At 37.4% G+C, this 144,179-nt stretch overlaps 7 protein-coding genes and 4 long non-coding RNA genes across 12 annotated transcripts in view; 6 read left to right on the plus strand and 5 right to left on the minus strand.

Annotated features, from left to right (window-relative positions):
* The first annotated feature begins 10,028 nt into the window (after positions 1-10,028).
* On the plus strand, positions 10,029-11,282 carry LOC139963667 (uncharacterized). Its single transcript, XR_011791717.1, has 2 exons — positions 10,029-10,187; positions 11,155-11,282. It is a non-coding gene; the product is annotated as an uncharacterized lncRNA (long non-coding RNA).
* Positions 11,283-17,989: 6,707 nt separating this feature from the next.
* LOC139964171 (uncharacterized) lies at positions 17,990-23,201 on the plus strand. Its single transcript, XM_071965561.1, has 2 exons — positions 17,990-18,795; positions 19,945-23,201. The coding sequence occupies exons 1-2, from the start codon at positions 18,471-18,473 to the stop codon at positions 21,009-21,011; spliced, it is 1,392 nt and encodes a 463-aa protein (XP_071821662.1). The 5' UTR covers positions 17,990-18,470; the 3' UTR covers positions 21,012-23,201.
* Positions 23,202-25,545: 2,344 nt separating this feature from the next.
* On the plus strand, positions 25,546-26,622 carry LOC139964098 (serum paraoxonase/arylesterase 2-like). Its single transcript, XM_071965448.1, has one exon. The coding sequence runs from the start codon at positions 25,546-25,548 to the stop codon at positions 26,620-26,622; it is 1,077 nt and encodes a 358-aa protein (XP_071821549.1).
* Positions 26,623-26,864: 242 nt separating this feature from the next.
* On the plus strand, positions 26,865-29,578 carry LOC139963864 (uncharacterized). Its single transcript, XR_011791777.1, has 2 exons — positions 26,865-28,415; positions 28,994-29,578. It is a non-coding gene; the product is annotated as an uncharacterized lncRNA (long non-coding RNA).
* Positions 29,579-31,766: 2,188 nt separating this feature from the next.
* On the minus strand, positions 31,767-62,977 carry LOC139963862 (sushi, von Willebrand factor type A, EGF and pentraxin domain-containing protein 1-like). The gene is made up of 25 exons (XM_071965072.1): positions 62,965-62,977; positions 62,141-62,425; positions 59,540-59,671; positions 58,256-58,444; positions 56,457-56,621; positions 55,475-55,648; positions 54,447-54,638; positions 53,902-54,093; positions 53,488-53,670; positions 52,998-53,180; positions 52,571-52,687; positions 50,319-50,498; positions 44,839-45,042; positions 44,068-44,198; positions 42,844-42,961; positions 41,913-42,104; positions 41,487-41,661; positions 40,743-40,873; positions 40,036-40,209; positions 38,595-38,768; positions 37,858-38,097; positions 37,237-37,416; positions 36,466-36,630; positions 35,191-35,253; positions 31,767-34,897 (listed from the first exon to the last, which is right to left on the minus strand). The coding sequence occupies exons 2-25, from the start codon at positions 62,223-62,225 to the stop codon at positions 34,542-34,544; spliced, it is 4,095 nt and encodes a 1,364-aa protein (XP_071821173.1). The 5' UTR covers positions 62,226-62,425; positions 62,965-62,977; the 3' UTR covers positions 31,767-34,541.
* Positions 45,078-50,258, minus strand: LOC139963865 (uncharacterized). The gene is made up of 3 exons (XR_011791778.1): positions 49,117-50,258; positions 48,099-48,313; positions 45,078-46,224 (listed from the first exon to the last, which is right to left on the minus strand). It is a non-coding gene; the product is annotated as an uncharacterized lncRNA (long non-coding RNA).
* Positions 62,418-68,623, minus strand: LOC139963863 (uncharacterized). The gene is made up of 6 exons (XM_071965073.1): positions 68,478-68,623; positions 67,229-67,353; positions 66,688-66,714; positions 65,984-66,076; positions 64,595-64,750; positions 62,418-64,133 (listed from the first exon to the last, which is right to left on the minus strand). Exons 1-6 carry the CDS (start codon positions 68,512-68,514, stop codon positions 64,053-64,055), a joined length of 519 nt encoding a protein of 172 aa, XP_071821174.1. The 5' UTR covers positions 68,515-68,623; the 3' UTR covers positions 62,418-64,052.
* Positions 68,624-68,979: 356 nt separating this feature from the next.
* LOC139964051 (uncharacterized) lies at positions 68,980-76,752 on the plus strand. The gene is made up of 3 exons (XM_071965373.1): positions 68,980-69,570; positions 72,931-73,031; positions 73,907-76,752. The coding sequence occupies exons 1-3, from the start codon at positions 69,293-69,295 to the stop codon at positions 74,107-74,109; spliced, it is 582 nt and encodes a 193-aa protein (XP_071821474.1). The 5' UTR covers positions 68,980-69,292; the 3' UTR covers positions 74,110-76,752.
* Positions 76,753-87,144: 10,392 nt separating this feature from the next.
* Positions 87,145-112,331, minus strand: LOC139964215 (uncharacterized). 2 transcript variants are annotated; one of them, XM_071965642.1, is made up of 5 exons: positions 111,991-112,331; positions 100,767-100,885; positions 92,903-92,995; positions 89,137-89,292; positions 87,145-88,574 (listed from the first exon to the last, which is right to left on the minus strand). In XM_071965642.1, exons 1-5 carry the CDS (start codon positions 112,067-112,069, stop codon positions 88,494-88,496), a joined length of 528 nt encoding a protein of 175 aa, XP_071821743.1. In that variant the 5' UTR covers positions 112,070-112,331; the 3' UTR covers positions 87,145-88,493. The 2 variants fall into 2 exon arrangements, 1 of the variants encoding a protein (XP_071821743.1); XR_011791912.1 differs by lacking the exons at positions 100,767-100,885; positions 111,991-112,331 and adding an exon at positions 98,533-98,763 and having other exon boundaries at positions 87,146-88,574.
* Positions 112,332-132,512: 20,181 nt separating this feature from the next.
* LOC139964018 (uncharacterized) lies at positions 132,513-136,736 on the plus strand. The gene is made up of 2 exons (XR_011791818.1): positions 132,513-133,039; positions 134,554-136,736. It is a non-coding gene; the product is annotated as an uncharacterized lncRNA (long non-coding RNA).
* Positions 136,737-141,305: 4,569 nt separating this feature from the next.
* Positions 141,306-144,179, minus strand: part of LOC139964099 (uncharacterized) — a 6,296-nt gene continuing 3,422 nt past the window's right edge. Inside the window, exons 4-5 of the mRNA XM_071965449.1 lie at positions 143,329-143,484; positions 141,306-141,416 (exon numbers count right to left, since the gene is read on the minus strand). Coding sequence (XP_071821550.1) covers positions 141,306-141,416; positions 143,329-143,484 — 267 coding nt within the window. The remainder of the gene's footprint in view (positions 141,417-143,328; positions 143,485-144,179) is intronic.

Here is a 144,179-nt window from a genome sequence, read left to right on the forward strand (position 1 = left end):
GTGTTGAAGAATTGTGTGGATCTTCCAGGCAGGTTGGTCTAGGCTATGTAATGTTTCTTCTCCAGTCTTATGTTTGTTCAAACAAGAGGATATTAATTATTCCTATTTCCCCATGATATTTTAATAATTCAGAAATATGGTAGATTTAAAGACAAACAATGGTCTGTTTGAGATGTTGAAATGCAATGGTCTCCAACTGTGTAAACTCATTGAACTTCAATAGGTCTGTACATGTTATAATAATCGTTGCAAATTTGTGATTGGCCATGAATAACATTGTCTGCAAAAAAACATTACAGGTTGCACAAGATTATTCTTCCCCCGATGAAGTCTTCTCAAAATCTGTGGGCTGTGTGGGATGCAATGTATATTCCAAATAGTTGAGATTTACTCCACATCCATGACTGATTCATCATATTCAAACATTCATCCCCTTGCTGATGGTTCTCCAAAGTTCCATTCCCTATGTGGGGCAATTGCATTGAGGGACAATTTGGTTTTGACATTCAACTCCAAAATTGGACTTCAGTTTTAAAATTCCAGGTACTAGAAACATAGACCAACTTGATTTCTTTCTTTTTGGAACTTGTTAGGCCATTATATAATCTGTTCTGGTGATGCAGAATTCATTCAGCAGGTGGTTCAATTCCATCAACAGACACCATACAGCCAAACAGTTTCGAAAAGAAGGTCAAGTATTCGGCACCATAATGAGACTTGTAACAAAAAGGAATTACAGGAGTTTTCAGTGGCAAAGCTCTTGTTGAATTTCCTCGCATTGTCTTCATAGGACTTTTCTCAGTGATAGTCTCGCTTTGTAGTGTCCATCACTCTACACAGCACATGTGAATGGTAGGGGTAATCTTAAAGTAATCATGACTTCCTTATAGACCATCCACTGGTGTTCCAATGAAAGACTCAAAATGAGTTGTTAGCTCGGCAGCTAACTTCAGATTAAACCAAAAATGTTTGGATGGTACCATCTCATACTTTGGGACTACTGGAACAGATAACTAATATATATAAAGAGAAGAACAGCTTTCAGCAAACTGGTTATCCACCATAAGCCATGTGTATGGACATGTCTGTAGTATTAGTGGACCTGAAGTTTCCCACCGGGATGCTCTGTAGGCCCATAAGTTTAAACAAAAGAAATTTTTATTACACATATAGGCATACGTTTCTCATCAGAAACTACAAAGTTGTGCATATTGGTGAACTATGCAAATATTACAGCATGTAGGCATGGCTGAGCTCACAATGGATGATTTTGAGCACCTCTTGTAAAGCCAATGTGTACCATTGGAGGACGGGAAATAAACCGATATTTTCACTTGTGATCCATTTGTGCTTAACTTTGCAACTCACCACCCCAGATAAAGTTTTCATGAACAATGTTCATCTTGTATAATGTTCTTCATTATTTCTCCCACTTATTATTTGCTATTCTTTGTTCCCCAGTTTTCCATTAAGGACATGCATTAGTCACTGAATCACGTATATTATCTGTCTAATTTTTGTCCATTTTAGGGCACTGTACCACCCCAGAAGTGTTTAATGCTGAAACTGATAAATGGAACAATGGTGGACACAGCATACATAAGCCTGTGGAGGAACATTACCTCAAAATGTGCAGGTACTTTATGGATAATTGGATTCATATCCACGTACTGTATAGTTTATATGTGTTACTTGAAATGCCTCGACGATGGAAACAGCTGCCGACAACATCTGAAGTACAGTGGTTTGGAGCATTCAGTGTTTATGTGGTCGAAGCATGTTACAGCATTTGTTGATTGAAATAGTGAACCATGATAACTTGCACGCATCCATTAAGAAAAGCAGAGGGGTGAGGTGGGGGAGGGTGGGTGGGTGGGTCGAGAGTTTCAGGTACACCAATCCATGGGCAACTTAATGTATAAATGCCTTTTATTATTATTATTATTCATCGTCATTCTTATTGTTATTATTATTATTATTGTTGTTGTTTTTACTATTATTATTATTATGATTATCGTCATTGTCATTGTCATCCTCATCATTGTTATGGTTATTATTATTATTATTGTTGTTGTTGTTACTATGATTACTATTATTATTATTATTGTCATCATCATCATTCTTCTTATTATTATTGTTGTTGTTACTATTATTATCGTCATCATCATCGTTATCATGATGATTATTATTATTAGAAAGATCATCGCCGTCTTTGTCATCATTATTATTATTATTATTATTAAGTCTTCGGATGGGGTGGAGTGGTATAGGCAGCTGGGATTGTAATGACTTTTACAGTACATTTCAATCAAGTTTATTTCAAGCTCCTTATCACATCTTTTCTCTTACCCTATATATTCATACAGTATTTGTGTACCTCGTGTATTTTTAAATTTATACTATATTTTTGGTTTGAAATAAAAAGAATAAAACAGAAAAGTCTGAGTCATTGTATTTCATTTGTTTAGTTCTCTGGGGCATTATATCCAGAAACAGGCCTCTTTTTGATTCCTTGCCAAAGGCTGAAGAAATCAATGCGATGGTGATTGTGTGGGTGTGTGTATGTGTGTGTGTATGTGACACTTTCTTGTAAACAAGATATCTCAATATTGGAGCTTGTATTTAACTCATACTTTACATGTGGGTAACACTAACCCATATTAGGAAAAAGACTCCTATTGTATTTGGTGGAGGTCAAAGGTCACCAGAGGTCAAACTCAAAACCTTTTAAACTGCTTGTTAACACTTATAGGAAGGGATAACTTGGAGGGATTTCATACTTATTATGTAGATGGCCCATATTGTGTAGAAGATCCCTATTATATTGGACGCGGGTCAACGGTCATTTGAGGTCAGCAGAGATGAAAGTCTGAAAATCTTGTAAAAAAAATTACTCTAAAAGTGAAATTTCGTTAATGTACAAACAAAGCACGTAGATTGCCTTTGGTGAGAACAAAATCGCTGTGGAATTCCATGTGTGTCAAATTCCCTTTGAGGTCAAGAGAAGTAGTTTTCAGAAAACCCATTCTACGGTACCCAACACCGACCATACTGTCATCACATACATGTTTCTGCCCTACGATCATGATGCACAAGTCTATATCATTTCATCGTCCGGATCAGGCATCCGTACAAACTGTCGCAACGAAACCGGTGTACGCGCTGCATTTCGCGTAAGTTGTTGAGTTCCTGTAGTTCTCTCTGTCCAGTATCTTTGTAGTAAGCAATAAGATTTTGATATGCCAGTACGGTCCTACCAAAACCCGCCTGAACACGTCAGCCAGATTTTAGCGTTACGACGACTAAAATTGATAAATTCATGCAAGCCACTGCAAGCACAGTTGGCAGATCTGTTAAGGTAAGATCGTAGCTTTAACAGAAATAAGCGATACCCAAAGGAACTGATCAAGCAAGTCCAAAGGTTAAATGCGTCTGCACTACGTGCAAAATGTTTACTCAGTTCTACTAGATATTGACTGGCGTAGATAATTGTCAGTTAACTTAAAGAGTCAGAATCAGCCGCAACCCCCCCCCCCCACTCCCTTGGTGAAGGTCAAAACTCATTTGAGGTCAATACAGTCCAAACTGTGAATAACCTACAAACATGATATATCCAAATCTCTCAAGTTGAAATCAAAGCCCTAACAAAATATCTCCTATATGGGCAAGGAATCACTCAATCTTTGACTTTCTGGTTTCTTATTTGCTCATTACTAGGCTGCTCATTGCCCTATTGTAAATGATGATGTACTCATCCTTTAAGAAAAGTGAATAAAAAAGAAAACTACCCCCCCCCCTGGTTGAAATTCCAGTAGAACCCAGTTAAAAAATCAACGAGGTTCTACTAGGGCCTACTATGTTTAACTGATTTTTAACTGTGTTTAACTAGGTCTTACTGGGTTCCAACTGGGCTATGCTGTACATGAGCTAGGTTCAACTGGGTTTACATAATGTTCAACTGGGTTTGTTCAGGCCCAACTGAGTTTGAACTATGTTTGAACTGATCCAGTTGGGCTTCAACTAGGTTTCACTGATTTTTGCACTAGCCCAACTGGGTTTGAACTATGTTGACTGGTGAACTTGCCCTGTTGGGGTTGAACTAGGTTTCAACTGGTTTTGCACTGGCCCAACTGGGTTTGGACTATTGGCTGGTGAACTGACCCAGCTGGGGTTTAACTAGGTTTCACTGGTTTGCACAAGCCCAACTGGGTTTGAACTATGTTTACTGTTGAACTTGCCCTGTTGGGGTTGAACTAGGTTTCACACTGGCCCAACTGGGTTTGGATTGCTTTTATTTTAGGCGTAATTATCAAGAATATTATAATGTAAGTTCGTAAGCAGTAACCGTATAGTAATATATTGAAAATGCTAAATTAGCCAACTTATGAGGGGTGTAAAATAAATCTTTGTCATATTTATCACAGTTATGATTAAACGATTACATTTTTGTACCGCAATGATTAAAAATATAAAATATTTCCTATATAATAAATTTGAAAGAAATTATGTTATAATTTGTTCGTCGATTTGAACAATTGGTAGACAAAATGCCTTCCTAGTGCAAAATAGTATGATCCGACTTAATTTGAACTTTGACATTTGTACCTTGTGTTAGCCCAAAATTTATAAATTCAGAAGCTTCGCAGAATAATCGCATTTGTAACCGATTTTGCCAACAATTTTAAATTATTACCGCGGCTAAGATCCCTCCTTTGTGATCTTGCAGTATCTTTATATTATTGACACATACTTGTAACATTATAATTGATTGTAAACGTGCTCTTTATCATAAATATTTGAATTGAACAGAAACTTTATAGGCCTATATAGGCTAGTGACTTAGGACTATAGTATAGGCTAGGCCTAACAAACCGGTTCTCTACTAGGTATACCACATGGTACAATTACTAACGTTAGGCATAACCTAACGTTATAGTTGCACAGCTTATAGGTGCCTAACCTAGTTATACTCAAGTTAACACCTATATTTAACCGCATGATTTAAGGAAAGTTATTGTCAACTAGCAAACATATAATAGCAATTTTCAAAATTTACGCAATTTCCTTGATTGTTGTTTCAAACATGAAGTGTCCTATTGGCATAATAACATTCTTTGCAAAAGTCATTAGCCTAGTGAAGTGTACAGCATACACTAATATGCTACAAATATGAGGATGCCCTACACTGAACATTATGAACATATGATTAAACTATCAATCTAATTTCAAGTGAGGCTTCATTTTTACAGTGTAAGATGGTCAGCTCTTACATAAAGTTTTGTTTTGTACCTTAGTTTTACTTGTTTATTAGTGCACTGTTAAATGCTCACTGTACAGAGGGCTATACATTTGTACAGTACATTTGTATGTTGTCTTATGGTAGCAAAAAGGTTGATTATCAACTTTCTCTCTTCTGGGTTGCTATGCAAGTATCTTGTTCTTCCTGGAAATTAGCCCTCACAGGAAATGGGGTCTGTGTGTATATATTTTAGGAACAAAGGAGTTTTGTGAGGGTACAGTATAGGGAGTTGGCAATTGGCTATGAGTATTTGAGCAAGGCAGTTTTAAAAGAAGAGAAAGATAGTTTAATGGCTGGATAGTTTGTTTTAAACCTTAATTTACATAGTTCAAGTTACTGTACATGTACCTTATTATTTTATGGAAATTGTGATATTCAACTGCCAGTCTGGGACACTATTTATTATAAAGGATACTATTTACTATAAAGGATATTGTTTTACAATAAAGGATATATTCCAGGACACCATCACTTATAAAGGACACTATTTTACTACAAAGGATATTGACATTATTTTACTGAAAGGATACCCTGGAACACTATTTCATAAAAAAAAATTAAAGGATACTTTTTGCTGGGATCGGACATTCATAATACCTTTTATTGGGTTCAACTATACTGATGTCATAGAATATCTGATGTCGTGGAAGGTCTGAGGTTGTAGAATACTTGATGTCACCAGCAGGCCAACTCACCAGAACAGACTTTTAAATTAAGTGTATTTCTTTATATTTTGGGTGCGCACCTCACGACTGTAAGTTGTTTCATTTAATTCTTTGACTGGGCCCAGATCAGCTGTACATTGTTTGTTATTCATAATTATAATCTCTTTTGATCCAATCCAGTTGACTTCTTCATTTTTATATGTGTCTTGCTCTGTGTTAGGTCATCACACCAAACCCAGAGTTCTCTGATCAAGAACAAACATTTATTTTCAGTGGCTAACACCCTTAATACTTACAGTATATATCTACTGTTAAAAAATGAAAACTTCTTATAGTGTGGTGTTATATAAGTGTAGATAACACCAGTTGAGAATCCCAGTTCAAACTATTTAAAAATATAAGAAGTAAAAAAATAGTTCACCCAGTTTAACCCAGCAAAACATAGTTGACCCAGTAAAACATAGTTGAACCAGTAAAACATAGTTGAACCAGTTGGACCTAGTAAAACATAGTTGAACCAGTTGGACCGAGTAAAACATAGTTGAACCAGTTGGACCCAGTAAAACATAGTTGAACCAGTTGGACCCAGTAAACATAGTTGAACCAGTTGGACCCAGTAAAACATAGTTGAACTTGGACCAGTTGAACCCAGTTAAACATAGTTGAACCAGTTGGACCCAATAAAACATAGTTGAACCAGTTGGGAACCCCAGTTCACCCAGTTCAACCTAGTTCAAATTTTGGCCAATTTCCGTATAGAAAATTCCAGTTGAACCCAGTTCAAAAATTCAACTGGAATTTCCACCAGGGCCAGCAGCACGGCTAATAAATGAGCAGTGATGTAAGATGTTTGAATAGCTAACTACCGGACCAAAGTTCAGCAGGCTGATTCGAAATATAGCAATAACAGCTGAGAATAATTCGCGGAAGGAAGGAGTGCTCCCGCATCCAACTCTCAACCCATATGAACCAGAAGTGTTGCATTTCTTTACGTGCGATTATGAAGTACTTATTTAACCCGGGTTTGCTCTAAAAATCAATAAAGTTGAAAAACCTAGTGCATTGACATAATACCGAATACCAAATTATACCACAAAACAAACACACAAAAGCTGAAAAGTAAACTTTTTCTGCTAAATTTCCAGTATACAGTAAGGCAAAGTTGAGACCCTGTAACAAATTAGCGCCATTTTATGATACACGTACCTTCTATATAATTCACCTGATCAGCTATACACAATAGTGCACATGTTTTGTAGCCTGTATAGTCCAATACACCTGTTTTCTCAAATGTAGGCTATTCGGTAAGAGTGGGGGGGGGAGTCTTTGAAGGGGTGGGGGCCGATCTTCAAATTTCATGGCTTAGTGGGTCACTATAGTTCCCAAACATATTCGAGACGGAAGATCACACCACTTCCCGTTTAGAAGTTAAAAAGGGTTAAAGTGCTAAACTGACCATATTTTCAAACTGAGGCTAAAAATCGAAGAAACTTGCAGAACTTATAGTTTCTATGGAAAACTTCCCCACCTTCCAAACGACTGTGATCACAGGAGAATGGCATGTTCATAATATTAAAGTCTTAAAAAAGTCAAAAACTTGGTTGCAACTATAATTGTTATGTGCGGCAATAGGCTATGCGGAAAAGTTTTCGACTTCGATAAGAATTTTCCAAACAATTATGGCGGCCGCTAGAAGTTAACCCTAACCCAATAGGTTTACAATTAGGGTTAGCCTGATTAATTATGGTTTCTAAATGAAAAGGGCTAGTAAGCTGAACCTCCAAATGCATGCAGACCGATGCTTTCACGTGATACCCATGTATTAGCTCAATATAATTTGCTCTCCGTGTGAGGGCGCTTCATAAGAATACTTTCTAAGGCAATTTCCGCACAGCACAGGCTGGAAAGATCTGTGAACTTGAAACTTATAATTAACTTGAGAGCTAATTGCAAAGGTACGTTTGTAAATTAAATTCCGATTTTCCCGTCTTTTAACTCCAAGCGGATGTGACGTAGTCAAAAGCGTGTACGTTAATAAGTCGGAAATGCAACATGCAATGGCATAACAATTTGTAGCGTATATACAGCATGACACTTTCTCTTACTTCTTAAGTTTCATTTCTTTCCTACTTGAATAAAAGGCGGCATCTTAAAAAAGACATAAAAATGTAAACAAAAGAATAAGAAAGTTACCAGAGGTCGGAGGCAATCGAACTGACACTGAAAAAAATGAGCTTTGTCTGTACTATTTAAATATAGAATTTCAAGCCAGTCGGGCAAAGTTTAAATTGGCGCCAAATACCACAAAATACCACAATATAACGTCATAAACAATATAAAAGATACTGTTTGTGATAGAATTGGACTCGCTGAGTCCATTGATGCAATTATCAGGACGATCAAATGTATTATTGTAGAGAGTGAGAAGGAGAATGAAAAGGTGGATAATATATGATATCATACCGAGTCTATACAGCTATGGGAGGCTAGTGGCGTAGCCAGAGGGGGCCGGGGGGATGCCCCCAAATTTGCTTTGTGCTACAGTCTTGCCCCCCCCCCCAAATGAAATCCAGTGTATTCAAAATTCTTCTTTTTACATGTTTTCGAGCTCTAATCACAAGTATTCATACCTCAGGGCTCATGTTCATACTTCATTTAAGGTCAGAACTTGGAAATCAGACCGAGATATTATACATTTTGGGCCTTCATCATACCCACATACGGAGACCGTTGATCAATATCGTCCTACAGAATAAGCGCCAAAAATTGTAATATAGGCCTAGTGAAACTTTTTTGTGTGGAAATCTGGGCATGTAGTGAATTAAAGTAGCTAATTTATTCATTGTATCCTTTTCATAATGTGCGGAATTATGCAGAAACCACGACGACTGTCTCTGCAATAGAGGTAAATTAAGTGAAAGTGTGTCATGTTCCACTGAACCATTGGATGTGTATTTGTGCAGACGAGGTGCCCATTAATACATATATTTCTTGGTAATTCCTACCATCAACCATCACGGGGTTGCCCCCCCCCCCCCCCCTTAAGAAAATCTTGCTCCCTCATAACAATAGGATGTTGGCTACTCCACTGGGGGAGGCCACGTTGACTTGGAACTTCTGTTGCTGGTACCAGACCACAGATAGGACTTACTATTGTTTATAGTCTTTGCCCGATTTGAAATGTCTCAAGTGGTTAAAATGGCATGCAAATGTGGCCAAGGAACAAATAAATATTAGTAGAGGGCGCTCTTGTTAGCTTACATTTAGAGTTTCTTTATGTTCTACTTACATTCAGAACCATGTATACCTCTTTGTTTGCATAAATGTAAGATACATAACCTGGCATTTTTCAGAACTCGAAGCCTTAACGCGTTGAGATGTTTCATCCTATCAGACCAACCAATGAGAGGTTATTGAGCCCCCCCCCCCCCCTTTTGGCAGTAGTATACTGCATGATGTTGGTGCGAAGAAGAGTTTTGCCTGACCATTGCCTTTTTCCAAACATAAATGATCGGGCTATTGTTGAGCATTAGGAGGGCTGTTGTAGGTGCAACTTTCTGAGATTTCACTACGAAAACACTTGGGTATGGGGGAGGGGGAAAAGTGGAAATGTTATACATAAATCAGCCTCCATGGAGAGATAGTCATGTTTTTTCGTGGTAACATTAAACATGGACCCTCACACTTGCAAAGTCATTCACATGCAGTGTGAGGGTATGACAGAGAGGTGGGAGGGGAGGGGGGAGACACATGCCAAAAATTTTCTGCTCAGTATGTGCGGTAGACATGCTGACGGAGTTACAGTATGAAGGCTGGTTGCAATGGACCCCCCCCCCCTCCCAGTGGTAACACTTCAAAGATCAATAGGTAAGTTTTCTTTTCCTTAACAAAAATAGTAAAGTAAAACTTTTTCTTCATAACACCTAGTCTTCGACTTTCCTTGTTTCATGCCGTGGCATCTATCCCTTTAATCCAATTTAGCACTCCAAACAAATCAATCGGAACTTTAGATTGAAGCAGACTGAATTGTTTGTCACATTATGTGAATACTCAATGTAGTGCATCCCACAGGGAGCCATGTGTTGGTTGCACATCTGTCCCTTTCGGCGTTCGTTGCTGTAGCCTTTGACACATTATCATTACAACGAACACCAAACAAATATTACGCTCTTTAGAAATGTAGAGTTCATTGCTGAAGATGTCGCTTTTAAGAAGTAATTGAGGTAATTATATGTATATTATATTTAAGCTTTGGCTCATGTTAGGATAGGGAAGTATAAGTGAGTTTGTGACTCACAATTTGTATTTTTGTTCGTACAACGTGGACCTATTCTCAGCGTGGGTTAGCCTATCGTTAGATAGTGTGGTAGGCCTAGGTTTATTGTTTCCGAGAATGCATCACGATGGTATTCAAGTTCATTTTGAGTATTTTCAAGGGCTTAGTTAAGTTTTGTACTCTTAAAATATATCATTATAAGATCACATGCCTTGTTATTGTTGTATTCGAGGGGATCGTGTAATTCGTGTGTTTCATTGTCTAGGCTAAGCGTGCCTTACGGTGAATTGCTAAGTGTGTATAAAGTATTTTAGTATTATATTCCGATAGAGCGCCCTCTCATAACAAACAAGATGGCTGCGCCCATGTTATCGTTGAATATTTGTGTACGTAATAGGCAAGCCACCCAAGTGAGCTAGAGTAACATTATCTAATTATTCATTAAGGTATTTTCTTTCTATATTCACCACTTTATGTGTTAACCAGCACTGATTAAGATTAAATTCACCTCTGTTGATATTGGTTTTGGATAAAATGCCTCTTGCTGCTGTATTAACCACAATTAGTTGTTAAACGATGTATTCTGTAATAAGTTACACGTTCTGTGTACAGGGAACTGGTTGAGATGTAATTGACTAGATAAGTTGTGTTATTGTTTTATAAGTGTAATGCCCTGCCCATAAATGGACAGAGAGATTGTAAGGCAGACGTGCCGAGATTTAAATGTCGCCATCTCATCATTTTTACGATTATGTGTTATGTCTAGTGGTGCTCCCAGTTCTACCCTTGTCATTGTAGCTATTCAGACAGCGTAGAAACCAGCCTAATTGGGTCACAGAAAGTAGAGTTAGTCTGGTACACAATTTTAAGTGACTTTATTTTTATGTTTTGTTTCTCTTTTTATTATCTTTCAGGAAAGTTACCTGAAGGTGCTGCACCGTCCTTTTTGTTTATGTAATCATATAATATAATCTCGAACATGCTATGTGAGAGAAGAAGTAATAAACCCCTCAGCCACCAGAACAAGCGGTGGTAGAAATTAGCACTCTCCCCTGCCTATTTATTCCTGCGTATCCTCACATCAATGTGACAGCATCATGGTTTGCTAGTGACCGTGTCCAAAGAATGCAATAGCTTTGTGACATAGTTGTCACAACATCAAATGATGTTATAGCATCACAGGCAATTTGGGTTTATCTAATAATTTTAAAACATTTTATGCTAGAGAGCACCATGACAAGATTTCAGTCTCTTCCGTTATAATAAAAATGTCAAGAATGGGGATTTTTATCCATCTGTCAATATTAGTTAACGAAATAAACAATCAAATACCATTATTAATTGCGACTTGAGTTTATTGAAAGCACCAAGTACAGTCCTCTTGTTCCAATGTCACCAGATTAAAGTATTGCATTTATTCACCACAAATATGCTATGATATCAATACAATAACAAAACAAATCGCTGCTTTTCCCAGCAACTAGATCGCAAGTAGAAACAAGCAAGCACAAAGCACACATACTTATTTACATATGAAACACAACCAGCTATGGTATTTCAAAGATACATTTGGCATGGCAAGGTACTGTCAACCAGAACGAAAACATTTCATGGTTCCTTGCTGCTGCTCATTGATTAACAGGGAACACTCCAAGTATGTAATGTTGAAGCAAGATCAATTATTGCCTTACAAAGCCACACCTCCTCATAAATACACACGTTATCAATTGCAACACACATCGCCATGTGTAGGCTACCTATCAATAACACACTCACCTTTGATGAAACTGTGACTTATGATTGTCTACTGTACTTATTGCAATCTGAAGATTGATGTTTAACCCTGTGACCTCATTAATATTCATGATATGAGCACCAAAATCAATATGGTTTATCAACTAATTATGGACCACCCACCCACCCACCAAATATGGCATTGATCAATCATAGCCCTTGTTGAGTTATCATGCATACAAACTTACACACACATGCACACCGACCTGACCACAAAGGTTCCTTTGCTTTCAGCAAGGAACCAAAACTACAAAACGCCATATACGAAATGCACATAAGTTTAAGTTTGCTGTTGTGTTTGATCCAGGCACAATGCAACATGATATTTCTTGTTAATTAAAAAAAGAGGTATTTGCATACTCCCTTAACAGCAAGGAAATGTTAATTGACTGTCAAGACTGACTGAGACCACAGAATGTTTAACATACAATGGATGGGTTAATTTACTGCAATGTTCAGAAAATAACATAATATCAACCCTGCTGAAGGATAACTATTTCATGCCACAACAAATACCTTTTCACAGTGAAAAAAACTTTTTAGACTAAATAGATCTGTAAATAAATGTACAGAATATATGGCACCTGTGATTTGCAAAGGGCATATTTCTATAGCGTTTTAATGTTAAGATTTGTTATTTGTTCTAACATTGTTTATAAATTATTAGTCACTAGTATAAAATTCGTCTTGATTAACTGTATGATTAGATGGCAGAAATATGATAACTATGATAGTAACATGGACAAATATACCTGCCAACCCTTCCTGCCACACTTCTTTTTTTATCATCATTGAACAACCATTTCAATCGTAATTCTGCTTGCATACAGTGCTTTCTCAATTGACTTGAACTGTGATCAATAATAACATTGAGTTTCTTTTTATAGTTATTGGGATCATTTGCTTGATCCTATGAAGTTTTACAGTACCTAAATGAGTAAACATCTAAGAATGTCTGAATAGGTAAAATACTAACTGTATCCATGGACAGTATTTAACTTATCACAATTTAAGTATAGGTTCAACTGCAATATACCATACTGCAGCTTTAAACAACTACATACACATAAGCCTGCAAGACCAAGAAATATGCCTCCTCCCAATCTATTGCCTTCTCAGGTTTGTACAGTATGCCTTCATTATTAGCAGTCATGGCTGGTGAAAGACATAAAAATTGATAAAACTAGTAGAAATTATAATTTTCACAGTTGGAATGTCCAGCCACATCAGTCTCCATGTGATTACTGTCATGTCTTTCTGCTACTACTGTACTGCTCTAATGAAACTTTCTCTATGAGGCTTCTTATGCCCTTCAACATGTCTCTTGACATAAATAGAATGAAAAGATAAAAAGTTTCACACAATATGCATGAAAATATGAGTGTGATGTCGGGTATTTTATGTGAAGTATTTGCCATTTTTGCACACTTTTGGCAAAAGTTTTGCTCACTGCCATAGGTGGAATTATGATATTTCTTCTCATATAATGTCTGAAAATGTTGCTAACAGATGATTGAACGAACACCGACCCAGAGACTAAACTGAGAGGATGAACATTGCTAGTTGCCAGAGGAATGCTTGTGGTTGCAATTTTGACCTTGCAGAGGAAATTGCATTGAAAATCCATCACAAAAAGAGTTTCCAGAGCACTTAAACAACCAAGATAAATGTAATACAGCTAATCCTTTAAAACCACTCAAGTTGTGAAATTTTAACTCAAAACTTACATAGCTTTTTTAATACTACTGATAAGTTACCACTGTAAACTGGTCATACACAGTATACCAAAAGATTGAGTGATTTGCAAACCCTGAAACTGGCATGTTGTATGAAATGCTGCAGGTTTCATGTAAACCAGGCTCTACTTTATTCATAAATAAGTACTCTACCACATCATGTGTCAAGCTGAAAGAATAAGACATAATTATATAGAATTCCTTAATACAAACTGTAAATGATGACATCCTAGGCTCCTAGCACAGATACATGTATGGTGAACAAACTTACCACCTTGATGGTTATCTATTACATGTTAATACAAGTAGGAAGCTAATTGTAATTTGCCAATTTTGAGCTGTCTACATAAACTTAATAGTTCAATCTTTTTTCAAGCAATCCCACTTGCCTCAAATACAGGACTGCAGGGTTTAAAGTTGGTAAAGGATGGCTAAGCCAAAGGCTGCCATACAGTTGCAGTGCTATGAGGGGTTTTCACACTGCCCATTCAGTAGTTACTTAAAAAAGGTACTGTAGAAAGATGGATAACAGCTAGATGGATTGACAGAGTGAAGATGCTGAGTCACAATAGTTCAAGTAGCATCGCTGGTTTGAGCTAAGAGTTACATTGGAATATGGGAGAGTCTTTCGAATATCCAGTTGCTCAGACTTACACTCAGTATTTTTCAATACTGTGCTTGCTCTCCATTAACCAGGTGCCACTCCATTAAATATGGAATAACAACATTTTGCTCTAAAGTCTTCGTTCATACAAGACATACTGCTATTTATCATGATGGCAACTTCCATAGACCAGTCATGGAACCATGCAAAATAGTTTGTGTGTCTATGAGTACAGCTTTACTTTCCTTTGCAATGTTTTTGGTTGTGCTTCTAATGCCAGTACTATCCTTTTGTATCAGCCTGTTAACAATCATTGAAATCTACTGCCAGGGTGTGTTGTCAGTGAACCATCTTTTGAAAGATTAAGGCCAGACTGGATAGTCATTGGACCGACAAATCTTGACTGCTTCATTATTAATGATCTTTGGTCACCCTTAATTAACTGCATCAGAACTGATGATGGAATGCAAGTTCTTGATTATTTGACCGAATGCTTTTGACTGACATATGAAGTTCTCTTGGATCTCATGCTGCTCACCTGTCACAATTTCATAAGAATAGCTCAACACCTTGTCCAAACAAGGATCTCAATCACTGCAGTTTTCAAAGTCATTACAAACTAGAAGGGGTTTCAATTTCATCCACAAAAGTCTATGAAATACATATAGCCTAAGTGCTGAATAACATGTGGAGTGAGTACTTGGCAGTATTTTTCAAAGTTGCAGACAATACGCTGCACATTGTTATACAGTGTACATAGGACAAACAATGGGGCATTGGACATATTGTGAATCGCCTTTGGGTAAGCACGACCCCCCCCCCCCCTCCCCCTTGGATCCACCCGTACAAAACTAAGTATTACTCCTAGGCCCCAGGGTGAATAATTATTAAAATACCAGAGTGAATGGCCGTGTATGATACTGGCAGTACAGTTTACAGGCCTAAGTAAGGCTAACACAGTTACATTCCTAACATAAAGTTACGCCAGGTAGTACTGGTAATAGTAGTAGTAGAACTAGTTACTCGGCCTACTAGTACTACTAGTAATAGGTAGGCTATATCGAAATTCGGACTTCTTCATCACTTCTAAAGCGCCCGAATCGACCGCTCGCCATTTCTCTATTTCTATGCTCCTTCAACTTAACTATACACGCTGGAATTCGGGCTGGAAGTCGCCATTCTTCTCGTCTACGCTTGCGCTATGTTTCATCTATGGCCGCAGACATCTTGAATAGGGGTGCTTGGCAGCGATTGGCTGAAACCCCAAACCTTCTCTAAGATCTATTTTGATTGGTGCTAACATTCTGTGACACCGTCACCTTCGGCGAGTCGATCTAGGAGCTTGTCCAGTAGTCACCATCTTGGGACTACATGAAACCTCTTTTGAAAATTAGTAAAATATTTTTAAAGAATTAATTTATGTGTTCCCACCCTACGAAATGGAGCATTATTTAGTATTTGGTAAGAATTTGACATATATATTTATAATAGAATTCAACGATCGTAGCAACGAAATGAGCCAATTAAACCGTATCACAGATTCTCCTTCGGCCGCGATATATGCCATTTACGTGATTGGTGCATTAAAGATGAACGATAGTGATTTTTCACCATCGACGAAAAAATACGATTTTATTCAAGAGTATTCTAGTTGGTTTCCATTTTACACATGTGAAAATTCAAGTCAATCCGATGTTGGGAAAGGCTTACAAAAAATTCCTAAACTCGTTGATTTTTTAAACCAAAATTGGGCTTTTCTTGAAAAGCGATATGATGATCACGTGATCTACAGTGACATGTGACGTCATTATGATGATAACAACGTGAGCTCGGCGTAGTGTACTTCAGCAGTGTGCACTTAGTGTGTAAGTTTAGTTGCAACCTACTCTATATTGGACTCGACAAACAACGTAAACCACTAGCAAAATCCAAGAAATTGCGTTGTAGGGGGATGCAACAGAACGAATGTGGACTCTACAATAAGTTTTTTTTTTCAATTTTCCAAGCGGAAAAAGTAGTGAGAGATATCGGAAACTCTGGATACGATTTGTGAGGAGAACCAGGAAAGACTTCATCGCACCAGGAGTTCCTCATGGCAAGAATGTGAAAGTTTGTTCTGCCCACTTCACAGAAGATGATTCTCGGGCCCAATTGAAATTTGCGTGTGGCAAGGTCACTAAAGTAATAAAAGTTTGAAAAGTTTATATATATCCCGATAAATGCAACAGTAAGTGTTGGAACTGGAAGACATGTCAGACGTGAACAACCTAATGACTATGTGAGGAGAGAATCCACGTGCAAATTTCAATTGGGGCATGGACGTCGCTTAGGCAGAGTTTTTTGGGGGCAGAGATGTGTTCATACCCTCCAAACCACTTTAAATGTAATACGAATAGGAAATGTGTGTATGCTCGAGCGAAACAAAACATCGTGTAAGTATTACTTACGGTAGCGCACACTGTCACTTATGTTTGCACAGTGTGAAAGTACCAAGGGCGTAGGAACCGGGGCGGGGGCTGGGGGCGCCAGCCCCCTCAGTGAAGAATATTGAGGGGCGGAAGTATCATTCCGCCCCCCCCCCCCCGCTTTGCAAGTCAGAAAACCCCTTCTTCATTTCCAAATGAGAAAAAAATCTCATTTGGAGCACCAAATTGCATCTAAGGCCAGGTGAAAATGCAAAATTATATACAAAATGGAGTGGATGACTTGAAGTGTGCTATATTGCACCCTTAGACTCCTCCCCCAGGCCGGCCATAAGTCTTCAGCCCCCCCCCCCCCACTCAAAAGTACCTTCCTACGCCACTGGAAAGTACCGTTTGCGGACCTACGTAAAGTTGGGCTAGAATACGATTCCTCCTGAAGCCCAAACCACGAGGCATGCATGTGAATAAACGCAATAGGCATTGCATGTAGTGAAAAAAAATTGTTCGAGCTAGACTAACAACTCGATTGAGTTCAAATGCGGTGGTATTTCAAGCTCAATGAAACCTTTCTGTTGGATTTAATGACGCACAAGGAACGTTTATGTTTTACAGTAGGCCTAGTGCATACAAGCGAATCTGCTTTGTTTAGAACTTTGGATTTTCTTTCGGATGTTATACTAATCTACGTTTGAGACTATCATCACTATTGTTATTGTGCCAGTTTGACTGGTAAGTGAGCACATTCATACATCACTCTGTATAAAACCCGCCAAAAACGTGATCTTGAGATTTACGTTACTTTGGGTCAGCTTGCGAGTTACCTCTTCAGATATTGGGAAATCGTTGCGAAATCGCCGCAAATTTTGTAAAAAAAACTTTTAAACACGTGGCTGCATCCTATGCAGCCTACCGCTCTGCCACCTCACCGCCCAAAAAAATTCGAACACCACCTCAATTTTGAAACTTTTCGGTCTGAAAAATGAGATTTTTAGGCATTTTTTGCACGTGTAGCACGCGTGCACACTATAGTTCATTTGACGGAAAAGACACACCTGGCTGACTTGCAAGGATAACCGCCCTTCTGACGTCCTACTTGTTCAAAATTGGCATTTAATTTAATTATTTTTTCTCTCTCTTTTTTTTCTCTCTCTTTTTTTTTTCTCTTTTTTTTTCTTTTTTTTTTTGACCAAGAGCAGGGGGGTCCGGACCCCCTGGACCCCCCCTGGATCCGCGCCTGACATTACGCCGAAAATAACAGTTATGCTGACACGAAATGCACGCACAGCTCCGTACTGAACAGTTCACAACAGAAAAGATCATCACAGTGACGTCATTCACTGACCTGAGGGCTGTTCAAGGTCGTTGCAGTGTTTGCAAATTCCTAAATTACGGAGGGGAAAAAACGATGTTTTAATTCCCTTTTTTATAACTTTCCGGTGTGCTATTTGAAAAATTAAAAAAATATGTTGCTTGGTAACATATAAACTACATTATGTATGAAAATGAGAGATTTTTTTTCTGTCACTATCGTTCTACTTTAAGTAAACAAACCTTGATGCACGGTTCAACCGACGAATCAGAGACGCCGCTTTAACAAGCTTCGGTACGCCGATTTTCACTGTCACGTGGTATACGCCGGACGCTTTACCTGGAGAGTCATGTAAACGATTACGATGGCGGACCATGAAAGTTGCTCGAAAAATGCTTGTTTTGCTCACTGTTATGGTGTTTCTGGAATTTTAAAGCCTTTCACAGTGACAACATGGAACACATTATTGAAAAGTGTTACACTTTGGAAAGATCTAGTGGGTTATCAGGCCGATATAGCAAGTGAATTTTTACGTGTTAATGGCGATGTTGATATTACCACACTACCTATCCCAGAACATGGTGGTATCCACGAGAAATGTTATCGGTATTTTACCGACTCCTCAAAGCGCAAGCGAGGTATAAACAACAAGAAGAAAGACATTGTGGTTGAATCATGCAATGAACCAGGTAAGACTTTAATTTCGGATGTAACAAATACGTATAAAGCACATTTTATGATGTTCAATTTGGATCATCATTATGAGTTACACTCATACATGTAGCATGTAAGGCTCATAATTGACACTTAAGCCTGGATTTGATCAACGATATCTATCAAGGAATGATCCAAATCACTCAACTGTATGTGTTTTTCATATGTGTAGTTCCTCAGAAATGTAATGATTTCAAAATATTTAAAGTTCTGTGGTTATGCACCGTACAATTGAGCAGAATTTGACCACAAAATGTCTGCCGTGTCAAGTTCTTTCATACCCGTTAAATTGACACATTCGTCGATAAGCTAACTGTAGTGTAGGCCTTAGTATACATCCATTGACTTTGGATGCTGTTTGCTATGCTCTGAGCCTAGTCTTAGCTCCGACAGGTCAGGTCCCAGAGAGTAGTGGTATCATATTGAGATAATGTTGGTTATTTTTAGGGTGTAAGATTTCCAAATGCCCGAAAAATGTGCAAAACTTGGGGGAAGGTGTTAAAAGCTTAAGAAAAACCACAAGTTGGTCAGCAAATAGCTGAAATGGATTCAAGCTCATGAAATATGTAATTCTGCTTGATTGCAAAATGTTTAGATGGCCTGCTGTATCGTTGCTAGTAATATTTGAAGGTGCGTCAGTTATGAGGGTGCGTCAATTATGAAGCCTTTACTATATACATGTACATGCATAATGAATTTCATCTAGCTATCTTGATGCACAGTCAGTGCATGACTCGCCTATGCATGTGCAGTATTTATACTTGAATGTTAGACATGATAAATAAAGAAATAGAAATTTATAATTTTGGTCTCATATTGTAGTTATGTGGCTATTGTCTAAAAAGCTGCCATATTGCAGAGTTACGTCCAATTTTCAATACAATTGTAGTTCCTTATTTTTTTATTTTTTTTTCAAATTATATGGTAGTTTTGTAAAATCAAAAATGTCATGTATTCCCAACTGGAAAATACTATGAGCAACATAATTTAAATGTATTTACACAAACAGGACAAATTATGCTTGTGTTTTTCCATTCTTAATTCTTGTCATTGCATGTACTAGTACTTGTTTACCGGTACCTACAAATTGATTCACACATCATTTTTATTTCATTCTTTCACAGAATTGGAACCATCCACTTCCAGCGGGGAACCCAAAGCTAAGGATACGTCATCTACAGCAGAAACAAGGTTGTTACGCTCTAGCTCCAGTGTGGTCAGCTTTCGCAAGATATTATCTAATCCTGTCCTTCCTGAGGTGTGCATTATCTGTTGTGGCAACAAGTCATGGAGAGATCGCGAGGGACGAAAGAAGAAAGAACCTTTGCTTTTATGTGAACTGCCAGATGGTGGCAAACTAGCAATAGCTGCTAATGACAAGAAAGATATCCGGATATTGATTCAGATTCGTGAAAGAGACTGTGTGGCCATCAAAGTGAGATACCACCGGAGCTGTTTCAAAGGTTACACAAATTACTTAACCAGAAACAATGCAGCGCCAAAGGAACAGATGTATGCCAAAGGATTTGATGCCTTTTGTAAATACAACATTGATCAGAAGATCATAGTGGAGAAGAATATCTACCTCTTTACGAAATTGAAGAAGCAGTTTTGCAAAGCTGTGAAAGACGTGGAAGGCATCGATGCCAGTGGGTACAAGACGTACAATTTGAAGCAACGCCTACAACGCAGGTATCCCCAGCTGTGTTTTCTAAAGCCAAAGAAAATATATGCTAGTGAAATGGTGTACATTGAGACACTATCAACTGAAGAAATTGTGCCAGGTGTCATGGGTTCTGAATCTGATACCACCACTACTGACACAGACACCACAGACCACGAGAAAGAGGTGCCACCAAAGCGACAGAGGCATGGCAGTGGCTACCAAACTAGACCAAATGAGATGTCATCACTCAGGGACAGGTATTCTACTGCATTGGACCTGAAGAAAGAAATGCTACAGGGAACAGCATCAACCAACCTTCCATGGCCTCCAACATCAACAGATTTATCAATATTCGCAGCACGCAGTATGGTACCAACAAAGCTGTATAACTTTCTGGCATGGGTTGTTGGCATTTCCGATGAACCAGATGATAAGGAGAAAGTGAAGACTACAGATGCAGAGGATCGTCACATCCTTGCCATTGCTCAGGACATCATGTATTTGGCCACGAAAGGAATGACATAAATATATACCCTAATAAAACTTCTGGTGCACACTTACAACCATTGAATTGAAGTTGGGAATAATTTTTATTCTGTGAAGTGGTGTATTATGTGCATAAGTATTAATACAGCAACTGCACCCCTGGCCGTAACCATTATGTAGTGTTTGTAAATGTTGGTGTATTAACAATATGAAATATCTACAGGTAGTAAAAAGCTGTTACTCCAAGACAGTGACAAAGTAACTCTTTAGTCAAAGTAGGATTCATCTATGTATATTTATTTAAAATAATTCAACATGCATTGCATTTATTTACAATTCTATAGTGTACCATTGCAACACTCTTAAATATAGGTGAGTTTGCACATTTGACAGAAGATTTTGGTTCATTTTGTAGCCTATGTGAAATGCATTTATAATAAAGTAGTAGATTTGGATTTGAGTGGTGCTACAGCTACATAGCTCTTGGAAAGTATAGGTCATTTTCTCTGAATAACACAATTGTAAGATAAGTCGTTTATATTCACTCACTCATTAATTAAGCTCCCTTTATGGTTAATTGGATGATTTCAATCTCTTGGAATATATCTTGGCTAATTCATTTTCATGAAATATTCATGTACATTGTAAAAAATCTAAATCAACAGGCTAAGTAGGCCAAAATTTGAATTTTTTGAGAAAACACGTCAAATATACGATGTTTTGGGATGGATTTCACGAAGTGCATGTTGTATTTTAATATATTTTTTAATTGTATTTGAATTAAGCAACCAGTGTTGTCACTTGATCAAGAGAAATCATAATGCAAATTTGGCTTTGCAAAAGTTCCTTATGTTGTCTGCAGCTTTTTTTTTAAGGGAATTCTTGTTTCGGGCCTTTTGTCTTTAGGCGGGAATTTCTGGGAAGTGCTCCACTTCTGGAGGTGGGAACTGCCATAGTCTGAAAGAGACATAAAATATCCACAATTTAAGCTACATTTCAGGTAGTGCCAAGGAGGGGACTACTAAACATAATTTAGAAGTGCATTTCAGCCTTACGCCCTATAGTCTATTTACCATGTACTCTAAATAAATAAGGACTAACAAAGTCTTCCCTGTAAGCTATATCAAGCCCATCATTTAAAAATACGGAAGGTCTGTCACAATTAAACGTTATCCCACTTAGAGCATGGATGTGACCTAACTGCGTATTTCATGTTGTAACAATTTGCAGGGAAATATACGCGCTAGTAAAAAAAAAGAAGCAGTTGAAACAGTGGCACCAAGCGCTGGCATGCACATCAATTCTCTAAATGGGGTAAAGTTTATATTGTGCTGTTAAATACTTCATGTACTATAAATAGTACAGATCATGTTATATGGTATGGGAAGAAAACACAACAGGTCTGCAAAAGAGTATAAGATATCATAAAACTCTTTATAAATAATATCTCAAGGGACAATTACTGTGTTACCTTAAATTGTACAACGCTTGTAATTAAAATAAAGTGATAAAATGGCAAAAATCTGTTATTTTGGGGAAATTTCATCAACTATTTGGTGTTTCGTTTCAACACTTCATGAAGTGCACGTCCTCATTAGATGCCAATTCCAATATCATTACTTATAAAAAACAATATGGGTCATTGTAGGATGTCAAATCCCTGAACAAACAGTGTAATACCATATTTCACTTGCATGACACGCAGTCCTTTTTAAAGGAATTCTTGTTTTTTAGTGTTTTGTTTTTAGGCGGGATTTACTCAAAAGTGCCCCATTTCTGGGAGTGGGAACTGTTGGGATATTGAAAGGACACACAATACCTACATTTTAAGCCGCATTTCATGTAGTCCCCAGGAGATGACTGCAAGAATTAATTTAGAAAGCTGTTTTGACTTCATGCTCCATAGTCTATATGGCTTTGTGAAGCTTTCAGACAACAACTTTTGTGTGTATGTGTGTGTCGGGGGAGGGGACGTGTAGAGAAAGGCGGCGGAATGTAGAGCCCTGAATCCCCGCCCCCACCGCTGCTTTCCCCCTTTTTTGTAGTAGGTGCCAAGCAGACGTTATCATAATAGACTTCTACGCTTGGTAATAGAGTAAGGCTATTCCATGTTTATTATCCAATAGTTCCATACTTTCAAGGTATATGACGTACGGTATACTATATGTAACTAAATTTGACCATTTATGATCTGATACTCTTTATGCTAATTCAAAGTAAATGATCTAGCAACGCCGAGGTAGAGAATTATGTGTTTGAGGAGGCGGAGGGGGGGGGGGTAGACCACTATGGTTTTAAACACCTATATTCCTTTTTTTTGGGAGTGAGGGGGGGTCGAATGCTGTAAGTTGAATCAGGAATAAAATCATCGCATGATGGCGTGTATCATATATATATATATATATATATTGTGAGTAATGTACTCACCGATGTGATTATACTTCTGTGTTAAGGACGCATTGATCCGATGAAAATCAGGGCTCCAGATGCCAAATGTCTCATAAAAAATACAGAAAAGAAATCATATAAATATAAAAAAGAAAAGAGAAAAATATTTTCAGTCCGACCCAAATGGACCCAAACTAAACCCAACGTAGACCGAAATTGAAGCTGTAACGGGGAAAAGATGTCGCAAAAATGTCCACTCCTTTCTGCAAAAAAATGTCCGTCGATGATCATTACATATATATATATATATATATATATATATATTTCGGGGCGGGGCGTGGGGGGCGTGGGCGGGGCGTGGGCGGGGGCGGGAGAGAAGATTATTGTCAATTTCGAATGAATGCATAATAACAGGTCATATACTGTATATGGACAACATACGAAAGTGTACGGTAATTCATGCATGACAACGGTGAGAGGTATAACGTCGTTTATTCCTATTAAATTTCGCGATGACATGTACGGTATATTGCCAGCATATTTATCATCGGATTAAGGTTTTAAGCACTTTTGGGGATGAAATTTAAAAAATTATATGTATCCAGGAAAGAGAAACTCTATATGCCGTGTCTAACTTTGAACAGGTTCAGGCTGGCCAATTTTGGACAGAACGAAAATTCAATTTAAGCCACTCAGATAAGGCTTCACTTTGTGAAACCTGTTAAATGAGAGTACACAACGTTTGACCACTCAGTATAGATAACAGGGATCAACAACTAAAACAGGAATGATGCTTGCCTGGTTTTCTTTGTTGTAAGGGCTCTGATATATCAGGCCTATCGAATGAGGGTTTTGCCGTCGCGTCGGAGACAAGACTCGTAACGGGAGATTCTCGTCTTGTGTGATGCCGTTGTCGCCACAAAAATCAGTCAAAGTTTTTGTACGTGGCTTCTTCGACCGCAGTGTAAACACGTTAGCCATACCCCTAAGTTTAAAATTCCACGTGTATATACTGTTTTGTCTTTACAGTCAAATCTGGAAACCTGTTTCGTTGATCAACGGAGGTGTGTTGTATGTAGGTTCTCGCAAAAGGAATGTAGTAGGCCGAACTAGAAATGAACGTGCATTGGCTTACGTGTTACAATGTATAAGTAACACAAGAGAGGAATTTATTCCATGGTTGAGACTGTTTGTCAACCTAAATACGTAACAATATACAGATGTCCATTGTGTAATTTGCACAGCATTTCCAAACAGTGACGTATCAATTACTAAGTTATATGTCGTCTGAAACACCGCATAGAAACATATACCAACGCGTGATCTTAATAGCGCGCCTATGGTGGGAGCACCTGAGCGCTGAGATATGTTAACAGCGCCGACGGTACTATAGACACTTGACTTCTTACTTTAAGTGAAGCTGTATTAGGAACATGTTTCTATGCATAACAGATAAGGTACGTCACAACTGCAAATGAACTGGGGTATTCCGGTATGATTCGCCATCCCTTCCTTCCTTCATCACTTGGATCTCTTTAGAAACTCTACGGTTTCCCTGTCAGTGAATTCAAAATATAATCTTAGGTGTGCAGACGCGCGCGTAAGCTGGCCTCATGTTTTTGTGTGTAGGAAGTATAGCCATCAAAGTAGAGCCTTTGGCGCAAATGCAAATACGATGCTTGTTGAATTACTATATAAATGCGTGAAGTTTTATGCAAGCGCACACTGAAGCTTTCTTTGAACATGCGCAGTGTATATGTCAAACATTCTGTGGCCTCTCTCTCTTACTCGGATTTGATTCATACGTGATACCCAGTTCACGTCACAACTTAAAGACCAGTCAGTCTCAGGCTCACAAATTATGCCACAAAGGCGAATTTACTGTCTACCCAAAAAAGCATGATTAATTCTCACTGTGACAGTTCAATGTCTAATTTAACGCCTCTAAATGTCTGAGGACGATTTACAGAGCCAGAAATTTCAGGGAAAGTATTTTTCTGAACAGTTTTAGCAAATAGTTGTCTAGAATTTGGGGTCGATGCTGAACATGGCCGTTATGGATTCAGTACTCTTCTAAAATAGCGTTTATTTACGTTATACCTACCTGTATGTTTTCTCCCCCAGTCATTAAACAAATCATCCATTGTGTTCTCTTCTTGATCAGCTCTTCTCGTAACTCCGCACTATGTGGTGGAAGATCATTATACTCGGGATTTCTGTGGTCTTGGCTTGGCGGATATTGGGCTTTGTCTATTTCATGGGTCCTCATCGAACGATACATACACACTGGCCAGGCCCTTGTCGGAATCTGGCCCCAATAAGGTCTGGTGCAGAAGGTATCGCGCTTTCTAGTCTGCAGGGGTTAGCCTTCATCTCGTCTGGATACAAAACAGCTGACGTCACAGATGAACGGATAAAAAACTCTCTAGCCAGAGTTTTTCTCTTCGACTTTAACAAACCTGACGGGGACGCCAAAGAGTTAGAGCTTATAGGTGACGTCAGACTGGCGTCACCACATGGTATATCTTTATGGGAAGACAAAGAAGGCATCCAAATCTTCTTGGTGGATCATCGGTTAACCGAAGATACGATTGAGATCGAGCCACCGCTCTCACTAAGGCATACCAGGACAATTTATAATCCTTTATTTGCTAATCTGAATGACGTCATTGCGACAGGTGACTCGAGCTTTTACGTCACAAATGCAGCGTCTGTGCGTGATGGCCCTTTGCTTACCATCTCATTCCTGCTACAGTTATCAACAGGCAGTGTAGTCTATTACGACGGAGTTACAGCCAGACAGGTAGCGGGGAATGGTAAAATCCTAAACGGAATAACGTCCTCATCCGATGGGAGGTTCATATTCGTCTCGTACATGGTTGATGAAGCTATAGTCGTGTTTCGGAGAGAGGGAGACGGCTCTTTGATGAGAGTCCAAACCATCAGTTTGTCAGCTATCCTCGACAACCTATTTTATGATCCAGCAACTGGAGATTTGCTAGCAAGCTGTGGTATCCCGATAGGATTCTTCACTATGATCACTGACTATGGTCATAAAGCGCCCTCAAATTTACTTCGTATCAGACCTTTGTCTGGTGGACGAGATAACCCCTTTGAAACTTATAATATCGTGGAGCTATTTGCAGATGACGGATACCTGCTGTCGGTGTCCTCGAGTGCTGCTTTATTTCAAGACAAGTTGTTACTGGGAAGCGTGCTAGAGAAAGCAGCACTATGCGAGATCAGATACGCAAATGACTGAGTGAATAGAAGCGCCAGGCTGCTTTATGGCAGGGGTGGGGGGGGTGGAGGCAAATTGCTTTGGAAGGGGAGGAGGCAGAAGGTTGGCGTTGCAAGAATCGCTATAGCAACGTAGAGGTGGATGCTAACTGCATTAAGGGTAAAGGGTTGTGGGTGGGTGGGTAGGGAAGGGAGGGACGGGTAAGTCCATGGGTTTATATGGCAGTAATGTATGAAAACATTTGCTATGGAAGGGGGAGGGGGGTGTGAGCGGCATGATCCTTTTTATGGCAGATGTAGACGCGAAATTTCCTTGAACGGGAGAGAGGAGAGGTGTGGCTATGAGAGGGACGAGAGCCTACAGATTGTTTATAATAGAGGAGTGGGCGCTGAATTGTTCTACAAGTCGCTGTGATAATTGAAACTTGTTTCATAAAGGCCAATGGGAAGAGCTAGAGGGGTGTGGGGGGGGGGCGGGTGTTAAGCCATTTCATTGTTTGTAGTACGTATTAACAATTTCAAAGATAAATCGATGATTCACCGTGTCAGTAATGAACACAAGAGTTAGTGAAATTTGACAGTAACGGATTCATCACCGTTCAACATTTAATTTTTTTTTTATGAAGATTGTATCGAACAGCGATAAATTGCACGTGTACATATATTGGCCGCCTGCAATGAGGTTTTTTGAGTGTTTATGGTGGTTTACTGGCTCCGCTAGCAACCCTAATAAATTTGCAGGTATCCTGTTCCTCGCTTAAATAGCTAACTGTGAAATCAATAATGAATAATGTAATTAATAATGTAATAAAGGGAACAATTGAGTGAACACGATCTCCCGAGTATCAATGTACCAAGCCCTTCCCTCCACTGGATCCTTTTAATAAGGAAACAATGAAAAGAATGCAAGACAATAGAAAACATGATCAATGTTTAGTTTTACTATAAATCATAGTCCATGAGTGTATGGTTGACAATCCACAAAAATTATTCGAAAATAACTCTTACATCTCTTGTTCGTCACCAACAAAGAGACATTTCTCCAGGGAAAGGACTCAATTCCCGGGGACTTTCTGACAACAACCCCCCCCCCACCTCCTCCACTACCCTCCCTCACACTTTTTGGAAGCTTACTGTGCCACTGTAAGAAATTGTACTCAGGCTATATATTATTATAGCTGAATCTGTTCCGTGGCTCCGAATCCAGATAGAGTATCGATTTATAGCTTAGACCAGCTGGGAGTCTCTGATGTGGAAAGTAAACAAGAAAACAATTGAAAATCAAAATCGCATTCCGCAAATTTTGAGCACTATTGTGTGGAATAGGTTTGGAGCTATAAAGGTGACAAAGCAATGTGTGACTCGATATTTTCAGGCATGTATATGTATATGTATATGAATATGGAATGAATATATTCGTCAAACTGAAACCAGCTGTTATCTCTCTGTACCTTGGACCCGTTTAACGCTTGTGCTAACTTTAATATCAGTCATATATTTTATATGTGCTTTTGTTGGAGTCTCGTTGCTTTCGGAAGACAATTAATTTGTTTGTTTGTCAATGACTCCAGAACAGTCAGATATTTACATTTGGACTAGAAGGAAGCCCCTGTATTTTATTTGATAACTTCGTTCACAGATTACGAATATACAGCATGCAAGAATGCATAAACTTGGAAAGGAGTGAGATCAACATACTGGAACCTGGTTTATACATACTATCGAATCGAATGGATATCGATCGGACGGGCGGAAAGTAACTGAAATCGAAAGCCAGTCTTCCTTCTCAAGATATCCCTGCCATGTCCACTCAAGGTAAAGAACTTGTAATGGGTCGCAACTATAATTTTTGTACCCATGGGCAGGGTTGGGGGGGGGGGAATTGAGGGTTAAGACTTTATGTCATCGATGGGAGTGGTGTAAGGGGATGGGGAAACAATCCATGGATCCTTGCCTGGACATATTCGTTGGTGAGGAGGTTAAGGGTGGTGTATAGTTATGAAGAGAGTCTGATGTAGAACTATAACTATCTTCATATACGCTGCATTTTTATCATTTCAAGCGCTCAAGAAAATCTACGATCACTGTGTCTATGAATATAAGGTTTTTTAAGGTATAGATTTTCACTTTATGCAAGATAACACTAAACCGAGTCTTCGAACTAATGGTACTATTTGTCACTAATAATTCATCATTCTAAAAAGCAGAGTAATGAGAAGATCTGAGGTATAGCAACAATTATGTCATAGATTTTGAACAAATCACGACATCGTCTATGCGTGAGAAGCGAATCTATTCTATAGGAATCACGTATCGTAACTTGTGTGGAGAAACCCCAAGCAATGGGCTGATATATTACGTTTGGTATTTATGACTCTTTTTCTCTTGTGCAGACCAATGTGGAAAATGAAGATCTTTCTAACAGCCATCGCCATATTGCTGGCCTGCTGCGCATGTATTCCGGATTTTCTTGCTTCTTTAACGGCCCATTTGGCGCTGAAGACTTTCGGCGGCACACCCAGTACATGGATGGACACACTATATAGTCTAATTAGTCAATCGTGAATGTTTTAGTTTTTCCTTTAAATTCGTGTAAAGGAAGGACCATTGTTGGATTACACCCAGTAATATTTATTTTTAACAGAATTTAAACGGTTAACACTTTATTTGAGACGTTTAATCTTTTAGTCGTTTAATCTTTTTTCTGTGTTTTTTTTTAGTGTGTGTCACTCTACGTTGCCTCAGTTCAGCGGATTTGTTGGTCAGTGTGTTTTATATATAAACGAAGATTAGTATCGGATGTGTAATGGTACATTTTCAAAACAAACATAAACAAAAACAAACCTTAAAAGTGCTGTAGCAATACAACCTGAATTCTCAGAGCATTCAGAGCAACAGTCTACAACCGATCATAATCTATCTTTGCGCCTTAACTCTTTATTAAAAGTCTTTGAAAATGTTGCCGAATATCTCGTTGAGAGTACACGTTCTAGCGAAAGGAGTGACCCGTGTGGCATGCTATCACGGCAATCATCACCGGTAACATAACAGAGGATTATTGGAAGATAAGAAGAAAATGTTCCAAGAAAGACGCAAGAAAAATGCGCATTGTTCCCTTTATTTTAAGGGGAGGGGTACTGTTATTTGTTTATCGTTGTTTATTTGCGTGAGAACTTTTAATTCACTCCCATATATACACGCGCAAGCACGAACGCTCACACTCACATATACAAGTTGGTTGAAGCAAACACTGTCTGTATAACCAATACTATATAGTAAGACGTTCCTTGTACATCCTCTTGAATTTCATGCATATATAGTTAGGATCCCATCCTACCGAGTTGATATATATGAGACTAAACATTAATAAATCAGTCATCAACACGAATATTTTCGATATTTCAATATTTCGATCTTATATGATTTTAACATGTCGACTCTCAATCTCATAAAAAGCGACGAAGATGGATGTTTCAACTATCTTTCAATTTTTGTTTTGGATAATGTAAACCAGGTGATCTTTTTCAACACATATATTCCGTACGCCTTTGAAGTGGAGGGGTGGGGTGGGGTGGGGGGTTTGTGGTAGGAGTGTATATTGATGGATTTGTAGGGGCATCATATCACAACTACAGTAGCCTGTATAGGAAGGGAGTGACTATCTACACTGTCGATGTCTGTGGAATGCAGATTCTACTATTTGGAGAGCCCGTTGATGATGGCTTAATGAACTCTTCAGGCAATGCATCTCTCAAGGATGAGATTCCGCCTCAAGTTCTGCATGTGCACGGGGAAGGGAAGTGAACTTATTGAGGTCTATTCTTTAAGTTTGGTTATACCATGGTAAGTTTAGTAAAAAGGCATGCATCCGATCACGTACCACTGGCACACTATACGTATATCGATGTATATCAGTTTGTCTGCGGTATACATAATGTATACTTATCTATTCATCATCTCTTGTGGAAGCATTTGTCATTGCACCAAGTGTACACAAATACAATGTTCAAATTGAGTTAGATGTTATTAAGCAAACGTTGATGTTACAAAGGGCATCGAGTTTATCTCACACAGAAATACCATTTCCTGATAAGGCTGATAGCACGCATATACATCAATATGTTTTACATACATTTCCACCAGACATAGGTTCAAGTCAATTAGTCAATAGTATATATAGGCTGTTCGCCGTCTACACAAGTATCTATATTCTCTCAAGGTTAAAGATTGTGGGACGACATGGAGGATGGGATAGAGCGAGAGAGAGGGGAGGGGGGGGGAATTTTACTCATCTACTGTACTTATGATCGACGGAGGAGAAATCAGCGTATTGCATGTTAGACTAGACAAGGAGAGGGATACATAGTGTATGAATGTGGGAGGGGAAGGAAGGGGTGGGGTGCCTCTACCTAGTTTAACCATTAAATTGACTTTAGCAATTAGTTATGTGACGATCCAAACAAATAGACTGTGCTTACCGATTATTTCATATGCTATATATGAAATAATGCTATATAAATATATATATATATATATATATATATATATATAATATATATATATATATGTGTGTGTGTGTTTGTGTGTGTAAGAAGTCAAGTTGTGCTTATTAAAGTGTGTGAGGTTGGAAAGGTGGGTGTACCCACCCCCACCCCTGGATTCACGCCTGGAGAATAAACAAAAGCAACAGACAGATGCAAGTTTGTGATAATCGTAAACTGGTCGTTATTATTCCTGAAATGATTAATTAGTTGATTCTATGACACGTCACATGTCTACATGTTATAAACAATCCAATTAGTTATAGAAAAAAAGTACCGCATGTCAGTATTTGAATATATGATTACAATATATGTGGCACAACATTACAGTCTCCGAATTCAAGAAATTTGAAGTGAAATAAAATGGTTTATTTTCATCATAAGTTGTGACACGTCCGAAAGAGTGAGGCTGGTTACGAAGAAGAATTGAGCATGTAAAATAAGGGGAGAGGAGAGGAAGTGGGAGAGGAGAGGAGGAGCTTTGGGTGAAGAAATTAGCATTTAAAGAGAGGGGCGAGGCGGTTAGTGAAGAAAAAACATACCAACAAAAAGAATGGACTGATATAATACCTCATAAAATAGAAACATGGGCAAAACAAAACAGCATTAGGCATATAAAATAAGGGGGGAGAGGAGAGGAAGTGGGAGAGGAGAGGAGGAGCTTTGAGTGAAGAAATTAGCATTTAAGAGAGGGGCGGGGCGGTAAGTGAAGAAAAAGCATACCAACAAAAAGAATGGACTTATATAATACTTCAGAAAATAGAAACATGGGCAAAACAAAACAGCAGCGTAGAATGAATAAGTTGCATAATTAACGCCCATCAAAAGATATTATGCGTGACAAGATGTCTGATGTATTAATATTGGGTTAATGAAAAGGAAATTATGAACTTACACGACTTCAAAAACAAGCTGAGACAATGAAGTGTGATATACTTAGATTACCATGCTCATATCTAGAAACTAATGTGTTTGTGTGCAAGCACATGTATTAAATTATGCAACCACGTAAACGTGAATGCTAACGGCTAAAAATAGTATAATTTCCTCACAAGGCTGTGCATTGACTAACCCATCAGTATATGCATCATGATCGGAACAAGCAATGTAGAAAAAACGTTAGGATCAAGAGTATAGGCTGTTTATTGAACAACCCATCAGTATATGCCTCATGATGGAATAAGCAATGTAGAAAGAACGTTATGATCAAGTGTATAGGCTGTGCATTGAGCAACCCATCAGTATATGCCTCATGATGGAATAAGCAATGTAGAAAGAACGTTAGGAATAAGAGTATAGGCTGTGCATTGAACAACCAATCAGTATATGCCTCATGATGGAACAAGCAATGTAGAGAGAACGTTAGGATCAAGATTATAGGCTGTACATTGAACAACCCATCAGTATATGCGTCATGATCGGAACAAGCAATGTAGAAAGAACGTTAGGAATTAGAGTATAGGCTGTGCATTGAACAACTCATCAGTATGTGCCTCATGATGGAACAAGCAATGTAGAAAGAACGTTACGATCAAGATTATAGGCTGCGCATTGAACAACCCATCAGTATATGCCTCGTGATGGAACAAGCAATGTAGAAAGAACGTTAGGATCAACAGTATATGCTGTGCACTGAACAACCCATCAGTATATGCCTCATGATGGAACAAGCAATGTAGAAAGAACGTTAGGATCAAGAGTATAGGCTGTGCATTGAACAACCCATCAGTATGTGCCTCATGATGGAACAAGCAATGTAGAAAGAACGTTAGGATCAAGAGTATAGGCTGTGCATTGAACAACAACACATCAATATATGCCTCATGATGGAACAAGCAGGCAGACTAGTGCACTTTTATCGCTAAATAATGTCAAGTTTTTTCGTCACTAGTTGTGACACGTCAAGAAGAGAATATTAATTGGTAGTGATATTAAATGTAAGTAAATATCGGCAATGTATACAGGTATCTTATCAAGTATAAAATAGTAAAAGCATGTGGCGTAGCAACAGGACCCGGTGCAGCAAACGGCAATAGGCCACAAAGGCGAGTCCACATTCAATGAATGTAAAAAATTTCCTTTTAATTTCCTTTTATTTGGCACCTGTATATAGACGCCCGGATATGACCCTCTACGGCCTTTTGCTGTAGCGGTCAGGATTTCGTTTGAATTTCCCTTTTCTTTATCGGTAGTTCTTACTGGTCAACGCTGAGGACCCAAGCCCGGTGCGGTCGCACGGGCCTAGCTACGCCGCTGCACATGTTAATATGATTTTTCATCACGATAAGATGTGACACGTCCAAGAAATATATATGAATATCGTCGTAAATTTTGTTAACAAATGTTGAAATGCTAAAAGCTAACATTACATTATATGATATCAATGAAAGTAGCATTCATAGCAATGTATTTATAAAACACTGAAACTTCGTAACTGGGAGGACCATACGTCCTACACATGCATGTTTCGTTTGTTCCATGCCGTGTGACAGAATATATGAAAATACTACAAAGTCAGCGTCCATATAGCTGGCTAAGCTAAGCTATGTGTTTATGCATTCTGAGTACAACAGTAGTTACAACTAAATGTTTATATTTTCCCCTGTTTTAAGGAAAGAGAATGCACTCGAAATCAACGCAAAACGTTAGCTATAATTGTAGCCCTTACTTCTTGTAAGATAAGGGAATGAAGATAACGTAGAAACTAGGAATTGTGGGAGAGTGAATGCAGTTTCATTACTGCTTCCAGTCTCAAATATATGGAGGGAGAAGAGATAGACGGGGCGGGGCGGTAAAAGATACACTTCGCATTTCAAAATTGGTTCTTTTCTGTTATCTGCTATCAACAAATGGTGCACTTAAACTTTGCCAAAAAGGTAGCAGACATTTGATTTATGAGAAAGACCACATGTTTTAATGTTACAAATTTGGCTCTTTCCACAGTACTTTCATTCAAAATGGTTTCCCTGTTGTCAAAGGTAGCACTTAGACTTTCCACAAAGGTAGCATACGCTTCATTTATGAGACAGAGCATATTCTTTAATGTTCCCCCCCCCCAAAAAAAAAAGGAAAGCAAAATACTAGTTTCATAACTAACGGGGACACTTGTAAGATATGAGAATTTGGACCCTTCAAGTGTTTTTATTTACAGGACGTCCTTTAAATTTAATGAAAATGGGGAATTATCTGATTTTCACAAATGTGGGAAGATTGTTCGAGGGCTTGCATTCGTTCTTTGCATTCCCCCAGGCTACGTTATTCTTAATGAAATGACATAACTGTAACAGATACATAACAGATACTATCAATTAAGTTCACTAGTTCTGCCTCCTTACTATTAACTGATTTTTGTGTGGATTACAGAAGATCCACATGTTCCTTTGTCGCCACCGGTGACATTTTACAGATGGAGGATTAAAGATGGCACGTCATCGAATGCGAGATTACCAATGTAGGGGAAGCAAGACCTCGTTGCTAGGAACTGTGTCTGTAATTTGAAATCCCACGGCTTTGCGAAGGTTGGATCGGATATTTTTTCTGATGTTCCGTCGATACTGATCAGAAATGGAGTATCCAGAATGTACAGACGAGGACAGTAACAGATGTCTTGGTTTCGGTTCAGTGATAGTTCATCCACATTAAGATTGCCATTCAGTGGTGCCTGATCAAAAGGCTTGGCAATGTGTGTAGTAGTTAAGCGAAACTTTGCGACACCCGTGGCGTAGCTGTGGACACGTGTTACTATGGACAGTATGACTGTGGAAGCGAAAATTAGTTTTAGAGGTATTTGTAGCATAATTTGGTATTGTTTGCAAGTAAATTCGAGTTAGTAATCTTGACAAATATTAAATTAGAGAATTTGTGTTTGAATTGACTGTGCATGTTTGTCAACGAATATGTATCCTCCACCCATCACGAATGTTTACTGGTTTATAGCAATTTTAAACATGGCAGAGTCTAATCTTTTTGCTTTGAGAACGGAAATTATATTAATTGTTTCAAGTTTAGCGGGTCTTTCAAATATAAAAACAGTACTTCAGTATACTTACAGGTAGTATTCTGCCTACAGAGTTCTGACAAGGAGACACGTTGTGGGCAGGTTGGACAACGATCTGTTAAGTCAGTGGATGGAAAAAAAGGAGGAGATGAGAAGAAAACATATCGGAAGGGGAAGTACTGCCAATAAATGAGCATGCTAAATATCCAAGTTCCAAATTTTCACTTTTATTTTAAATTTTCTGTCGGAGAACTGTTCTCGGTCATTTAGACTAGTAAACAGCAATTGATTTGTTAGAAATTGAAAACGCCTAAGAAATATCATCAGCAGTGATGATCAACAGTGTAGAGTTTAGCCCGAAAACGCCACGTTTGGTTCTACTAACATAACTGAGAGCAAAAGAGGTTGTTAATATGTAGTGTTTATGGAAAGTTCATCCAGTTGTGCCGAAAAATAAATTAGGTTAGAAACTGATCATCAAAAGGCTCAAACTTGTGCGTTTGAATCTACTGAAATGTGACTGTGTTACGGCGCCCTGTAACTCGGTAGAGTTGGTTTATTGGGGGCAGTTAACATGGTAGGCTATTTACAGAAGCCAAGAAGCTCCTTTCAAATAAATGATTAAAAAGTTCCGCTGATTTCAAGACGAATTATTTTCTCCGTCTCTCTGTAATATTCAATAAGAGCAGTGTAAAATTACTTCAAGATACTAATTAAAAGCAACTTTATGTATAATACGGCTGCAACAATGATCGTGAGCACTGGCTGACTAACTTTTCCAGACTCGCTTGCCTCTAAAGATAATTGTTCGACAAGTGGTAAGCGTGGGCTCACACGTGATAGAACATCTGACCACTGATTGGTTCAATATTACTTACTTCTGAACATCATTAACATTCATCACATCTATCGCTAAATGAACCAATCATGAGTGAGAAAGAAAGCAGCATGTGCTTTTAATCTTTCTTATGTTTATTTTTGTCTAAATTTACGGTCCCAAACCAGACGTCTGAAAAAGCAGGTCAAACAATTTCTTATGTATTTCTTTTTTTTACGGTCGTGGTGCAGGTGCTTGGTAAAACTCAATGGGGTACATGTTCATCCATATCACTTCATTACACTATATCGTGAGTACAAACAATGTCAATTAGTGAGTCCATGTTATGTTTTTGAAAATGCTGATAGTATGAGTAAAAAAACGCATTAAACATATATCTAAAATGTCTTTCTTTGTCTCGACGTAATCCCTCTTCTTTGTTTTAATTAGACGAAATAGTATCATTACTGTTGTTTGGAAATACATTCCATATGTAAACCATATACTTACCTGGACAGGTTTGTGTACACTGATCTCTGGTCACGAAGTTGTTCTCATTACCTCCACAGCCACTGTAGTTGAACGGGACACATACCTTACTGCCAACGTCATAGGCCCATCGCGGGACGGATTTATCGCACGGTCCCTCAACATGTGGTACTAAACAAAAGTTTTCTAAAGGAAGAAAATAATAATTATTATAGTATCGTAAACGCATCATATATGACTGTATAATATAGGTTTGCAAAATGTGACTTCCTACAATACAATGGTGTAGAGGTCTAGGTCGAACCCGGGAACAATGATATCACCGGGCCCACGATTATGAAAATGATAATACATTATGCTCTGCCCCAGGTTACCTTGGGCCCCTAATCGACCTCGGGCTCCTGGCCTGTTGGTGACAATGCATATGACCCTCGTTGCAAAACCATTGCCCCACCCCACTCAATTCCCCGTGACTAACCTTTTAATTACTCCAATATTAAAGCTGCATAGAATCTTACTCAATTGAGCAAACATTCTACGTAGTAGAACGTATTTTTGTGACTTATCAACATCTCACATCGGAACATGCACTCTGTATGGCAGCTACCGTATATAATGCGGTAAACGACATATGTGCGGCACACAATTTTAACCAAAGGTCTTTTATGAATGGTGCCATCAATTTAGCAAAGTTTGTACCCGTCCGCTATGCAGGCTTCATAATAATGTACGACCATTCCACGAATTACAAAGACAGCTACAAAAACCTTTGAGAAGGATCATATCACTTACGCCGTAGGCAAATCTGTTGGCATTCAGACATTGCAGTAAACCCAGTACCCATTTGGAGTCCATAACCGAAAGGCGTCATTGCACAGTTGTCGCCGTTGAAGTAAACTTTACCATAATCGAGCTCGATATTCAGGTCCATTGCTATGTAGCTGTCATGGGGCTTGCTTCTACATCTTCCACCTGAAGGACAAGACGGAAGAAAAAACATGATATAAAAATTGATGTAATTTGATAATAAATTACAGGCCAACTTGGCAACCGGAAAGATACGATCGAACTTGACCTGGAGAATGGTATGTAGAGAGGTATAACCACGGAAGGGTTAAAGGGTTGTGTATTTAATTCAGTTTGCCTACCAATTGTGTAAACAATTCCCTGTTCCTACAACATATTCTCATTCTTTCCTTTGTCCTTTCAAATCCATGTTTTTTTTTAATGTTGCTGTAGGAACAGGGGAAGAGACCAAAGTCATGACACTTCACCAAGTTTAACCCGACCCATCACCACCTCTCCCCTGCTGAATGCTCCAGTTAGACAAAACTGAAAGCGGAGAGGAGAAGAAGCTGAAAGGAAAGAGGAGAGGAAAGAAAACAATAACGCGATACACACATATTTACTCACAGATTTCACAAGAACCGCGATGGAGTAATCGTAAATTACTTGAACCACCCTGTGCACAGACCCCGACTCCCAGATGACAAGATGACGGATAGGTCAATGCATTAGATCCGCAGACTCGGTCTTCCTCCTTGAGACTGCTGACGTCAGCACAGTCAGAAATCTCGAGACAGATACAGACGGCGGTGTTGCTGACAACATCACATTTTTGTCCGAAAGGGCAAGACGTTTGGCTGCACAAATCTGTAGAGTCATGTGAAGCGTACTATGTTACTGTAGGATATTTTACAGAGGTGTACAACTGAAACGCTTAAAGTTTACGGTATTTAATATTTGGTTTGACTTTTGTATATTTTACTATTTTCTTCTTCGTCTTGTCATCAAATAATGTGAAACATTGCGTTATATTTTCGTTATGCCAGCAAAACCCGTCGTGGACAGTGCTCAGAGAAATTTGAATGATTATGGGGAAGAAGAGAATATCGTAAGGAAATTCGAATATCAATTGCCAGAATAATAAACATAGAAGGTTGAGGAGGGCGGTCATGAAGGTGCAAAGACTGCGGAGGGGGTACTGTGGCTAACTTTTCCCCTGAAATATCGGGCAAACTAGTACCTATAGTAGGTTATTGATCCCGATAAAACCGGGTGCGAATTTCCGATAAACCGCGGGGTTTTTCCCCTGGCTCTGACCAAACCTCACCCATCATTTATCTTTAAATATAAATTTGGTAGGTTACCAATGCAAACTGGAGAACTTCCATTCCAATTTCCATTCGCGAGACATTCTAGGCCCGCAGTTGATCCAGCTACAGAAAACCCTTCATTACACGAACAAGTCAACACAGAGCCAATGTTGTAAGAGTTGTCCGAGCATACACCGTTTGTTATATTTATGGGCACGCAGGCAGTTGCTGAAAATAAGAGAATGAGACGTTATCAGGGTTTATCATAGAGGCGATCATATTCCATTATATGTATTAGGTAGCTTTCACAACCCACCCAACACGTGTTATCATGTTATAACACAGATGCATATAAATGCGCAATATATGTCGAAAACGCTAATATAAGCAACTGTACAATTCGGTTCGGGTGTCACAACGTGATGTTGTCACACAACGTCAATGGGTATAGATCTATGCTTACTACAGGGAAGAGTCTTTCGAAAATACATCTTCATTTTGAGGACTTTTAAAGAAATATTGAAATAACATCAGTATCTAGGTTATGAATCGAAGTATTCATAAATGATATTTAGATGTATTTTATAGTTTTGCATCGCACGATTCTTCTCTTCTCCTGCTCTCAGCATGATAAAGTGTTATAATTGTGATTTCAGTGTATCTCTGTTTCTTGTGATCAATTTTTAGTGATTATTTTCACATATTGGATGCCAACACATTTTGTCTCTACTCTCCTCGCTATTGTTAATATACATTGCTTGGCAGTGGGTTCATTACCCAATCAAAATCAAATGATATTGTGCTTTTCAGAGATAATCTGCAGTATATTTTGTCTTCTTAGTAAATTATACAATTACTAAAAATAAACTCCCATCTGAAAGCTGCATGTCGGGCATGTTCGGGTTCGAACCAGTGAGCTTTGCAACCCAGAAGTCACTGGTTCGAATCCCGCTCTGGCTATAAATTGCTTTGTTCCTTTGTCTAACCTTTCGTAGTCATTTTCCAGTTATTCAATTAGTTATACATAATAATAGTAATAATAATAATGATAATGATAATAATAGTAATAATAATAATAATAATAATCAGCAGCAGCAGTTATTTTAACGACGCTTAAGCGACCACAAATGTGGGAGAAACCCGCAAGGGCTTATGGATTACAACTTACACGTCGGTTGGCTTCCAATTCAACATTTTAACTCAAATTTGGAATCTTTTCAAGTTAGAAAGTCATTTCATATAATAATTTACTTGAAGTTACTCCACCTTTTATCACGTTCTTTACTTTACCATACTTCGAGACTCTTGTTATGCAGTTTCCAAGTGTATTGTTCTACTCTTTCGAATAATTTCTGGAACATTTGTAACAATTACAACAGTTCCATCCAATGTATTCATTGATCGCTTTTGTATGTGGTAAAACAAAAGCTAGCTCATATAAGGAGTTCTTATGCCTATCTGTAAAGTGTTGCCTTTAATTAAAGAGAGCAAATACCTCTACATGTTGGTATGGCGACGTCCCATTGCCCATTAGCCAAACAATTAAGCGTTTGGGATCCTTCAAGTTGGAAGCGAGAATTACAGGAGAAAGAAGCAACACTGGATCTGCCGATGGCTTTGGAAATAGCGACGTTACCGTTCAAGAAAACTGCAATATCTGGACAGGTTTCTAAGTAGTTGGATCAGGATGGATAAAGAACAGAAAGAAAGTCAGTGCATTTATATCTAAATAGGTAATATAAAATCACAATCGACATATTGGAACAATTATGCGTAATAAAATTCTTGTCTACATCTGTCAAAATGCATTTACATGCATATTTATAGTGTGTTTGGCAATGGTATTGTATCAATGGTTTCACTACTTAACTGCGTTGTCTGTAATCTACAGACAGGCAAGGTTTATTTCTCTTTAGAAGTAGAAATTTAAAAAAATTATTTCTTTTCAACACATTGAAGTAATTTCATTTTTTTTTTTATAACTGCTGATATCCATTTATATCCAAGCCATTGACGATACTTACATTTTTATTTTTTCAAACAGGCGTGAGTCCTGCTTTGGAAGTCCCGTGGGGCTGGTTGTTTCCCATTGTGCTAGATTTTTAACTATTTATCTGAATATATATGGTTATAAAGCTATATAGTCAGAGAAACATATGATGTACAAAAACATGTTTTAAAATATAAAACGTTTTATCTTACTTATCATTTTCACATGAACTGTTGCTTGCACAAGCTTAGTCCCACAAGAGTAGGAACCTTCGTAATCCTTTGTCATCTTTGGTAGACGTAATCGCAAACCTTTCTCAAATTTCCCTTCTTGATAGAAAGTGCTATAGAAAAGACAACAATAAGAGGATATCCATATTATTTATGATTAAAATAAAAAAGAAATGTGCCATTTTATTCGAAGAGATATCTTAATGTTACAATATTTTATATTTCACAATTTGATTTGATTCACTCATTTTATTGGCAACTCCCAGTTGAGAATCGTTTGCATTTCCGAATATAAAGAATTTCACTTCCAGTATTTGGTTTCTCGTCTCATTACAGAAATGACACCACAAAAAAGTCTACAGTGACTGAACTTACTGGCCGATTCGGAACTTGCAATTGCCGATCGGTTGGGCTTTTCAAAATAAAAACACAAACGTGGTGGTAGGCTAACTGACATTGATTTATGTTATTTGAGGAGATATGCTGATTAAGTGGAATATATAACTAAATCATCTCTAAAGTCTGAGGTGAAAAACCACAGGACTACAGCATCTGGCAAAGTTGACATTTATCCAAAGTCAAGTCAGTGTAGTTGTAAAGTTTCGAATGTATGAAAACAGTACAGATAAGTTATTCTTTTTTTTTATATTGGCTGTATCATGTGATTTCTTCTTAAAGTACGATATTCAAGTTTAATTTTTTTTATAGATGGCTCTTTATGCATACCCATTTGCCAGTACGGTACCCTTAAAGTTCCATCCGAAGGAATATTTAGTCATCAAAACTTCCAAACTATATTTACTTTCAACCGCACAAGTTAGCAATATTTCTTCGCCTTCGTATTGGGTAAGAACGTTGTTGTCATGCACTCTCGGATCCGTTACCATGGTTACAGTGATAACTGAAAATAAAGTGGTAATAACCAAATGTGCGAAAAAAGAAAGAAATTGAAAGAAAAATACAAAAGTCTTCATTTTGTAATTAAAAAGTGTTTATCCGCATCTCAAAGTCATATGTCTCACTGCCTCTCGATGTTCGTACCTCTCTAGATTGACCCATTTTCAGTCCAACCTCTGACCAAACTTTCTAATTTCTCGTCATTACTTATCGAAGGGTATGCAATAGTCTTCTTTACCTGTCTCAATTACTTACTTGGTAAACAAATTGATTGACCCGTTTCAAGCAACCATTGTCCCCTATCGCAGTAACATGTATGACTTCCAAACAGCTGGTAACCGTCGTTGCATTGGAAATTAACAGAATCCCCGTGATATATTCCGTCAGCAATATCCGCATTATGTAATATGTAACCATTCTCCAAGGCGCTGATGTCGCTGCATCTTCCTGTTAAAAATATGAAACGAGGAGAATTGACTAGGACAAAGGTACACATACATATATGGTTTTATGTAACTCTTTAAAACTACACAGGTAAACATTCGAGGTGAGAGTGGGCGAGAGGGGGGGTGACATGAAATCGCTGAAATCGACTCTAATGTAAAGGGGTCTGAGGTCCTCCCAAATAAATTAAAGTACAATTTTAGACGTGAAATGGTGCATTCTTATTCATTTTGAGACTATAAATAACCGGTTATTCAATGAAGTCTACACGGACGGTGCTAATACTCTTGAATTTTGAACAAGCAAAACTCCCTGGCTGAACCTCAATATCAGCAATACAAATGTAAAACAATAAAGAAATAAATATTTTTGTTCCATCGTTGAAACGCTATAATTTTTCGTTTGAAACTATCGGAGTTCATAGCGTTTACAATCACAGAATTTATATCAACATTGAAAGAAGAGAAACCCAATATGTTACAATTTAATATCAGTATTTCACAGCTAATATTGATATGTTACACTTGCTGATGCTGTAATTTCCTGAGACAGTGATACTTTTCTTGTGCACGTATGGCGTTAAATAATTTACTCAGTTATTATTTGAGAGATTAGTCAAGATCATTGCAATGAGGATGATTGGTAGCAGAAGAACCTTACGTAATAGCTTAACAAACGGATTCTTATTCATATTGAATTTCTGTGACATAAAGTGAGTGCCGGTTATGTAGTGTAAACGTACGAAGAATCTTAACATCAAGGATCTGTACAGTGTTGCCCGCCTCGGTTTTACAAGCATATTGTCCAACATCTTCCATAGTAAAATTTTGAATCCAAAGGTTTGTTCCATTGTTGCCACCCTGAGGCAAAGAAGACAAAAGAATATATATAATAAAGAAGAAAGAAAAAGGAAACTAATAGACGGTATTAAAATACACCAACATTTACGTGGTCTATTTTGTGCAACCATCTTTTTCTAAACTGGGTGGTGGTGGGCAAACATGTTAAGTCTTCAAATGAAGAGGTCTCAGAGGGTCCCTCCCCGTTTGAGTTATTATGTAGAATGTAGGGTTTGTAATGCAAAATGGTGCTATACTTTGCCAAGTTTGAAACAACTTTGAAGACGTGTCTCGACTGTTTAGGTTGTAACGCCTACACATATATTAATTATATCATGTATAATTATATCAGCCCGTTAGAGGAGGGAAGGTTCTGAGTACCTCTGATTTTCATAATTGTATAGGGCGTGGTTGCACCTTGGTCAATGGTTTATATTAAACTGTTTCGTAAATAATTAGAAAAACACAACGATCAATCTTGTAAATGAAAAGTAGTATGACTCTCTTTGAGGTAATATTAAACAGAAGCAAATTATTATAATAGCCATAAACAATTCCCTTATACATGCCAGCTTTTCTTTGTTTTAAAAGGTTTTCAATGACGCAGCCTTGGTGTTAATGCATTTACTAATATGGCTGTTTCCTTTTATTTTGTTTTCTTATGTATCACACTGAATGTAAATAACGAAGAACAAAAATAAAAAAGATCTCATTTTGATTCAATTTTGGGGGAATTTTACCCAATTAAACCTTCACCGATGTTGTACAAACTATACAATATACAATCGATAGAACTATGGAGCTACCATTTAGACCAAATTGAGACATCCTCCTATGTACAAAGGTGTTATTATAATCCAAAAACAGACAACTATTTAATGATTTATTTTAAAGATTCCCATTTGAGACAGAACATTTCGTCGCCCAAACTTGAGTGTATTTAGCTCAACAGAACAGGAGCGAAGTTATTCAAAAGTTTGACAATTTCTTTCATCATTTGTAATACAATAGTATATCAAACTGTGAACTGAAAAGTAAATTGGCAGAATATTTCATTCTAAATTCTCCATTGAGCCATCCTTTAAGAGATTTTGAAGAGAAAAAATGTAGTACTGAAAAATAATTACTCCTAGTTTTTCGAATGTTGTTGTTGACGAAGAGCCATCGATAGTACAGGAGAGATCCACCTCGTCACCTTCTCTGACCAACACAGTCGCATGCTCCAGATTCCGCATGGTAATTTCATCTCTGATGGATACTTAACCGAAAAGAAAAATGATCAAATTAACCTGTTAAATACAGTATTTGGCTTAATAAAGCAACGAACTATTTAAAGAGTTGCTGCATGTTTTACTTGAGTTCATATATATTATTTATGCTTTGTTTTTTGTTTTTTAACTAATAATTAGAAAAAAATCTGGTAAATTTTAATACAAAGTAAACGATTATTTTTTCAGATATTATGTTTAACAATTTGCAACAAAATGACAAATTCCTTGAATCTAATAAGTAAGGAATTCAACTTTTTACTGCCAAGCAACATAATGATTCTTAATCAATGTCATCAATTTAACAATTCACAGGAAACTGAGAATTGACCATTTAGTATATTCCACCAATTCAACATTTCCCAACAAAATGCTGAATTACCCTCAGAAAGTCATCAGTTCAACAATATTTTAGCAAACTGATGAATTCATCATCGAATAAATCTCGTGGAATCAACATTTGGCAACAAAAAGAATTGTTACGCTCGCATCAAACATGTCATCATTTCAGCATTTTGCAAAAACATCATGAATGACAGCAAATTGCAGAGAAAGATCTTAACATTCCAACGGCAGCTTAACGTTTCAATATAACAGATAGAAAACATTGAGCTTTTCTTCTTTTCTTACCTGAAGAATTCCTGTGGCACGCCGGCTGTTTGTTATCTGTATAAGTCCATATTGCATCCCTACAGAACATCTTTTCGTTACCGATTCTTTCAAATCCTATGTTACAGGATACCGTTAAGACACCGGTTAAATTTTCCAGTGTTTCGTAAGTTCTTTCAATCAACACAGAATGCAGCACAGAGGGAAGATGCATTTCGCAGTTATCTAAAGAAAACATGGATAAGTGGTTGAGATCGATATAAGAATTACAACTTTAGGATTTTTGTTTATTTGTTTAGAAGCAAAATGCATACAATTTTGATCCATTTTTCACTTCTTGACAATGAAATTTGGTTGAATTGTTGTAACTTTCCTTTGCTTTGGGATAGAATTCTCCCAAATCAGGGAATATTTACCAAAATTTCTTAGAGTGAAAAATCATTATGTCTTCAACGGATTTCACTCCCTTTTTTTCTTCAGTTTGTTTTTGCTCTTTAAGTTGATAGATTACATTGTCTAAAGGTCTGAAAGTTGTATTTCGCTTTACGTTCTTCAATCTTCATTTCAAACGCATTTGAAACCTGTGTTTACCTCATCTGATGCTATTGTATTTTAATATACTGGTAAAATGGATATGCTAGTATACACTGAAAACTTAAATTGGTTCACCGACTAACATAACGTTAGTCCATCTGATGCCTCTCCCGACTAACATAGCCTTAGTCAGTTGATATACCGACTAATTTATTCCTTAGTCAGTTGGATTTCTTAGTGGGTCATCTTAGTCCGTCAACTTAGTCGATCAACAATTTGTTAGTCGGTAAATGTATATTAGTCAGTTACATTAGTTGGTGACATTAGTCGGTCTTTACCGACTAATTTATATGAGCCACCGACTAGTTTATAGCAAGTTTTACATTAGTCAGGATGGTGCCTCTCCCGACTAACCTTTCTTAGTCGGTATCGACTGACTAGTTGCACTGACTAGAATAACTGAAAGAATTAAACCCGACTAGTTTCACTGACTAGCATCACTGAAAGAAAAGAGAGCAGAAGAAACACAAATAATGTGTACATTGGCAGTATTTATTTCTGATAAAACTTCTGATGTCTACAAAGGCTGACTTTCGACAGATAGAGAAGAAATCACTGTAAACAAAAATCTGAAAATATGATTTTATTCCAACAAAGTTAAGACAAGTTAATGGATCAAACATGAATCGCAAAAGTATATCACTGCACAATAATGCAAAGTTGAATCTTGGGCAAGGGTTCCTCACGACTTTCGTTTTAAAGTGGTACCCCAAATCGACACCAGTTAAGTCTTCACGAACAAAGAGTGTTTCTCTTAACTACAAATGGCCTCCCACTTGTCTTCAGGAAGCCAAAATCTGCACCATTATTGACCTGTGAACAGAAAATATGATATACGTGTAAGCACAGATACAGATATAGCACATGATAACTCACATTATCATAAACATACATTTACATTAAAATTTTATAACATATTGGGAGGTATACATTTAAATCTAGGTCCCTCAAATTATAAGCCAGGAATAGCAGCTTTACCAAATAATTATTAGCTTTGCACAGCATAACACCAAGTTATTTTTCAAAGCTTTATAATTATTTTAATCATGTTAATAATGATCCCAATAGACCGGGAGCCCAGAGGGTTTGGTTAGCTGGGAAGGTAACCAATTGCCTTGTACATCACAATGTTCACAGTGCATTCCTGTATATGAAACCAGACGACTGGCAAACCGACTGTGGTGGATGTGGCTGGGAGAGCAATTTTAAAGTCACCTGATAGTTTTCATGGTAACACATCAAAGACAGAACAATGTGTCAGGTATGGCCCCAAGAGCAACAAATGGCCATCGCCAGTAATTATTGGTGGTGGGGTACCCCTGCCAGTGATCTATAATTGACCCCCCAAGGCTGACCTAGGTCAGCTCATGAGGTAACCACTTGAAACCTACTTGAAAATGTTGGTTAGGACTTCAGATACAACTGATGGGCATAGCCAGTAATTTTTATTGGTGGGGTACCCCTTCCAGTAGACCCCCAAAATGCCCATCCCCCATTGACCTAGATGAGCTCATGATGTAACCAGTTGAAAACTACTGGAAAATGGTATCACTTCATATGTAAGGGATGGGCATTTCCAGTAATTTATATTGGGGGGGGGGGTACCCCTGCCAGTAGACCCCCAAAATGTCCATTCCCTCATTGACCTAGGTCAGCTCATGAGATAACCAGTTGAAAAATTACTGGAAAATGATAGGTATCACTTCATATGTAAGGGATGGGCATTTCCAGCCATTTAAATTGGTGGGGTAACCCTGCCAGTAGACCCCCAAAATGCCCATCCCCCATTGACCTAGATTAGCTCATGAGGTAACCAGTTAAAAACTACTGTAAAATGATTGGCAGAACTCTATATGTAAGGGATGGGCATTTCCAGTAATTTATATTAGTGGGGTACCCCTGCCAGTAGACCCCCAAAATGCCCCCCCCCCCTCATTGATCTAGGTCAGCTCATGATTTAACCAGTTGAAAACTACTGGAAAATGATTGACAGGATTCTATATGTAAGGGATGGGCGGACTCTGGCAGTGGTGGCCCACCAATATAAAATACTGGAAATGCCCATCCTTACATATGAAGTGATACCATTTTCCAGTAGGTTTCAACTGGTCAAATCATGAGCTCACCTAGGTCAATTAGGGGATGGGCATATTGGGGGTCTACTGGCAGGGGTACCCCACCAATAAAAATTACTGGCTATGCCCATCCCTTGTATCTGAAGTCCTAACCAACATTTTCAAGTAGGTTTCAAGTGGTTACCTCATGAGCTGACCTAGGTCAGCCGTGAGGGGTCAATTGTTGATCACTGGCAGGGGTACCCCACCACCAATAATTACTGGCGATGGCCATTTGTTGCTCTTGGGGCCATACCTGACACATTGTTCTTACTTTGATGTGGTTACCATGAAAACTGATCTAGGTTAGCTATTAGGTGACTTTAAAATTGCTCTCCCAGCCACATCCACCACAGTGCACAGGAATGCATTGTGAACATTGTGATGTACCAGGCAATTGGTTACCTTCAAAGCTAACCAAACCCTCTGGACTCCCGCTCTACAGATCAGTGAAAATTTGACCAAACTTATGAAGCTTGCAATAAATGATATACTAGACTTTTTTTTTTTAAAACAGGTTATGAAAAGTATCTTTAATATCATTAAACAGTTGGGTACAATAGTTAAACTCACTCTTCCATCTTTTTTCTCTATGGTACTTGTTCCTTTGCTTTTTGGGCTCTTGGATAAACTCTTTTGTCCTGCGAAGGGTACCAATATATCATCTTAAAACATGTCTTTAAGCCATATATAACACAGTTCTCCTCTTCTGTTGTTGCCTCCACACTGGTGTCGTACATCACAGGAAACCTCACCCTTGACTTAGATATTTGGCTTTTCAATTCCTGCTGGAAAAAAGAAACAGCAAAGTATTCATCATTTGAAAAAAAAAAATAAATAAAGTTGTCACCACAAAGTTATGTGAGATTTGCTTCCACTATAGTCTCAAAAAACAATCCCAAAGTTTGAAGCAGACTGTATAAAGCTGAAAATTTGAACGAGAGTGTCATCACCATTGCAACCAGAATCAAATGCCCAGAATACAGAGATAATAAAACATGGGCTAAATCTTTGTTTGTTTTTATGATCTTTAAAAATATAAAATTTTAGAAACAGAAATGCACTGAGCCAACTTATTTATAGGCCTAATCGTTTTTAGTTGTTATTTTGCTTGCTCACATAACAAGCCTGTTTAGACCTAGGCTAGAGGAGAATCAATACTTTGTTACACTAAGTTTGTCTTTCGGTCGTTTTGATTTAGTCTTACCAGTAGTACTAAAGTATATAATGGACCGGCGAAGACTAGAGAATACCCAGAGTTTTAGCAACTGCGTTAAACTGTGTCATCTGATCTATTATTTACGTCAATGAGTTTCATTCAATCTATGATCAAAAAGAGAAAACTACTTAATCTTAACCTTTAAACTTTGCTACTAAACAGATATGCTTGAATTACAAATAAATGTCAAAAAACATCATAATCTACGAATCGATGCATATACATATACATAAACAGAATAATTTGAATTCGCGCAAGTGAACACTGCACTACATTGGACAGAAAAAAAAACGTGCAATTATAGACCAAACTAAACATACTAAATTTCCCGTTACTTCTACATAAAATATCAATACAAATACAACAACTTACTCTTTTGGCAGTATACTAAAAGCACATGTTATAATAACTTCAGACTATCAAGCTTTCCTGAGAAAAAAACGGTTAATACTTCTTACAGTAAACAAGTCGACCGTGAAGGAATGTCGCAATTGTTTCCTGAGCGTGACCGGAAATTAAATACTAAAAAATGATAAATGAAAAGGTTAAATAGAACTGAAGCGTGCATCCTGACTGCTCGCAACATATAATACCGTTGACTAGCCAACATAATCTGTTCAGCCTACTGTGACTGTACGTTTGAAGGTCTAGCCTTGCTTATTCAATATCACAAAGCCTACCCATTTAGATTCACATGGGAAATTACAGGAAATCTTTACCAAATGAGTGTAGACTTCAAATAAACTATTGAGACCTATAGTTCCAGCATTTGTTTGGGAATGAATTAGAAGATTATGTGCCACTGTTCAGTCTAGCCCAATACACACATAACACATTGTTAATTGGTGTTTAGAATGCACACTGTAGTGTTGAGAATGCACTGCAGTACCCAGTAGAAGCCTATAGGCTACTCACTGTCATTGCACTTGTGTATTGCGAAACGCCAGCGTGACAACGGTAGCGTTACACTAACCATAATACATGAGTACTAGTGCCAGTGGCCTAACAATTAACTTTAATTTTATCTTCAAGTTAAAGGAATAACAGGTAGGCCGATGATGGCAGTTAATACCTCCATTCTTCTAAAGACCTTCTTGGGAGATTTACGGTTGAAAGTTGCTTAGAGTGATCGTATGAAACTATGCCAAGTCCAGCAAGCTGCCGTTGCCTCTCGGTTTCCAAATTGAAGTGAATCGAATTGGGTTAAAATACATTAGTCCGTCGACACCGACTAAGCTACGATTATGGCGTAAATCGGGTGTCCGTATCGTTCTTAGTCCATGGGTTAAAATACCTTAGTCCGTCGCCACCGACTAAGCTGCGATTATATTTTCCTTAGTCAGTGTAAACTGACTAAGAAGCAGCAATGAAACGAAGATTTTTGCTAGTTCGTGTGCATTGACTAACGTTACAAACTAATTTAACGTTAGTCCGTGGCAATATTGACTAGTTTATTTTTTCAGTGTAGCAATATCAATTAAACCTACTTGTAGTCAAAATAGTTTCGTTTTGCGATTGAAAATAATCAATAGCAACACTCATTACTGAAACAATTAGGATGATGAATAAGTTACCTATCAAACACGTTGGTTTTGGTCCAGACCAGGTACCGTTCGTTCTGCACCCTATTGTAGAGGTACCGGAGATGTGGTAACCCTCGTTGCATTCGAAGTTGACAAAGTCCCCTACCAGCATGTTACCGTCACTAGGATGTCTATTACCGTTGCGTATCTGACCTAAGTCTTGACACCAGGCTGGAAGGAGATGTTATCAATTAGTACGGATTTATTTAATGATCTTAACCTATGTAATATTTATTTATAAACTAATCTGGTATTCAAAGTGTTATTGCTTCGTTACCCCAAACTATAACCTTCATTATCTTGGCGATCCTCCAGTGACGGATGTTGTTGCCTGTGGAACTGGGCTACTTGAGGAGGTTTCTCCCTCCCCCTGTGAGAAGGTGTCATATGGTAAGAGTTGATGAGTTGCAAAATGGTATTTTAGTTTGCAACATTGGAGTACTTTATTTCTAAACTGTGTCCACTATTTATCCACAAAATGAATATCACCATCTGCTCTTTTTCTACTTCCCATTATTTTGGTGAGCCTCCACACATTTCGGCGATGCTAAAAAGGGTCACCATACCTACTTTGAATTTCAGAGTAATTCATGACACGCAATGACACCGAGTATGGGAGGATGTCTTCAATATATTCTGTGCTTTCGTGTCATGTATCGGAGCATTTGTACAGTTGTACTGATAGGGTGAGTAATATCCTTTATCATGATTCAATTAGATTGAGGTTAGAAACTGCACGTGCTCTCAGTGAGACGACACCCTCCCAATGGATTAGCCAAGCAAAATTGGTCCCAACCGACTGACTGTAGCATTAAATCTATAAAGAGCTTATCACATTAAGAAAGTGGCAGGGAGTCAGCGACTGATCAAATTGTTATATATATACTGTGTCCTTAACCTTTATGGAAGGTTTAAATTGTTGCGATAAAAGCAATAACATTTGTTGACCTGTGAGTCTTCAGATAAATAATGACAGCAATGTATGAGTGTGCAAGTTGTGATGCGCACAGTCAAAATTTAATACTCTAGCCATGTTTATGTTTCGATAGAACTCATTCCTGAATGTGATACAAAGCAACTGCTTTAAAATATAAAATAAAACATTCCAGATTTCAAGTATATGCAAATGTTTTTTGAGCTTGATTAGAGAGGTAAATTTTTAAATATTTTCCAATGGTGTAACGAAATAAATATTAATGCAACTGTATTAACCCTGTTAATACTTTTTAGGCTAAACTGATTACTTTACGTATCGGTTAAAGTTTGCTTTTGTGTATATCTTCTAAATTCTTTACGTTGTAAGACTATGTCATTTGTGAGGTAATGATGATATCACATATAAATCACGGCCAGGCAGTTTAAAACTTATAAATAACTTTTCAACTATCTTTAAAAACGAAGACGGTTTGCGTCAGAAACGTTTTACTCCAAGCACTCAACAAAGGTCGGTTGGAAATTTTGCAATGTTATAGCGGCATGTGAAAAAAAAAATCATAGAATTAAAAATAACTTGCAATCCTTTCCATGATTGCGGTTTAACATTAAGGTCACCCTTACCGTGAATTTGTTTAACAGTTTGGAATTTTAGATTATTTTGAAAATGTTTGAATTTTTCCTTCTTGTGAGAGACACTCCAGTTATTTATATCATTAATGTTGATACGTTTTGAGGAGTTTTTCGGAGGGGTTTATTTAGACCTTTAGGAGGAGATATGTTAACAAAGAGGAATGTGTTTACATTATATGTATAAGGTGATTGAAATGTAGCATTATATGGTATGCAAGATTTTGAAAGTTTTGAAACATTCACTTCCTTTTATTTAATATTCACAGGCGCGCGGAAGCATGAGACATACCTCCAGAAATATGACATATCGTCCATCATCACCCAAATCAAAGACATAGTTATATATTGCCTACAGATGCATCTTCCACGCAAACCAAATAGCACCTTTTTGGATGGGAGATATGATATCGGAAAGGATTCTATAAGGTGAGGGGGGATACGATGTATTTTTCTCAATCAGTCTTTTACCAGCCTTTACGAAAATTATATGATGGTGTGAGGGCGAGTCAGAGAGATGACAGAGCGAGATAGGGGAAGGATAAGGGGAGGGTGAAGGGGAGTTAGAAAACAGAGCAGTCGGAAACTATAGACATTGCGATACTTCTGCTGGTCATAATTTCCATAGTGTAAAAACACCAGCCTGGTAACATTGCATGACATATAACAAGATTCCTCACCACGAACTTCAAGGGATATATTAACGAATTTGCCCGAGTCTCCTCGGACAACACACGAATAGTTGCCAGACATGGACCTCCGTAGGGGCTGTAGGCTTAATTTGTACCAGTCGTTTCCTGAAAGAGAAACAGAGGTTATTGCATACCATTGATAGCGAAAAATGTGCAAATTCATCAGATGTATATTGCTGTTCCTATATTACTATTATTTTGTTTTTGGTAGGGAGGGGCTTGCAATAAACCCCCCCTCGTAGCTACGTGTTGAAGGGTATAATCCTTCCGCCACCCTAACAAACAGATGGTTGGAAATAATGGTGGCAATTGTTAGCTCGCTGAATATTTCAACCTGCTATGTTGTTGACCTTCAAATGCAAAAAATGGGAGCAAGTCACTGAATTGAACATCTTCCAGCCGAATATGTACCCACCTGGTTCTCTCGTTCCAGATAGGTGATTGCTTCCTAAGTTGAAATACCACCTAGGTCTTTTATACGTAGGTACTTTGCAAGACATTTCGAGGAATCTATCTCCTTCGTAGGCTATAACTTTTTCGTTTATCATAGTAAAGTTATTAGATACACGAATCTGGTAATCGTGTTGACCACTTGTATCTGAGGAAATTAAAGAAAAAACACAAGTAGCAAAATATGAATGTATTGTCCCTCTATTTCCGTTCAGGTTTTACAGAAACACTTGTTCAACACCTGTAGTGGTAAAGCTATCAATTATAGTAAGTTACTCTCTTAAAGCGTTTTTAATAAAGAGAGAGCCACAGCCGTCGGTAAATGTATGTGTTAGAGGAAGTATTTATGTGAAGACATTTCTCTTTTTTTGTAACACCAGCGCTAAAAGGGATTAAAATATTGGAATTTACTTTAAAATAAAAAAAGACAAGACACTTGTCCACTCATGTCTTACCCAGAATACACTGTGGAAAGTCCCCCTCCGTCCATTGTCCATCTTGACAAACGAATCTGTTTGTACCTATCATCCTGTAACCTTCTTTACACACATAAATGACGTAACCGCCATGGTGTCGGTGATGCGACGAATTTACTCTAGTGGCATCTCTTGGTGTAGGTTGAAGTTCCCTGCACTTAACTAATGGCAAAGATGGCAAAGAAGATGTTTGAGGGAGGGGAAGGTATGTGGAAAAGGTAAATAGAAAGGAAAAAAGAAAACGCTCGTTAATAAGTAATTGACCCATGATGTGAAGTTCGGGTTCAATTATAACGATGAACCGATTGTGAGCACAAGCAAATGAATGAAACACGAATCAGGTCTCCTTCTCTCGTCTTTTGTCCCCTCCAACAAATTAATCTCATTGCTTACATTTGCAAGAAGGCTCTGTTCCACTCAGTCGGTTTTCGTGTGAGCAACTCCTGACAGCGTCACCATCCAGGGTCGTCGTGGAACGATCGGTACATTTATATTGTACAGTCTCGTTATAATTTAAGTAATCTCTATCCGGTTCTTCAAAGTATCTTAGCCGTCCAGTTGGTTGAGAAAGTGGACATCTAATTGCTACATTTGGCAAAAAAGAAAAAAGAAAAAAATGAAACCCCAGAAGAGACCATCAGTTGATATTTGAAATAGCATGAGCTATAAGATATGATGCGCTTGTATTTTGGGTTTCTACGTTACAATGTGAAGGAGAAAAAAGTTTCAATTCGTTTTGTTGTGTGATGCCAGATGTTTAATCAAACAACAACATCAATGTTTTAACAAATATGCCGGTCATTGCCAGTCATAGCATCCTGGAGTGTAGCTGTTTTCAGTACAATGTACAGTTATCTGTATACGATATACATTTCAGTGATGATACCAGAACCTTTATGGGAGTCGGGCGGGACAGTGGTAAGTGAGTTGGGGCGTACCTGTACAATTTGGAACGCCTCCACATGACCACTGGCTGTCAGTTTGACATGTGCAATGGATAGGGCCTGGTGTTTTTAGGAAGAAACCTTCAACACAAGCGAATGTCACAACGTCGTGGACAATGTAATTACCGGTCCCACTTCGTTGAACCGTCAAATTAGGTCCAGGCACAAGTGGTGGGCAGTTGTTTGCTGTAATGAAATTATTCTCTTAAATAAATGAAAATGTTATTTTAAGATGTAAGAAAAATACATAGAAGAATGTAAATAACATCATACTGGTAAAATGCCTTCAAATTCTATCATTTCATTTTCAGATAACGTCATTTAAATCTTTTTCAAAGTGTACTATCTCAGGGTGTTTTTGTTTTAGTTTTCTTCAATATTTGAATTAGAGATAAAGGAATAGTTTACAAAGTTCACTAGAAATGTCAAGATTAAATTTCCTTTCACAGGCCAAAGGAGATATACCCTGAAATGTCTTTTTAAGTGTAATAATGTACTCGGTCGGAACAACTGGCTTGCGGGCGCTTTGTAGGGAGGGATTCAGTGACTCACGGTCATTGCTTGTTAAAAGTAGCTCTTAAAAGTGTCACAACAAACTTGCCTTCTTTTGGCTTATAAGTAAATTTACGGTAACACTTGCGACATCTTAAAGTATATGCAAACTTGCACTACGATATATACACTCCGTCAAAAGTTCATAACTAAATAGAAATATGACCATACTTTCTGAATGTGATGAGTTTTAAAAGTCCTTGATACCAATTCCGTTCTCATAGATAAGTATACCCATTACCAGCCACCCCCCCCCCCCTAACAACCCCCAAACAAAGCTTGTTCGTTTCAAATGTCAGCAGGATAAGTCTCTTTATACATTGAAAAAGCTCTAGAAAAACTTAAAGCTTTACACCAAACATGTAAGGCGCCAATGTCTGATGCATAGCAAAGAAGATGAAAAAAAAATTCAAAAAACGATGCAGTTATATTGAAGATTCGTCTAAATTCCCTGATTGATATAACCTCACCTAAGCAAGACGGATTGCTGCCGCTCCAAGTTCGATTTCCTAAACAGGTACGGGTAGATGTGCCTTGTAATGTGTAACCAGCTGTACATTCGTAATAGACAGTAGCGGAAACGGAATAATCTAGGCCGATTTGAATCAAATTTTCTGATCTTCCTGGCGGATCACAAGTTGGTACTGAAAAGGACAGAGTAGAACGTTAAAAGTGACTTATGCAAGAGAGTCAAGATTTTAAAGATATTGTAACTTTTACACTCTGGTTGGGAGACAGTTTCATCATTCCTACAATCACACCATATCATTATAACACCTGGCGTGTTTTTACATGGCATTGGAGGTTGATGTAGTTAACCACACCGATACGGTTCGCCTCAGCAGGGAACGGCTGTGGATGCAACGATTCTTCCCCATGGTCTCAACATCCAAGAATGGAATGACTAAACACCATCGGTAACCTCACTCACTTTACCCATACCTCTCTCCCTCTATCTCTCTTTCCTCACACTGCTCTATTCATCACAATTCCGTCCCATCCTCGATACTCAACTGTTATTTTCTTCCTACTTCACCATTTTCCTGCTCCCCTTTCACCTATATACTTACTATTCAACCCACATTGCTACATCGTTCTACGTAGTTCAACTCCATATTACATACATACAGGCCTTTCATGATATAAGCGGTTTCATCTCATTTGCTCAGTCTATGCTAACTCTATTCACTGTTCATTGGTCCAATTTAGCTGTCTAGTGTTCAATGTGTGCTTTCTGTTTTCTGTTTCACAGTTTGCCTTTGAAGAAGATCCTGCTCGGATCGAAACGTCAAGCCCTTTATACCATTTAACACCCCGAGCAGTTATGATGGCGAGCAATACTTCCAGATTGTTTTCAAACTTAGATGGAAAGCTCTATAGGTTTGTTATACTCCTCTGCGTCATGTAGACTAAAGCTAATGATTATGTGATCTCAATATAACAAAGACTTACGAAGACATTGCCCTCTAATACGAGACCAAGAACCATCTTCGCTACAAACGATTTCCCCGTCTCCTTCAAGGCTATAACCTTCGTTACAAGTGTAAGTTACTTTAGCTACATTTCTGCTCCAGGAGGCGTGATCCATGGACGGCGGATCCTGGCAAGTTATGTTATCTGTAAAGTGGACAAAAAACACCGTACAATCTTGTTTACTACATGAAAGCAGCGGTATTATCACGCAACGCAATGACGTGCATAGGATTCCAATGGTGGCAGTGGTCATGGTGGTGTGTGTGGGGGGGGGTGGGGGAGGGATAAAAAACTTCTCGTGACTGATTTAGATGAGGGCATGAACCTTTTATGGACGGGCTGTAGACCAGTCAGAATTGTTGCGCAGGAGGGCTGCTTGGACGTTAATAAGTGAAATTGTGCTTCTGATGCATATTCAGACTACGGCTAAGGTCATTGAGGCGGAGTGAGGCGGTTCACGTGCTATTTTAAAAACAAACCCAAAACTGTTAATATCATATCAGATGATCAAAAGAGAACCTTTGAATGACATTTAACACCATCTTTCGTTTGACAATTGTTTCTTTTATTGCGGAGTAAACATGCTATCGGAGGATGAGTATAGAGCTACTGTTTTCCTTTATTGACTTTTAGTATTGTGTGGAAGGAACTAAGCTGATAGACTGTGTTTTACATTAAATAGTACAGCCACTTTCATTCTTGAGCATCGGGTTAAAAGATTGATTTCCCACAAATCTTTAACGTGGTACAGAAATACCGCTTGGACATATTAAAGCATTGTTTCGTAACAGTCTGCAATATATCAAATTCATTTTGGGTCTTTAAAGGCATCTTTTAATTTGACATTTCCTTCGTTTCGGAGGAGCTGATGTACATCGAGTTTTGCGTTTGCCTAACGAAATTAGCACAAAGTAGGACCTATTGGTAGTTTAAGTACTCTAGGTACCTGACCAATTTAGCCCATATTCTGTACATTTGTAGTGTGTGATATTCTTACTCAAAAATCTGTTAAACGTTTTCGAAGAGCTCTTTTCGTGGTCAAGAATATACACATTTGAGGTTTTGAACAATCCTTTAATTATGTGCAATATATGACGTGGTGTGTTATCAAATATTCTTATTTAAGGCCTTAATAAGTTAAACCTTAATTACAAGCTCACATATATCATTTGAATAATGTGATGTTACACTTTTCAAACAGGACAATAAAATACTCCGGAGACTACAACCCTGGGTCAGTATCCTTGAGACGAAGATTGTAAAACAAAGGGAAACCATAACAGAAAATTAGGCAATCACTCTCTTTACATCATCGATGTGCATAAATATAGCTAATGTTTATTCATTACGAATTAAGAAAAGACTTGTAAAATGGTAAATCTTTGATGGATTTTGATGGGAGTTGCAACTATTTTCATGAATTCTAATGCCTATTCGAGTGATTAGGACAATGTTGTTCATAGGTGTCCGTCTTAAATATATCAAAACAGTGAAAAAGATAACGCCTGAGGATCTAATTTAAAGTTTCTAACCTTATGGTTTTATTAACACTAAAATTCTGAAGAAAGCAATTGATGAGTAATTAAAGAATCATCCATGAACGTGCATGAGCCTAAATTTTGGCCTACAGATTGTAAATGCTGCCTGGCTGAAAATATAGACAAACTTCAAACATCTTATGTGATTGAGTTAAGTATATGTCATTGAAGATACAAAACATAATCTACTTTTAGAATGAATGTTAAAACACATTCATCGATAGCGTAAAATTGTCATACCGTCTTGCTTCAAGCATTGCGGAATTGGTCCATTCCAATTTCCATCAGAAAGACAGTGCAGAGTCTCTGGTCCATACAACAAACCTTTTTGACAACCAAATCTGATCGTTTGACCAAAATTATCGATGGGAGGATTTGGCAAAATGACGTACCCATCTGATGAATGCCGCGGCTGTGAGCAATCTATAGCTGTATAACGGAGAGAGAGCAAAAATATCTATGTTCACATTTGTTTAATTTGAACAAGAATTTGAACAAGGACTATCGTAATTTATGATTACAAACCGTATAAATCTATTGAATGTATTAAAGGAATAACGAAGGCAGGGATCAAAAACAATTTATATTATTCAGTAACCTCAAAACTATCTTTTATTCGATTTTTAAGTTAACCTCTTCCCACTGGACTGAATACGCTCACTTTGAATATTGGCTCCTACTAGTAAGGCCTAATCACAATGCACAGTAAGCCGCCATTGTTTATGTAATACGCTTGAAATTCATATTGATGACGTAAGAGAGGAACAACTCTCTTAACAAAGTCGTCTTCCTTGTGGTAGACACCCCCTGGAAAATATTCAGCTGTTGTTGCTAGGACTAGAACTTAAAAGGCCTTGCAATTCCTATAAGCCCAACGCAGCTTAAAAAGTACTCTTTTCTTAAAACTTTCGTTCATAAAAAATCCTAGGTGACGCTAAGCAAGCACACTGACGCTATGCCTAGGCTACGCTAAAGTAACAATGTAGCCTTATATACAGCACGCCTTGCCAGACTTAGGATTATTTCATAACCAATTCAAATGGAATGTTCACGGATGTCGCTCATCTCACTGTGGTATCTCTTAGTACCGCTTTATTTGGCAAACGGTTTCAAATTTTGTATTGATTGTTAAACAGCTTCCTTTAACCTACTCGGTTCAAGCAGTAGCCTTCTGCTTATATAAATAATCTTCTCATCTGGTTTACAACAGGACACTAATATAGATTATTATAGCATTCCCCACATTGCATGGGCCCAGGTGTGACATATTAACTGATAAATTTAATATTAAGAAACCTTTCCTTTTCATGCAGTAAAAGTTATGGTATATTGGATGAAAATAAGTTGCCTTTAAATAGTCTTGTCTGCAGTACGGAAAGGTTACATTGATTGATTGAGTTTTTCGGTGAGGAATATTTCGTCTTCACTGTAGAGGTCTCATTGTAAATTCAACAGGGAATATCCTTCACTATTACCAATACAAAGTGTCTGTGTGTGTAATATCATAATATAAGTTGGTCTTACGTTGATGGACACAAATAAAACCGCATTTCTGGTCACAAGTACATCTTTCCTCTTGTGTACAATCACTGTCCGAGACGCATGAGTGATTACAGCCGTAATGCAAGGCGTAGAAGCCGTCACGGGTAGGACACCCTTTATAGAAAGGACAACATGATAATTAAAAGGAAAATGGGAATATTTGATATCATTATAATAGACATTTAACCTTTACATATTGTTTTCTACCATTAATGGTTGTGTAATCGATACACATATGTCAAAAAGATGTTAGCAAAATATGAAATAACTCCAAGACTACGTTTGAAATAATATTGTTGACCATTTGGGATGTATATGAAACAAAACTAGTCATTCTTATTATATTATGATTTAGGGAAGGATGGAAGGAAGGATGGTTGAATTCATGCATGGTTCGATAGATTGATATATATATACATGCAGACAGGCAAAGCCTGATTGAATAACGACCTTCTCACGATTTAGGCGACTTAAATAGAAACTCACCTCGCCGTTCGAGGTCATTTCCATGCTTCACTTTTCAATTATTTTCCAATGAAGCAGATAACGTGCTGGACTTTTCTTCACATGCCAGCTGGGGGGGGGGGGGGGGAACTGTATTTTTTACAAAATATTGTTTTTTATGGTTTGCCAGATATTATCTGATTATAATATTTTGTTGTAATCAGTGCATGATCAGTGGGTGGTTTGTGGTATAACCGCGACATGTTTGTATCTTGCTGAGTTCTCCTGAAAATGACACATTTTTAAAAGTGTGGCTTACCAAAACGTACTATATAAGTTCAAGACTTCGTTAACTAATTTTGGATTGAAACGTACTAACTATAATACTCAAAGTAGGAATGCATTTGATTGAAAATTAAGACGGCTCACTTTAGATTGTCTTCACCAAATGAATGTTGTAGGGCAATTAATAAATGATTTCGATTCCATTCGATTGCATCCATCGAGCAGACGAGACATCTCCATTATATATTAACCATGTTTAACGTTTACTTTTAAGTTATTTGAACTAAACAGTAATCCCAGCCAATTGGCATGTAATGCCATTGCATATTAGTTTCGAATAACAATAAATAATATCAACATGAATTTTAAATTGCTAATGTAAACGAATTCGTTACCTTCATCTCTATATAAATAAACACGAATTAATTTTAAGCTTCTCTCTCATATATCACATATCAACCCCTTTGTTTTTAATCCACTCGTATTTTTATATTTATGGTAGTACCAAGAAAATAATCAAGTACAAAGTTTCCAGTGTTTCTTTCTTCAAACTAATTGTAAATAAACTGAATAATTTAGGAAAGGGAGATAAAAGAAAATGATTTACCAAAATATTTTGGATTGAAATATAGTTTCTAAATAGAAATAAAAATTAAGAAGAAAAAACACCCCACTATTCAATCAAAAAGAGGGAATTAATTTCTCCCTTAAGGAAACAACTGAAGTAAATGCTATCAACTCTCTTTTTTTTCAATGACAAAATAAAGCACGGCAGCTCGTCATTCATAGCATAGAAATTTGTTTTTTACTTTGAAAGAATGGATTAGTTAAAAGAAATCAAGTAAAGCCTTTGTCTTTATTTTTCTTTCATTTAAATACATGTAAAAGAAGAATGCATATTCTCAGAGGAAGGGAAATGACAGGCAACACATTTAATTTAATGCTGCATTAGATATTAATCTGGTTGCCAGATATCAGCCACGAATAATTAAACTATTTGATTTTAGCGATAACACATGTGCTTATAATTCCCGTTTCTCATGTGAAGCCTACACGTGTTTGTTTCCACAGAACCACTTAAAAACTATCCGAACAGGGTAAACTATAACCTGGTTCTACATTTCATTATTGATTTGTCTCATCGTTTCTTATGTAAGAACATCTGATTACCAGAGCTCAGGCAAAGCCAAATGTTGTAAGTCATCACTGCGGCATTGAGTATAGGTTACTTATAAGTACTACGGAGGGACGGGCTACGCAGTCAACCAAAGAACATGAGAGGAACAAAAAACCCGAAAAAAAAATACCGCGAGCGGTACTTAGAACTTTGCACATTTAGTTACTTAGGCCTATACAGTGAAAGCCAAAGGCAAAAATTAACGTAAGTTCGTAATTACTGATCCTAAATAACCTTCTTATCTGTCTTAAATCAAACCCTAAATAACCATACTATACTGTAAATACACCCGATACACACATAGAACACAGTTACTACTGTAAATTTTAAAGTTTTGTACCTCAGTAAAACTGGCTCGTGCTATAAATCGGTAGCATGTGCTATTATGATTACAGTAAGAATATGTGTAATTCCAACAAATCAAGTTGTTGGAATTTCTGGGATTACACATATCCTCAGTTGTTACTGTAATCCTTATAGCACATGCTACCGATTTATCAGATTTGTCAGCACGATCCAGTTTTTACTGTGGTACAAAACTTTAAGATTTACAGTAGTTAATGTAACCTCTGTGTGAATCGGCTGGTAAATACTATCCATTCTGCGATAATTGCTAGTTGAACGGCTCAGAGCTTAAAGAGAATATTTTCTGATTTTGCTTCTTATTCAATACTTACGGTTCTCATGACTCTGGCACTGGTTCCTATGAAATTGAAAATTTAGTATAATTAGGATGACAAGTGACCCAAATTTAAACTCCATAACGAACTGTCTGCTTGGAGAGATGATGAAACGGAAGTGAAGTCGCTCCTTACTAACCGTGTTACAGACGGGTGATTCGACCCAAGCTAAAGAATCGGTGAGAAGAGAACGTCGCTCAGAAATTTGTTTGAGTTTTTGCGTCGCAGAAATGAGAGATATTTCTGCCAGTGTTTTTCTTTGCTGAACCCGTTGTGGTGACCCTTTACATATATGTAGCAAAAATTAGGTAAACATGCACGTTATGTAGATTCAAAACGATAGTTTCAATACGTGCTTGTTGATGAATTAAGGAAAACAAACTTTCGAAGCAGATTCAATTTTTTTTATTCTAAATGCACTCTGACCAGGTGGGTTTAATGGAAAAAAAAGCTGTCGCAATCGAAACAAAGAAATTTATTTTCTGTTGCCCTTATGGCGCGAGCGCTTTACCGTAAAATCACTGCAAACGCCCATATCAGCATGTTCATTACACAAATGTAACCTATATATACTCGTATCGTCCACTTTTTGTATCCAATTTCACGGAGGAAACGTCTGAAAACACCCCCTTGCAATGGAAGGAAAATGACACAATTTAATAGTAAAGAAAACCGCAGATAGTAAACCCTCTATGCAGATGCATAGCATAAAATGTTCATTTTACTGCAGTAATCTACGCTATAAGAAAATTAAATAACTATTTTATATTTCTGTCTTTGTCCTCTAGTTCCTATTCCCTACCCTCTTCCCTTAATCCTACCTTTGTCCCTCCATTGTTTATCTCCTACCTCTCCTCTTGCCCTTTTGGTTTCTTTCTCTTCTCTCAATCCCTTGTCTACTAATCCTCTTTCATCTATCTCTTTGTGTTCACCATGCTCTTTAACCTGTTTGTATTCTGTGCGTGCATTAATCCCTTCTGTTACTTGTCATTTAGCCTCTGAAGAAGATCCTGCTAGGATCGAAACGTCAAGCCAACTAACGTTTACACAGGCTCTTTAGTGGATAAATAGTTTGCTAACAGTTTATTTTATTATGATTTTATAATTCAGTTAACTTAGCAAAAATAAGACCTTTGAATGAAAAAAGAACAAGAATCAATGTTCACAAGCGAAATCTCAGCAAAAAACACCCTGGTAATTAATTGATGTTTCGATGCAATTTAACCAAAACTATATCTCTACAAACGGCATGTTGAGTTTGTCAAATTGTTTCACCTAATTGGGACTTAATTAGGGAGTAACTGTGATTTCAGTGACGTTGCCCAGAGACCTTTTTAACATATGTATTATTCATATCCATCATCCAAATAAAACTGGCATGAACATTATTCGGGTAGAAAACTGTGTTTGTCAAGGTAATGAAGTCCATTGTATTTATCATTTTTCTACACACATCTCCCTGCTAAACATTAAGATGGAAACTTTTATCAACATAGGAAAAGCTCTTTTGACAAGTTTGCGGAAGGAGTCATCCAGAAAATGCTGCCTAGGCGTCTCAATTAAGAATCACAAGACCATGAAGAATTGTGCAGAACGAAAAAAGCAAGAAGATGGAATGAATTGAATTATTCACTTGGATTTAAGTGACAGAGACAAATAAACAAAATGTTGTAGCACTTAATTTTAAAGAACCAAGAAGCAATGTATCCACAAAACATAAACTCGCTTTTGCTCTGGCAATACGAAGAACTTTAATATGATTTACTTTTAATATTTGAAATTGTCATTTGCTATCATTTTAATATCCGAAAAGACCCATCGCGCGTCCTGCCACCTGACTAAATGACTGCTTCCTAACAAATTCCGTCTTTAATTGTTTCACCCATAACCGAATTATAGCCGCGTATCTTTAAAGATGACATTCCTTCTTGATTGCCAGCTGTGCGAAACAAAATAGGGTTCCAAAACTCGTTCCTGTATATTGATATGTCTACCAAAGAGGAAAGATAAAGAAAGGAAGAGAGGGAGGGAGGCAGAGGGCAAAGAAAGAAGAGGGCAGAGAAAGAAGAAGGCAGAGGGCAGAGAAAGAAGAGGAAGAGAAAGAAAAGGGGAAAGGAAAGGAAAAGGAAAGAAACATGAAAACCGTGAGGAAGAGGAAGTAAAGAGATGAGAGGTTCCACCTCTTTAAAACAGATTTTCATTTATCAGCAAACATGTCATCTACACTAACATTTAAGCAAGTGTTTAGAAATACAAGAAATGAAAATAGCGAGGAAAAGGACACTAAAATGATGGATAATAGTAGTAGAGAAATAAATGTAGTTGCCATCTCTCTTGAACATACTTTCAATGGACTTCAGCAAATATGTTTATAGAATCTTACGTAATAACGTTTGTGTGTTTTTTTTTTCAATAAAACAAAGGTGATTCTGTTTATAGCTGCTAACTTACTGGGACAGGGTATCCGGGACAAATAAGATCATCGGATAGTAGAAGTACAGCAAACGTCCTGGTATCATAGTTCGGATTTCTATTTTCATAGTAGTGGGCAGACAATCCTGATATTGCATGAACCAACAAAGGACACCAATCATGTGATATCTGTGCCTAGTAAAAAAGAGAAAACAAAACTTTACGATAGAAATATTTCTCTGATTGTTGGTACAGCTACTTGAGTTTTATGAAACATATAATATTAACAGCATAGCCATCGTTTCTACTACTTACTACGCTTATAAATGAACCCCAGATAACTAATTAATAAATTAACTGGAAATTGGATGCCGAAACCTAGTTATTTTGCAAAATGTAACGCCAAATAGAAATCATCGTTTGAACTTCATTCTAGCACGTCATTTATATTCAGCCTTTTCTGACTTATTCGAAAGTTGTGTATCCGGTTTCCATTATTATGCACAATAAGGTATCCACAGTTGCATTTAAATGTGCAACTTAACTTTGTTTTAAGCACATGTGATGTGGATATACCACCGTGGGACCTTTCGAATTTGATGGCAAATCGATACATTTTCATATTGTTTCCTATCTAAGTCTTCACACCTCTTGGTAAATTGCGCCATTGTTGCCCATTCAAATCTAGTGTAAATTTAACTGCATTGTGAACTTTGTCAAACATTGCCTGTTAATCTGAAGAAAAGAAGAGAGCCCGGACGTATTAGCTTGAGACTGCGACCATGTGGATATGACCGGTTGCTTGTCCAGAGAGGATACAAAACTTTCGCAATAGTCAGAACAGGCTGAATAGACATCATGTGCTAGAATGTTCATGGTGTTCGTTTCGCAAGTAAAGGTATGACTATCATGTAACCTACTTTATAATACCTTATATACCTTTACTAATAAAGTAAAGAGGATTTCTATCAGTTATTCTTATCAAAATATTTATAACAAATACGTATAGAGGATAAATAAAAATTGGGGAAACAGTTGTACAATTATGATTCTAGTTTTAATATTATGATTCTAACCCCTCCCCCGCTCCCCCACCTCCACCAACTCATAAGACCCTAGCAACGTCCCTGAATATATTCCGTTGATAATAGCTTATAATGAAGTCTAATCACCTCATCATAACATCCTACCAGGCTGATTGAAAATGAATCTAAAAGTCCCATTTTCGTTAAATGAAATTCCCATGTAAGTTATGTCGAGAAAGCAGGCGCTCGCATCTTAAGTATATAGTTGCCTGATTTTGAATACCATAAAGCTGAGTTTCGTCCAAGAGTAAGCAATACAAAACTGTATTAAACAGTATAATCATGGCTAATTTTTTCCGCAGGGACTTCCTCCTTAGATATTGAAAAAGACATGTCAACTAACCTGTGTACGTTTATTGCATAATTCACGGATTACGGGGTCTGGTGAATACTTGTCGCAATTAAGTCGTGAACACATGCCTGTAAAGGACTTCATCTGTATGTACAACGAATAAAACACTGTTAAAGTATATTTGTTGTGTATGATAATCTCCTTCAATTTTGTTCGAAAACCTCTTTTGTTTCCAAGATACACAGATCTGAAGTTTTGATAAATCTGGGAAAGTCATTAAATATATGCAAAAAAATATATGCAAACTATGAAGTATAGAGTGTTATTTTAGGCCTTAATAAGTTATCTCCTATTTACAAGCCCACATATATCTTTTGAATAATATGATGTTGTTCCTCTCTTCAAGGAAGATAATAAAGTATTTCAAAAACAACAAAAAAATGAATAACGTAACAGAAAATTAGGCAATCACTCCCAATGTGCATAAATTGACTAACGTTTATACATATATACATTAGAATTAAGAAAAGACTTGTAAAATGGTAAATCTTTGATGGGAGTTACAACTATTTTCATGATTTCTAATGCCCATTAAAGTGATTTAGGACAATGTTGTTCAAAGTGTCCGGAGACAGTTAAAGAATTGCTTATAGAGCATGGAAATTCGAAAGAGAGAGAGAGAGATAGAGAGATTGAGGAGAGAGGGGGAGTGGTGGGTGAGAGAGAGAGGAGGAGGATGGGATAATTTCACTTACTTTGGACAGTTTTCCATCTTGGGCAACCTGTGTGAGAAGTAGCATTAGTATGTCAGGACGAATTGCTACACACGTTCGGCACTGTAATAGATGTAATCATGATGGTTCTTTGGGAAGATATATTCCCACTGTCTATTGTTACTTTGGTAGTGAGGACATAAACTTGAAACGGTAGCTGATATGGAATGCGAGAAACAAACCATCTCACACCTTTAAGGATACAATTAGTTGATAACAAATAGTGACCATTATATTATGACATCACTATTTCTGTAAATTATACATGTTCTCATATAACGCCCGATGTATAATTCATACAATAGATAGTCTTTTTTTTTAGTTTTCGTTAGTCATTGACCTCTTTGAAAAGGGATCATAGTTGAACTCGGATTTGCTCATTCAAATCAAACCATTGGCTAATAAGCACATATGATTTCTACTTCCATCTTCTTTTCTTTTTTTCTTCTATTTTTTGGACATATAAACATCCAATACAGAGACCCAATGCACGTGGCAAGTGCTTTCCTCCAGTGAGACTTACCTGGCGATGTATGGATCTGACAAGTTGAATTTGTATTTTGACAAAAACATGACAAAAGCCCCTGTTAGAACCACTGTTTGGTGGCGTTGAAACAGTTATATCAACAATGTAGACAGGAATAACAGCTAGAAATACAAAAGTACCAATAAGATGATATAAACAGAAAGATATTTCAAATGAATTATAAATTTGTATGCAATAGCAGTCAGTGTTGAGGCAACTCTGTTTCAGATTACCTACAGATCACGAGTCTAATGAACCAAGAGGCAGGGGTGAAGTTGATTACAAAGGAATTAGGTACAAAAAGGAAGCCAAGAGCTGCCCGTAGGCCGTTTCGTACAAGAATGATTGGCATCTAAAAACTTTGGTGTGAATTCAAAGACAATTCCGGACCTCGTAATGAATGTGCATTGTGACAATCCAGGCAATGCTTAGATATAGACCAACGAATAAAGAGGACTTTACGATCGTTCAGGAGCCTGTCCATTTGTTCAATGAGTTTCCGTTGTACTTTGCTTTTGGGCTTAATTGATTACGCTATTGGTTAGTATTCCATTGCGGTGTATTAATTTTGTTACCTTTTGGTTATCATTGCTAAACTTTAGAAAGTGGGTGAGAGCTGGCAAGTATCTTTATTGTACCAAACTCTCTTAGTTGCTGCAGAAAAGTTGCAAAGAGTAGAATCACGATTTCTTTCTAAAAATCATTTTTCGACTGACAAAAGAGCGAGTAAAAATAATGAGTGAAATTCAAAACTAGTCAACATAGTCACCTAAAATATTTTGGTCGGTTTCAGCAAGTAGTAGTTAGTACATGAACATGATGAATTACATCAAGAAATACATGAAATCAGATATTTGTGTTAGAAACGCAAGAAACGGTGTTTTACCGAAGAGGCAAAACTGAAGATAAGAATAGGTGGTTCAGAGTTGTGTTTCATGTTTATGTTATTGTCCTGAGTCAATAGTTGCTACGAAAATAAAAGTTCCGATATATTTTGTTTGTTGAAATTAAGGGAAATATTTTTCTCTTTCTTTCTTTATTTTTTTGTTAGATGGTCATTGTGAAATGTTGATCTAAGAACTACTTATATGAACGCAGTATGTGTATTTGCATATTCCTAACATGATATCAACGTTTCAAAATAATTTCCGGAAACATAAAGACCAATTAAATAACGTCCCCGTGCAGACGCTTTATTATTATTCTTTGAGGTTATAAGGATCATTAGCATAAAAGTTATACTTACCCAATACAACGAAGAAGGAAACCAAAGAACGTAACATCTTGTCAGTAATGTTGTCCAAGATCTTCTTTGCTCGTGGTATCCGTTTCGTAATATATCAACAGAACAGACGAATACGTGGTACCACGACTGGTGTCAAAGTTCGGGGTACTTTATTTTTTTTTTAATTGAATCCAATTCTCAAGATTTATACTGCAGTTTACCACTTTTCTCCCCGCATGACTCGCGTCACCCGGAAGGCAGGAATATCTATGACGCCACGTTCCTTGGTTAATTCCATCGATAAAGTTGTCAGTTGAAAGTTGTCATACCAAGAAAGTCATTTGACGTATTCCGTGATCTGTGCACTCAAGTAATACTTTACCCAGTTAATTTCTGAAGCCAAAGTGAAGAAAATAAAGCGGAAATAAACAACTCCCTGGTTAAAGTGCAGTCACATTCAGTCGATCAAACTGAACACGCAGCGCTTTCACGGCGGGGATTCACGGTTGAAAATGTGCATTTAAAGGCGATATCGCTCGTAGACTTTTTTTTGAGGGCGCTGGCATTATCGCGGTTTCAGCGAGGTTTAATGGGACCCCTATTAATCACGTGACCTCGGTGGCAAATTTAGATCAGTGAATAGCACAGGCAAGCGTATGCGTAACAAGCCCGTACCCATGCACACAATTTTATAACACAGCATTTCAGATTACTGTATTGTTTACCGCAAAGGATTTTCGTACGCGATAGTTTGTTGTTTGTGTGCCTTTTGAGTAAAGAATACTGTACGATTTTCGTACAAATACATTCGATTAGACTAGAGTATAGTGACAATCATGGAAAAGGGATCAGGGCAAGGAGAATCGGGCGAAAGAAAACGACCTTATCCTGGAACGAGGGTAGGTTCAATTGGAGGAAAGCCATTGTTGCATGGACCTGACAAAAACAGCAGTGCAAAGGAACAACAGCGAAGAAGAGATGCCACGAAGATCTATCTTCTACGTTCCTACGTAAACTGGCAAATGGAGAAAGAACTCTACAAACATGTCCACGATTTGACTACTGTTAGCAACGCAGATTTCGCAGAACATTTGCTTCAGGATCACACAAAAAGGTAATGATTTGCTAAGCTAGGCTAAAACTGTATAGGGTAATACTAGTACATAGTAGTACTACAGGGTATTGTCCTAGGTAACTGTCAGTATTGCGAAGTACAGAAAACTGCAAAGTTCGGAAACCCCTAAGAAATACACGATTTCACCATTATAACCTGCAAGCGAGAGCCAATATCACTAAAAACTAGGAAGCTACAGTTATTTCCTCTCCAAAATGACCGTGCGCAAGTATGTACGTACATATCTGTCAATAAAATGAAGATAGTTTTTGGGGTATTTTAAGGTTAGGTGTTCGAACTTCGCAGTGTCTATGCTATTGTATTTGTAACATACATGATTTGATGAGCCTAGGCTTTGTAACTAGGTCTATCATTCATTATTTTTTCCAATGGACCTAGCGTATGCTAACCTTATCATACTTATCCTAGCACAAAATAGCAGTAAGTTGTATTACTGAGTCAGCATTATCACTGTTTGTGAATGCTTGTCATGAGGATACTGTATAGGCCGTGGCTATTCTTACAACTAGTGGTAACAATTATTTATAAACTATTCTTACGACAAAGGCAAATTCATGTGCTGTAAAGTAAATAAAGCAACTGCGCATGTAGTAGGGGTAACCCTAAACATAACCCTAAACCTCAATCCTAACCCTAACCGGAAGTTATTGTTACTCCTCGTTGTAAAATTAGTACTCCTTATCACTGGCGGATCCAGGGCCTTTGTTTGGGAGGGGCCAAGGTGGCATTAGAGTGATATGGGGGAGGGGTCTAAGGGGAGGAGGTGCCCCCTTCCCTTTGGAAAATTTTCTATTGCTGAATGCCCTCAGATGCAATTTGGTGCCACAAAAGTGTACAATGGTGATGTTAATTTACTTCTAAAAAAATGTTTCCCAGGTGTAATTCTCTAAAATATTTATAAAACAAAGTTCCGATCATCTTTCTCAAGAAATTTTATTTCTCATAGGTTATAAATTTCTTACAACCAGCCTGTAACTGCAAAATGGTGTTAAACTGTAAATCCTCATGCTCATACATTTACATAGCTCCCAACTTTTGAGAAGGCAAATGCTGGTCCATGCCACGAATTGCCGTCCTGGGGGAGGGGTATAAGGAATTTTTTGGAATCCTGGTGATGCCTACATGTAAAATGGTGGCACTTAGAAAGGCTTTTGTCACCCAAAGTTTTCTGAGAAATATGCATTTTTTTGTGTGTAACATCAATAAATTGAATAGTAGGTGATAATTCATTCTTTCCCGTTGCATGAAAATGTTCGCTGCTTGCCCCAATAAAATGAAATATAGACTAATTTGAGGTTCAAATGATGCTGTAAAGGAGGTTTTATACTCTATTATGCAAAATGTTAAAGAAATGATGGTTGCTAAGTCAAAATTTGATGCAAATTTTTTTTATGTATACTTGACAATTACAATGCGGTTTTTTCGGACGCTTGTGCGGGTCAGCGGTGTTAGAATGCGGGTCTAATTCCCGCGAATTGCGGGTCAGTTGGGAGCTCTGTATTTAATTATAAACCAGAAAACGAAAAGGTTTAGACTAGTCTACCACTGCTATTCCTCTCGATTTTTTTAATTTCCAATCATATGATTTAGCGGATGTTCGGAAACACTTTTTAGCTCACCTTTGGGGGGGGGGGCATGGCCCCCTTGGATCCGCCAGTGCTCCTAATCATAAAAATAGCAACTGCCCATGCGTATCGGAAATTATTCTTACGACTAGTCGTAAGAATAGCCACTTTGTACTGTATACAGTTAAAAATTAAATATCCTTCCTAAAGAAGACTGACAGGGACTGGGGGTCTTTAGTTTCACTCCTCATATTTATGCCATGGAAAGCTGGGCCTTCTCATCACCAAAAAGTAAACTGTTTTTGCCTCAACAAATTGATGGAAATATATTTTCTAACCACTAGGCCTAGGTGATCTGTTCATCCCCACCCCCTCCAGGTTCTAAATTGTTATCAGCTGTCCTTGTTTGAAGAATAATTCTTGTGAATGAGCATTTGAAGAAAAGCCACACCTATGCCCAGTCATAATTAACTAGGCATATAACATAGGACTAAGACCTATAGTATTAGTAATAAGTATCTGAAATTAGTGTTCATAGTAACTGTATTCCCTAATTTTGTAATATACACCAGTGAGGAAGGCCTACTGTGCTGTACAAGTACAACCACATGGATCTGCAATTTTTCCTATAAAAATAATGCATCTACATAAATAATTTAGAATCACTCCTAACTGATTCACATGTTTTCACACCGCTGCGTATGCAACTAGACCTTAGGTTTTTCTAAGGTCAGCCACAGCCAGCATATATGCAATCATTTGGGCAACAGGGTGTTATACTGTTATCTACTGACTGTCTGTCCATATTCCAGCAATCATGTGTACAATTCTGTGTTTGGGATTTTTGAAGGAACCCAACTGCTATGCAAGAAATTAGGTAAATTAGCCTCACAAATTGAGGGACCATATTACATATAGCTATACCTATATAAACCTTTATATAGCCATGCCTGGAGGTAAGAAAGTACCAGTTTTTTGGTGTAGGCCTGATGCTCATACTTTATGATGCTGTGCTAAGTTATCATACTTTTTTATATATAGTCATTACTATGCTTGTTTTTGTTCAGCTTCTTGTGAATGATCTGATGTTTAGTGTTCAAAAATTATAATATCTATTAAATTTGGTGGCCGAAACTATCTCTTGTGGAGAGTAATCTAGCGTTAAATTAATGGTAGTCTGAAATCAAGCTATTCATGTAAACAGGAATTTTTCACAATGGTGGGCTTATGTCATGGAGTAAGCTAGCATCTCAATTCTCACTCATGAAACCAACTGCTCACATAAACAGGAAGCTTACACAGTAGGTAAAAAATGAGTGTACATCAAACTTTGATCAAAAGACTGGACATCTTTTAGCGATATGAAACCAATCAGTTCACTAAGGCAGGAAGTTTACATAGTAAATTTTACATTGACATGTGAGCTCAAAGTTGTTGGGCAAGCAGTTGGGCACACAAAATTATCCTTACAATTCTTGAAAGGTACCGCGGTTTATGGATATGTTGAAGAAGAGTATGAAAGAATATCTCATCCTTATCTGGGTTTAAATCAATGTGGGTTAACAATATGTTATTATTGAAATCTGCCTAAGTGTTTGTTTGTTACTTTTCTCTTTCATACTTTTTCTTGGGTAGGTATGATAAAAACATGTATGTTTGTAATGATTTGGTCATTACCAGATTCATTACGCATACAATTAAGCTTGGGGTGTACAGTAAAATTACTGTTTCAGTTATATGATTTACGGACAATTTTTTTTGTTTCATTGTATAGGTTTCAAATGCATCTTTTCCGGAAAGATGCTGAAAGTCAAACAGAGGCATTCTCAGCAGCTGTCACCACAGAAAGATCAGTTGACACTCAGAAAGGAGAAGGTAAATTTATATGTTTATCCTTGCCCTTGCATGAATTACAGACTGGAAGAGCAGTGCTAATCTTATCTGATCTGATGTGATCAGAAAAATAATACAATTTCATTCTCATTAAATTCCAAAAGAAAGAAAAAAATGGTAGCATATTGCTCATCCACTAAAAAGCATACATGTGTATGAAAATTTATAAAAGTAAGTGGGCCTGATATTATCAGGATCTTCTTTAGAGGCAAACTGACTAGTAACAGTAAATTCAAGAGACACAATAGAGCCTGGAACAGAGAGGACATGGTGAACACAAAGAAAGAAGTTAATGGTGTATTAAACAAAAGGAGTCAGTGAAAGCAGAGGTATTTAGATAAACTGTGCTAAACTGCGTACAAAGCGAGGATTAAGTAAGGAGAGAGGGCGAATAAACTATAGCAGAATACAGAGATGGAGCAGGATAAAGTTAGTCATGTCCTTCCTGTATATTGAGCCCATTCAGTTGAATGGTGCTAGGGCATTCCGTCCACTCACTCTATCTCTGCTGTGGTGTACTGTGTCTGAGATGGTTAAATACGAATTTAGTTACCTGTTGGGACATGTCTTTAATGGTATGATTGGGCAGCTGAAAGTGTTCCCCTACTGGAGTCTCCATTTTCATGGTATTGACTTGTGACTAGAACTGCTTCTTGAGGGTGGTCTTGGTTTCACCAACATACTTGTAACTTCAATGTCCTCTAAACTCAATGACACCATTTAAATTGAAATATCAGTTTCCAGTGCTGCATAAGTGTGATAAGTTCTAAACAAAAGGTATATTTTTAGTCACAGCCATAGAAGCTATAGCAGGATACTTGCAATCTAGTAACTCTTGTTTTATGTAATCTCTACAGATACACCTGATCCAGTTACTTCAACACCTCTCAAGAAGCCATCTGCCAATGTTCTGTCCAATGTCACCAGTAGGATTAGATATGGAGCAGCATGGGAGAGAAACCTCAGACTATACGAATACACATTGCCACATTTACATGATCCTGAACAAAAGAGATCATACATATGGCAGGGACAAGCACTTTTCCCAGACATTTGTTGACAGGTTGTGCGACATTCACAAACGTTGGATTAGCAGCTATTGATACATCTGCATCTCCAGATTGAGATAAATTGCTTTCGTCTATTTTGTTCGATAGTAGCTATGACTGTGAATCAGGAGCTTGGCCACCCTCTAAGTCAAGGTGGGCAAGGTTGGGGAAATTCAATCAAGGAGTAACAATCAGAGAATGGCCAGCTTTATATTATTGTATATAGGCCTACACGCACAGCGTGTATAAATATCTGTATCGGTTTATTTATACTGGTGTTCATTTCCGTTGCCAGGAAGGGATATGATTTGAACGTGGGGGAGGGTGTGGGGGTGGGGAGGGGGTCCCATTTGAAGTGTCCAAACGATGCTAATCTTTACATCTATCTTCTTGAATCACATGTACCCCTATCGACACGATCAATCAGTCCTGTCTCTCACCTCCTCTCATGCACTGGTGTATTTATTTCCTGGCAAGATAACAGTTAGGCATAGTAAGGGTCAGAGATCATCACAACTTAAAGAGTTGTGCGAGTCCCTGTGGTCTCTTACATCCTGGTAGCAGTAGAGAGAAGAAGCCTAATAGATCGGAAACCATAATCATCTTCTGTTGTGTCTTATTTTCCAGCATCCTTGAAACATTATATCCTTCCCCTTTGATTTGTTGATGTCATAAAGCTGTATTTATGTTGTTCATTATTTAATTCCAGTATTTAGATTGTATATTCTCCTTGTGTATTTGACAGTATCCCAGTGATCTCAATTTTTCTGCTCTTGTTTTTTTTTTCTCTGTACTTTCATATCATATCTATCTCTACCCATAGCCTCCATCTCCACATTTTCTTTACTTTCTTCCTCCATCCCTTCATCTGTCTTTCACTCTTTCTTTTTTTGACCTCTTTCCTCCCCTCAGTTTACCCTGTATGTTTTAGTTTGCCGACTCACCGCCCCCCCCCCCCCGCATCTCACCCCCAAAAAAGTTCACAAGGTTGACAAGTCTCCCCGTGCTAGTCCCAAGCTATACACCCTTGTTGTGGTGACCGTTCAATATACTTGGGGATCAAATGGAAAGCCTCACCCCGACCCCTTATTCCCAGTGTAATGAATCGGCAAATGGAAGATTATTCAGAGTTGTTCGTGATGGTTCAATGATCTTATAGTCAGGCATAGGCCTATATGGTTCTCTTTGTCCTTCATTGCCGTCGAAGTTTGAAATGAATTAATCGTGCTAGGAACTTCCGGGCAATGTTTAATTTTCTGTGGCAAGAAAAAAAGCTTCCCCCAGTCTCTCCTGGTTGACATATAGAGCCCGTACGCCTATATGGTCACACAATAGTATAGATAAGTATGATCCATGCAGACAGCTAGTATATATATTTTTTAATTCAATCCAGTTTCAGTTAAAGTTTCGAGCTGTAATTCGAGTCAGTCGTGATGAGGTGCCCCATGGTGGAGCTGGGTAACCCACCCCAACCCCGTTGCCGACTTTCTGGCATTTCGTTGGGAGCCGTTCGGAACAAGAAGCAGGATAGTCAATTCTGGGAGTACAGTACGCTGGAAAGCAATACACTGACGTGATTTAGAAAAAAAAAGTTTTTTGCTTTGACGGCCGATGCTCATCGAGACACTTTTCAATGGAAATAACTATTAGTTTATTGTTCATGTACTTATTCCCTTTTTGCCAGTCCTTTCTAAAGAGGGTGGAGCCGCCCCTTATGGCAACGTATTTTCCTTCCCTTTTCCGTTCAAGTTTCGTTATTTTTTAATTCGGGTCAAAGGGGTGCAAGGACAGGGTTTACGTGCACCGGTTAGGAGGACAGGGTGCAGGTAGGGCAAGTGCTCTGTGATCGCCTAAAGGGCCCGTTGCCAGGAGTTCAAAAATAATTAAATATACATATTTATCTGTATATGGTATATGACATAAAATGCTTTGACTTTCCCTCCTGATATATAACTAAAATTTATATCTAAAATACAATGTAAGCTGTGACTCTGTCTATGTATAATTAATACCTAAAGTGGCTAAAATACCAATTGTTTACACATGACGGACTTGACTTTACGTTTGATACCCAATAGTTTGTAATCACTTCAGTCAATTTTTTCACTCATTCGCGTTTGTCTTTTTGTGACACCAGTCAGCGTGAATCAGACATAAAGCTCATAACTATTAGTTTCTTGAGCTGTTTCTTGACTTCGACTGCTCACCATGTAGGCCTAAAAGAGTAAAAGCAGGGAACTGCTAGAGTAGCAGCTCCCTGGTCAAACTATTACGCCTGATGCAAAGCTCGACCGTAACTTATACTGTACAGCCCATTAGTTGTGAAAAAGTTCTGAACGTAAAACAAAGCACAGAGTTTTGTATCACACAATACACACGAAAACGCAGCGTAATACCGCACACTACTGACCAGGGAGTTGTTCCATAACAACTCCCTGTACTGCCACAGACAAGAAACTATGCAGGAATTTCGCCAAGGCCACCGTTCAAGTAACCGAACCCGTTTATTGCTTACTAGCCGTAAATACGGGATTGGTGAGAAATTACGAGACAACAGGATGAACCGGTAGAGGGTAGTATTGATATTATTTTTGTGTCGGGTGGTGTGAAGGACAGAATTTACGAGGAAATTACGAGCGATCCCACCTTTAACAAAAAAGTAAGACAAATCACGGGTTTCAGTTTAATTACCTAAACTTACATTACCCAAACGAGCTCCGGTCGTTAACAGCAAACAGTCGTTGTGTAAGTTATATTGTCACCGTTTTCTTCGACATCCCCAAAATAAAGATTTGCAACCTATGGATCATTCAACCCCACTTCGTACTCACGACGTGTATCTCATTGAGTTCTTTTTATAACAATAAGAGAAAAAGCTTTTGAGTTGTTTAACTTTTAATTTTTGACTAATTAACCCAATATTACGTGGTGATGATCAAAGTAAGATTACGATCGATCTAAGATATTAGTGGAACATTCAATAGTTAGTTATTCGAAGTTCCCATTCGGGACTAAATATTTACTATTTATCTATATAGGTATAGATGGTGACGCAGATGGGGATACTGAATGAGGCACAGAGGTTTTGTTCTTTCCTTTTAACAATTATTTACAAAGAAAGTTACTCCAAATAAGAATTCATGAAACATCATTAGATGTATCTTCAAAGTTGTTTTCTTCTCAAGTAATTGGCTTTAGTCGATTAATTGTTAACTTAACTCATTACCACCATTTGCGGAAGATTTCCTAGTAAGTCATGCAGAAGCGACTCACAATCTCGGAATAGCACATGTCATAAGTGTAGCTCCAAAACGTTGGCTTTCAGTATTACCGTCAACGCGTGTAGCCCCTTACTGCACGTTACAGTACAAGCTTTTCGTCAACGAGAGAGTTGTTTTCTGTCAACAAAGGGACACAGTTTAATCCCTGAAGCACACGGAAAGGAACTTTCAAAAGAATATAAGGGAAAACTCGAACTTATTCATTAACAAAAACGAGCCCAACTTACTTTCGGAAATGGACACTTTTCAAGTTTATCAAACAATTTGGCATCGTACCCCATGAGTCCCTCTCTCACTATCGTTACTATTATCGTACTATAGTACTTTTGACGTCGCCCATAGAATAATTTGTAACTGATCCTACCTGTTGATAATGCACCAGCCTCTGCCATTATGCGGACGCACTCTGTACGGAATTCATAATATGCTAGGTGCATAGGTGCACATGTGCAGAGGCCCAATGAATAATTGGCTTATCAAAGTGGCAAGCTGACCGAAGTCAGTCTCTTATATTCATATTTAACGTCCATGCATGATTATGAATTGTCAATTGTCAACAACAATTGTCTGTAACTGGACGACATACATTAATCTTGGAGTAACTCGAACCGGGGACATTATGATTGGAAGGCACCGGCGTTAACCACTGAGCTAACACCCCACTAATGTCTATGAAATAAAGCGACAAATGGAAAATAACATTATGAAGCAGTTTATAAAGGACAAGGATATTATTTGCTTGTCAGAAACTAAGACAGCTGTAAAAGATGATGAAATATTCCCAGGTTATACAATTATTCGTGCAAAAAACAATTCCCTGAAAGAGGCCACTTCGGGGGTATTCATGGCATCGCGTTGCTTATTTGACACTCACTGGGTGGAACGTATCAAGTTATCTCAGAAATTTGCTCAAACACAACTCTATGGATAAAGAAAGTTTGACCACACTGTCTTTGGTAAAGACCTACTACTTAGGGCTACGTACTTTCCTCATGAGGGTTCTAAATGCCATGACTTGAGTATCTTCGATGATCTCACAAGCGATTGCGTTCAATTCAATGCCTCAATCTGTATTTGTAGGGGACTTTAATTCAAGATCTGGACACCTGAATGACTTCATAGGCTTTGAAGATGAGATTTCTGAAATAGCTGGCTTAGATACAAACGACAGTGAGTTAAATTCTAGAGATGAGCTTGAAAAACTTGGAATTTCTACGGTAAGATGCAACATGGACAAATGCGTGAATAACAATGGTCGTAGACTAATTGATTTGTGTCGATGCCTTGCACTGTCGATTGCGTTATTTTACCTCCCCGGACTTACTTCCAAATATTGATGAATTCTGTGTAGATATCTTCGATAATTTAATGTCTGATAAGTATAACCCAATTTTTGTAAAGTTCCTGAATAGGAACCCCGGTGGTCATTCACACTGATAGGAGCGTTTGAAGTAGTCAAAGTAAGTATTGATGTTCGGAGAAAAGCCTCAAAGAAGGTTCTAAGTAAGGATGAGAGGAGTATAACAAGTTATTGTAACCATAACAAGTATTGTGCCTACAAGTTGGACTTTAAGGGCTTATTAAGCCAATCTACAAAAAGGACAAGATCTAGTTCGATTTAGATGCATGATATTCTTCAATCGAAATTTGAAAGTTATTATTTCCATTTTAGCTCCGTTTTGTGCTAAGATAAAAAACCTTGTTATTATTTGTCACGTCAATTGCTTCCGCTTACTGTAGTGCTGGTGCCACAGTTTCAGAACTTCTACCTGTAATCTTATACTTTTGTTTATGTCTTTTTTGTCTTTTTTCTTTTGGTCTTGTATCTCTCTCGTGACTGCCATCTGAACTATGTTATGTGTCATCTCTATTTATAAATATATTTTTGCCTCTTATACTTCCTTGGAGGATACATTGCGGATATAAACGGAAACGAAAACAAATAATCCACTTGGGGAAGATGGTTTAAAGTAGGCACTATTTTGAATGTTTATGTCAATGTTTGTACGTTGGATGTCGATATTTGGAGATTTTTTATTTCATAAAATATTATTTTTTGCTTCTTTTTAAAGAATTATGAGCTAAATAAAACCATAAAAAACTCATTTAATGCCTAGCAATCTGTTTGTTGATACAATGATAGATAACAGATTTAGCACTTCCGTCGAGTGTAGGCCTAGTCGTGGTATCGATTTTATTTTGTTAACTTTATATCCATTCCTGGCATTGACGAAACTTAATTGCCTATAACTACAGTGGCACAAGTCTAATGTACTATTCACGGTAGGCGGCTTAAAATATTTGAGTGAAAGCATTGGACAGTCAATGTATTTGTCAACTGGAATAAAAACACAGATATTAGCGAAAATATGACATACTACCGTATGGTATACATGCATGTTGGTACTCATTTAATTATGCAAAATCATAACAGCTAGCTAGAAACGTTGGAAACAACTGACAAACAACTGTGGTGTCAACAATGACATTACAGTTGTTTGCTTCAAGTTCACATCAGATGTATACTCATCTACAGTCATGGGAACAGTTTAACTTCAGAGATACCTGGAATTGAATCATTCAAATTTCACCGGGATGCCAGACGCAGTTATTTATGAGACCATGGATTAAGTATAACCCTTTCAGGATAACACTTTCATGATGGGACATTTAGGTTGAAATGGTAGTATAACAATAAGGGGTTAATCAACGGTCTAGCGTGCGTTACTCACAGGATTAATGCACGATCGGGGGATAATGCAAGCGATGCACGAGGGCGGAGCCCGAGTGCATCCAGGGTTCCCGGACGATTCCCCCTGGACGATTCCCCCCCCCCCGGACTATTACCCCCCGGACGATTCCCCCTCGGACAATTCCCACCCGGACAATTCACAACCCTGATATTGCCCCCCCCGGACAAATCCCACCCGGACAATTGCCAACCCTGACAATTGCCCCCCGGACAATTCTCACTCCGGACAATTCCCACCCATGACAATTGCCCCCCCCCGGACAATTTCCCCAAGGACAATTTCCCCCGGACAATCCCCTTCCTCGGAAATTTCGACGATTGATTGACAGCCGATGTAGGCGGGGTTAAGACTATTATTCCAGTAAAATTGGTGGTGTGCAACAGGAGATTTCAGTTTTGGTTTCGATGACAATCGTAACTTATGCATTCATGCGGGTGGAGAGTTTGTGTGAGCCTGTACGCATGTGTGTGTGTGTGTATGTGACGCCCTTAGCTCGTAAACACGATAACTCAACAATGGCAAGTTGGATTGAAGTCATACTTGGTACATAGATGCGCCATACTGAGTAGAAGAACCCTATTGGTTTTGGTGCTCATCTCAATAATATTAATGAGGTCACAGGGTCAAATTTAAAATTTTCAGAATTGAATCATACTTTGTGTGAGGTGTTGGTATATAGCGGGTACATGATAATGCATGTTCAATGTGATATTATGCACATTTATTAGGGGGCAGGGCTTGAGTTGATTTTTGATAAAAATAGCTTTTAAACATGGTAAGTTGACATATAGTAGGTAGGTCCACAGTCAGTGAAAGAACCTTGATCAATGTAATCACAATCGGCAAGGAATCACAATATGCCCACTGGCTTTTTGGTTTATATTTTAAGAAGTATCATTAGAATAAATTTAAACTCTTTAAAATAGTATACTAAAGATTCGCCACTTCGTCAGACCGGTATGACCTCTGGTAAGAGCAGTGGCATTGTTAGGTAAAGCTAAAGGTAATTTTGTATTTTGTTTTTTTAGAAAACCGCTAATTCTTTTGAAATTGGTTGCTCTTGTGTTTTGTTATTTTCGCCATTTACATCGCTTGTTTTGACTGACAAAAATTTGCAGTGTTTTGTTTTGCGTTATTTATGTTTAAATTCTTGAAAGTTTAAGAAGTCGTTTTTGCTCGTAAAACAACTCAACCATAAACGATCCACGACTCTGTCCCAATTTTGTATGTCTCATGTGTCTACAATCCCCGCCAAAATGACGGGACAACAGTACCATGAATACAGTGCATGCATATTGGCTGTCTTTAGAACTCCCCACCCCCTCAATCAATGTTGGGGTATAGTAGCTATAATGCATAACAACAGTCTAGAGCTTCGTGATTCCTTGTCTTTGGATTTGAAGCCAGATATAATTGTTTACCTAGCTCTGTTGCCTTCAGGTGACCTTGACCTTAACCCAAAACAATAAGAATCATCTACTCACTATGGGTAATCCACCACCGAAGTATGAGGATGATCTGAACTTGCGTAATCCACCTAGAGTGGTTACAACCGGCGTCACAGACACACACTTACATGCACGCATGCAAATCTTCCGCCTCTGGCAAGGAATCAAAAAGTGGTTCTGAGCAATTTTTATCGAAACTACATTTGGCCACGCCCCTCAAAAATATTAATGAGATGCAGTAGGGTTCTAACCTACACATGCACCCACACCTCCCACCAATGCCACCAAAATAAGTTTGAACAAAATCGGACAGACGGTTGCCGAGATAGTAGCATTTAAAGAAATTGTTCGAAGCCCCGCCAAGTCATGAATTTTAATGATATTGGCACCACAAACAATAGGGACCACCTACTCACTATTCCCAAGTATGGGAATGAGTTCAAACTTTGCGTCATTGACTTACCATGATTACGAGCAATTTTCAACGAAATTACATTTGGCTCCGCCCCTCATGAATATCAATGAGGTGCGATAAGGTATTAACATACGCATGTACCCCACCTCCTACCAATGCTACCAAACAAGTTTGAACAAATCAATTTGTCCGTCCGTCCACTTTTTAATATATATTAATGAGATTGGCACCAACAACGATAGGGACCACTATAGATAACCTACCCACCAAGTATGAGACCGATCGGATCTTCATCGTTCAGTTATCGTGATTACAAGCCGGCGTCACAGACAGACACACGCACACACACATGCGTGAATGCATATATTCCTGTTGCCTCTGGCAAGGCATAAAAAAGATTCAAATAAAAGCCTCTACCCGGAAACAAATGCAGCTAAAGCGCGCGAAGTGCGCAGAAAATGTTAAGGTTATCTAGCTAGCATGCATGTGCAAGGAGTAATTAATTCTCACAGCATCAATGCAGCTTGTGCGCGCAAAGCGCATCAAATCTCTTTTTCCAAAAAATTACCAAATTGACGCCCAAAATATTATCATTGTGTCAGTTAAGCTATAGTATACACAATGCACGCGAAACAAGAAAGTGTTTTGGTACTTTGTCTCCTAAACTACAGTCGTTTTGCTATTTAAGCTTTTCAATTCAACGGCGTTCGTATGTTTTCTACATTGCAAAATTATTACATTGGTAGCGTGACAGGACGAAAGTGGTTATTCAGATCTCTACGTAAGTAGACCAAAGTAAACCCATATCTCACTCCTTTATGTTGAAAAAATTAAGCGAAAGTCATTCTCTACAGAGCAGACATGGTTTACACACAGAAAGTGGAAATAAATAAATATATCACTAATGCACGAGAATCTCGCACAAAGATACGCGTTGTTCGTATCTTTAACTTCGTGAATATTTTTTCTCAAGTGAGTTGGGCGTGTTGGTTATGCTAATATAAAATAATATCGTTCACACGCACAGTTTTTATTGGTACTTAGCGTTATAAAATCGTCCCAATTGGGTGCTCCCGATTGACAATTTTCTTTTGGCTATTGTCAGGGGGAAATTGTCCGGGGGGGGGGGGGAATAGTCCGAGGGAAATTGTCCGGGAGGGTTATTGACCGGGGGGTAATTGTCCGGGGGAAGTCGTCCGTGATGGGAATTGTCCGGGGGGGAGGGAATTGTCTGGGGTGGGAACTGTCCGGGTGGGAATTGTCTGGGTGGGAATTGTCCTGGGGGTAATTGTCCAGGGGGGAGTTGTCTGGGGGTAATTGTCCGGGGGGGTAATCGTCCAGGGGGAGTTGTCCGGTAACCGCATCCAGCGATAGCATTAACACCCGGAGTGCATTAATCATGTGAGTAACGCACGCTAGACCGTTGATTAACCCCGTTCATTCATACACTACCATTTGTGTGGGGGGAATATCATAAAACAAAACATTTTTGGTTACATATAACCAAAGATTTATTAAAGTGATGCCCCGTAATTTTACCGTGCGTTACTCACAGGATTAACCACGGTCAGCTGACCTGAATGGACCAATAGGATTTAGGAATCTTTACTACGTATGAATGAACAGTGTTTTACGAGGGGGAGGAGGCAGACAGGGGCCTCCATATTACCACCCAATGACATCGACTGGTTTAATTCTGGTTAATCATCTTTTGCCTGCATGCAGTCAGATAGTTGTACAGCTATGGTTTTAATTTGGTTTACCCTGTTTGCCCATTATTCAACAAGCTTCGTTGGATATTTGGCATTTGTCAGGCTTTAAGTTTGATCATTGCCAGGATGCATGGTAAATGTCACATTAACATTTTATCGTTATTTACTGTAAGGAATTCCCAAACAAAGGACTGGCCAACATAAAAGCCGAAATGATTGTGTCTTGACCATGAAACACTTTGAAACCATAACAATCCAGTAACTCGAGGAAAACGAAACACCTTAAGTCTTGAAGAAGCGTAAATAGAAATGTAGGAAACATTATTTTAAACCATTTCTGACAAACAGCATGAATTCCAATTTTAGTTTACTACGAGATGAGTCTCGCAAAACATTTCTCTAATAGCACAGCAAAATGAAATAATATTGCATAGGCATAGAAATTAGGGATGGAGGTAATCATTTTTAATATAATTTTTATAACGATATTTCTCATTCTTTTGTAATGTACGACAGTATGCCCATATATGTTCTGAACGAAATCACGTTAGACTTGTTGATATAATGATACTGTGGCCGTGCAAATGAATACATTATCTTTAAAGTATATACTATACATATAACGTTATAATTAGCAGCTATTTATATATAGTATTCCCATTTGAACCACCCGATACACATAGAGAACACAGTTACTACTGTAAATCTTACAGTTTGTATAACAGTAAAAAGTGGATCGTGCTATAAATCGGTAGCATGTGCTATTAGGATTACAGTAAGAACTGAGGATATGTGTAATTCCAACAAATCCGTTTGGGATTTGTTGGAATTACAAATATCCTCAGGTCTTACTGTAAACTTAATAGCACATGCTACCGATTTATCAGATTTGTCAGCACGATCCAGTATTTACTGTGGTCTAAAACCTTAAATTTACAGTAGTTACTGTAATCTCTGTGTGAATCGGCTGTTTGAACAGGTGAAATGGGTTTCAGTTATTCAGCGGTTATTTAGGATTATTGATGAACGAACTGGCACTTAATTACGTTGCACGATGCAATCTTAAGAAAGTTGTCACGTTTCAACATACTGCACGCGTTATGAACTGCAGGAACGGATGACGTGCATTTAGAATTGAAGAGACAATCTCGCTTACCTTGTTGTGAAATAGTATAGGAGTATATGTTACCTTTACCTACCATTACGTTTCACTTTGTACGGTCACGTCGTATACACTCGCTGTTCGCTAAAATCCCTTTTATGTCAAACGTATTAGTCCTTTATGCCTGACACCAAGATATATGTGCGTTAATATAACAAGCTATATATATCTTATCCCTTCAGTTCCTTTAATAGTTGCCAAAGGACCGAATATATGGTAAAATAGGGAGCATACATTTTCTAAATATTTCTCCCTGTATATAATTAAGAAGAACGCACCAACCGATTCCAAGTAATCAATAGGCATCGATTGAGATAGAGATAATACAGTCTTCTCATACAAAAAACAATAGGAATTTACACACTATTTGGCCAAATTAATACTAACTCAAATATTTAATTAAAGTTGGTTAATGTAAGGTGATTGCTCAAACCTTTGCTACACCTTCAGACAACTAAGTTAAACTTAACATTTACCAAAGTGTATTATTATGGTAAGACAAAGAAGACTATACCGAATACTTTTAGACATACAAAATGAAATAAAACAACATAGTGTGCAATATTTGAGGGTTCTGTATCACATGGGAAAGACATATCTTTCACGTGCAGTTGAGTTACCTGTCAACGGTTCCGCGTTGGTTTCAGAGTTGCGTCTGTATTCACATTTTTATTTCCAATCTTAAAGTCTGTCCTTGAAATACGTGGACGAATAGATTTCATCCCAAAAGTACTTTCACTGGTATCCAAAGTTTTAAGCACGATACTGGTGAAAGAACGTTTGGGATGAAATGTATTCGTCCACTTATTTCCTATCCACGGCTTAGGTCACATTATATTCCACCATTCAATCTGCACCTAAATATATTGAATGGACAGAGATTCTTTTATTTTTGCCATATACACCCGAAAAGTGTTTGCAGCCTCTGACCGGCTTGTAAACAATGTTCCTATTGTTAGGAGGCTATTTGAATCCATTGGATATGTAACGTTGTGGGCGTCTTATATGTAGCCTCAATGTTAGCTCAATTAGTAATTCAATTAATTAGTCAAACAAATCATTTAACATGGAAAGCAATGCAAAAACAATTACACTAATTTATGTCACCAAACTTTCTGGGCGGTGGAATCAGGGCGGTTGGAACTTGAGGCTCCAAACAGGGGTTTGTGTACAAAATTTCGGTCAAAAATTCCAGTATTTTTTTTTCTCAACAAAAGAACCGTTTTTATTGAATTTTTGCAACAACGTAGAACGTTCGAATTAATCTTACAGTTTTCATTCATCTTTAAAAAAATTGCAACAAACTGGCACTTTCTTTAAATTAATAATGATTAACTAAAAAAAAATGAAAAAAAGGGGTTCTTTCAGCTTCAAAATCACCCGATACTCACAGAGACCACAGTAACTTCCATAAATCTTACAGTTTTGTACCACAATAAAAACTGGAACGTGCTATAAATCGGCAGCACGTGCAATTAGGATTACAGTAAGAACTGGGGATATGTGTAATATCAACAAATCCAGTTTGATGGGGGGTTTTTTTTGGGGGGGGGGGGATTTCTACGGCAAGATGCAACATGGACAAATACGTGAATAACAATTGATTAATGACTAATTGATTTGTGTCGATGCCTTGCACTGTCGATTGCGTTATTATACCTCCCCGGAACTATACTTCCAAATATTGATGAATTATATGTAGATATCTTCGATAATATAATGTCCGATAAGCATAACCCATTTTTTGTAAAGTTCCTGATTAGGAGCCCCGGTGGTATATTCACACTGATAGAAGCGTTTCAAAGTAGTAAAAGTAATATTGATGTTCGGAGAAAAGCCTCAAAGAAGGTTCTAAGGAAGGGTGAGAGGAGGGATGACTTTAGGAACTTTGTGAGTAACACTGACCTTAGCAACATTTCGGAACGTCTTGATGGTATCCAGCCGATTCACGCAGCGAGATTACAGTAACTACTGTAAATCCAAAGTTTTGTACCACAGTAAATACTGGATCGTGCTGACAAATCTGATAAATCGGTAGCATGTGCTATTACGTTTACAGTAAGAACTGAGGATATTTGTAATTCCAACAAATTCCAAACAACTGGATTTGTTGGAATTACACATATCCTCAGTTCTATATAACTGTAATCCTCATAGCACATGTTACCGATTTAGCAGAATTGTTAGCACAATCTAGTGTTTACTGTGGTACAAAGTGTTTATATTTGCAGTAGTTACTGTAATTTCTGTGTAAATCAGCTGTCAAAATGGGTACTAACTGTTAATGGAATTAGATTTTTACAATACCGAGGGGGCGCGTATCCCCAGTTCCCCGGCTTCATCTCCCTGCAATGACTTGTCACTGAATCACCATTGCTGTGCAGGATCATAACAGGACAAATGGAACAAGGACAATATGCTTCCTTTCATGTTCTTTACACTTACCTCATGTGTAAGCTGTCACATGTGTGTGTGTGAATAACATAACATTTAATACCTCTCTAGTTTAAACGTTCCTATAGTGACGGGGGTCCTATAGATATATAAAACAACAAGTACAAATTAAGATTAAGTGAACAGGTAAAATGTCTGTCTGTTCTTTATTCACTACTGTCTCGGACCATATACTTTTCCCCACAACTCCTGAACCAATCCAACGCATATATACATAAAGCTCAAGAATATCACTATATTGTAAGAGCAGGGAGTTGTTCCATAACAACTCACTGGTAAGAGTATCAAACGCTGTACAAGACTAACAATAGGGGACACTCTCCATGAAATGCAATAGGCCACCTAAGGTGCAGACATTGAGTTATGCAAGTACATGTTGTCACCTAATACCCATGCGAAGTTGCCTTTGGACATGCGTAGTCGGCTTGAGAGCGTCCCCTGTAATACGGATGGAAGAAGGCTAAATATATCATCGACAAACAAAATTAGACAGGGTAACAGACTGTGACAGTGTTGTACAAATCATTCATCCTCTCCGTCTATCAGACGGCATATTGAACCTCTGTTCTTTGTAAAGAAGCTTAGCTCATTTTAATATAATTTATAATCTGTTCTTTTGTTATATTATATGCTGATGTCGTCATGTACTAAATTTCCATTTCTCTCTTCTGTACGTATATTACTGTTAATGAAATATGATGCGTGTTGATAACGCGAACGAAATACTAAATTGTCCTCCAATCATCACGTTTATACGAACGTCGTTAAGTGATTCGTCCATCCTCTCCACTCATGCCCCAGTTGCTCAGTATGTTATATACTTTCTCTATGTTATGTAGGACTTTCCAACGTCGATCGAGTTTTGTTCTCAAGTTCAAGCATGGACATTTCAGAATCGTATATTGTACAATGAAAGCTCACACGCGTTGTTCTCAGCACTCTCAGCTTCTGTTCACACCTATTCTTGCTTCCCTCGTCGAACTTGAAAGCCACGCAACAATAGCAATTATGTATGCACTGTGTGACTTCATACCTCTCAAGTCTAGTTCAAGCATTCCTCACATGTACATTCTTCCACAAATGTGTCATGTGTTGCTTCTGACATGCTGTCACAAAACATTCGTCCTTCATAATACAACTAACTTCGCACAAGCGGGATGGTATTGTACGTCAAAACTCGCATTCCTTTGCAATAGCAAATATAGCAAAACAGAAAAGCGTTTGCAAGCTAGCTGTCGTACTTACATATACCTGTAATAGAAAATGAAGGAAATGGATGAGTTATATGATTGAGAGGACCTCATAGGAACCTTTGGATGTTCGGTAAGAAAACAAATTGACATTTACAATGTTGTGCCTATTGCTACTATGCATCTTTTTATGAGTTTGAGAGAGGAAGTGGTGTAAAAGTCCCCCCCCCCCTCACCCTACCCCCTCAATCAATAATATCATCATATAACAAAGAACACATCCGGACAGTTTTCAATTTTGACATCCTCATTTAAAGGACACTTGTTATTGCTATTGCTATATCGCTACGAGTATCGCTATTGTTATTGCCATTGTCATTGTAATTATTTTTATTATTATTATTATTATATATAATATATATATATAATATAGTATACCTATACGATAACTACGATAACAGCAAATAGGTATACTATATTATGTACTTGCTCTACTTCTCTGTATTGATCCCTTTTGCAACTGGAAGTGAACATCTGAATCTTTGTTATAGGGATGTGGGCCTCAATGATAATACGGTATATCTGAATTTTGACTGGATTGTGAAGAAAGTCAGCCAACTAACCGGCGCATTGTATGTTGGACAGATAAGGTCATCGAGCTGTAGAAATGTAGCAAATGGTCTATCATCTATGTCCGGATTTCTATTTCTATAGTAGTGTCCGGATAACTGTGTCATCGATAAAATTAACATAGTACACCAGTCTTGGGAATCGTATCCCTGATGAGAAAATATATTTAACACGAAACATATTTATCATGTTCAAAGTGTCACAGGAAAAAGTGAAAACGATTCTTACAAAAACAAAAGTAAAACTACTTACCGTATATGAAATTGTAATAGTGCAGTATATTTTGTATTTATAAAGTATGTTGTCTCTCACAGAAAAAAGTAATGTTATCTTCCATGATGAAAATACACCTTCTTTCATTTGAAAAATGTCCAAAGGCTCCTAGACAATGATTATTTTAGCATGGTAGCTTAATTTTGCAGAAGGCAAGTTCTGCAAAGCCTCACCGGTATCGTTCAATCAAGTTATTCTTCATACTCATCTATATTGTATTTTATTCTGCAGTTTCACTACATATTTTGTGTCATATATTTATTTCCTGTTACATAGCGCTTTAGAGCACTTGTGGATTTTACGCTTTATGAAATAAATTATTATTTTTAATTCGAAATTATGGTAAATTTAAGTAATCGAGCATTAGCCAAGTAACCAACCATTATTGTAAATGACTTTATTATTTGAGTTTGATACAAATATGTTGATAACAATAAAGAAAACACACCAATAATTGCAGATTGAAAAGTGCGTTGAACTTCATTTATACCAAGCTGTGGCACGCTTAATGCCCCCAATCAGCATGAGGGTCAAATTGGCACCTGGCTTACTACTTAAGCTTCCATTCATATGCAGTCCTGTCACTAAATCATTTGCCCCTTTTAGCGTTATAGAAGCGGTAACGTAAATACCATATGACGTTTTCCTTAATTCGTAAGAACATATTAACCTAAAAGTAAGCCACTTCTGACCTGCAGTATTTTACCACCAAAATACAAATTGCTTCGAAGTTGAACGGGGAAAAGACTATGGGACAAAACGTTCTTGACAGTGGGTTAAAATAGGAAACCATGATGATTTACTTTAAAATACTTAGACAAAATATTAATACGAATTAGTTGTTTCTTGACGTTAATTGATGACCAATTTGATCAGCGTTAAGAGTAGATAATAGTATAATATTATTTCAAGGTAAGTATGAAAGGATCAACTACTCGTTGTGACTATGTATAAGAGGAAAGACGTAAGAGAAAGTGGATGAGAAGAACGCATGGAGGGTTTTACTTCTATTTGTTGCCTCCTCGTCCCCTTCTGCAGTGAAGTGAAATTTTGTAGTGTGCACCCGTTGTATTTACATGTCTTACGTAATAGTTCGTAACAGTCAGTTTTTAGCGTTAGCTGTTTCCACGTGTGGTTCTTCAGTTCTGTATACGTCGTTTTAATGGCAGCATCGTCCCTGCAGAGCTCCGGGGCATCGCCTCGTGATCCCGTTCATATTTTTGTTAATTTCACTTATTCTCGGGTTGTTAATTGCCCAGAGTTATTCATTATCTGTATCACCTGAAGTCAGGAAGGAGATGTCACCCTTCTCAGAGGCAGGATGCCTCAGGTTTTTGGATGGTTCGGCTTCTGGCTCGAAGCCATTGGTTTCCAAGATGGCGGATCATACCAACCTCTATAGCGAGCGTGGAGAGCTTCCTTTACCGCGAGCGTAGAGTCCTCTTCTTCGTTTCCGCGAGCGAGCTGACTTCAGTGTAGTAAGAGATTAAGTAATACATATTGTTATTATTTAAAGTGCCGTACGTACCCTTATTGTTAATTGAATCGTAGTTGTAATTGTTGCCCTCTGGCTAGGTTGTACTTAACTGTGTAAAGTACATGATAGGTTGTGTTTTGGACCTCGGTCCTATGGGTATAGCGTGTATTGTTAAGCACGTGTGTTTTATTGCGTACTTTTATACTGTAATGTTACAGTACCTTGAGTTTCAGTTTACCCAAAAGTTATTAACAGTTATGTATTATTATACTGTAGTAATTGACAGTGAAGTGTGTCAGTGTATTGTATTGTACTGTATTGACAGTTGAGTTGTATTGAGAGATTATTTATTGTAACTGTATTTTTGTATTGTACTGCTCGCAGTGTAGAGAGCGTATACTGTATTTGTATTTTGTATCTTCAACATATTGTTTACTGTTGGTCACTATAGAGTTGTCTCAAAGCTTGTCCTTTTAATCTTAGCCTTTATGGATAGCTATAGAGTGCCAAGTCTCTTGAGAGTTTGTGGGTTCAGGAGGTAGAAATTCCTGCTGTCTAGGAACAGTACGGTGGAAAGGCCTATAATGTGTTGCAGCTGGCATGTGTTGCCCTAGGCTGGCCATTACGAAGGTGTTAAATTCCTCGCCTGTTGGCAAACGTTTATTATTATTTATGCAGTTTATTTCATAATGTTCATTTTACATTGTTATTTATACGCTTTACACATTTTTATACAGCATTGTAAGAGTACAAGAGTTATTTCGTAGCTTGAGTATTTATGTTACAGATAGAGTTCTGTAATTGGTATTTCACAGTTGGAGCATAGGTTCTGTGAATATTTCATCGGTTGAGTATAGGTTTTTCCCCGAGTAAGGATAGTTTTAATTAAGATAGTAAAGAGTCCTTTATAGCCATTTATTATATCAAGCCATTTAATACTGTCATGTGTCATGGCTTATTCTTCACTTGTATATTTTCATTTTCATATTGTGTAGAGTTTGTAAAAAATGTCAGCCGTTGTTTCAACGCAAGAACACTCTTGCATCCTCATTGATCACTTATGATTTCGAAGCGTAGGACCCTAAATCCCGGTAATCTCCCCCGCCATCCGCGGTTCGCTTCACTTCAAAACTGTAAAATGTACGGAAAGTTGCAAATGTTATGTATTTATGAATGTGAACATGACAATACAGTTTATGAGATAAATCATATAGTATATATCGACATTGAGAACTATTACCATATAAAGGTAAGAACACACACAAGCATATTTAACATTGGTAATTTGAAAACCCAATATCTTGATATTGGGTTTTGATCTTTGATCTTTGTTCTCTTATTCGACTTCTCAGTGGGAGAGTAACATCTTGACTTGATGATAAACCCTAATTTGCTCCATGCAGAGGATCACAGTATACTGATGGGTCTGTGAAATATTGTCATCAGGGGGTGATGTTAGTCAAAAGCTTTATGTTCTAAACCTACCAAATAAAATCACCTCATTGAAGGTCTGATAGATTTTGATTTTTGGTAGAAGCATTGGTATTATTATATTCTTCTTTTGGGAAAGATTTCAACTATGATCTACATCTTAATTGCAAAATTACATCATTGATACTTGCTCGTGCAAGATGCATTCACAAACTGTCACCAAATTGATAAGAATTCATCAATCATCGCCATATGAATGTGATTTTGACTGAAACATGAAGACAAATAACAGCATAGTTGCAATGCAATCTTTCCAGCCATCAGAATATTCGTTTAATGAGGATGTTAAAAAGGTAGTCCAGCCTAAAAGAGAAAAAAAACATTCCGTTTTTTTCTTGGGCTGGTTAACGAGATGTTTCAAGTTCAGGTTCAAATGTCGCAAACGGACTCTAGGGATTGAATTGTACTGTACCAGGATTCTAAAAAATATAATACACTTTCATCAGCCACCTTTTGTATGGACTATCCTGTTAACAACACTCATAAATGGGTCTGAAATTAACGGCATTTTAGCTTACCAGATCACGTGCCTCACATAATCCTCTAATCACAGTGTCTGTTGTTTGTTGCTCGCAATTAAAACGGTAACACTGTCCTATAGGAAATTGTGTCTGTATGAAAATTAAAAAATATATATTATTATATGAATTTTATAAATATAAAAGATGTATGTATGTATGTATATATATATATATATATATAAATGAAACGTAATGAGAAGGAAAATCCAAAACAGTGAAAAAACTTCCAATCTCCACCAGGATTCGAACCCGGGCCTCCCGCTTTGTACGCGGACACCCTAACCAACTAGGCCATGGACGCTGATTGTATGTCCAGAGGTTCGAAACCGGTAAGGAAGGTCGTAATTTCATTGTAGGCGTTTGACACCTGTATCGAACAATACTAGTTCTGTTTTTGGTGACATATTTTGCCTTACTCTAGAGATCTAACATGATGCTAACCAACTCGAAAATCATTTGTGATTCCTAAAGCCGATCTCGAAAGAGATACTTTGAACAGACTTTATGTTAATGGAATGGAGGTAAACGACAAAGGCAAATGAATATATATAAATGAAACGTAATGAGAAGGAAAATCCAGAACAGTGAAAAAACTTCCAGCCTCCACCGGGATTCGAACCCCCCGGGCCTCCCGCTTTGTACGCGGACAAATATAGCTAAACATTCATAGCTACATATATATATATATATATATATATATATATATGTATATATATATATATATGTATATATATATGTATATATATGTATATATGTATATATATGTATATATATATATATGTATGTATATATGTATATATATATATATATATATATATACATATATATATATATATATATATATATATATATATATATATATATATATATATATATATATATATATATGGCAACTCGCATTACACTTTTTCCTGTTTTTATAATCCAAGTGCTGTGGCTTGAATATGGGTAACTGTAATTCCTCAATTTTCTGTGGTGTTATATCCAACATTCATAACTACAAAATGAAATTATCAAGAACTATAATTATGTTCGCCTTAATGTATGGTGCGCTTCCAAATATCGGTAACTCGCATTACGGAAAAAGGACACCTGAAAAATTGACACCGGTACAAAATGGCACCGTGCTCAAACAAAGAATGATGTTTTCAATTGCATACATGTACAAGATATCTACCCTACTGATGTTTATATATCAGCAGTAGAAAATATGAAACAACTTCAGATGTGGTATAGAGGGGGGAAAGTCTGGTAACTCGCATTACGGTAACTCGCATTACACTTTGTCCAGTCATCGATTTTGCTCTTTATTGATCAAATTCTTTGAAAAAGATATGCTCCAAAGTCATTTTTTAAACACTTGGAACTCTTAGAAATTCTTAGAAACTGTAAAACACTTTACAAAACTTTTAACAACAATTAGCAAAAACTTTATCCATCCTGACAATTATATCAATAATAATCGAAGCTGATTGAACCAGAAAATTCAACTGAACAATTGTTGATTAACAAGATTGCAATGTCCATTCTTGAATTATCAATCCAAATTTCCAATCAAGCTAATCCAAGCAAAACTGGTAGCTCTCCGCTTCCATTTTAATGTCTCAAAACATGTACTGAAAGTTAAACAGGTTCAAAGCTTATAGTGAAGTACAATAAAAGTTTCTTTGGCATGTTGATTAGTGATTGGGAACTTCGAAAAATTGTACTTAGGGTTCTTAGGAAAAGCATGAAACTAATAAAACAATCTTTGTCCCTAATTCTATCAGTATAAATAACATTATCAACAATAACACAATAGATGTATCATCATGCAGAATGAGGGCATGGTGGTAGGCCATTCTAGATAACCTTGAATGGATGGTGTTTTGTATCAAATTAAGGTTGATTTTCACATTGTAGTGACTTAAGCCACTCATATTGGGGAAGGGTTTTGCACATCATGATATTTGAGAACACACATTTGACTTGGTAAACCACAACAATCTATCCCAACTGACCAAGCCTCCGCAACACCGCCCCTCCCCCCCCCCCAGTGGCCCCAATCTTCCCTTCTGCAAAATCCCCTTCAGCCTCCCCTCTGCCCATCCCCACTAATTCCGAGGTGCCCAAACCCTTGGCAACATCAGTTTCATATCAAGAATTATTTCCATCAGGATGTAAGGCACATTATAATGGTCATGATTTACAATATTTGCCCATCCAAGAACATACTAGATTACTATGTGATAGGCTACAGACTAATATAGCCTAAGCTCTCACAATTTGTCCTAAATATTGTATTAAGCAATTAATATCCCATGAAAAATTGTTAATGTTAAAATGGAGAAAGGATGTTCTTACTTTACTCATTTGATGATGTCACAGTTGAATGCAACATGGGAGGTCCGTGATTCCACAAAGGTCAGGTGTTAAAATCATCAATGTCTGTTGAAACTGTCCTAAGGGTCACATGTGATGTAATGGAGGTTGCAGTGCATTCTGGGTACAGGAAGTACCTACTGTGCACACCTTATAAAAGTATTTATTGGGCTCTATTGCTTTGTTGATCAGTAGTACTGCAAGTGTGCTTTGTGAGATTGGAATAATATATGGTAACTCGCATTACAGAGGTAACTCGCATTTCTGGTAACTCGCATTTCTGGTAACTCGCATTACAGTTTTCAATGGCTCTTTATATCTATATACTAGGTACATTTCTAATTCTTTCAACTATTGTTATACTCTTTACTTTGACTAGAAGCATAATATGAAATGGCAGGAAATTATCTGCTGCAGTGAAAAAAAAAGTTAAAAACTTGGTCTCTCGGTAACTTGCATTACGCTCTCAAATCAGCTCTGTGTCGTTACAGCCATATGCCTACAAACCGAAATTGTTTAGGGGAATGGTAATATTATTTTTATATATCAGTAATGGTACTACCAATACATATATATATATCAAATTTATTATATATATATATATATCAAATTTATTATATATATATATATATATATATATATATATATATATATATATATATATATATATATATATATATATATATATATATAAAACAAGGTCGTTCAAGAGCATCCTCACACAACTGGATATCGAGAAAAGGAGCGTTTTAATCTACTAACTACTTAAACATAATGATACATGTGGCGATCATGAGAGTACCTATTGACTATCCCACTAAACTAGGGGATTATCTGTTAGGTATTACCGCGTTGGTTGTTTGGAATTTCTCATCATGTATCGTAATGAAATGAAGCACCTGAACACAAGTATCATGTTTGGTGGGGATCCATTTGGATAAGGACAATGAGTGCCGGAAGACTATGTTTACACCTAACACTACTAATACACACTGTACATGTACACACATGTATGTACTGTACACACTGTGCATGTATGTACTTGTTGACAATCATTTTATATTAAAGTCTTTTAATTAAATGAATTAAACCAGAAACACTGAGACAAGTACATTGCAAATAGTTTTTGTTTATATGACATTAAAAACTGCACAGTATTGAATTAAATGAACCTGAATTACAATACCCAGGCTCAAAACATGTGGAACATCAAAACAGTCACAAACGTTTTTCTGTAAAAGTCCCAAACTTTGAGGATTTTTCATCTCAAAATAAGGCAAAACATCCTCCTGAATTTTTTGGGTACAAACAGGGTGGTACTACATCGCTTCAGAAAAAAATATCAGATTTTTTCAACATGACGCGTTTTGAGTTATTGGCTGTCAAAGACGACATCGGAGCAACATAACAACTTCATAAATTAATATTGAGAAAAGCTAGATTCCTGAAATTTGTTTAGGTGTACTTTATATTTATAACTGAAGTATAAAACTCTGACAGCTCTAACATGGTTACTTTGTTTAAAAAAATTGGCATCAAAACCCCTACCTCATGCTGCATCGAAGCATGAAATAGCAACTTTAGAGTTGCACAACTTGCAAATATATTATAGGAAAGCATTGCAATCATTATTTTGTATTGTTTGTACTAGACATAATAACCTCTGAAAGAATCAAGTATCCTGTAGTTATGGTTTAAGAGCAATTCATCACTAAATATAGCATATTTTTAGTGAAAAGTACAAAATCGAATATTTTGACACTAGTTCTGAACGTATAAACAAACTACTGCAGAGTTTTGTATCACACAACACACACGAAAACGCGGTGTAATAATTTACCACATACTACTGGCACTGCCATAGACAAGAAACTATGCAGGAATTTCGTCAAGGCCACCGCTTCATGTAGCCAAACCCGTTTATTGCTTATTAGCCGTAAATACGGGATTGCTAAGAAATTACGAGACAACAGCGACGAACCGGTAGAGGGTAGTATTTATATTATTTTTGAATTGGGTGGTGTGAAGGACACAAATTTACGAGGAATTTATGAGCGAGCCCACCTTTAAGTTAACCTAACTCCACAAGACAATATTTTTGTAGCCTAATTTTTTTAAATTCCTGTTTTATGGGATAGACTCTATAGGCATATGTACTACGCAGGTAGTAGGATGTTCAATTGCTGAGAAACGAGACCTCAAAAGTCAAGAAAATGCCAAAATGCTGCGGTGGCGACAAATTGCGGAATTTTAAAGTGTGATAAATCGGCCAATTGTGAAGCAATGCAACTGATTTTTACAGAATATGCCTATTTAATAGTGTTCCAATCATACAATATATTTTGGAATTTTTCAAAGATGTCCAATTACAACATACTCCAAAATTTGGTGATTTGATATGGAATGACCTTTACCTTTAAAGCAGCATTTCCTTATTGATGTGGCAGTTTCAATTAACTTGATTATACAACAGAGGGACAGGTCTCATAGTTAATATTAGCAGTTATCAGATTCACCCTTTGTATACTGAACTGAAAAGTCTCCTGCACAAATCGAATAGAAATCTAAGAAATCCCAACAACTTGCCAAAATACAGAACACAAGTCTACAGAAACTCTGTCATATACTGTTGTGCTGTAAACATTCAATCCGAGCACTTAAAAGGGTTTGTTGTAGTTGGTTATTTTGTTATATCGTTGTATGTATTAACTTTTGTATTTGTAGATGATATGAGATCCTAACATCTTACCCATTTTCTCCCCTTTCCCTGTTATATTAGTTATACTTTTATATGTAAAATGGAATGAATAAATGAAATAATTTGAAGATTATTGGGTCATATTTTACCCAAACATTAGACGGGGTCAAATGTTAATCAGACTCATAAGGTCATGCCCGTAAAAATAAGGTCTGATCAGTGGCCAGCAATATGGCAGTTCTGACCCATGTTAGGCGGCTCACAAGGGATTTAAGACCTATTTGGTCAACATCATTGTGTTTTAGTTCCCATGTTCAAGTGTGTATAAGATATATAAAGGAAATCACATAATACGACGAAACGAAATACAGACCAATCGTTTTCAATTAAAGAAAACTTTATTTTGCTTCTTTCCCGAATGATTTCATCTGAGCAAAGTCTTACATCAAACACGTTTAAGGATAGGATTAGTTGGAATTAGATTATGGTTGATTTCATCCAAATTTGTGGGTGAGGAGGGAGAGGATGATCATGCTACATTTTAGAAATAAAATAACAAGAAGAGTACCATGGAAGGAAGTTGTTATGACCACTCTAGTCAGCCTAAACGTATGAAAATGTTGACCATTTATAACATCATTTCAACTCCAATACATTGCGAGTATATCCTCTTCTCATGCACAGAAGCAAATGTAATTAGCGGCGGTTTTGTTCAATTCAGCATTTCGTTGTAGTTGATAAATGGCCTTTAAGAATTAGAAGTGAATATTGTTATTCATTCGCGCAGTTCTCCAACTTGGGCCTGGTAATATGAAAGAGACAGAGAGAGAGAGGAAATTCTTGAACATTTCATATGAGTTTAGAACTGGGACAAACAATGACGGGATTGAAATGTTAGATATGCATATATATATATATATATATATATATATATATATATACCGGTACATATATATATATATATATATATATATATATATATATATATATATATATATATAACAAGGAAGGATCAGGACTGCAAGAAGAGTGCTCTATGCTATAAAAGCAGAGCCTAAACATATAAGTAAATGCCTTGGTAAGTACAGCTGTTACTCGGAGTTTCACGCCCTTTTAGGGTGGCGATCGTCAGACAACTGAACAAATACTCGCTGCGCGGATATATTCTATGGGGAACACGAACCCTATTTCTTACGTGCACGGTTCATTGGTTTGAGCCTATTGTGGCGACACTTGGAGATGAATTCAGATCCCTTATTGAGTAAATGCGGGTTTTTGGACAGGAGGATACAAAGCTTTTCATCAATACAGAGGTTACATTGACCGGATCTACGCATGCTGGTATTGGAATGCTTAAGTACGCTCCACTCAATAACGAAGGGGCACCCTTACGCTTCAGGTCCCATATATGTTTGGAAAGCTCCGTTTCTTTCTCGTAACGCTCATGTCGGAAGGACTTACTGTGGTTACTATACTTGCTTAAAGGGGCCACTCGATAGCCCTATGTATGATTTGGTGTCATCACCAGTAGTAACATCGGCCCTATATATTACACTGCTCACCAAGCAATTCCTGTTGAGGGGGCAATTAAGTTTTTCTCTACAATTGCATATGCGTTGAGCCAGCTGCGGTCTAAGCTCGTTTTGTGATAAAAGCCGGTTATTATGGCTGTTGATGATTGATCGCATATTGCCCATACAACTGTAACTCAAGTTCACGTTGTTTTTGTTGAAAATTTTGTGGAGCTTGTTTCCTTTCGGGAAGTGCTTGGCGAGTAGTCTGAAAAACAATTTCCCTACATTAGATTTGACATTACGGCTGTAAGGTGGGTTAAACCATATTATGTTCCTGGTACGGGGTTTCTTTCTGGGTTGCTTCTTGCTGCTCTCCGTACTGTTGTTGTATACTAGGTGGTAGGTGTAGCCGCTATCTCGGAGTGCATCGTTGTATATGGGGGCAGCGTTGTCAAAGATCTCTTCGTTAGATGAAAGAGTGGAGATCCTGTTGCCGATGCTCTCTGGAATACGTTTGGTGACTTCCGGGGGGGGGTGGTTGGAGAGGCAGTGAACATATGTGGGTTGGTCATTAGCCTTACGGAATGGGCGATGTGTTCCGGTGCGTAGGTCCAGTGTAGCGTCGAGGTAGTTAACGGTCTTAATATTGGCTTGGGTGGTTATCTTTAGACCGAAGGTATGAAAGGCTGCTACGATACGTTTCCGCATTCTATCCGCTTGGCTGCCCGAGTGGTTCCTGAGTACAGCAAGACCATCATCTCTGTAGAGGCCAATATCGTGCGAGTCGATGAGATCACCTAACTTATGAAGGATGTACAAGCCCACCAGCTCACAGACTTCGGCTCCGTCGTAACCGCCCATGGTGACGTCAAAGGCATCTGTGGTGGCCTTTTTTACGTCTGGTCGATTGCACTGGAAATAATATCTGTTATGTCACTTTAAATTATAGAGTATGGCCTAATACTGTTACAGTGTTGCATCCATGATTGCATGAATCAGTCTATAACACAGAGAAATGAGATTATAGATCAGCCACTGGAGGTTAAAGGTGAGCATTTTTTTCAATGAGATTTCAAATGCTGTTTTTGCATTTACGTATGTACCACAGCAAAATTGTGCAGTGACATTGACCGTCCACGGTATGCGTTCAGGATATGACTGGTTGCTACGCCAACTAAAATACATCGAAAAAATTCACACGTCAATAATGGTATAAGCATAGTAAGTGCATAATAAATGCATTAAATATGTATTAATATATGTATTAAATGTGAAAAACAAAGCTTACCTGACGTTTTATTGCTGAAATATATTGGTATATCAATTCACGATTACAGAAATTATTGCCAGGGGTCCTTTTCATTGGTGTCGACTCAGCCGTATTCCTAAGAAAGACGCTAACAACAGCTGTCGAGAAAGTATATAGAGCAAACATTATTTGCATCACTGCAACCAACTCCAATGAACTACCATTTATTGTAATCGCCCTCCACTCGAAGCAAATGACAATAATTGAATAAACGTTTTGCGACGACGATGTACCAGCTACTTCATTATTCTGCGGGATGAGAAACGATATTACTTTAAAATGAATCTCCGTGTATAAACCGAACAGGTGAGATGGATTTCACATAGGGGGATAATTAGGACACGACAGCAGGCGCGTAACCAGGGGGGCGTTGGGGGCGCGCGCCCCGGGTAAGAAAAAGAGGAGAGGAAAAAAAGAGAAGAAAAAAGGGGGAAAAAGGGGGGAAAAGAGGAGGAAGGGAAAAGAGAAAGACGAAAGAGAGAAAAAGGAGAAAAAGAGGGAGTAGAAGATAAACGCCAAGACAACGGGAAGAGAAGAAGAACAGTCATAATTACAGCGCTGATCACTATTATATACACAGGGTAGCCAGTGACGAGTCGAGGATTACGGAGGGGGTGTGCGTCTCACCCTACCCCTTATACCGACAACTCCATTTTTGACGTTTCCATTTTCCCTCTCTCACTAATGTAGATATATAAATATATATATATATATATATATATATATATATATATATATGTCTATTTGGTACCTTAGGTCGACAGTGTATGGTAAAATAAAACGACCTTAGGTCGACAGTGTACCTTAGGTCGACATTTCAGTGTACACCTAATGTTTTTGCTACCATTTTAAGAAACTTTTTTATTGTCGGAAATAGCTTTATAATGTTCTCCGTCCTCTAAAACGTTCATTTACAAGGTTTGGTTAGGGTAGGTTCAGGGTTAGGGTTAGAAAAAAGGGTTAGGGTTAGATAACATTTAGTGTGTAAGTCAATGTAAATGTCGACCTAAGGTATCATTTAGAGTATATATATATATATATATATATATATATATGATATATCATAACGCGTGTGTGTGTATGGAACGCCTTAAATTGTACAATTGTGCTATGAAACCAACTGTGGCTAGTCTCGAACTCGACCGAGTCGTCGGGGTACATAACGCACCCATCACTTCTTGAGATTGTTCCCATCTGCATGAAAACGCGCGCCCACAACCCTTCGCCCCACCCCTCTAATCGCTTCCCGATGAGTTTACGAAACTTAATTAATGACCTTCGCCCATAGTACCAAGACCTTGAGAAAATCCGGCAACACACCACACACTTACATGGAGTGTGACCACTTCCGACTTTACAATTTCCCAAGATCAGGCAAGAAACATCCAAGAAATCCCAAGGGCACTGTACTGTATGGATATGTAGCAATATCTAGCGATATCTAGGGATGAAAATCCCAAGATCTTCCCTGAAATGTGTCTTTCAAAATGAAAAGAATGTGGGTAAAGTAGCGTAACTCCTATGGGCTCGGACCGTGATGATCAGGTGGCCCCGACCAAAAGGGGGCCCCCGCTATACTGATGCACAGAAAAAGGTTATACCTCTTTGGAAAGGGTTTTACTGGGAAATAAAAACTCATGCAAAGACTGAACAAGACAATGTACATATTTTCACGTGATACGGATCAGGGGCTCATTGGGTATTAATGTCTGTATCGAGCTAGTTGTGTTATTTATAATTATAATCGAAAACGAAGTATATAATTTAAAACCCAATTCCAGCCAATGTTGTACTGAGTACAAATATTCTAAAACAATAACCCAACACCCAACAGACTTGAAACAGCGTTCATTTGAAAAAGTAGACAGGGCTTTCATATAAATATAATAATAAAAGGTAAGAATAAAGATGCCTTCGGGGTATCTGGTAAGTAAAAAGCACAGGAAATTAGGCTTAGGTGGAGACAAATTTTCAACCGAAATTAGGCCTATGCTAAGGTTTGATTACTGTATTTGTACAGTAGTCTCCATTATAATCCATACAGTTGGGGGGGGGGGGGGACTTGCCCACTCCGCCCTGGAAAATGAAAAAAAAAAAAAAAAGGTTAAGTATCTGACATTTCACTGATTTCCCCCAACCAACAGTTCTCTATTTATGTTCATTGCATACTGACCGATGATGCATTACTGAATCTATTGAAAGTCAAAATCCTAAGACATGAGATCTCAAAATAACCGATGTGTAAATGCAACTTGAAGTGTCTTTTTCGACGATCTAGGAGTATTTTTTGGCAAAACAAATCGTCGTACACTCCGCGCCAACCGATGGTGGCGCTCCGCTTAGATAGTATCAAGTATTGTGTTATACTTTATGACCTACTGATCCCTCCCCCCTTGTAAACATTTCTTGCGGACACCCTTGCTTGGACCTCCTGATAGGGGGCCCCTTTGGGCCACGAGCCCCCAGGCTCATCGTTACGCCACCTGTGGAGCATTGCACAATAAACAGATAATAGTTACTTATTTCAGTCTTATTTCAATTATTCGAATTTTTAAAGCAAACAGCAGATATCACATCATATCAGTAAGCATGAAAATGGCGTTCCGGGATGAACAGCCTCCAAACTGTAGATGTGAGTAGTGTTAGGTTTCGGAAATATCTGGTATTTTCACCATTATTCATCATACTTCCCTCTACTCGTGCACTTTTGACCGGTCTGTTAGGGGTTGAGGGAGGTTATTCTGTATTGGTTGTCCATATATGAAATTTTGTGCAACATTATGGGTATGTTTTGAAGTGAATTTATTCACGAGAATTGTGAATTTTCAAATTCTGCACAAATAGTGGGCTTAAAACCTTGAAAAGTGGGGCTTACGGGTATTGTGGGCCGCGACGTAGAATCACCTATATAAAGCAATGATCCACAGGAGATGCGATGAGGTCGAACATGATGTGTGACTGGTGACAATCTTCAAAAGGGTTATGAATGGAAAAAAAACTATTGGGAAATTCTTGGTTCTCAGGCAAAAGTGTACAACTGGTTGGTCATTTCAAGCCCGAGAAGTGCCATTTCCGGTGATCTGGGGGGTATCAAAACCAGAACTTTTCTTGTACGCTGCGCGCCAAGTGATGGTGGCGCTCCGCTTAGATAGTAATTCCCCCCCCCCCGGGTTAAAAAATCCTGGATACGCCCCTGCGACAGAGACAAAGACACATACCAAGTTCGACATGGAGGACACGGAACTTAAACCCTGCATAGTGTCACGTTGGTTACCGAAAGTTTCAACTGTGAATTGGGTATTTTTCTGCAGCGTAGAATGGTTTTTGAATTGCTGCCCAAGTAATACCCTTTGTGGCACTAACCATTAGTTCCGTTTGGGATTGGGGGTGGGAGGGCTGGGGCGATAGGGAGCAAAGTGTAGCATTTAATGTGTCATTTTAAGTGTGTGGAGTCAAAGCCATTTAATAATGTATGTTCTTCCTATATATAAATATATATATATATATATATATATATATATATAATCAGCACCCGTCTACAACGCAGCCCTCCGGAAAGCTGGGTACAAGGAGGGAATTGAACATAGAGCGAAGAGCAGCAACCATACCCAGAAAAAGAACAGAGCCAGACAAATAATATGGTACACTCCACCATATAGCAGACGCGTTAAAACCAAGGTGGGTGCGCAGTCTCTGAAACTCGTAAAAAAGTATTTCCCTAGTGACCATGTCTTACACAAGATATTTAACAAGAACAACATCAAAATTGGCTATAGCTGTATGAGGAATATGAGACTAATTTTAAAAGCCCGCAATAACAAGATCATATCGATAGCAAACCCAGAGACCGGGGAAATAGCTTGCAATTGCAGAAAAAAAGAGCGACTGCCTGCTGTCCTGGGAATGTCTCGCCAGCGATATAATCTACAAGGCACTCAAAGGTCACTCACTACTGGTCAAGAGACAGCCGTATATATCGGTCTGGTTCAATTGCTCAGGTGGAATGAAGTAAACTATTAACAAATTTGCAGAAAAATGTTGCATTGACGAGATATGATAAGTTGTCAATTCAACATTTTGCAGAAAATTGTTCAATTACTCAATTGGAAGAAAGTGAACAATTGAACATTTTGCAGAAAAATGTTCAATAGCTCAGTTAAGCAACTGAGCAATCCAACAGTTTTCAGATTTTTTATAAGCTATTATCTTGTTATCTAAACAATCTACTGAAAAATGTTGACTTCATGGGGCAAAGTTTTCTTATGTTGATGGCACTTTAAGCTTCCGTAGCCCGATGATCGCCGCAGTGAGAAGAACCCAATGTGTACACTTTACCATCTTAAGTTATTCAATGCAATACAATGATGTAGGCTTTCTGATCCATGAACAGTTGGTTTACTAAGACTCACTAAGATTTAAAGTGCTGTGGACAGTATGCCCGCTGCACAGCATTTGTTACAATATATTATTTTGTTGAAATCTAAATCTAATTTGAAACTGTTTTGATGCAGTCATTTGTAAGTTACCGTACTATTCCTGAAGCAGAATTATAATCAGTTATTGTACTCTTATTATTCAGTACTTCCCGGAAAATATGCAGCGCTACAAATTTGTATTAATTCGCATGTCATCATAACGTGTTCATTCGATTCTACGAAATTAGTTGTCGTTGTATATTTATTTTAGTTTAGTAGAACAATGTATTTATTTTTCATTAATCGTAGCTTCCTTGAAATTGCGATGTATTCTCATTCATTGTTACAAAAAGGCAGCATGGTATGAGAGACACGATGATAGGAATTTAGCATCGCAAAGTTCGTTTAGTACAAAAATCTCAAAAATATTTCCATAAATAAACAAAATATGAATTATCACCGGTAAGTACAAGTTTATATACAAGCTTATTATATTTCTAACCTCTGCTTATTTTCAGTGTGTTCCACCGTCTCATTGGATCTTTAAGTTGTCTGCCATTTCCCTTAAACAGTTCTTAGCAATAATCCACAAGGCAAACCCGGCTTAACATTTCAGGACTGACCTAAAATTGTTCCCGTATATTCTTTCAAGATTAACGCAATAGAAAGACATGGAAATTTTACTTACCACATAAAGATAAAAATAGCACAAGTGAACGCAGCATCTTGATTAATGTTAAAACAGGTTCACGCTCTTTCTGTTTTTGTCCCGGCTTATGAATATATACACAAAATTTTGCTGTTATTTTCTTGACTCTGATATCAGTTATGAACATTCTAGTTTCTCCTAGTTCTTTATAAGGAAACTGAACGAGTGAAGAAGCAGCTAAGTGACTTTCGAGACCACCCACATACATTTAATTGTGACATTCCATAATATCCAGCAGTTTATTCCATACAAAAATAGAGTTCCTTTATTCCTACCTTTTTTTTACTAGACTATCGTCACTGTTTGAAATTTACAAGTTATGTATAAATTAACATAATGGCTGGACTGCAAATGAAACACAGATGTAATTAGTTTTGATATCACATTTCTCGTGTTTATGTAAATATTTTTTATAATTAGCAGTCGCAAGATGTACCGGTCGTGGCAAGACGAAAAAAGACGGACGGTTTCGAACTAGAGTAAAGTCACCGCAATTTATTGGCTCCGCACTCGTTATGACTATAACTCCCGTAAAACTATCGAAAATACAAAAATAGAAAACTTACAGTACTAAATACAACATTTTTATAATTTGTTTTTTGGCATAAATAAAACTACACAAATTTCACTATTGCACAAACATGAACCATCAAATACACATGAAGAAAGCATTTAACTTATAATATATAAACACCAAAATACCTCTTTAGCCCTTTAATGTCGAGAACTTCCAGCAACCACTATTACCAACTGCTTACGTGGCATTACTTTCCATTGGCTTCGCATGGATCTCAGATTTTAAAATATAAATTATGTGTTCTGGCTAAACGCAACCAATGCCAGTGGTCCCTTTTCCGTGTGCGCCCAATATATATCGAAGGACATTAAAAAGGACTTATTACGTAACATAAATCACGAGGGTTCAACAAGCCAATCACGCAAGGTACTCGTTTAAACATGAGCAAATAATTATGCAGCTGAATCTTAACAATTTGAGGTATGGTCAAACAAAGTTACCAAATGTTATATAACACACAACAATACGAAAAAACGCAAAATACATTTCACTACACAAGAGTAATTATGAAGTAATTATAATATTAATATAACGTACACTGAGAATGCTTAAGAGCAATAGATTTAGAACCCTTCGTGGTCCTTCCATTTTTCTCCTCCCTAGTTTACTTATTAATTAACAATAGTCTTACAGTCTTACTGGTTTCGTTTACATTTAGGTCTGAAGTTGCGCACAATGTTATCCTTTATGTAGCTTTTCATATTTCTAATTATTTCAGAAATAGGGTAACGGAAATCACACAGACAGTCTTGCATCACATATTATGTATAGTTTATTTATATAGATGTAGTCCTTTCCTTGGAGAAAGCCGACAATCCCACTCTAAACCACCCCACCATTACTTTTATTTTACTACAGCGATTGAGCAATATGCCAACAATAAATTTTTTTTTCATAAACAAGTGGTTTATTTTTCTGCCCTTGGGACCTGCGGCGTTTTTATCCATTGTGAAAAGTAGGCCTGAATGGTTAACAAAACCTAGCTGTTTGCGGCAAAAAAAAAAATAATAATTTGCAATCTGAGCACTGAGCAGTCGTAGTTTATCTCATCATTACCCCTCACACAGTAATACCATTTTAAAACGAATATGGAAAAGCAGAAATTATTGGAGAAACCTTTAGAGTAGTCTGGTTAGTCCAGTCAATCATTATGCAAAGGAGTGTGTGTTAATTTTATTTTTTTTATTTTTTTCGTTTGTAAGTCCTTCTCAGTAGCAACTGGTCATAATTGTAACACATGTTAAGAAGTTATAACACACATCAGTATTAATCTATTAACGGGATACTCACCTTTACCAGTTTTAGCTGATAAAGCCATGAGAATCGTGTGAGAAATGCTGTTGATTTTGTCATTCAATTTCTAATATCTCTAATTCGAATTCTTGACATCTCTAATTCAATTTCTGATATCTCTAATTCGAATTCTTGATATCTCTAATTAAAGTTTGGATATGTCTAATTGTATTCCAGATATCTCTAATTGAATTTTGGATATCTCTAATTCGAATTCTTGATATCTCTATTTGAATTTTGGATATCTCTAATTTGAATTATTGATATCTTGAATTCAATTTTGGATATCTCGAATTCTTTTCTGGATATCTCGAATTCAATTTTCGATATCTCGAATTCAATTTGAGATATCTGTTTTTGGTGACATATTTTGCCTTACTCTAGAGATCAAACATGATTCTAACCAACTCGAAGTCATTTGTGATTCCTAAAGCCGGATCTCGAAAGAGATACTTTAAACAGACTTTTGTTAATAAAATGTAGTTAAACGACAAAGGCAAATGAATATATAGAATTGAAAACGTAATGAGTTGGAAACATATATACTAATGAACTTCACTAGTCATGTGGTGTTTTTCGATGGCAAACACCGAATTCCGTTGTCATGTAACATAATCAAGATTCCATTGTGTATATTTGAATAGGCCTTTATTAAGTTTACTGCATTGACTTAATGAAATTATATACCGTCATTGTCTGCTTATTAAAATTTTGAAGTGTGTATAAGAGACCGCGGTTAACCTGTTCTTTTAAGACATAACTTTCGTGTATGGTGCCCCTATAGTGTGCCATAAGTCCTGAAATCAACATTTATGTCCAATTAAATTGAAATATGTCGGTTTCTCGTGGCTCTCATTTCGATTTTCAGGACTTATGTCACACTAGGCGCCCCATACACATCTTAACATTGCATGTGGTCCCATGTGCATCACTCTTACTGCAGTTTGGACTCTCAGTTTGGTCTTTTTTTAAGAACTAGTAAATATACGAAGCCCCGCTTTCTGTGCAGCAGTGAAATTTGTGTTTGACTGCTCCCTTAGATTTCGTAGGAATTATAATCGATCTCATATATTCTCATATATTGTCTATATTGTCTATATTACATGAGATTTGAAGTAGCATGTCTTAATCAAAAGTACTCTTTTGCTGGAAACTAACGTAGGGTAAAATTCTCTTTTCTATATAAAGTAACTTTATTAGCGTAGTGTAACAGGGTGGTCAGGATCCTGTCAAGTAGGAAAGAGCGATAACGTATAGATTCGTCTTTAGGGCATTTCCATGAAAAAGTGGAATGGGCTCAAAATATAAATTCTGCAATGACATCTTGTCATTTGTTAAATGTTGTTGTAAACATATCCAAGTTTGTGGAATCAATATGATGCCTTCCTAAATATTGATTTTTTTGGTAGATATTTGCATATGAAATGAAAGGATGCTGTAATGCAAATTTTGTACACAAATTATTAACAGATTTGTTTTTGTTCTCCTAAGAAATTAAATGGTGATACTTAACTGATTTGTTCATTTATTGCTTACATAGGGCACTATAACTTCAGATATCACTACCAACCTTTTGAATATATAATCAAAAATAATCATTTTTTGCTTTATTCAAACCTCTATTAGCTGATGTAACGTGAGTTACCGAAATTATTATTTTTTCCCCATACATCAAATATGACACTACTAAAAATCTCATAATTGGATTTTGGTTTCTACTCATCATCCCGAAATGTGAAACAAGTAAAAAAATGTTTTGCACCCATACTTTATACCGACAAGAAAAATGATCAAATAAACCTGTTCAATACAGGATCTGGCTGAATAAGTTACGAACTATTAAAATAGTTGCTGCAGGTTTTGCTTGCGTTCATATATATTATTTATGCTTTGTTTTTGTTTTTTAACTAATAATTAGTTAGCCTAATAATAATAATAGTAATAATAATAATTAGTTAGCCTAATAATAATAATAATTAGTTAGCCTAATAATTAGCAAAGCCTGATTGAATAACGACCTTCTCACGATTTAGGCGACTTAAAAAGAAACTCACCTCGCCGTTCGAGGTCATTTCCATGCTTCACTTTTCAATTATTTTCCAATTAAGCAGATAACGTGCTGGACTTTTTTTCACATGCAAGCTAGGGGTGAAAAACTGTATATTTTACAAAATATTGTTGTTTATGGTTTGCCAGATATTATCTGATTATAATATTTTGTTGTAATCAGTGCATGAACAGTGGGTGGTTTGTGGTATAACCGCGACATGTATGTATCTTGCTGAGTTCTCCTGAAAATGACACATTTTTATAGGTGTGGCTTACCAAAACGTACAATATAAGTTGAAGGATTCGTTAACTAATTATGGATTTCATTTAAAGCATCTTTGTTGCGTTAGGGGTTGGCAGTTTTATCAAACGTACTAACTATAAAACTCAAAGTAGGAATGCATTTGATTGAAAATTAAGACGGTTCACTTTAGATTGTCTTCACCAAATGAATGTTGTAGGGCAATTAATAAATGATTTCGATTCCATCCGCAACGTACGTTTCGTCGAGCAGACGAGACATCTCCATTATGTATTAACCATGTTTGACGTTTACTTTTAAGTTATTTGAACTAAACAGTAATCCCAGCCAAATTGGCATGTATTGCCATTGCATGTTAGTTTCGAATAACAATAAATAATATCAACATGAATTTTAAATTGCTAAATGTAAACAAATTCGTTACCTTCATCTCTATATAAATAAACACGAATACATTTTAAGCTTCTCTCTCATATATCACATATCAACCCCTTTGTTTTTAATCCACTCGTATTTTTATATTTATGGCAGTACCAAGAAGATAATCAAGTACAAAGTTTCCAGTGTTTCTTTCTTCGAACTAATTGTAAATCAACTGAATAATTTAGGAAAAGGAGATAAAAGAAAATGGTTTACCAAAATATTTTGGATTGAAATATAGTTTCTTAATAGAAATAAAAATTAAGAAGAAAAAACACCCCACTATTCAATCAAAAAGAGGGAATTAATTTCTCCCTTAAGGAAACAACTGAAGTAAATGCTATCAACTCTCTTTTTTTTTCAATAAAAAAATAAAACACGGCAGCTCGTCATTCATAGCATAGAAATTTGTTTTTTACTTTGAAAGAATGGATCAGTTAAAAGAAATCAAGTAAAGCCTTTGTCTTTATTTTTATTTCATTTAAATACATGTAAAAGAAGAATACATATTCTCAGAGGAAGGGAAATGACAGGCAAAACATTTAATTTAATGCTGCATTAGATATTAATCTTGTTGCCAGATAGCAGCCACGAATAAATAAAGTATTTGTTTTTAGCGATAACACATGTGCTTATAATTCCCGTTTCTCATATGAAGCCTACACGTGGTTGTTTCCACAGAACCACTTAAAAACTATCCGAACAGGGTAAACTATAACCTGGTTCTACATTTCATTATTGATTTGTTTCATCGTTTCTTATGTAAGAACATCTGATTACCAGATCTCAGGCAAGGCCAAATGTTTTAAGTCTTTCCATCACTGCGGCGTTGAGTATAGGTTACTTATAAGTACTACGGAGGGACGGGCTACGCAGTCAACCAAAGAACATGAGAGGAACAAAAACCCGAAAAAAAAAATACCACGAGCGGTACTTAGAACTTTGCACATTTAGTTACTTAGGCCTATACAGTGAAAGCCAAAGGCAAAAATTAACGTAAGTTCGTAATTACTGATCCTAAATAACCTTCTTATCTGTCTTAAATCAAACCCTAAATAACCATACTATACTGTAAATACACCCGATACACACATAGAACACAGTTTCTACTGTAAATATTAAAGTTTTGTACCACAGTAAAAACTGGATCGTGCTATAAATCGGTAGCATGTGCTATTATGATTACAGTAAGAACTGAGGATATGTGTAATTCCAACAAATCAAGTTGTTGGAATTTTTTGGGATTACACATATCTTCAGTTCTTACTGTAATCCTTGTAGCACATGCTACCGATTTATCAGATGTGTCAGCACGATCCAGTTTTTACTGTGGTACAAAACTTTAAGATTTACAGTAGTTACTGTAATCTCTGTGTGAATCGGTTGGTAAATAATATCCATTCTGCGTTAATTGCTAGTTGAACGGCTCAGAGCTTAAAGAGAATATTTTCTGATTTTGCTTCTTATTCAATACTTACGGTTCTCATGACTTTGGTTCCTATGAAATTGAAAATTTAGTATAATTAGGATGACAAGTGACCCAAATTTAAACTCCATAACGAACTGTCTGCTTGGAGAGATGATGAAACGGAAGTGGAGTCGCTCCTTACTAAGCGTGTTACAGACAGGTTATTCGACCCAAGCTAAAGAATCGGTGAGAAGAGAACGTCGCTCAGAAAATTGTTTGAGTTTTTGCGTCGCAGAAATGAGAGATATTTCTGCCAGTGCTTTTCTTTGCTGAACCCGTTGTGATGACCCTTTACATATATGTAGCAAAAATTAGGTAAACATGCACGTTATGTAGATACAAAACGATAGTTTCAATACGTGTTTGTTGATGAATTAAGGAAAACAAACTTCCGAAGCAGATTCAATGTTTCTTATTCTAAATGCACTCTGACCAGGTGGGTTTAATGGAGAAAAGCTGTCGCAATCGAAAGAAAGAAATTTATTTTCTGTTGCCTTTATGGCGAGAACGCTTTACCGTAAAATCACTGCGAACGCCCATATCAGCATGTTCATTACACAAATGTAACCTATATATACTCATATCGTCCACTTTTTGTATCCAATTTCACGGAGGAAACGTCTGAAAACACCCCCTTAAAATGGAAGGAAAATGACACAATTTAATAGTAAAGAAAACCGCAGATAGTAAACCCTCTATGCAGATGCATAGCATAAAATGTTCATTTTACTGCAGTAATCTACGCTATTAAGAAAATTAAATTACTATTTCATATTTCTGTCTTTGTCCTCTAGTTTATTCCCTACCCTCTTCCTTTAATCCTACCTTTGTCCCTCCATTGTTTATCTCCTACCTCTCCTCTTCCCCTGTTGGTTTCTTTCTCTTCTCTCAATCCCTTGTCTACTAATCCTCTTACATCTATCTCTTTGTGTTCACCATGCTCTTTAACCTGTTTGTATTCTGTGCGCGCATTAGTCCCTTCTGTTACTTGTCATTTAGCCTGTGAAGAAGATCCTGCTAGGATCGAAACGTCAGGCCAACTTACGTTTACAGATTCTCTTACACAGGCTCTTTAGTGGATAAGTAGTTTGCTAACAGTTTATTTTATTATGATTTTATAATTCAGTTAACTTAGCAAAAATAAGACCTTTGAATGAAAAAAGAACAAGAATCAATGTTCACAAGCGAAATGTCACCATGGTAATTAATTGATGTTTCGATGCAATTTAATCAAAACCATCTCTCTAGAAACGGCATGTTGAGTTTGTCAAATTGTTTCACCTTATTGGGACTTAATAAGGGAGTAACTGTGATTTCAGTGACGTTGCCCAGAGACCTTTTTAACATTTGTATTATTCATATCCATCATCCAAATAAAACTGGCATGAACATTATTCGGGTAGAAAACTGTGTTTGTCAAGGTAATGAAGTCCATTGTATTTATCATTTTTCTACACACATCTCCCTGCTAAACATTACGATGGAAACTTTTATCAACATAAGAAAAGCTCTTTTAACAAGGAGTCATCCAAATGCTGCTTAGGCGTCTCAATTAAGAATCACAAGACCATGAAGAATTGTGCAGAACGAAAAAAGCAAGAAGATGGAATGAATTGAATTATTCACTTGGATTTAAGTGACAGAGACAAATAAACAAAATGTTGTAGCACTTAATTTTAAAGAACCAAGAAGCAATGTATCCACAAAACATAAACTCACTTTTGCTCTGGCAATACGAAGAACTTTAATATGATTTACTTTTAATATTTGATATTGTCATTTGCTATCATTTTAATATTCGAAAAGACCCATCGTGCGTTCTGCCACCTGACTAAACGACTGCTTCCGAACAAATTCCGTCTTTAATTGTGTTTCACCCATAACCGAAGTATAGCCGCGTATCTTTAAAGATGACATTCCTTCTTGATTGCCAGCTGTGCGAAACAAAAAAGGGTTCCAAAACTCGTTTCTGTATACTGATATGTCTACCAAAGAGGAAAGATAAAGAAAGGAAAGGAAGAGGGGGAGGTAGAGAGGAGAGGGCAGAGGGCAGGGGGCAGGGGGCAGAGGGCAGAGGGCAGAGGGCAGAGGGCAGAAGGCAGAGGGCAGAGGGCAGAGGGCAGAGGGCAGAGGGCAGAGGGCAGAGGGCAGAGAAGGCAGAGAAGGCAGAGAAGGCAGAGAAGGCAGAGAAGGCAGAGGGCAGAGAAGGCAGAGGGCAGAGAAAGAAAAGGGGAAAGAAAAAGGAAAGAAACATTAAAACCGTGAGGAAGAGGAAGTAAAGAGATGAGAGGTTACTTCTCTTTAAAACAGATTTTCATTTGTCAGCAAATATGTCATCTACACTTACATTTAAGCAAGTGTTTAGAAATGAAGAAATGAAAAGAAATGAAAATAGCGAGGAAAAGGACACTAAAAGGATGGATAATAGTAGTAGAGACATAAAAGTAGTTGCCATCTCTCTTGAACATACTTTCAATGGACTTCAGCAAATATGTTTATTGAATCTTACGTAATAATGTGTGTACTCACCTTTACATTAATTGTGGAGCCAGTGACTGAAAACACATCTAGAAATGTGGGACAGCAATAGCAATTTACAACCTATAGAACCCTATTTTCCCATCTTCTGAGTGATCATCTTCATGAATATGCATGGTGCCAAAAATTCTGTATGTTTTCTCATTGTGTCTTTTTGTGTGGAAAAACATAATACACTCTAAATACAAACTAATATTGATGAAGGGCTATTGTGAATAGCGCCCTCAATGGTATTGCAGAATGTCACTGGTGAGGGAAAACACACATACTTAACTCCACAATAATATTGGGACTAGTAACTTGGTACTTTATATCTCTCACTTTTACAGTTTTTGTTTTGTTTATTTGCCAGCTGATTAACTCTCATTAGTTTTAATGATCTTCTGTCAGGCCTGTACAGGATATTCTTACTTCATATTTCAATGAAAGCAAATGTCATGACCAACCTCAGTGGACTATTTAGTAGTCCTACTGTACGTGTCACTGTAGCTGTTGGTATACACTACTGGCTTAAGAAGTACCACACTACAGTACTTCTACTCTCAATGTACCTGCAAGCTAGAAGCTGTTATTTTTCAAGGAATGTGTCAAAACAAGTGGATATGTAGGCTTTTTTTGTTTTCATCAGTGTCATGCCAAATTAACCATTCAGTTCTTATAACTATATTGAACTTTGATACTGGAATTAGAGTTAGAATATAACCAGCAAGTCAAAAATCGCCATGCATCCATGCCCAAAATTTCAACTTCAAAATATATATATATATATATATATAGTTTTGCTGTAAAACAATTTTGTCATGGAAGTAGCGCTAGACTTGTTTGGGGTTAAAATAAATCATGAAAGCATGCATTATTAAAGAAGATCAAAGACTAGGCTCATGAATTTCTTGATTGGGGTATTTCACGGCCACTAGGTAAATATTGATGGTCATGACCATACTTGCATTGTTCATGTGAACACCAACGGATTTGAATTTCAGTAGAGTAGGGGTTTCGGTAGAAAAAATGTCAATATAAGAATCAATTGTTAGCCATTCACACATATACTGGATATTTTGTCTTGTATCATCAAAATTTCACGAGAAAATACACAAAAAATTACACTTGCATGTGTATCACAGAATAACAGTAAAGGACATATTGAAAATGATGATATCGAATGTTGTCCATTCAAAGAATCTACAAGTTGAATTTTGTTTCACATTTATGTGACATAGTGCAATTTTGATCATTATGGAGTAAGATGCTGGGGAACTTTCAATGTCTCTTCATAATCTGCTACAGTACATGTTTGGATTTTTGTTACCTCAATGAGTGACCCTGTCCCCATCTTTTTTTCTTTTTTGGGGGGGGGGGGCCTGGGTGGGTGGGGGAGCCTGGGTGGGTGGGGGAGGCAGGGATCAACTTACTATTGAATCCATTTGTCCTATATAAATGTAACCCTTTCAGAATTCAATTTCAATGATCTATGAACGAACAGATTGGAATTAAAACAAGAACTCCCAAGTTCTTTCTTCAGCAGTACTTATATATAGGGCATGGAAAAGTTGCCACTCATGACTTTGACTTTGGTAACCGGGCAGACTTCCCCTCTGTCCAAGCTTAGTACGCGACTGCTTTTAACTCTTCCAAAACGCTGTAAAGGTTTCAGTTCTTTCGAATGACGAAAGTCTAAAATGGTGTCAAAGGCAGTGCATTCCTACCACAAATATAAGATCCATAAATATACACCATCAGTTTCAGTAGTGAATACAGCATTTTGTAAAAGGAGGTTTCTCAGTGACTTTTAAAGAGGAGACCATCAGCAGACTGTCTGTTTTGTTCACTCTTGCTTTGCGTATGTAATAGAAGCATTATGGTTTAGTACAGATATTAGCACCATCCGTATATGACTGACCGCTATATATTCCCCTTTGATACCATGATGATCATGTAGTTAATCTATACAACCATCATGTTAAATTACCTAATGATCATATAATTGACCTCTTTATCCTATTTTCATTTTTTCCCCCATTCTTTTCTTTTCCTCCTTTCCCATTTGTTTGCCTTCCCCATTTTCCTTCTTCCTTTTTCTTTTCCCTTTTTTAAGGGGGGCTCTCCAAACGCCCCCCTCCCACCTGGATATGCACCCGATATATAAACACAAAGAAAATGTCTCTTCTTATTTGTTACTAGTGCGGTACAGAGGTGATAAAGCATTTCGAGTGTCAAATCTTGTCAAAGTGCAAAACAATTATAATTCCACCAACAACTAGTAAACTCAATGGCATGTCTTTGCTTAGGGGCAAGTTCAAAGCATTACAGTGTGACAATCAGAAGGCTTGTTCAATATTCAAATGGTTCTTTTACAAAGACTTAGTTTTTTATCAGCAATAAAATAATACAAAATAACTACTGGAACTATGTTCTTGCTAAACAAGTAATAAAATGAACTATGATCCATCTATCTCTATCGTATTTATGAAATATGATTAATAAATCATCCTTGTTACAGTGTGACGTAAAATGAACAAGAGTTTTTTGCACAAACATGTATACCCAAAACTCTGTGAACTTTGAACAGCTACCATATTGGAAACTCTTTGTTGCTTTCTGCAATGTCTTATATGACACCTAATTTGTGAAAATTGTTTGACAATTAATTTAAATATGCAATAAAATCTTACTCAATGTAATGTTACAGCGTGACCGTTACAGCGTGACAATTGAAATGTCAATGCAAGTCGATGTATAGCGGCACACTGTCATGTTTCAATGGTGCTTTGAAGTTGCTTACAGTATATCTTTCTGATGGTCCCTAGCATCAGTCTTTGATCTTAGATGTGGAAATGTGTTAAAAAAAAACATTAGTCATTAGTCATTTAAGAAGGTGAGTGATATCTCACATTTGAAAGCTAAATCACTTTATAGGCAACCTCATTTGAAGTGGTAGGTACAGTAGGGTTGGTGCCAGAGGGTGGGGGTGGGGGGGGGTTCAATCATGTCTGGGAATAGGACACTACAGTGCAATAGTTTGTGTGTATATCAGCTGTAACGTCACGCTGTAGCAAAATTGTTACAGCGTACGTGACAGACTTAAATTAGTCATTAATGAAGGCAAGTCAGATGAACTTAAAATGTGCTTGTATTTAATGGTTATCGATGTCCTAGGTTTGGAAACAAACTTCATTGCAAATTATTGCACTCTAAAAACAAAAGAGTGAATTTTCACTCGTTTGGAGTGAATTCTCACTCTTTCTGAGAGTGTAGTGAGTGATCACTCCATGAAGAGTGAAATTCACTCTTTCAAAAGAGTGAGAATGTTCACTCCTTCAAAGAGTGAGCTTTTCACTCTGAAAGAGTGGGCGTTTTCACTCTAGAAAGAGTGAGAATCACTCTTTTAAAAGAGTGAATTTCACTCTTTAAAGAGTTAATGATATTTTACAGCTGATTTTGAGGGACGGGATTGATAGAATGAGTTTGAGACTCAATGGAAAGGCCCTATCTATTCACAGAAATATTGCTAAACAAGGATGCATCCAAAGATCAAGACAATGGAATGGGCTACTAGGCTGATGATAAGACGATTTACTGGATTTGGACACTGTTAACAAATATAAAAAAGGACAAAAACAACAATTTATGGTACTAAATATATATTAAATAGTGAAAATGATACCAAGTTTCATATACAAACACAGAATGAAGCAAAATTACAAACATACAAAGGCACAAAAATATGCAATGAATGATTCACTCACCCCACTTGTATGTTCCTCTCATACAAATGTGATTTTCTTATAATTAAAAAATAATTCTAGTTACGTCTATGAAACATGTACCAGAGTGTGCTGGCAATACCTCAAAAATGTTTTTGCAAATAACTCAATCTTACAAGTTCAATTTGCAATATGCAAATATTTATCATTTTCGAACTTTTGGCGTCTTTATAAATCTGTGAAAAATGTATGAAGAACAACAATCACACTGGGATACTACTGTTTATAAATGGTGAACCGATATTTTACAGCAAAATGGTTAATTCCTGACAGATAGTAATTAAACGCTCCATCCTATGTACATCTAAACCCGTCAACCCTCTGGGTGGCAACACTTTTAGGTTTAGAATAGTAATTTATGCAAACATTTGAAAGGAAATTAACTCAGTACATACCACGTATTATTAATTCATATTAAGGCACTAGTAAATATATTTAAATAAAAACAAATATCTAAATATTTTAACTATGGGAATTGGATCACAACAATTCAATTTGCTTTTTGAAAACAATACCCACCTAAAAGAATTTCATGGTACAGGGTACTCATAACAGAGTTTCAAAGTTCCAAATAATGGTGGCGTCTGAAAACAGTCTAAGAGTGTCCAATTTTTAAACAGATGCATTTAGACCGGGAGCCCAGAGGGTTTGGTTAGCTGGGAAGGTAACCAATTGCCTTGTACATCACAATGTTCACAGTGCATTCCTGTATATGAAACCAGACGACTGGCAAACCGGCTGTGGTGGGTGTGGCTGGGAGAGCAATTTTAAAGTCACCTAATAGCTAACCTAGATCAGCTTTCATGGTAACCACATCAAAGTAAGTACAATGTGTCAGGTACAGTATGGCCCCAAGAGCAACAAATGGCCATCGCCGGTAATTATTTCTGGTGGGGTACCCCTGCCAGTCATCAATAATTGACCCCTCACGGCTGACCTAGGTCAGCTCATGAGGTAACCAATTGAAACCTACTGGAAAATGATGGTTAGGACTTCAGATACAAGGGATGGGCATTGCCAGTGATTTTTATTGGTGGGGTACCCCTGCCAGTAGACCCTCAAAATGCCCCTCCTCTCATTGACCTAGGTCAGCTCATGAAGTAACCAGTTGAAAACTACTGGAAAATGATTGGCAGGACTCTATATGTAAGGGATGGGCATTTCCAGTAATTTATATTGGTGGGGTACCCCTGCCAGTAGACCCCCAAAATGCCCATCCCCTCATTGACCTAGGTGAGCTCATGAAGTAACCAGTTGAAACCTACTGGAAAATGATTGGCAGGACTCTATATGTAAGGGATGGGCATTTCCAGTAATTTATATTAGTGGGGTACCCCTGCCAGTAGACCCCCAAAATGCCCCTCCTGTCATTGACCTAGGTCAGCTCATGAAGTAACCAGTTAAAAACTACTGGAAAATGATTGGCAGGACTCTATCTGTAAGGGATGGGCATTTCCAGTAATTTATATTAGTGGGGTACCCCTGCCAGTAGACCCCCAAAATGCCCCTCCTGTCATTGACCTAGGTCAGCTCATGAAGTAAGCAGTTAAAAACTACTGGAAAATGATTGGCAGGACTCTATATGTAAGGGATGGGCATTTACAGTAATTTATATTGGTGGGCCACCACTGCCAGAGTCCACCCCCCCCCCCCTCTTATTAACCTAGGTGAGCTTATGGTGTAACCAATTGAAAACTACTGGAAAATGATAGGTAGGACTCCAGATTTAAGGAGAGTCATTTCCAGTAATTTCCACTGGTGGGGTACCCCTGTCCATTGTCCCAACATCTCCAACCACTGTCTCACATTATATTATAGCTCACACCCCAAGACTCCCCGAAACACCCCAGATACAGTGTAACCACTCATAGGTGGCCTCAAATGAATGAATACAACCTGTGTGGTTATTCAGGAAGTATGTTCTTGACAGTCAACGTTCATTTCATTCAGCTGTTCTGAAGTGGTCCGTTCAAGTTACCGTAGCTTTACTAATGCCAAGGTGATTGTCTGATTGAAACACGTGGTCCATGCCAGTGTCAGCAGCCTGTTTCCAGGGGTCAAGGAAAAATATATTAATCTGGTGAATGATGCACTGTTTGTGATTTTTGTTGCCATTCCAATTTCTTTTAGCATGGGGACATTTTTTGTGAAAAACCATAAAACAATAATCTACGACCTATGACCTGAAACTTGGTTTCTTTGAGAGGACTATATATAAACTCTGATCATTGACTTTGACCTCTCGATAACCACTGTGAATAAAAAATTCCATGCCATGAAAGAAAGAAGTTATGACTTTTTATAACCCTCCCCTATGTCAGTATGTTTAATAACTTTATATGAAGACCTATTATTAGAGGTAAACTTTAATTTTTTCACTGTTTTTAGTACAATTGACAATTGGGACAATGGACAGGGGTACCCCACCAGTGGAAATTACTGGAAATGACTCTCCTTAAATCTGGAGTCCTACCTATCATTTTCCAGTAGGTTTCAACTGGTTACTTCATGAGCTGACCTAGGTCAATGACAGGAGGGGCATTTTGGGGGTCTACTGGCAGGGTTACACAACCTTCTATAAATTACTGGAAATGCCCATCCCTTACATATGAAGTGATACCTATCATTTTCCAGTAGGTTTCAACTGGTTACATCATGAGCTCACCTAGGTCAATGAGGGGAATGGGCATTTTGGGGGTCTACTGGCAGGGGTACCCCACTAATATAAATTACTGGAAATGCCCATCCCTTACATATATAGTCCTGCCAATCATTTTCCAGCAGTTTTTAATTGGTTACCTCATGAGCTGACCTAGGTCAATGAGGGGATGGGCATTTTGGGGGTCTACTGGCAGGGACACCCCACCAATATAAATTACTGGAAATGCCCATCCCTTACATATAGAGTCCTGCCAATCATTTTCCAGTAGTTTTCAACTGGTTACTTCATGAACTGACCTAGGTCAATGAGAGGAGGGGCATTTTGGGGGTCTACTGGCAGGGGTACCCCACCAATAAAAATCACTGGCAATGCCCATCCCTTGTATCTGAAGTCCTAACCATCATTTTCCAGTAGGTTTCAATTGGTTACCTCATGAGCTGACCTAGGTCAGCCGTGAGGGGTCAATTATTGATGACTGGCAGGGGTACCCCACCAGAAATAATTACTGGCGATGGCCATTTGTTGCTCTTGGGGCCATTCTGTACCTGACACATTGTACTTACTTTGATGTGGTTACCATGAAAGCTGATCTAGGTTAGCTATTAGGTGACTTTAAAATTGCTCTCCCAGCCACACCCACCACAGCCGGTTTGCCAGTCGTCTGGTTTCATATACAGGAATGCACTGTGAACATTGTGACGTACAAGGCAATTGGTTACCTTCCCAGCTAACCAAACCCTCTGGGCTCCCGCTCTAATTGGTACCATGTAAAGTAATAAAGATGAATGAAAAATATATCAAAATAGAAAGTTAGTCAAGTAGTCTAAATTTTGAGTTCATAATATGCTATTGAATCATTCCTTTACAAAGAATGCATCATTCATTAAAAGTTAAATTAAACCTTTTAATTACTAACATAGCAGTACGTAATGAATAAAACATACCTTCATATGCTTCTTAAAACTATCAAACTTGTTAATAAAGAATAACCAAAGTGGGAATTTAAAGGTAAACAGACAGGTCAAAGTTCCCATTCATATAGAAGTGTATGAAATTCTGAGTAAGATGGTCTCTGAAAAAGTCAAAATAGCAGCTGCACTTTTCAAGTAATATCCACTTTAATTTTAAGCTGACAAAATTTGATAGCAAAATGTCATAACCCCTCTGATAGGGTGCTATTACTTCAGTTGAAATATCATAAGCCACCCCCCCCCCCACTCAAAAGAAGTATATATATATATATATATATATATACTTTATTTTTTTTTGGGGGGGGGGGTTATGATATTTCAACTGAAGTAATAGCTACCTGTCTGCATACCTTTAATCTTTGAATCTATGAATGCTCACACATTTGCCAGAGAAACATTCAGAGACCTAACTTTTGGACTTACCTTATCTGGTCTTACTATGCACCTTAAATATTAGCCCTTCAAAAATATAATTGTAAAATGTTGTTAATGGAATGGCAAAATGAATATTAAAACAAATGCCTCCTGTCTGGACCTTGGCCCAGCAGAAAAGGTTGGGTACACTTCAGGGGCTTCTCCTTAACAAATTGGCCAACGTTGGTGCACACAGCCTACCTGAAACGACAAAGTTATTTTAAATCATTATTACCCAGTTAAAAATGTGTGGTTATGGATATAATGGACAGATTTTTTTAGTTTATAATTCTGTGGTACACTTTAGTTGACAAAATAACGTCTTTACATCACTATCAATTTTGTCTATTAAAAACTATCCAACAGTTGAAGCAGGAAGGGTAATAACCTTTACACCAAACGCAACAAATGGTCCTTACCTTTGGTACTGCACTAACAGAACAATACACTGTGTGTAGTCATATATAACGCTCTTAGGATATTCCCTTTTAGGGGTTAGAAGTTCAATCAATCTTTTGGCATAAGTTTCTCTCTCTGCTGCATAGGACCATTAACATCCCTGTTGTAAGCAATCATTCAGATTTTCCAACACAGTTGATAGATTAATTCTATTTTCTGTCCATATTAATTTTGTATTCCCTTGTGAATTAAATAGTGAAAGGGGATACATCTTTGTTGTATAATTAACTGGTAAAGGGCAACGTTGTTAATTATTGATATTCCTTTCAGACCCTGACTGGTTTTCTACATTATTACTCATTGCTGTCTGTACTATGAATGAAGAAGTTACTCAACATCACAGATAGTACCCATCTTAAAGTAGATGAATCTTGTGTTTGCTTTGGAGGGTGTTTCATTTGCTATGTCTATACACTGTGTATAGGCATTTGTAACTCTCTTCGGATATTCGCTTTTAAGGGGTTAGAAGGTCATGCAATCTTTTGGCATAAGTTTCTTTCTCAGCTGTGTAGGACCATTAACATACCTGAATTGTAATCAATCATTCGGATAATCGTAAAATCGTTTAATTGTATTTTCTGTCCATATTTGCATTCCCTTGTGAATTAAATAGTGAAAGTGGTTCAACTTTGTTGTAGTAACTGGTAAAAGGCAATGTTGTTTAATATTGGTATTCCTTTAAGGCTCTGACTGGTTTTCTACAGTATTACTTATTGCTGTTTGTACTGTAAATGCTATTTAACCTTAATGCCGTGTAGTATTTTTCTCCCGTATATTGAGGTTAAATTAATATAGGCCTAGTGAACTTTGTTAAGAGGGACATACATATATATTATTAGCTATTGCTATTCATGATAGTTATGATTGAACATTGCAATTGTTTGTCGTCCGAAGTTGATTGTTTCTACTATTATTTTGTAATTTTCTTTCAGGAAATTTCCCCTTATTCCGAATTTTCCACCTGTGAATAAATGTATCCAAAAACAACCTGGTAATTCTGCTGTCTCTGTTTCAGTTTGTGACGTTACATCTTGATACGTGAAATAACAAAAAATCATAAAGGAAAACGTTCATTAAGAAAACACAATTCCTGGACCTTAGCTGCATTAACTTCTGGCCCATTACTCATAGGCCTAACATTAGCCTTAGGCATAGGCCTTACCTCCGAACACAGGCACTCGTAACGTTATGTAGGCGTGTTTATATACTATATATACACCTACATAACGTTACGAGTGCCTGTGCCTCCAAACAACTAGCCAATGTGTTAATGTGTATGGTACCAAGCCTAATGTTAAATGTTTCCGCTACACTGTTAAGCGTAACGTTTAAGAGCCTAGCCAATCGACTGTAGGCAACGACGACTTGCGGCCATGGCGACCTTCTAAATTCTATATAATTTCACGTTCTTTCAACATTTGCTTGTTAACCTTACCTCCAAACAACTGAATACCATCACGTCCAAATCCGCTTTCTTCAAGCCACTGCGAAAGTGACATGTTTTAGGATGTAAAACGACAAGAACGAGCGAAGGCAAACGAGTAAAAAAGATGGCGTAACTACAAATATTTCTGTATTCGAAGAAACGCGTACTGACTGATTGGTTGATCCTTCACTCCAAAGTAAGAGTGAGCGTTCTTAGCTTTTGATTGGCTCATTTGTTCACTCCTTTGTAAAGAGTGAATATTAAGTACTTTAGCTTTTAAATACGAACATTTCTGTTGTCTAATGGAGTGAATTTCCCTCCTTTGGAGTTAAATTTTGTTCACTCCGTGAAAAGAGTGAAAAGTTCACTCTTTTGTTTTTAGAGTGTGTCTTGCAAAGGAATAATTAAAAAAACATCAAAATTTACCAAATTTACCCTTACAGCATGACATATTTTTCCAAAATCTAATTAGTTCATTGAACAGTAATGAAGTATGTTACAGAAATGTTAAGCCCATGCTTTGGATCTCTAGAGTTCAAACATCATGCACCAATTCATTTTTATCATGTATATAAATGTATTTAGTATCAAACTTGACAACCATTATTTTTATTAATGTTGTCATTAAAATTATGCAAATTTCAATATGTAAATGACATGAAAATAGTATTTGTTTTGCAGATTAAGGAAATTTCGATTCTTAGCTTTACTTTGATACCAAATGTGTTATGATTAAACCTATTTTAAATTTTGGTAGTCATGTCCTGTTTTGCTTGGAACTGCCCTTAGACTTGTTGCGGCTGACAAAATTATATATGCTAATCCCATGAAATTGCACTTAATTAAGTACATTCAACTCCCAAATTTCAAGTTAAGTACAGTATTGTTCGCTTCAAGCTAACTTCAAAGAGCTAGAATCGTCTTGTAGTACCTCCTTCTCAATAAAACCTCCCTAAGAGAGGTATTGTAAATTTCATTTAAATGGACAGGCCAAAATTATGTCTAATTGTAATTATGAGGCATGAATTTTCAGTTGGCAGCAATTGAAGTGCTTTCATTTATTCATTTACACCATGATGTAGTAGCTGACGTTTGGTGTAATGCGTAGCATATATGTGTGTGTGGGGGGGGGGGGCATTTATGAAATGAGTTTTTTAAAGCATTTTGATGGCCACTTGAGGTCAACAGAGGCTGTTTTGAAAAAGCTCTCTCAAACTGGAACTTGTATGGTAAATGTTGTGATAGTGACAAGTAGAAGCTGCTCATGGAGTTGGTATAGAAGAGCATACAAATGTGCACCATGTTTTGCTTTACTTTCATCCCACCTGTTGTCACAGCTTGTATTTGACCATTCGATTGGAATAAAGGAAGTTAACTCTTATTTGAAATGGAAAGAATGCCATATACAAGCACACATCATTTCTAACTTAAGGAATTGGAATAAAAACTGATATTTCTATCAATAAGAATTTTCGATTGAAATTTTAAAAACCAAGGAATCTTTAACTATAGCTTTCTCCTCGCTGCAATTTCACGTCAAAACAATTGATTAACACACCTGTTCACATTTCTGTTTCTAATATGCAAAACCAAAAATAAGAACCTTTAAAGTGTACATAGACAAATTAAGACAAATTTGAGAACAAAAACAAAAAGACTTTACCATACAGTGTTTACCTGTTGTACACATGCAGTCACATGCTTCATATAACTGCCATATTTTACCATTAATATCACAGTATGCCTGCAGTTAATTTTATACAATTACCTGTATAAAGACATTTTTACCAATGTTAAGTAGCTCCATACTACATGTTTAACACGTCTCAGCCATTGCATACATATATGCTACAAGTAAAAAGAAGTTTGCCTATAGGTTATTACATATTGCATGTACTGTAGTAGGCCTATATACATACTGATAAATACTGACAACTAGAAACCTCTTCTGCAGAAAAAAAGCCAATGTGAACCCCAAAGGTCAAATTGTCTGCCCTTCTTGGTAACTGTTTCTCTATATTTGCATACCTTTAAGGTCACATTTTCTTGACTTTAGTGATAATGGGTCCTGTGGGAGAATCAAAAGTCACTGAGAGAATGCACAATTACAGTTTTTGCAGAAGAGATCAAATGATCGGTTAAGTAGTGTAAAATATAACAATATACTTAATTTCATTTACCCATGTTTGTTTTTAGGGTTTTGTAGTTCCCATGTTTTCTGAATAGTTTTTCATGACAGTGTGTTCAGTAACTTAAAGAACTGAATCATAGAGTCTGATATTAGTACTGTGGAAACAATTTAGTAGAAGCGTCTTATTTGCAGGCCATTAGTTTAACTTGAAAACTGTTTCAACTCTCTTTGGATAAAGACTGTTGGAGAACAATTGAAGGTAGTAGCTAAGTAATCTTGACTAATTATAATTAGTGGGCAAATGGACTGCATGGGCATGCAGACTTTTGATTCTGATATATATTTTCTCCAGTCACTTTCGCACTTGTTGGTACACATTTAAAGTTGAAAGAAATTAGAAACTACTTACCTAGAAATGTTCTCATATAAGAATTTCCACTGATTTCACTCTCCTGCCAAACTAATCTATAATATAATGTTCAGTATTCAAGAAGTATGTTTATTATAGATGTATTGCCACTTCACATCATTGGGCTGAATTTCAGTACAATTTTTTTCCAGCGTACTACAAAAATGTCAGATCATCAATGTTGTTTCCTATACTATCTAGGTTTTACAGTATGCCTTGAAATATTGTAGTGGAAGGGAAAAAAGTATGAAGGGAAACTTCCTCTGAAGTCCTTGCATGCAGTGTAATGCCATGGTTTACTTCCACCAGAGAGAGAGAGGTGGAGAAAGAGGGGGGGGGGTGGTGTGGGGTACAATAAACTGCACCATGCCCTATATTGATAATGCCTGTTTGGTCTCACAATTTAAAGATCACACAAGCATATTGGCTAATATATTATTATTAAAAACTATGGTGTCCAGTAAATATCTCAAGAGTTTTCCAGTCCTACAGTATCGTACAAGGTTGGGATAAATTTACTGCTGTATAGTGCTTATTATACTGTTATACAGTAGCCTAAAAGTACATGAGAAAGGGGAGAAGCATGAGGGAAACACATTTTCAGTGCTCAAGGGCATATATTGTAAACCCTTGTTTAGGAAGGTTATATCTCTATGTTCCGACGTCTCTGTGTTCCGACGTCTCTATGTTCCGACGTCTCTATGTTCCGACAATTTTTTGGGACTTTAATTTTTCGGAACATATTTTGAAAGGGTAAGTGCAACGGGCCAGGAATTATTCTTTTAACTATATGCAGGTTAGTCCAACATTTCCTGTGCTCGTTTGAGCCTACGGTTAATGTTAGTGGAAACTGACAACATTGTTGCTTCTGCCCAGGATATAAAGCTGCCACCCTTGTTGAGGACTACTAATTGAGTATAGCCAAAAGGAAATGAAATCGAAGGGGGGGGGTACATGGGGGTACCAAATTTTCTGTGTTCAAAGGGCATATCATAAACCCCTGCTTAGGACTACTAGTTGAGTAAAACTTAGCTTCTTTTTTGGGGGCAATTTTAAAAAAAGGGTATATTCAAAATGAAGTGCAAGACCAGGAAATATCCTTAAATAAACTTAATAGGTTGGCAGGTTGGTCCCACATTTTCTGCGCTTATTAGATCATACTGTAAATGTGTGTGGAAACTGACATTGTTGCTTCTGGCCAGTATATAAAGCTGCCACCCTTGATAAGGACTAAAATTGAGTAGCCAAAAAGTACATGAAATTGAGGGGGGGGCACATGGGGGAACCAAATTTTCTGTGTTCAAGGGCATATCCTAAACCCTTGTTTAGGACTACTAGTTTAGTCAAACTGAGCTTTTGGGGGGGGATTTTTTTTAAAAGGTTATATTCAACTTGAAGGGCAAGACCAGGAATTATCCTTAAATGAACTAAATAGGTTGGCAGGTTGGTCCCACATTTACTGCGCTTATTAGATCGTACTGTAAATGTGTGTGGAAACTGACATTGTTGCTTCTGCCCAGTAAATAAAGCTGCCACCCTTGATAAGGATTAAGGACTACCAATTGAGTAGCCAAAAAGTACAAAAAAGTACATGGAAGTGAGGGGGAAATTCCGCGAAACCGAAGGTCCGCGAGACCGAAATAAAAAAAAGGTCCGCGAGACCGAAATTAAAAAAAGGTCCGCGAGACCGAAAGTAAAGAAAGGTCCGCGAGACCGAAATGAAAAAAAGGTCCTCGAGACCGAAGGTCCGCGAGACCGAAACTATTACTAGGCCCCACGACATCGACGTAGCCAGAAATTTAAAGCGGGGCACATTTTGAGATTGATATGGGGGGGGGGGCTCTGTTGAGATTTTTTTGAACAATTGAAGGTCATTAGATGCGATCTGGTGCAATGTTTGCCAGTTTCATCATTATCATATGATATCATATTATCAGCAGATTTTTTCCTGTTTGAATTCTTTTACATGTTCTTTTACATATTATATCAGAAAGACAAACATAGTTCTCTTTTATAATTTCTCCAGTAGGATGACTCTTGTTTATTTTCCAATGTCTGGACTTTAAAGCAGCATTTTGCGTCTTTTTTGTTTTTGTTTTTTTCTCAACCTCACTGAATCCACGATGCCATAACAACATACATAACTAGCTTATCTATTCAAATCGTACTTCAAATGGTGGCATTAAATGTCGAAAAATTTAAAACTTTCAACTGTTTTGTTTTTCTCGAAGATATTTTTTTCGTTGGGATCCAAATAAACCTCGCCCATAATATGAATATTTAAAAGCTACGAACGTCATTGGCCAATACGTAATACAACACTATGCTTGATTTGTGTATGATTGTCTATGGCAGTTGTACAAAGGAGTTATTAGAGTCCAGCTCGGTTGTACCAAGTTACCGACTCGACGTTCATTGTCAACACCCTATTGTTGATAGTTGTTAACACTGGCGGCGATATCATCAACATTTTAGGGGGATGAGCAAACCCGAATCTGATTAATATTCTCAACATGCGAAAAATGTTGATCGGCGTCCTGGGGAGAGTAGTGGGGTATACAGGGTCTTGAGACATGGTGAGGGTGGGTGGGTAGGATGGGGGACTCATAAGCCTACGGAAGAATTTCACTTTAGGAAGGGGGGCATGACGTTCTTTGCCCAAAATTTCCAAAACCTTGCCCGAAAAATGGAAGTGTCACCATAGGTTGACGCTACGGGTATTTCTTGAAAAAAAATACCTGTCACATTGCCGAAAACCAGAAGCATTTTTGTGTGTTTGTGCTACAAAATGTACAAATGTTCGGAAGTTAAATTATTTTAAAATTGATTATGAGGAAATTATGTCAACTGTTACGGGCTAGAGGTTAAAAGTTGACCCCTAATTAACTTCGGTCTCGCGGAACTTCGGTCTAGCGGAACTTCTGTCTCGCGGAACTTCGGTCTCGCGGACCTTCGGTCTCGCGGACCTTCGGTCTCGCGGACCTTTCTTTAATTTTGGTCTCGCGGACCTTTTTTAAATTTCGGTCTCGCGGACTTTTTTTAATTTCGGTCTGGCGGACCTTTCTTTAATTTCGGTCTCGCGGACCTTTTTTTAATTTCGGTCTCGCGGACCTTTTTAATTTCGGTCTCGCGGACCTTCGGTCTCGCGGACCTTTTTTAATTTTCGGTCTCGCGGACCTTCGGTCTCGTGGACTGTAATCGGAAGTGAGGGGGGAGCACACAGTTGCTTCTGCCCAGTATGAAATACATAACAAGCTGTCATCTTTGTGGAGAACTACTAATAGTAAGAAACTTAGCATTATATCTTAAATAATTCTGTGAGGCGATATAAAACAGGAAGTGCTAGCCCAGGAATTATCTTTAACTATATATACAGCAGGTTATTTGACAGGTTGGTCCCACATTTTCTGTGCTCATTAGGGCCTACTGTAAATGTTAGTGGGAACAGACATAATAGTTGCCTTCTGCCCATTATGTAGTACATATCAAGCTGCCACTCCTGTTAAGGACTACTAATTGAGTAAAGCTAAGCTGCTTTTGTAAAACAATTTTGTGGGAATATAAAGGCTTGGAGTTATTCTTTGACCTTTACAGCAGGTTATTGGCAGGTTAGTACTGTAAATATTTGTGGAAACTAAAACACAGCTGCTTCTACCCAGTATATATAAAGCTGCCACCCCTGGACTAAACTAATTGAGTAAAGCTAAGCCGCTTTTTGTAAAATAATTCTGTGGGAATTTAAAGTATAAAGTGAAAACTGACTATATTGTTGCTTCTGCCCAGTATGAATACATATAAAGCTGCTATCCTTGTTGAGGACTACCCATAGCAAAAACCTTAGCATTATTTCTTAAAAGTTCTGTGGGTATATAAAACATGAAGTGCTAGGCCAGGAATTATCTTTAACTATATATACAGTACAGCAGGTTATTTGGCAGGTTGGTCCCATATTTTCTGCGCTCATTAGGGCCTATACTGTAGATGATAGTGGGAACAGACATAACAGTGGATCTACCCATTATATAGTATATAATGCTGCCACCCCTGTTAGGACTATACTAATTGAGTAAAACTAAGCAGATTTTAATTGTAAAACAATTTGGTGGGGATATAAAACAAGAAGTGCAAGCTAGCCAGGATTTATCCTTTTAAATAACAGCAGGTTGGTCCCACATTTTCTGTGCTCATTGAAGCCTATACTGTAAATGAAAGTGGTAACGGACAACACAGTTGCTTCTGCCCAGTATGAAATATATAAAAAGCTGTCATCCTTATTGAGGACTACTAATCGAAAAAACTTAGCAGTATTTCTTAAACAATTCTGTGGGATATAAAACAGGATATGCTAGGCCAAGAATTATCTTTAACTCTCTCTCTCTCTATATATATATATATATACCATATATATATACCATATATATATATATATATATATCTATATATATATACCATATATATATATATACACCATATACATATATATATATATTAATATATACATATATATATATATAAGTCATTATTTGATACTGGGTTACTAAAGTGTGACATGCATGTTCAAAAATGAATTACACAAAGGTATCTATTTGAGTGCTGATTCTGGTTCTCTGGTGAATGTCGAACACAATTAGTCATGTTAAAATATAATACAGTATTGAGAAAGGTGGATTTGAGGCAAATAAAAAGGACAAGTGATGATGTTAACGTATGTGACTCGGTGTCCTACAGTTGTCTATAAACATAGCCCCTTCTCCATTAAAGTGAAGGGGAATATATATGAGCAATGTCAAATGATATCTTATGACACCAAAAAAATTGAAGTTCTTATCATATTCCATTGTAAGTTAATGAGGCTGATCATTTAGGACACCATAACATACGTTAACAACACAACAGGAATTTGGAGTTATAGAACTTAGCCACTGGCTCAATGACAAATTTCATCAACTAGTTAGATAGCGTACCTTAGAACTACATGGAATGAAGTGTTTCCTAGCATGGAAGTTCTCAGTCTTCTCAATAATTTACATTCAAAGTGCATATTGTTAACGTATGTTATGAAGACACCAAAAAATGAGACACCATCACATACGTTAACAGATGTTCTAAAACCATGTTTTAGACTCATTGGATGATGGAAATAGTTTAATTCTATTTCAAACATGGTGAAATACAGGCGCGTATCCAGGATTTTCTTACCCGGGGGGCGCGAATTACTATCTAAGCGGAGCGCCACCATCGGTTGGCGCGCAGCGTACAAGAAAATTTCTGGTTTTGATACCCCCCAGATCACCGGAAATAGCACTTCTCGGGCTTGAAAATGACCAACCAGATGTACACTTTTGCCTGAGAACCAAGTGTTTCCCAAAACTTTTTTCCATCCATAACCTTTTTGCAGATTGTCACCAGTCACACATCATGTTCGACCTCATTGCATGTCCTATGGATCATTGCTTTTGTAGGTGATTCTACGTCACGGCCCACAATATCCGAAAGCCCCACTTTTCAATGTTTTAAGCCCATTATTTGTTGAGAATTCACATTTCTCGTGAATAAAATCACTTGAAAACATACCCATAATGTTGCACAAAATTCAATCTATGGACAAGCAATATAGAAAAACCTCCTTGAACCCCTAACAGACAGGTCAAAGTTGCACGAGTAGAGGAAAGTATGATGAAGAATGTTGGTGAGGAAATTTTCGAAAATTCAGACAGAGTTAATTTATTGGTGTAGAAATATTGCAACCTGTTATAATGGCTATTACTCTCTTAAAATGTTAGACTGAAGAATTCAGTCTTCTGTGAGACTGAAATTTTTTTCAGTGTTATACACTGAGCTTAGACTGAGAAACACCTACTTAGACTATATTATCAATTACACCGTTCAGTCGCTGTTTTGGACTGACTGTATTAACCAATCAGCTAATCACATGTGGCATGGCATCTTACCATTTTCAGTCTCTGTATTCCACTGAAAAATGTATCCAATCAGAGAATAGAAATGCGCCTACGTCATCAGAAAAACTTGCAAATACGCTGCACAAAAATAAGTGACAACGAGCGCTACAATTTGTGTACATATATACTGCATACTATATTCTTCGCTTAGCCAGGTACTCGCTGTACTGTACGTACGCACGCCGTACACACAGCTAGGCATGAACGAGACAGACGACCGTATGTCTAAGCTAGAGTAAAGGTTATAAATTAGCAATGGCTGAGTCTTTAAGAACTTTTCTTACAAATAAAGGTTTCCACGAAGAAGTGATAACAGTGTTCGAGGGTATGTATGTATGTTTTTTGTTGTTTTCCAATTAATACAGAATAAAAGCTTGGCAGTTCGTAACGTTAGTTATTCAAGGCTTGTGCGCGAGGTAGGCCTAGTTAGGCTGTACTATAGCAAATAGGGCTTAGGCTATTGTTATAATTGGTGGGGCCTATTTACACGATCATCGGGCGAATACGCACGCTGGTCCTGCATATGTACCCGATCGTCGGATTCGTCGGGCAAATCAGCCCACCTGTCCTGCATATGTACCCGATCGTCGGGCGAATATAAGCACGCTTGTCCTGCAATATGTACTCGATCGTCCCAAAATGAATCTAGGCCTAGGCTAGGTTAACCTCATAACAAATACTTGAACATAATAATGCTCAAGAAATTGCAAAACACTATTATGCATAGATTGTAAGCACCCTTAATTATTTGACAAATGTAGTTACAGCCATTACAGCATGAAGCTATCACGGTACCAGATCGTCGGGAAAATTAGCCCGCCTGTCCTGCATATGTACCCAATCGTCGGGCGAATAAGCACGCTTGTCAGGACTGCATTATGTACTCGATCGTCCCAAATGAATCTAGGCTAGGTTTACCTCATAACAAATTCTTGTACAATAATGCTCAAGAAATTGCAAAACACAGTACTATTATGCATAGATTGTAAGCACCCTTAATTATTTGAAAAAAAAATGTAGTTACTGCTACAGCCATTACAGCATGAAGCTATCACGGTACCAGATCGTCGGGCAAATTAGCCCGCCTGTCCTGCATATGTACTCAATCGTCGGGCGAATAAGCACGCTTGTCAGGACTGCAATATGTACTCGATCGTCCAAAGTGAATCTAGGCTAGGTTAACCTCATAACAAAAACTTGAACATAATAATGCTCAAGAAATTGCAAAACACAGTACTATTATGCATAGATTGTAAGCACCTAATTATTTGAAAAATGTAGTTACTGCTACAGCCATTACAGCATGAAGCTAACACGATTCTGTTAAACCATTACCATTCAATCACTAATCTTATGAAATCAGTTTCTTTTACAAGCAGATAGACATATTAGTGAAATCAGTAGGCTAAAATGTAAATCATATTCCTTGTTCACTGGTTTTCTATGCTGATGTAATGGAATCAGGAGATGTCATGAACAATTTATCCTTAAAAAGAGAAATTTCTGAAAACAACTAACAACAAACCTTGCTTGATAACCATGTACCTGCCAAAATCAACATGATAACCCATAAATGTTAGGTTGAATTTGAATCCACCTTCACATAACACATCTCACCCGCCATGGATGACATATTGCTGCCTATCGTGAATTGATATATCTCCTTCGTACAATGCCAGTCATGTTCTTGTTTCTCCATTCTCTCCTAAATATTATTCTAGTCTAGTCCACATCGAACTCTACCTCTCAACATATCTTTTTTTAAGATATTAAGATATGTTTTGATTCATACCATATTGCTTGTCTTTTATCACATTTATTTTTATCTTCACCAAACAGGAGGGCACAGATATTGAGAGCGCAGCACAGGGCAGACAAGGACAATATTGGCAGCCTTTCATCCTATCTCTCAGACCAGAATTGAACCCCAAACAATTCTTCATTGTGGCAGATAAACTGGCCATTTCAGCAGGGACAGAGGCGTAGAACATACATTTAACATAGACTATACACCCCCTCTACAACACTAGTTTTGTGAGTTCCATGCTTCCATGGTTTATGGAATTTTGCAACCAACAGAAGTGAAGTCTCTACTGAGTCCGTATCCTTGCCACATCAATAAGGGCAGTCAGCATGGAGTAATTTCAAGGAGTGAATGCTACATTTTATTGCTCTGTAGTCCGGAACCCCGTCTGTCAGCGTGGAGTAACTTTAAAAGGGTGTGAAGACTCGCGCAAAAAGAACGTCTAATGCCGGTAATCTGACCTAGTTTCGAATGAGGTGTGACAGAAGTGTTAGACACTGCCATCGATCCCAGAAAATACAAACACAGCTTGCTACCGTTGGTAATTAGACACTAGTGTACAGTCAGTACATACAGCTGCAGTCAATACCCACATCACAGTGTATAAACGATACAGCGATGAACATCTCAGGTCCAGCTAAAGATATCAAGGTATCACGTTTCATTACTGTCTGTCTTTGTTAGCGACACGAACAAACATCACTTGCAAGCAACAGAAAGTTAACTTTTTCAGATGGCTGCATGCTGTTTGGGACAAGTCTTCAATGCCTTTAAGGAGTAACTAACACATACCCTAAAATGTTAAATTGATTACCCTGAGTTTACCAACAGTTTTATATGAATAGGGCTCCAGAAATAAATATTTCATTGACTTTTGGTTGTCAAAAATGTTTTTAATGATACTGATCTAATTATGAATGTAATTAAACAAACACCTAGTTGCCAAAAAAACATTGTTGTATGATTTTTCGAGCATGTTATTTTAATGTTTACTTTAATGTTCCCACATTTCACTGCACTCACTATGTTGAAGGTTTATTTAATTAAGCAATTAATTAAGCTAATATTATTTATGATGCACAATATTCCATAACTTGTGCCATGAAAAGCAAGTAACCTGATTATTATAAATTCAGTAACTGTAGAAAATTCCATTTGAGAATATCCTTTCCTCATTATTTTTTAGTCGAATTTGAGTGACATTATTTTTTCAGCTTGAGCCCGACATTAAATGATTCACGTCAGATAATTTATAAAACTTCAAAATTTGATTGAAATCCCAATCAAAATCACTATACATGATTACTATCAGAAAGTTAAGAAATAATTGAGGGTGGTATAATAGTCACATGTGCTGTTTTTGCATACAAGTTTGCTTTATATGAATGCCATATCATGAAATTGTGAATGCAGTATATAATAATTCATGTTTATCTAATAGCCATTATGAAGTTAGTGCCATTCTGTTAACTGCTTGTAATATGTTGTTTTGTGTGTGCTGGATAATGACTTTCAGCAATCGCCAATCTATATCATTGAAACACAAAGTATTAAATGTTGACGGCACTGATATATAGTTTAACCATTCCTAATATTTTATAAATAACCTGCTGAAAATTTGTCATATGTTTTCCCCATTTTGAAATCATTCTAAGAAATTGTTGCTACTATACATTAATGATTCACAACTGGAAAAAAGGCAATGTACCAGATCCATTGTACTATCGTCGTGTTTCCATCCTATCCCTTTTGTAAAGGCAGGATCGTATCTATAGTTACTATATCCTTTACAGTGGAAAATTTAAAGTTCAGTGAGATCGGGAGATGGGATCAGCTGGGTATATAACGACTCAATTTACAGCTGTGTTGTCAATGAATTCCAGGGTATTACCACCTGGTGGTAATATACAAAGAATTTAAAGTGCTTTCTGTTGCAGTGGTGTTGCCAGACATATGAATCTTGGTTGGTGATATGTCTATTTGTGAATTCCCTCTCGGGGGAGGGGTTCCCCAGGCCACCCATTGGCGACACCACTGATCTGTTCTCAGCTCACCTAATCCTTTTTTCAAAAAGAAATTAAAGAACATTTTAGATGGCCCAATTCCAGCAGAAATTTGACAGATTAATATTGAACTGAAAATATGTCGCTGTTATGTAAAGTATCTTTTTAATTTGAACGTTTGTTGGATAACATGTTGTGTTGAACATCCCTCAGAATATTGTAGTTTTGATTTCTGTTTTTTTTTTTAATATGATAACGAAAATTATATAAGAATATATTAGTGGGTTAGTGGAAATAAAATTACTGTTCGGTGGATATTGACAATTATATTTCTTGATGGAATACCATTTTTTAATGTACTTTGTGTGTCACTGTCACAACGATTTTCTGGTCTTTATAGCCTAACATGATTGGATGTTAAGGCGAAGTCACTCCATGAAGTAGCACCTTTCAGTAAATTCCCCTGCATTAACAGATCATTGAATGTTGTCTTTGATGACCTTAAATGCATCTATATTGAAGAATTCCAGCACTAAGCTAACACGGAGGATCAATAGAAAAGCTTGTTCAATCCAGGATTTGCAGTTTATAAGATTGACAGTATAGCTGTGATGTGTAATAATTCAGTCTAAAGGACCGACTGGTCAGTCTGATATCAATCTAATAGACTGAGCGTATTCAATCTAATTAAGACTGGTGCTGCAATAAATCAGTCTAAACTGCTGACTGTTCAGTCTAAAGTGGTTTGATTTTCAGTCTATTAGACTGCAGAGTATTCAGTCTAATTAAGACTGACCTTCAGTCTTTACATTTCAGACTGAAATTCAGTCTAAGTAGTCTGATCCCTTATCCCATCCATCATTAGACTGAAATTTCAGTCGATTAGACTGAAATTTCAGTCTCTCATTTTAAGAGAGTATAAAACTTGGTTGAAGGAAATGAAAAATAGCAGATATTTCCGATATCAGGTATATCGAAACCGAACACTACACACATAGGCGTAGGTCCCGTAGGAGGCGGTGGCTGCAGCCCCCTCCCCCCACCCCCCACCCGCAACCAAATTTTTCCCCATCTTTTTCGGGCACCTACTGAAAGAAAAATAAATAGCAATGAATAGCTTAAAAATGATCTCCTTGGTAATTAAAATAAAGTTGTAAGCTTGGCCGACATTACTACTGTAAAAGAGAGTTTTGACATAAATGGATCTGTATGATTTTTCTCCATCTACGTAAGACATTTGGTTGTTTACATAGCATCCAGCGGTATACTGTGCAACTTTCACGGACCGTGCGGTACACGATGCCATGCACTGTAATGACCGATGCTTGCTTTATGATATTGGCATTGATATGTTGAACGCGCGCTTCTTGCGCGAAAAATTTTGGCTTTTTTTTCGGGCAAGTCATTGCAGCCCCCAAATCCAATTGGGCTCCTACGCCTTTAACTACACACATTGACAGTTTTTGAGGCTGTTCATCGTGGAACATGCATTTCAATGCTCACTGATATGATGTTATATCTGCTCTTTGCTTTACAAATTCGAACAGGCGTGTAGCGAGTAATTGCCAAGAGAGGGGCGAAGCCTGTAGGCAAACTATCTAAGCGAAGCGCCACCATGAGTTGGCGCGAAGCGTACAAGAAAAATTTTCGCCGAAAATGCCTCCCAGATCGCTGGAAATGACACTTCCCAGGCCTTGTAAGTTGCATCTAAGCATTGTCTATTTTGAAATTACTAGCGATGTCATAAAGAAAATTTGCTCGGGGGGGGGTCGCCCCCTTCCCGAAGTGCGTCATGTACCCGACGACTCGGTCGAGTTCAAGACCAGCCACAGTTGGTTCCATATAGCACAATTGTACAATTGTTTAAGGCGTCCATACACACACACGCGTTATGATAGACCATATATAGTATTTATATAGATACATTAGTGAGAGAGGAAAAATGGAAACGTCAAAAATGGAGTTGTCGGTGTAAGGGGTAGGGTGAGGCGCACACCCCCTCCGTAATCCTTGATCTGTCACTGGCTACCCTGTGCATATTATAGGGATCAGCGCTTTAACTATGACTGTTCCTCTTTCTCTTCCCGAGGTCTTGGCTATCTTCTACTTCCTCCTTTTTTCCTTTTTCTCTCTTTTTTCTTTTTCTTTCCCCTTCCTTCCTCTCCTCCTCTTCTTTTTCCCCCCTCCTTTTCCCTTTTTTCTTCTCTTTTTTTCTCTCCTCTTTTCCTTACCCGGGGGGCGCGCGCCCCCAACGCCCCCCCTGGATACGCACCTGAAATATTAAGTGAGTTGAATATTCTGTGAGAATTCCTGACATGGGCCTAAAATAGATTTTCACAGTTAACGTATGTTATGCAGGCTAGAAATGAGGACACCACACACAAATTGTGACTGATACAGAGGAATTGAACTGCTAGCAGTGAAAGAATTGTTTACTATCAGTGTATGTGGGGTGTTCATCAGTTACAAATGTTTTGATATTCAAAACTATCGGTTGATAGTGAAATAATGCCCATTTAACGTACCTTATGTTGAGGACACCGAACAATTTGTACAGTTTAACAACCAATTACAAGTTTTTTTCACATGTATTTTTGAATGAATTTGTCCTCTGAGATGCCATTAGACCTATTCTAAGCATGAGTAGTGAGTTTCTGGAACTTGCAATCCCTAGTACACTACTGTGCAGTGTGTGATTAGGTTATAATCATGAAAAGTTGCCACCAGTTAACGTATGTGATGCAGGAGGACACCAAAAATATGTACGTTAACAAAGATGAAGATCTTTATTTTTCAGCAGTTGATGAGCATGGGTGACTGAAATTTGCAAGTGTAATTGAAGCTCTACTTTCACTTGAATAGAAAATGCAAAGTCAAGGCATAATAACATGGGAAAAACTAAGAAAAGTGCATCTCAATAACAGCCATTTTCATAATGTCACATTTTGGTGTCCAAAATTAGGCCAATTTTTGCAGTAAAACCCTCATAATTTCGCATCCACCCAATGTATGGTTGAATAACTATCAATGATATTTGATGTTTTATTGACACAACCATTGAAAAGGGAAATACAAGCAAAGGGGTATGATGAATGGAAATTTCAGCAAAATGAAAAAAGGGACATAAAATCTCTCCAGTATCAAATATATGCTTATATACAGGTATATGTATATATATTAATATATATATATATATATACAGCAGGTTATTTGGCAGGTTGGTCCCACATTTTCTGTGCTCATTAGGGCCAATGTGTTGATGTTAGTGGGAACAGACATAGTAGTTGCTTCTGCCCAGTATGTAGTACATATAAAGCTGCCAACCATGTTAGGACTACTGTAGTAATAGAGTCAAACTAAGCAGATTTTGTTAAACACTTCTGTGCAGAAAACACAGCAGGTTGGTCCCACATTGTCTGTGCTCATTTGAGTCTACTGTAAATATATGTGATAACTGACAATACAGTTGCTTCCCAGTATATAACACATATCAAGCTGCTACGGTATACCCTATGTGGGACTACCACTGAATTAAGTAAAACTTAGCACATTTGGTAAAACAATAAGCTGCCAACCATGTTAGGAATACTAACTGAGTAAAACGAAGCAGATTTTGTTGAACACTTCTGTAGGGGTAGAAATACAAGAAGTGCAAGGCCAGGAATTATCCTTTTAACCAAACAGCAGGTTGGTCCCACATTTTTGGTGTTCATTTGAGCCTACCGTAAATGAAAGTGGTAACTGAAAATACAGTTGCTTCCCAGTATATAATACATATCAAGCTGCTATACCTCTGTCTAGTACTACTGATTAAGTTAAACTTAGCACATTTGGTAAAACAATTCTGTGGGAATATAAAACAGGAAGTGCAAGTCCATGGAACTACCCTTATAACTATAAACAGTAGGTTGACAGGTTGCGTGGTCCCACATTTTCTGTTCTTATTAGATCCTACTGTAAATGTTTGTGGAAACTGAAAACACAGCTGCTTCTACCCAGTATATGAAAAGCTGCCACCAGTGGACTAAACTAATTGAGTAAAGCTAAGCCGCTTTTTGTAAAATAATTCTGTGGGAATTTAAAGTATAAAGTGCATGATAGGCCAGGAGTTTTTCTTTTAACTTTACAGCAGGTTAATTGGAAGGTTGGTCCCACATTTTCTGTGCTCATTTGAGCCTACTGTAAATGTTAGTGAAAACTGACTATATTGTTGCTTCTGCCCAGTATGAATACATATAAAGCTGCTATCCTTGTTGAGGACTACTCATAGAAAAAAACCTTAGCATTATTTCTTAAAAGTTCTGTGGGTATATAAAACAGGAAGTGCTAGGCCAGGAATTATTATATATACAGTACAGCAGGTTATTTGGCAGGTTGGTCCCACATTTTCTGTGCTCATTTGAGCCCTCTGTTAATGTTAGTAAAAACTGACACCATAGTTGTTTCTGCCTAGTGTGGCATACGTTTTTACTTGTTACACATGGATATAAAGCTGTCACCCGTGTTTAGGACTAGTAACTGAGATAAAACAAGCAGTTATTTGTTAACTTTTGTTAAAACATGAAATGCTACAGTATCTGCTAAGAATAACCCTTACATTTAATTCTAATAAAGGGCAAAATTAGGGCAAATAAACACAAAAAATATTTACTAATTATTTATTTTGTCATTTACTATGATCATTTAAGATGAAATATAAGATTACTTAGTCATTAATTAGTGATCATGATTAATAATGAAAAATATTTTGTATTTTGTGGAACAAATCCCTTTGTCTCATCACTTCACCATTCAGCCTGTAAGTCATGGTGGTATGGGAGAAGCGTTTTCAGGAAGTTGCGAGTGGAACGTTGTTTTAATCTATACCCTTGTTGGAGGAGTTGGCCATCTGGTTCCTGATGGTTAAAGGGATTGTACAAAGAGTCTCTAATGTACCTAAGTTAAGTATTTTACCTAGTCAGAGGCTGCTCCTTAATGCTGCACACTCTGTATGCAGACTAATTACTACAGGTTGTCACTGAAATAAATTGGCGCACTTATGCAACTTGGAAGGTCTTCTATTAAAGGTTGTCCCTCCGGCCACCCCCCCCCCCTCCCAATAGTGCTTTACGACATCAATGCTTGACAATGTGTAAGTTGACTAGTTTCTTTTTTGGGGGTGTGATTTTCATGCATTGCACTGGATTAATACTATTGCTTATGTCCATGCAGATGTTTAGCATAAGGACCACATTACCAAGCATATTTTGTTAAGTCAATTAATCTACCCCATTAATGTGTAATTTGTGGCATGTTCTTCATGCATGCATTTAACCTGTTAATCATAGGTTAGGCATAGCCTTCTGTGTTGGTTTCTGTTATGAAATGCCATTTTTCAAGTGTCAGGTATGTTAATGTGTGAGACTGTTTCCGTATGGTATTCGATTTGTTGAAGCTGAAATAATGCATTGTTTTTGCACAGGCTTTGTTCTGGTAGACACCCACTTCTTTTGTAATTGAAACTGTGCTGCTATTTTGCGGGTTTGGTTGGTTTTCAAGATATTCTCTTACTAATGGGTTGTTTTACAGCAGACTTATATTTAAGCTTTGCCCTCAAGACACTATTACTATCTTTACTATTCTCAATGGTAATATCTTTTAAAATAGTGAATCTGATGTATTAATTAAACAGAAATACTTTAAATTAGAATACCTTGATGCCAAGTTTGTTGAGCATGAAAAGGTATTAGTTCAAACTCAAACTGAATGAAATGTGAATTACTCTGGTCAATTTATCAAAATAAAAGCAGACTAAAATATAAGGACAACTGTGAAAAATTGAAAATGTTCTTTTCCTATCATATTTACAGTTCCTTAACTTGACACATCTGAGGTTCTAAATGAGGATAGGAGTTATGAGGGATACATTTGTTCCTTACTTTCCTCCAGCTCATTGAGCTGGGACGTCAACTTAAGAAAAATTCAAATATAAACCGTTTTTTCTGCCGATTAAAGAAATTTCTGTTGGAAATTGCTATTGCTGAGCCAGTTTTTTTGGGGGAATATCTTCGCAGGATGAATATCCATTGCTGATTTGGAGGGAAACAGTACAGAAAGTTATGTATAATTTATCTTTTAACTACCAAAGCTCCTTTAATTTTCTGAGAGACAGAGACTCGGTATTTGTGTTGATTAGATGGTACGTCCCACAGAGGAGTTAATCCTGCATTTTGGTATTGGAACCCAAACCTTTTGAAAGGTCTGTTTTTGGTCCCAGAAATATTGGAAGAGTATGATTTGTAGTCCCACATATTGGGTGTGATTCCACAAATTTAGTTCGAAACATGTTTTATATGGTCCCACAAATGATGTCTCTCAGGTGTGTTTTTTTGGTCCCACAATTTGGTCTGGTCCCACAATTGATGTTTCACAGGTGTGTTTTGTGGTCCCACAAATTAGTATGGTCCCACAAATAATGTCTCTCAGGTGTGTTTTTTTGGTCCCACAATTTGGTCTGGTCCCACAATTGATGTATCACAGGTGTGTTTTGTGGTCCCACAAATTAGTATGGTCCCACAAATAATGTTTCTTAGGTGTGTTTGTGGTCCCACATATTTGAACTGGTCCCACAAAGATGTGTTTTTAAGGTCCCACACATAAGGTGTACATTCTGGTCCAACACATCAGGTCCAACAATTGTTGATGCAAAACGTACCAAGTTACTGGTCCCAATATTATTGTGGAGGTGAGTACGAGTGTGTGTGTTTTTTCCCCTTCTTTTTTTTCTCAATAAAACAAAGGTGATTCTGTTTATAGCTACTAACTTACTGGGACAGGGTATCCGGGACAAATAAGATCATCGAATAGTAGAAGTACAGCAAACGTCCTGGTATCATAGTTCGGATTTCTATTTTCATAGTAGTGGGCAGACAATCGTGATATTGCATGAACCAACAAAGGACACCAATCATGTGATATCTGTGCCTGGTAAAAAAGAGAAAACAAAACTTTACGATAGAAATATTTCTCTGATTGTTGGTACAGCTGCTTGAGTTTCATGAAACATATAATATTAACAGCATAGCCATCGTTTCTACTACTTACTACGCTTATAAATGAACCCGAGATAACTAATTCATAAATTAACTGGAAATTGGATGCCGAAACCTAGTTATTTTGCAAAATGTAACGCCAAATAGAAATCATCGTTTGAACTTCATTCTAGCACGTCATTTCTATTCAGCCTTTTCTGACTTTTTCGAAAGTTGTGTATCCGGTTTCCATTATTATGCACAATAAGGTATCCACAGTTGCATTTAAATGTGCAACTTAACTTTGTTTTAAGCACATGTGATGTGGATATACCACCGTGGGACCTTTTGAATTTGATGGCAAATCGATACATTTTCATATTGTTTCCTATCTAAGTCTACACACCTCTTGGTAAATTGCGCCATTGTTGCCCATTCAAATCTAGTGTGAATTTAACTGCACTGTGAACTTTGTCAAACATTGCCTGTTAATCTGAAGAAAAGAAGAGAGCCCGGGCGTATTAGCTTGAGACTGCGACCATGTGGATATAACCGGTTGCTTGTCCAGAGAGGATACAAAACTTTCGAAATAGTCAGAACAGGCTGAATAGACATCATGTGCTAGAATGTTCATGGTGTTCGTTTCGC

The sequence above is a fragment of the Apostichopus japonicus genome, chromosome 22 (genome assembly GCF_037975245.1).
Source record: "Apostichopus japonicus isolate 1M-3 chromosome 22, ASM3797524v1, whole genome shotgun sequence".
NCBI lineage: Eukaryota > Metazoa > Echinodermata > Holothuroidea > Aspidochirotida > Stichopodidae > Apostichopus > Apostichopus japonicus.

What these genes read in the sequence shown, in the direction of transcription:
- LOC139964171 (XM_071965561.1), top strand. Translation starts at nt 18,471, where the DNA reads ATGGCGGACCATGAAAGTTGCTCGAAAAATGCTTGTTTTGCTCACTGT. An exon ending in TGAATCATGCAATGAACCAG is followed by an intron (nt 18,796 to 19,944) that starts GTAAGACTTTAA and finishes ATTCTTTCACAG; the next exon opens with AATTGGAACCATCCACTTCC.
- LOC139964098 (XM_071965448.1), top strand. Translation starts at nt 25,546, where the DNA reads ATGTGGTGGAAGATCATTATACTCGGGATTTCTGTGGTCTTGGCTTGG.
- LOC139963862 (XM_071965072.1), bottom strand. Translation starts at nt 62,225, where the DNA reads ATGGAGTTTAAATTTGGGTCACTTGTCATCCTAATTATACTAAATTTT. An exon ending in CCAACAGATTTGCCTACGGC is followed by an intron (nt 36,631 to 37,236) that starts GTAAGTGATATG and finishes TTCTTCCTTTAG; the next exon opens with AAAACTTTTGTTTAGTACCA. An exon ending in GTGTACACAAACCTGTCCAG is followed by an intron (nt 35,254 to 36,465) that starts GTAAGTATATGG and finishes CTGACTTAACAG; the next exon opens with ATCGTTGTCCAACCTGCCCA.
- LOC139963863 (XM_071965073.1), bottom strand. Translation starts at nt 68,514, where the DNA reads ATGTTACGTTCTTTGGTTTCCTTCTTCGTTGTATTGG. An exon ending in TTCCTTCTTCGTTGTATTGG is followed by an intron (nt 67,354 to 68,477) that starts GTAAGTATAACT and finishes TTGTATTTCTAG; the next exon opens with CTGTTATTCCTGTCTACATT. An exon ending in AAGATGGAAAACTGTCCAAA is followed by an intron (nt 66,077 to 66,687) that starts GTAAGTGAAATT and finishes TTGTACATACAG; the next exon opens with ATGAAGTCCTTTACAGGCAT.
- LOC139964051 (XM_071965373.1), top strand. Translation starts at nt 69,293, where the DNA reads ATGGAAAAGGGATCAGGGCAAGGAGAATCGGGCGAAAGAAAACGACCT. An exon ending in CTTCAGGATCACACAAAAAG is followed by an intron (nt 69,571 to 72,930) that starts GTAATGATTTGC and finishes TTCATTGTATAG; the next exon opens with GTTTCAAATGCATCTTTTCC. An exon ending in TGACACTCAGAAAGGAGAAG is followed by an intron (nt 73,032 to 73,906) that starts GTAAATTTATAT and finishes TAATCTCTACAG; the next exon opens with ATACACCTGATCCAGTTACT.
- LOC139964215 (XM_071965642.1), bottom strand. Translation starts at nt 112,069, where the DNA reads ATGGAGTTTAAATTTGGGTCACTTGTCATCCTAATTATACTAAATTTT. An exon ending in TTTCAGCAATAAAACGTCAG is followed by an intron (nt 92,996 to 100,766) that starts GTAAGCTTTGTT and finishes ATTTTCATACAG; the next exon opens with ACACAATTTCCTATAGGACA. An exon ending in GTCCAACATACAATGCGCCG is followed by an intron (nt 88,575 to 89,136) that starts GTTAGTTGGCTG and finishes TTTCTATTACAG; the next exon opens with GTATATGTAAGTACGACAGC.